At 33.6% G+C, this 126,069-nt stretch overlaps 1 protein-coding gene across 1 annotated transcript; it reads left to right on the plus strand.

Moving 5' to 3' along the window:
• Positions 1 to 16,732: 16,732 nt before the first annotated feature.
• LOC126887056 (rho guanine nucleotide exchange factor 26-like) lies at positions 16,733 to 74,238 on the plus strand. Its single transcript, XM_050654378.1, has 5 exons — positions 16,733 to 16,936; positions 23,009 to 23,271; positions 27,549 to 27,705; positions 55,028 to 55,232; positions 73,999 to 74,238. The coding sequence occupies exons 1-5, from the start codon at positions 16,817 to 16,819 to the stop codon at positions 74,148 to 74,150; spliced, it is 897 nt and encodes a 298-aa protein (XP_050510335.1). The 5' UTR covers positions 16,733 to 16,816; the 3' UTR covers positions 74,151 to 74,238.
• The last annotated feature ends 51,831 nt before the right edge of the window (positions 74,239 to 126,069 follow it).

Consider the following 126,069-nt stretch of genomic DNA (forward strand, 5'->3'; position numbering starts at 1 on the left):
ACTTCGTCGACGGAAAATTGGTCGACAACAGTTGGTCGACAAACAGTTGGTCGAATGCACAATTCATCGAATGGACAATTCATCGACGAACATTTGATCGAATGGAATTTTCGTCGACAAACTGTTATTTATCTTTAGGATAAAGGGATTAATGGTGACAAACGACGGGTAACTGGAATATTGTATTATATATTTTTTTTTGGGTTTTGTTAATTTTGTACCTAAATCTTACCGGAGGTATTGCGCCTTTTATAAATGTGTAGTTGTGAATTAAGTTTTTGATAATAAAATCAAGAGGGTAAGAATCGCTTTACTTTTAAACTCTTCACTTTTGGCGCATCATGGACGGCTCGTTTTTAAAAGAATCGTTTTAATTTTTTTTTGTATAAACATGCTCTTTCATTCGTTTAAATGTTGCTTTTCAAATTTTCTAATATTTATAAACAAAGCCCCGGTGAATTTTTGAAAAAAGTGGCTAACTCGGGTTTTAAGGGTTGTAGGGCATTAAATTTTTGTTTCAGTTTCTATAAGAATACCAACATGTCGAATAAAAAAAATTAACTTCCTACGTGTTGTTGTTCTGAAGCTATTTTCTTGTGGCATTTTTGGAATTAACTAGTTTTGATGGGAAATAAGCCACAATTTTACTAAAAAAACTGATTTTATTAACGTTTCGACGCTCAAATCGGGTGTCGTTGTCAAAATAAAACCATTTTTTTTAGTAAAATTGTGGCTTATTTCCCATCAAAATTAGTTAATTCCCACATGTTAATGCGGTTGTTATTTTAATTGTTTATTCGCGAACTCAATCGACTATAGGTGGCAGTGCAGTTGCATGAAAATGGCCGATGTAATTGGGATAATGCATTTTGATATAATTAATATTTTTAGTGATGTAATTAATTAATATAAATAAATCATTCATTAAATGAACACACCAGACAAGCATTCAATCGACATTGATATATAGGTTAACGGATGTTTTGTTTAAATCTTCATCCCAATTCCTCTAGTTCAAAATAAGCGGCAGCACCCTCGCTTGAGTTCGCGAATAAGCTTAAAATAACACTACTTTTTCAAAATTATTTTATAATTATTTATAATATTTATTATAAACTTTTTATTCAAGACTTGATCTAATTTGATAAATTGAACCTTTCTCTTTGGTTTGATGTCTTTAGAATTTATGTTGACCTAATAGTTTATGCATAATAACGCTGTAGATAGAAGCTTTTTGGGATAAACAATTTCAATTTTGCAATAACTATTAGGTAAAACTTCTTGAAATTTTAACGGCTGAATACTTCTAATATTGTTCCTTTACTTACGCGAAAATAAAGCTTTTAGTGTATTTTTAGAAAAGTTATTAATTATTTTCAAAAAATCGACTTTTGAAGCTATTTTCCCAATAACTAAGCAACAAATTAACAAAAAGAACTTTCCAAACACTCATTTTAAAGAATTTTCTATGCTCTTCAGTAAAATTGTATCACCTTTCCATACAGCATACCGGTCTCCACCTTTAATATTTACAATCAAATAGCGATCTTTAATTGTTTATATATTGTTTATAAGTTAAAAAGTACGTTTGATTTTTTGCATAATTTTTATATTGGATACTGTTGTAACTAAATTTACCCTAATGCCATAAGCAGTTCTTAGATACCTGTATCAACGGATGTCACGAAAGAGGCCATTTATTTGCTAATTTCTCTGGTCTATCACACCCTTTCTTATCTGTGTTTACAATCCAAATCATTAAGCCACATAAAGAGGTAGGGCAATAAACTCACTATAGCTATAGAAATGCTTTTACTACAAAATTTTAAAAGATAAGAGTTATAACGGAACAAGTATGCATACCTGCATTTTAAGACCCAGGTAGATTTTTGGGGATGACACAATGACACTAAAAGATGGCTTTGCCGATGATTGCATTCAATTGAGATGGTAAGTAGGTATGAATCACCTCTAGTTATATTTTAATGGCTTTGTAATTTAACTTCATGGGGTACGAAAGAATTAAGAAACTTTTAAGAATTTGAAAAAACATAGTTTTTGGGGGGTTTAGGTGTTTTACACAATTTTTGAATATCCCTAAAAACTCAGTTATTTCAAATTATATATACGTAACCTATAAAAAACCTTGAGTTAGTCTATTTTGAAGTATATAAAATGGAGAAAATCCCAAAAAACTACCGAAAAAACCAGTTTTCCGGATTTTTGAAGATGGCGCACCTTACGAATAAATCTGAAAAAAGTCAGAAATACAGATTTTGATAAAATTCACAAAACGCAAAAAAATTAGACATGCAGCCATCGCCAAAAAAAGTTATACGTACCTATTAAAAAAACAAAAAACATTGAGGTTATGTACACTCGACCTTCGGGTCCATAAAAATATATGTTTTGTAAAAGCCTCAGCTGTGCGTGTGAATTTTTTGTAATTTATAATTTAATTGCAAACCAACTTAAAAAAAATAAAATCGAAAAATTGACATTTTTTGATGTGGGGAAAGGGGAAGGGGGTGGTGGGCTAAAATTGCGGTGATTCTTAATTTTTTTAATCACATAGAACGTAAAAAAATAAAAAAAAATATTCAGGCTGTATCGACTTCAAAATAATACAGCATCATGCCAAAAGGGCCTTAGTTATGTATGTTCGGCCCTATTGATCCAATCGTGACGTACGTCGGCTGAAATGATAGGAACTAACCAATAGCATACAATGACATAGAGAAATCAAATACAGCCTCATGTCAAAAAGAATAGAATAAACAAAAATTTCTTTTGAATTAAATATTTGAAATAAAAAATCACACTAAATTTTCTTTTTTTTTTCACCCTTTCACTTATCAATATAAACATAAAAGTTTTTAGAGAGTTTCGCCCTCGGTTATAATGTAATCTTTCATTCTGCGTTTAAATTTTTCCAAAATTCTTATTAGTTTTCTCAGGATTCGAATAAACTGAATGCATTTAAATAGCATTGGTCATAATTTTGCGCCTACTCCCTCAAGGCTTAAAAAATGTAACATTTCAAAGGAATGGAGATATTTCAAAGATTCGCTGAGACTATAATTTTTATCTAATATACATATATCTGTAGTCCATCCACTCACGGTAAATATTGCAAAACCTCCGAATTTTAAACAACCGCTTGGATTGACATGAAATTGGGTATGCACATAGCTGACAGGTCAAAGAAAAAGTGATATTGTGCCGACGTGTGCTTTTGCCTTGGGAGTTAGTACAACCACTTTTATAATGTGAAAAGACATACATTCAAAATAAGTCCTAAAGTGGATAAACTGAGTAATTCTAAGCTAGTTTTTGTTCTATAGATTTTTTCTTAACATACTGTTTGAGTTATTTGCAAGTGAATATATTATGTTCGTTTTTCAACAAAAAAGTCACGTTTTTAGACGGTTTTAGAAAAAAACTCAAAAAGTATTTTAACGAAAAATATTCTTAGCAAAAATATAGCGTATAAAAAAGTGAAAACAATGGTGTATGTATGAAGTCTGTAGACCCTGTAAAAGTAGAGTTGTAGTTAAGAGGAAACAGTAGCGATCAACAGGTAGCGAAAACGCGTTCCAAGATTGCGGCTGTAATTTTGAATATTTTTTCGAGATATTTGGCACACGTATTCGTAATATAATAAAGAATGGCGGTACAGAGCCCAATTTGAAAAATATATGAATATGTGGAAATTACTCTGTAATTAAATACAATATTTAAAAAACGAGCCTGTACCGCCATTAAGAAGAACAAAAAAATACACTTTCTTCAAATGAACTTTTTTATCCGATGCCTAGATTTTGTGTCATTTTGGAACTACTAAAATTTTGTATTTCATTAGTAGTTCCAAAATGACACAAAATCTAGGCATCGGATAAAAAGTTTATTTGAAGAAAGTGTATTTTTTTTGTTCTTCTTAATGGCGGTACAGGCTCGTTTTTTTAATATTATATTTAATTACAGAGTAATTTCCACATATTAACATATTTTTCAAATTCGGCTCTGTACCGCCATTCTTTATTATATTACGAATACGTGTGCCAAATATCTCGAAAAAATATTCAAAATTACAGCCGCAATCTTGGAACGCGTTTTGGCTACCTGTTGATCGCTACTGTATCACCTTAATGAAAAGCAGGTTCTACTTCGTCAAAATACAAATCGAATATTTTAACATGAAATAACCATAAAACGAAGCACTTTTCGGGAAAAACTCATGACTTACAACTGTTATAAAATGTCTAAAAAGTTTTATTTGTATTTTTATAAACGTTTCTAGCATCAAAAGTTAGTTAGCATCAAAATGAAGTCTCTTTTTTGTTAAAAAAATGTAAAAATCACCGCCTAATTTACTTATGTATTGTTTATGTGATATGTACATTTTTTACTCTTTGAGATATTTAGTATCACTAATGTTTAAGTTATTTTAAACCAAGGCATTTTTTTTCAAAATTAAAATTTTTTTATTTTAAAACCAATTTTTTTTAATAAGCATTTCTTGCCAATAAATCTTATAGATCATATAAACAGTATAATATAAGTAAATTAACTAGGGCGGTAACTATTAATTTCATATGGAATGCTAATTAGGTGGTGATTTTCACGATTTCTTTTAGCAAAAAAAGGGACATATTTTATTTAAAGCGTAACTTACTTTTGATGCTGATGGTGATAGAATAGATACTTTTTAAATAACAAAAATAAAACTTTTTTAAACACTTTAAAAAATTTGTGGCGAGTTTTCCCCGAAAAGTGCGTTATTTTTTGGATATTTTACGTTGAACTAGTCGATTTGGAATTCGACGAATAAGAACCAACTGTTGTTCAGCTCCAACTCTGTTTTTATTGTGTGTCCAGACTTCATACATACATAATTTTTTTTACTGTTTTATAAGCTTTATATTTGCTAAGAATAGTTTTTTCGATCAAATACTTACTTTTTGATTTATTTACGAAAAACCATCTAAAAACAAAAAATACAAGGAATTTAATTAGTTTATCCACTTACGGACATATTTTTACCTATATTTTTTCACACTCGAGAAGGGGGTGGTACTCATCCCCAGAAAAAAGCACACACTGGCACAATATCACTTTTTTCTTTGACATGTTAGCTATGCTTATGTCAAATTTCATGCCAATCCAAGCGATTTTGTAAAATCCAAAAACAGTGAGTAAATTGTCCAATGATATCTTTAAAAAAGACTAGTGCATTTTACAAAAACTTAGGTCAATAAATAATATGAAAACAGCGGAATATCAACCAATGTTGAATGTTTTTACAAAGTATTGTTTATTTTTCGCTACTCGAAGGGGACAACTATTAAACTGGTTTCTTCCACTTCCAGACAATTTTTTAACCGCATATGACATCAAAACCAGAATTAAAAAAATTCGGTTTCGACCTCTTAATACACGTAAATTGATCAAGTATATTTTTCTGTGACTATGTGTGTCACTTCCGGGTACACCATTTTAACCGGAAGTGGTGTAAAACTAAAAAAAGTATTTCTTTGTTCTCATTTTTCTAATGCGCGTCAAATTTCTAATCGCTAGTACCATCTATGGGTTATAATCTTTCATTCAACCTCTGTGATTATATCTGACAGACGGACGGACAGACAGGCATAAAACCGGACAGGCATAAATATTTGTTCTCGTCTTTCTAAGGCGCGTCGAGTAATACATAGTTTGTACTATTTCTGCGAATTTAGAACAATACTTCGGGTTGCAACTCTTTATCCTGAAGTCGGAGGCCAAATTTCTCACCTTTACCCACATAACAATTTCATGTTCTTAGTAGATTCATAGAACATACTTTTCAGAAAAAGTATATACTGAGAATGTGCGTAATTACCATTGCGAATGTGCAGAGCAGATACTGAGTATATACTACATTACAGTACTTAAACGTTCTATGTATATACTTAGAATGTACTACCGCACTTCTTTTCAGTATATACCAAGAATGTTCTTTTTAGAACATTCCAAGGACGTGCTATAAACCTTCTATGTGTATACTTAGAACATACTACCGCACATCTTTTTAGTTTATACCAAGAAGGTACTTTTTAGAATATTCCAAGGAAGTGCTATAAACCTTCTATTTATATACTAAGAACGTACTACCGCACATCTTTGTATGGGAAGAATATTATATTTTTAAGAATATTCTAAGAAAGTGCTATCAAGTGCTATATTGCTTAGAAGTATGTTTTCAGCATCACCTAATCTCATCTTAGGTTCTACTGGTTCTACCAAATATCTATTTACATATTTTAATTGCAAATGAGAATGTAGTTAGTACCTACATTCTACAATATTACTTAAAAAGTAAGTACATATTTATAAATTTTAGTTATTTATATAAATCATTATATAATATTTAGCTAAACTAAACTATGCATAATAAGTAACTAAAATTTATATAATACTTATATGTACTTACCTATTTAAGTAATATTGAGTTATCAAAATAGATTATATGTATTTTGAAGCACCGCAAACAAAATAAACAGATTATGTATTCTATGTTCTTTAGTCCTAGTACTACATCATTCGCCTTCATCCTTAACACTGCATAGATCCATAGATGATACAAATAATGAAATAATGCCTGTTTTCTTTTTCATCTTTTACGGTTTTTTCCTATCCCTGATCCATTCAGGTAAAGAATAGAAATGGTCAGAATATGATGGGGGGGGGGGGGGGCTATGAATGTATTGTGGAATAACAAAATCATTGGTCAGTGTTGCCAAACGGAGAGAAATTTCCCTTTTTGCGGGAATTTTTAACATAAAAGGTGATAAAGGGAAAAAGTTAACTCAAAAGGGAATTATTGTTCCAGTTTTGCACGTTTTGGTTCTGCGCTTAGAGTATGGGGGAGAGGGTAAAAAATTTTCCATACTCTAAGGTTCTGCGAAATGGCCTATTGAATTGAATGTACCTAAATTCAAATTCCAAGGATGTAAAAATACTAATGATTCATGATAAACTCGAAATGGTAAAGTCATTTTAATTATGAAAACGAATTTTTAATAGTATCTATGTAAACGTTAATACAATTAATGTTTAAACTTTTTTACCCTACAACAATTTTGAAATGAAATTCGTCCAATACTACCTACATACATAAATTTTATTAATTATGTATTCTAAAAAATTACGAAGTTGATAATCTATAAGGCTAATATTATACTTCCTATACATACAAATTATTTTTAAGATATTTTAAAAGTATCTACTTATAAGTATGTGTTAAGAATGTACTTATAAGTATGTGTTAAGAATATTCGATAAAGGTATATTCTAAGAATAAACTTTTACGAATATTCCGAGATCCTACGTACACGAATATACTTAGTATATTCGGTACGACAATATACTTTGAAGTATATGCAAAGAACATGAAATTTAGAATGTTTTTTAAGGTAGATGCTATGCTTGTACTACACATATACTAAAAAGAATATACTCCGACGAATGTTGGTAGTATATGCTTAGAACATGATGCGAACATCATTGTTATGTGGGTAGTACCATCTTTGGGTTATAAGCTTTCATTCCACATCTAATTTGTCATGTTTTAACCCGGCATCCGACAGGTGAACTTTTTTGCCACTAACAGACAGGTGGGATGTGACAAACCCCAGCATTGAAAGAGTTAAAGAATCTCAAAAAATATCTCTACGTTTAGATTAGTTAACAGAAACAGTAAAGATGCAGTAGAAATAAACAAACCAAGACACGTTAAATGATACTAGGAGCACTCCCGAATCATAATTTACAATGTGTAAACTTTGGAAATCATGACTTGGAATTTACAATGTATATACTGATGTGATCTTGATTATTGATATGAGATAATATTCTTATATGTCACTTAATTTAATCAATGTATTAATACTAATCTAATTAATTAACCAGATCACATATCAATATGTTTTCAATCTCAGGGCGAATTATAAATTAATTACTTACTTTCGTGGCTTCTGAATATTTCTTAATGGTTCCTAATCGGGATAGAAAAGAAAAGAGTAAAAAAAATACAAATATGGGTTACAATTATAATCAAAATATTTTTTATTTTATTCAAAAGGCAATCAATGCTTAATATTTGCTATTTCTTATTATTCTTAAACATAACATTTACAACTGGGAATTTTATTTCCTTTTGGTTTTCTATTGAAAGTTTTTATTAACATTTAACTATTAGGAGTTATTAGGGACAACTCTATTTAAGTTTGATGAAGCTTTTCTGATATTATTGATTATGTTATTCAATTTTTTATGTGGAATTTAATACGAAAAACCCATACATTCATGTCCAAACAAATGAGACTGACCTTTTCCTGGTGAACTGAAAATGTCCTCACACAAAACCCTTTCCTGCTATCCTTGGCTGCGATCAAACCTCGTCCTGGCTTCCAGTGATGTTCTCCTTTGAAAAACTAGCTCGAATAGCTCTCGTTCCTGCTTTTGTCGTGATGCTGTGTTCTACCTTTTTCGAAACTGCTATCTGCTACCGGGACACTCTGGGCTCAAGGAGGTTCTTTTACTCTCGACCTGGCCTACTTCTCGTTCCACGATAGATACTCCACACTCACGGAACTACCGGCTTTCTCACTCCTCGAACACTACCGTCTACTACTCGACTTCACTTCTCGACAGCTCAAAACATTCTGATCCCACTTTGTCATTCATTCACCTACTTTCTCAATATCCCTTCCAGATTCACAAATCAACCTTCCACCACCAACTCTCATTCTCAGTATTCCTCAAAAACCAATTTTTAATCTTTCTAAATATGCTTAATGGATTTCAAAAGAAAATATTTAATTCCCATTCTAAAATCACTTTCTACTATTTACAAATTTTAATGACCTATTCTCTCTTTCAAATGAGTCTTATTTAGCATAGGCTAATGATCGAAACCTTCCGCGAAAAACGATAATGAACTATCATCTATTTCACTGAGTTTTATTTAGCATAGGCTAATGATCGACCTTCCGAGAAGAACGATAATGGTACGCGTCATTCACTTTGTTTATTTTAAGCGCACTGTCCCGAGTTCCGTCTAATCACTTCTTAAAATTAAATATAACAATTTGTTGTATACAGGGTGTTCTAAATTTATATGCCCGTGGTTGAGAAAATTGAAAATATTTTATATTAAATTGAATCCTGTTTACAACCATCAAAATTTAATTTTCATATCAAATAGAAATATAACAATACATTGTAAATAATTATGATTCGGGAGTGCTCCTAGTAGCATTTAACGTGTCTTGGTTTGTTTATTTCTACTGAATCTGGATTTTAAATTTAGTATAAATTTCTACGTATTATGACTGTTTCTTGTTGAGAATAAAGAAAAAACTTCACCAATTATGGTTTCATTTCGAAAACAACGCACACATCTTATGGAAAATATAATGTCACTCAAATTCAATAAAATTTATACGAATAGATCCGTTTTAATTTACCGATCAAATCTTATCATTGCGCCAACTCTCTATTTTCAAAAATAAGAGCAGAAATTGATACAAATAAATCTGAAATCAAATGGGTAGGTACATAAGTTAGAGAGAGAAAAAATATTTTAAACTACCCAGATTTTCGGTACTCCATAAATCAGCGGATTAGTTTCACTAATCCGCTTAGGCCCAGCGGGATTTAAGCTCTTATGAATAGCACTCGGAGCAATAATGATTGCAACTTTAACACTTTTAACACTTTATGGACTCCAAAAATGTGATTTCGATAAACTTTAATTGCAATTTGCGCCGTAATTAATCATAATTAAGAGTTGGCGCAATGATAAGATTTGATCGGTAAATTAAAACGGATCTATTCGTATAAATTTTATTGAATTTGAGTGACATTATATTTTCCATAAGATGTGTGCGTTGTCCGTATTATGACTGTTTCTTGTTGAGAATAAAGAAAAAACTTTACCAATTATGGTTTCATTTCGAAAACAACATAAGTCCACAAACTTTAAAACATAATATTAAAAAAATAAGCAACATTTAAACTTTTTTGGTCTTTCAGATATAGGTCTGGATCCCGCGTATGAAAAAAAAGTTGATTAATAGCAAGCTGAAAATTTGTTAATAGCTTAAGGGTGTCTAGTCGGATAAACTTTGATATATGGGAACACTGGAACAGGGGCAGTTTTAATTTTGGAACAGGTTAAAAATTTGAAACGGCCACACCACGAAAACGGCACATGTATTTTGTCCGACAGAACAGACTTAAACTCTTCGAACAGAGATTAAACTCTCATGCAAAAATTAGACTGCTATTTATCACCAAATGGGCCTTTTAATGAGTAGAGCATGTAGAATATGTCAAATGACAGGAATTATGACAGGTGATAAATAGCAGTCTAATTTTTGCATGAGAGTTTAATCTCTATTCGGAGAGTTTAAATCTGTTATGTCGGACAAAATAAATGTGCCGTTTTCGTGGTGTGACCGTTCCAAATTTTCAACCTGTTTCACAATTAAAACTGCCCCTGTTCCAGTGTTCCCATATATAAAAGTTTATCCGACTAAACACCCTTAAGCTATTAACAAATTTTCAGCTTGCTATTAATCAACTTTTTTTTCATACGCGGGATCCAGACCTAATAGATGCATTTATAACCCATAATACTTATATAAAATATAGTATTACTATCAGAATCTCTAACTACTAATGGAAAGATTTTTTCCACCTACCTCTACCGAAAGTATACGTTTCCGGACCTGATTGTAGGGAGCAAAGTTGTACTTTTCCTCCCTAGGGAGGAAAATATTTTTCCTCCCTAGGGAGGAAAAGTAAAAGTGACGTCATGGTATTTCATTCATGAAATATAACTTATTGACGCCCTGTATAATATCTATTTTCTATTACGTAAGTATCTATACATTTTAACGTTTATTTAAAAACACTCCATATTTTGCAGAATGGTAAAAAACAGTAAATTGTTATTCTGATTTAACAATGTTTACATTAATAATTTGACTTATATTTGACAGTTGACAGTTATATTGTACCTACTTGTTAGTTTTAGCTCTAATAAATTTTGTTGGTAGTTACATAAATAAATTAAGTAAAAATGAAAAAATGACTTGTTATTTGAGGAAGGTGGAAAAACCATATGTATAACATGGGAGTAAAGTGCCTTTTCCTCCCTTGAATGATTACTGCCCTCCGCTACGCGTCGGGCAGTAAACTTCATTCTCGGGAGGAAAAGTAGCACTTTCCTCCCTTGTTATACAAATAGCTATTACGTTTCCTGAAAAATTTACACATTGTAACATACAGTGCTTCCATAAAGTAACGCATAATTTCATTATTTCGTAAACCGGCGACTTTAAGGAAAATTTTCGAAAGAGGTCGATTTTTATTTTTAAATTACAATTTTCTGGCATATTACATATCATACTAGTGATGTCATCCATCTGGGCTTGATAACGTAATCGATGAATTTTTTAAATGAGAATAGGGGTCATGTGATAGCTCATTTGAAAGGGTATTTAATTCTCTATTTACTAATACAAACAATAACATAATTATGTATACAGGGTGTCCAAAAAGAATTCTTTAATTAAATTAATTGAGACAAAAAGAAAAATGTATGTAACTTATTTAATTCAAAATTCGTTTTACTTTTGTCAGAAAATTAAATGTTAGAGCTGCCATCCACCTGCCTCTTGGAAGTTTAAGATTACGCTTAAGCGAAAATCAATATTTAGGTTTTAAATAAAACATTTTTATGTTTGCTGGCACCAATAAAATATATTTAGAATTAAACAAATTACATACATTCATCTTTTTATACCAATTAATTTAATTTAAATAACATTTTTTGGACACCCTGTATAAATAATTATATTAACAATTATATTATTGAATAGAGAATTACATACCCTTTCAAATGAGCTATTACATGCCCTTTATTCTTATTTAAAAAAATCAACGATTACGTCATCACGCCCAGATGGATGACGTCACTAGTATGATATGTATGCCAATAAATTGTAATTTAAAAATAAAAATCGACCTGTTTCGGTATTTTTCCTGAAAGTGTCCGGTTTGTGAAATAATGAATTTATGCGTTACTTTATGGACGCACTGTATATTGTTTCGCAATGACCCATTAAATTATTATAAATGCAATTAACCATTGACCATGTCATGAAAATGGCAATATAAAATTAATTTTTCAAATGTCAAACTTTAAAATTTGTTTTTGTTAACAAAAAAATAATTTAAATATCTATTATGAAATTCGTTACAAACAAAATCTGATATTTCAACTAAACGAAACAAAATACACAATAAAAGTGAATTATTAAACTCATTCAGGGACCCGTTCAGACAAAAGAGCCTACAACTGGTTTTTACCTGAGTGCGAGTGGAAGACTTGTAACGTGAAGCGATCGATATTATGTATCTAACTAGGTACTGTCTTTTCCGTAAAAATGTATATCTTGGCAACATCCTGTTGTTGCCAAAGTGATGTTTAAGCAATGTTTTTGACCTACGGGGGTCAAATTGTCGTTATAGTGTAAGGAATAAAATATATAAATAAATCGGATTACTGAAAATCCGACAACGGTGCCAAGCTTAAAGAAGTGTACTAAGCGAACATTCACGGATTATACCTAGAAAATGATAGCATTTCTAGGTGATGCCAAATGACTGCAACGTGAAAAGATGCCAATTTAATAGCGGGATGTATATATATATATATATATATATATATATATATATAGTGGTTTGAAGTTTCAGCAATTCGGTCATGTGAAATAAAAGTCTATTTGTTATTTCTCAATATTTCGTCACACTTTTGTGACTTCTTCAGGAGAAAACTGTAAATTTATTAAGATTAGAAATTAACAAAAGCTAAATATTTAATTACTTACAACTATAAGAGTATTAATTTAGATTTTTTTAACATATCTTAAGGGACATTGACTTAATTTTGATTTTGACATTTATTATTTCGGAGTTATGGTAACTGCAATAAATTTTATATTCATAGAATATTGTCTGATATTTAAAATTCTTTTTTTTTTTTATTTTAATAATAAATAGGTCAAAGTAAACCAAAGAAAATATTAACGGAATTTTAAGATGGAAAGGTATGATTAATAGTAGAAAAATTTTAGAAAGAGACTAGAGTATATTAAATTGATCTATAAAATGTAAGTGATGGTACATAGTGAGTTAGTATAAGGCTGATATTTTTCGAAATTAAATAAAAATTAAGATGGATTAATTATTAGGTGAATAATTGAGTAATTTGTTTGAATTTTTACACTTTTTGAAAATATTTTAAAGGTTATTTATTATTTAGAATGTTACAGTAGATATTACTCAAATGGTTAGTATCAGTCTTATAATTAATAGATTCTGGAGTTTTGATAATATGTACCATCTCAAGTAACATTCTAAATAATAAATAACCTTTAAAATATTTTCAAAAAGTGTAAAAATTCAAACAAATTACTCAATTATTCACCTAATAATTAATCCATCTTAATTTTTATTTAATTTCGAAAAATATCAGCCTTATACTAACTCACTATGTACCATCACTTACATTTTATAGATCAATTTAATATACTCTAGTCTCTTTCTAAAATTTTTCTACTATTAATCATACCTTTCCATCTTAAAATTCCGTTAATATTTTCTTTGGTTTACTTTGACCTATTTATTATTAAAATAAAAAAAAAAAGAATTTTAAATATCAGACAATATTCTATGAATATAAAATTTATTGCAGTTACCATAACTCCGAAATAATAAATGTCAAAATCAAAATTAAGTCAATGTCCCTTACGATATGTTAAAAAAATCTAAATTAATACTCTTATAGTTGTAAGTAATTAAATATTTAGCTTTTGTTAATTTCTAATCTTAATAAATTTACAGTTTTCTCCTGAAGAAGTCACAAAAGTGTGACGAAATATTGAGAAATAACAAATAGACTTTTATTTCACATGACCGAATTGCTGAAACTTCAAACCACTATAACACAGTACGGTCGAAAATATTTGTACAAATATATATATATATATATATATATATATATATATATATATATATATATATATATATATATATATATATATATATATATAACACCGGTTTATAGCGTCCTGCGCCTTCCGGTTCCTATTCTCCAGCCGCGTCGATCTGTCCAATCTCCTGGTCGGAGATCTCTCTCAGACATGGCTTTCTGGATTCCACTTATCCAGGTTGTTTTCGGTCTGCCCCTTTTCCTTCTTTCCGGGGGTTGCCATTCCATTATTAGCTTTGGGAGTCGATGTTCCTCCATTCTTTGTACATGGCCATACCAACAAAGTTGTTTTTGTTGGACTTCTTCAATTATGTTTGTTTTTCTATTCATAACATCTCGTACCCGTTCATTCGTTATATGTGAGACTCTGGAGATGCAGGCCGATCTTCGCCAGAAGTCCATTTCCAGTGCAAGCAACTTCTGTTCTGTTCGCTTATGCAGTTGCCAGGTTTCACATCCATACAGTACCACGCTTTTAAAGATGCTATTATAAAGCTGTGTTTTCTTTTCTTTTGATATGGTTTTTGACCAAAGTAGCGAGTTCAAAGCTCCTATTACCTTCTTTCCTTTCATAATTCTTTCCTCTATTTCGAATTCTGTCCTTCCACTTTGTTGGATTCTCGTTCCAAGGTATACATAATCAGAGCTTGGCTCGATAACCATATCATCCTCTAGATGTAACTCACTTTTCTGTCCTATACACATATATTTGGTTTTCTTCATATTAACGTATAGGCCCCATTTTTTGTATTCTCGAAACAGCCGGTTTGTCATAAATATTAGATCATCTTTATCCTGGGCAATCACCACCTGATCGTCAGCAAAATGCAGTGTGTATAATGTTGAGTCGTCGTTTAGCTGTATCCCCATTCCAGAACACGATTTGCGCCACTTATGCAATACCACATTTATATAGATTTTAAACAGTGTTGGCGATAAGCTGCATCCCTGTCGTAGTCCCTTATTCACCATGAAGCTATCGGATAATCTGCTATGAAATCTGCTATCATCTGAAATGATCCAAAAAACCTAAAAAAACTTTTCGATGTAAAAAAAAATAATTTTAGGAAAAAAACAAAAAAAAGTTTAAAAAAATTTTGACCCACTTTTGGACCTGGCAACATGCAAATTTGTTAAAAAGGGTCCTTTTTGAGTAAGATTGTGCAAAAAATCCGAATCGGAATAATTTTCCTAGCGGATGCGCAGTGGCTTTCTGGACTATAACGATATGCATGATGTTTGTTGATTCATTGTAATTTTAATGTATAGTATTTTTACTACAAAAGCGATATTACGTAGGTCAAAATTTTTGACGTAAGAGAACTGTCAAAACATTAGAATGTGACTTTCATTATTGCCATTTTTAGTATAACTGTTTTGACAGTTCTCTTACGTCAAAAATTTTGACCTACGTAATATCGCTTTTGTAGTAAAAATACTATTCGCGGAGTGCAAGTACTTGGAAGGGGAAACGAGAAACGACCCTGCGCGAGTCGCGGAGAAATATTGCAACTATCTTAAATAATTCATATTGTCAATTGAAATTGTCAAATTGACGTATATTTCATACCTTCTGTCAATGAAGCAGAAAAATTATATATTGCTCCACAATATTGATATGATATGCAATTATTATATAAAGGTAAATTTAATTAATTTTATTTTGCTTGCAGTACTGCATTTTAATAACTAATTTTATTTACTACATACAATTGTTGACGTTTTCATAACATAACCTGAATCTTATTTTTTCTTCTTATTATTTTTTTGGACTAGGGCCTTGACAATTATCCAGTAACCAGGACTAATATAATTGGCCAATATAATTAAAAGTGCGAATTTTAGTATAGAGCGTAGAAATAGGGGTCGCTTTGCCGAAATTGCACGGTCCCAATAGTATAACAATGTGCGCAACGTTGTCAGCTGTATTTGTTTTTCAACCGACAGTAATCAAATGGATTAAAAATAAAAAACAATGTTTGAAAACGGTTGACTTTACAAAAAAATATTTTTCCGCAAATCGCCAGGAAATTTTGACATTCCTGTCAAAATTTCTTGAAGAAAAAGTCAGGACTTCCTTACTGTAAGGAAATGTCATTTCCTTACTGTAAGGAAATGATATTTCCGTACAGTTGTTAGTGTTCTACATAAATGATAGAAAACACAAAATTCAACCTCAATACGTTTCCATAGTAACCCAAGTAATTTTATTAGGAATTTCAAAGCACCATTTATTTGGGAATAAAATTATCGTGTTTTTTTAAATCAATCAATATCTGTCGAATTTTAAACGATTTGCGGAAAAATAGTATGTTTACCTCGTAGGAAAAGCCACATTCCTGGACTCTGTGTTGCTAAGTCTCGGCTTGCGCCTCGACTTAGCAATCTTCACAGTCGTCCAGGAATGTTAAGCTTTTCCTACCCGGTAAACAATGTACTATTAAGACTTTATTGTTTGAAATGATGAGCTCAGCCCATACCTTTTAGGAATGCACTATTTTCCAGGACATCCCGTATTTGTAAGCTTCAATTCTTAAAATGTCTTCTGTTAATTTAATTCAGGATTTTATACGACACTTTTAAAACTAATTTTTTACTTTTATAACAAATTTAATAAAATAATGAATTTTTAGGGAAAGAACAGACTTTGCAGAATTTTTAAATCAACTGGAATCTAGTCCCGCCTGCCAATTCTTGTCGTTATATTCATTTCTAATGCTACCGATGCAAAGGATAACCAGATGGCCTCTGCTAGTAGATGCGATTTTAAAAAGACTGTCGGAGTCAGATCCAGAATATCTCACGTGCCAATATGCTTTAGCAACTATGAATAAGGTAATATAATATATGTTAATACCATTATGTGATGATTAATGTTGTGACATTTTTAGACTGTAGTAACTATGTAATATGATAATTTTCATAGGTTTAAAACCGACGGACCACTGCAGCGCTACTCTGTGGATCCACAAAGTGGCTTAAACAGGCGATTTTGTAGCGCCACTGATTTTGTAATGGACGCCACAGTGGCGAGGATCGGCGACAGGGGCTGGCCACTGTCGTCGATCCTCGCCACTGTGGCGTCCATTACAAAATCAGTGGCGCTACAAAATCGCCTGTTTAAGCCACTTTGTGGATCCACAGATTAGCGCTGCAGAGTGGTTCGTAGGTTTTAAACCTTATGTTCCCGGTGTTACCTATACATGTTTACTTGTACAGTTTTTACGTTGTTTTTGCATTTTTACTTTCATATCCTCTGTCAGTTCGTTATCTTTTTCTTCTTTTTCTTCTTATTCTTTTTCTTCTTTTTCTTCTTATTCTTTTTCTTCTTTTTCTTCTTATTCTTTTTCTTCTTCTTCTTAATCAACTTTCTTTTTATAAGCGATTCTGCTTGTTTATTACTGAATTGATACCTCTATGGAAGGTTGCCACTCCATATTTTGCGCGGTACTTCTTTTGCCGATTGGTGATTTATCTCTGGCTATTTTGACCCCAGTGGGCCTTCATTGTGTGTATGAGATTTTTCCATTCTTTGTTTCTATTTAGTGTCCATTCACGATTTAATAGCAGGAGATATTTTGTAGAACTTTCCACGAAAAGCAATAGTCCTGGGTCCTGCTTAGTATCATATATTCATCATTCTCTTTGCCTTATCCCTATGCGAGGTCGGCTTCCCTCATTGTATTTCTCCACACAATTCTATCTTGGGTCATATCAATGTTAATCCCCTTTACCAACATATCCTGCCTTATCGTCTCCCCAAAATCTTCTTTGGTCATCCTCTCCTACTCCTTCTAGGAATCTTCACTTGAGCTATTCTTCATATTGGGTGATTAACGTCTTGACGTTGAACATGACCAAACCATCTTAACCTATGTATCTCATTTTGGCATCAATTGGTGCCACACCTAGACTTCCCCTAATATAATCACTTCTAATTTTATCCTTCTTTGTCACTCCACTCATACATCTATGCATTCTCATTTTCGCCACATGCATTCGTTGTTCCTCTTTCTTTTTCACTACCCAACATTCCGTTCCGTACATCATAGCCGGTCTTATGGCTGTTTTATAGAATTTTACCTTCAGCTTCATTGGAATTTTTCTATCACACAACACACCACTCGCTTCTTTCCACTTCATCAATCCAGCCCTAATTCTACTGCATGCATCTCCATCTATTTCTCCATTACTCTGTAATACCGATACTAGGTACTTAAAACTATTGGTTTTCACAATCAGTTCAAAATTCAAAGATACCATTTTATTTGTAGTAACTCCATCTTTAAATGAACTTCCAAATACTCTGTTTTTGTCCTACTAAGTTTTAAACCTTTTTTCTCCAGAGCTTGTCTCCACTGTTCCAGTTTTTTTCTAAATCTCTTTCACTATTTCCTATTAACACTACATCATCAGCATACATTAGGCACCATGGAATGCTACCCTGTAGTTTCGCTGTTATCTGGTCCAAAACTAATGAGAATAAATAAGGACTAAGCACCGAGCCTTGGGTGCAATCCTACTTTCACCTGAAATTTATCAGTCTCTCCCACACCTGTCCTAACACTAGTCGTTACTCCCTCATACATATCTCTCACAATCTTTACATATTCGCCAGGGACTACTTTCTTATTGAGTGCCTACCACAAAATCTCTCGAGGAACTCTATCATACTTTCCCAAGATCGATGGATACCATATAAGCGTTGGTCTCTTTATTTCTCTATGTTTCCATTAGTTGCCTTACAATGAAAATTGCATCTGTTGATCTGCCCTGCATAACGCCAAATTGATTATCGGATATTTCGGTTTCTTCACGACGCATCCGTCTATCAATTACTCTCTCCCATATTTTTATGGTGTGGCTAAGTAGTTTTATAGACCTGTAGTTTGTACATTGTTGTATGTCTCCCTTGTTTTTGTAGACAGGTACTCATATACTGCTTCTCCATTCGTCTGACATTTCTCCAACTTCCATAATTCTATTAAATAGACCTGCTAGCCAACTTATTCCTGTCTCTCCCAATGCTCTTCATACTTCCCCAGGAATATCATCTGGTCCGACTGCTTTTCCTTTCTTTATTTTTTGAAGCGCTTGAGCCACTTCCTCGTTTGTTATTCTGTTAACCATTGCTGTTACTGTCTCCGTTAACTCCACAGGCTGTCTGTCAAATTCTTCATTTAATAAACTTTCAAAATACTTTCTCCATCTCTTTTTGACATCCTTTTCGTGAATTAGTATTTTAATATTTTCATCTCGGATACATCTAATCTGATTAAAATCTCTTGCTTTCTTTGCTCTCTGTTTGGCCATTTTATCCTGGTATCAAGTTGATCGTATAGGTTTGAATACGCTTCTGGTTTAGCTTTTGCTACTGCTACTTTCGCTTCCTTTTTGGCGACCATATAGTTTTGAAGATCTATGTCCGATCTGGTTTCTTGCCACTTTTTATATAATTTTCCCTTCTCTTTTATTTTTCCTTGTACTTCATTTGACCACCACCAAGTCTCTTTATCCTCAAACTTCTTTCCTGACGTTTTCCCAAGTATTTCAATAGCCGTCTCTCTAATAATATTGGCTATTTTTCTCCAAATTGTGTTAGGGCTTCCGTTCACGTTCCAACATATTTTTTCTACTATTCTTTTCCTGAATAGACCTTCTTTCTCATCTTTTAGCATCCACCACTTGATTTTTTGTGGTCTTCTCCGAGTATTTCTTATTCCGAGTGGTCTTATTCCGAGTATTTTGCTGAGTATCATATACAATAGTATATTGAGGATTGGATACTACCCCATCCAATGTAAAATGGTAGTCAAACCTGGTAAGCCTCCAACTGAAACCAACTCTTATCGCCCGATCAGTTTGTTACTACTAATGTCAAAAACATTTGAAAGACTCTTACTTAAAAGAATAGAAGAAACGGTACTTCTAAACGAAATTATACCGGATCATCAATTCGGATTTAGAAGGAAACATTAAATGATGCAGCAGTGTCATCGAATCGTTAATAAGATCAAAATTAGTTTAGAAGGAAGAAAATACCGTGTTTCAGTGTTTTTACTTTTATAAACTAAAAACCGTCTAACCTGATCGATTTTATATTATCTTGAAATGGTATTTAAATAATAGATACTTCCTAGTGAAAATAGCTGATGATGTGTCAAGTTATAATCATATAAAATCGGGAGTTTCCAGGGTACTTGGTCATTTCCTTAATTTAATTTTTACTGCAGACCTCCCACACATCGACTATATTATAACAGCTGCATTCGCAGATGATACTGTAATAATAACCTCAGATGTGGACCCGACAAGAACATTTGAGAAGCTGTAATACCACCTGGATATCCTTTCTAGAATGGCTACATAAATGGAAAATAAATGTTAATACTGATAAATTCGCCCAAAGTCCAAACAACATTTACTACAAGAAGAACCACCACCGGTTACCATAAATAGCAACCCTATCTCCGTAAAAACTGTAGTAAAATATCTTGATGGAAAGATGGAAAATGAAAAATTTAGAACTCAGGAAATATCAAAGAAAATGAGTTCAATTTCTATACTTGGGGGTTTTGGAGTAGGGATGGGAAAAACCTACCGGTTTTAACGTAAAACCGGTTTTTTTACTTCGCGATAACCGGTTTTACCGGTTGTTTTTTGTCCCGGCTATAACCGGTTTTTTCTTTTTAAAGTAAAAACCGGTTATTAGGTTTTTACGGTGATTAGGATTAGGTTGGGTATTATTTTGGATTTCAATAATAATTATTATTCTCAAGTAATTATTCCAAACAAAACCATAATTTAAATTTTATTTTATAAATACAGAAGCAAACTGAAAGTGCAAACTCACATCAGCCAGAAACAATTAAGTTTTATTATAATATTTCGTTGAAAATGTATTTGTAATCATAATATTTACATAAGAAGTGATCTGGTTTATTTTTCACACTTGACTATTGAAATTGAAAGTGGGTGAATGATTTTTTCTGATTACCAAAAATAATGTTCTGACTATGAATATCGAATTACCGATTACGAATACGAATCTCCAAGGATTTCCCTACGTTTTCAAAACGATACACCCATACAGGAAGTGTTAAATGAGTTAAAATGTACCTATTATACAAATATAAAATATACAAACTTGTTAAAAGAAATACATGATAAATTTTTTTTGATGGTAGTAAAATAAAAGATAAATTGCATTATCCAATTTATTTTTAAGTAAAATATTTATGTTGATATATTTTTTTTAAATCCCATTTGAAAGAGTCTGGGAAATTTTTTATAAGTTAAAATTGTTGGGTTAAATTGTATATTATTGCAATATGTATATATTAATCTTACTCTATATTATATTTAATAATAATCAATAAATATATAATAATAATAAAATAATAAATACATATAATAATTAATAGAATAAAATGGTTTTATTTAAAATTTTGATCATATTTAGATCGAGTATCGAGTCGAGTGGAGTATCGCAAACTAAAGTGCATTGTAAATGTGACATTGTAACCTATTGGATTAAAGAAACCGAAAACCGGTTTTTGGAAAAACTGTTTTTTTTGCCCTGTTATAACCGCCATGTTAAACCGTAAGCAAAAAAAACCGGTATTACCCCAAAACCGGTGTTCTGTAAAAAACCGCCATCCCTATTTTGGAGGTCACTGAACACGAATTTCATGTCTACGATGTACCTGGTGCCCAGGGTGGAACTCGTCCTCTGGGACGATCGAATAATGCGCGAAATGAAGATTGGATCGAAAAACTCAAAAATACGTGTTCAATATTTTTCAAAAATCTATCGAATGACACTAAACACCACCACCACTCCACCTCCTAGAGGTGGGGGGAGGGAAGGGTAACTTTAAAATCTTAAATGGAAACCGCCATTTGTTATTGCAGATTTGGATTGCTTACATAAAAATAAGCAACTTTTGTTCGAGATATTTTTTCGAATTGTATCGCGCTATAATCGGAAAAAATGATTTTTCTTGATACCATAGGTAAATTATAGAAACGGTCTAATATCTCCAGAAATACACTTCCAAATCAAAAACCAAAAAATACATGTTTAATATTTTTCAAAAACCTATCGAATAACATCATACACGACCCTCCACTCCACCCCCTGGAGGTGGGGTGGGTAAGGAGGTGGAGGTTTACGTAAGCTATCCAAATCTGAATAACAAATATGTAGGTTTTTATTTAAGATTTAAGTTACCCCCACCCCACCTCCAGGGAGTGGAGTGGGGTGTCGTGTTTTATGTCATTCGGTAGATTTTTAAAAAATATTGAACATATATTTTTCAGTTTTTTGATCCAATCTTCATTTCTCAAATTATTCGATCGTCCCGCGAATTATTCGATCGCCCCAGGCGACGAGTTCCACCCTAGGCACGAGTACCTCGAAGACCATCGCCGTCATTAAATTCGTGTTCAGTGACCTACAAAACCTCCAAGTATAAACATTAAACTCATTTTCGCCAATATTTCCTGAGTTCTAAATTTTTCATTTCCCATCTCTTCGAGATGCACTTTGAAAATGCATTTTCTCATGCACAAAAACTTTTGCCGGAGATCAATTTAGTTCACAAAATTGCCTGGCACTCTCTCGAATCGAAAGCAAAAAGTTGCATGACGATTTATCTTACTGCACAAAATTCCTAGGTTTTGCGCTTTTAGTGATTCGTTGCTTCGCCTATAATGTCTTCAGTCCTTTTTCCATCTCTCAGCGTATTTCCTGTAGCTCTTCTCAATAGTCTCATATCTACCGTTTCTAGAAGTGTTTGTGTTGTGGCTGTGTCAGGTCTTTTTTCTGATGCATGTCATTATTAGTTTTGCACTGTCACTAATACTATTTGAAGTGTAATATTTTTAAATAATAATGTTTTTCAGACTGTAACTCAATGCAACGAAGCAGCTAGAACGAAAGAACAAGAATTAGAACTTACGAAAATTTCCGAGAGTTTGGTATTCGACAAAGATGTTCCTCCAATAGAAATTAATACTCAAGGCAGATATATTATTAGGTCAGGATCATTGATGTGTTACCAATCTAGAAACGAAGATACCAAAATGACATTCGGAAGACGCTTTAGCAAAATTAATTTACACATATTTTTATTTAATGATCTGTTTGTGGTTAGCAAAAAGAAAAGGTAAGTAATGTGTAATTATAATAGTAGAGCTGTTTGTTATTGGGAAATAAATATATTTATAGCTCAGTAAATAACCGTTTTGGAGTGTAATTTTACTAAGTCAATATTTTAGAGTTATTTGAGAGCGAAAATGTATATTTTTCAACAAAAAAAAAAAACACCCCGGCAGTTCCAGGCGGTTTTTCACAAATGACACAAATGACTCAAAAGTATTTTATCGAAAAAAATATGCATAATAATATATGTAGCTTATAACAAATAAAAAAAATGGTGTATTTAAGATGTCCCTAGCCAAAGACTTTAAAAGCTAAGTTGTAGCTCATGAAAAATATTTTCTTATCCGTCAAATTCCCAATCAAATATTTCAACGTGAAATAACCAAAAAAGACAGCACTTCTCGGGGAAAACTCATCTTAAAACTCAATCTTAAAACTTCTTTAAAGTGTTTTAAAAAAGTTTATTTTAATTTTTTTGCAAATCTTTCTAGCATCACAATTAAGCGAATTTCGCTCAAAATAAAGTTAGCCTAGTTTTTTTTTGGTAAAAAAAATCGTAAAAATGTCCCCGTATTTAGCAACCCACCTAAAATTAATTGTTATCGCTTTACCGTTTACTTGATGTCAGGGTGGACCAAAGAGAACAGTCCACCTCGATATTTGGCAGTAGTTATTAGATTTTAAGAAAATGCCGAAACAAGTCGATTTTTATTTTTATATTGTAATTGTTTGGCAAATATTTCATTCCAGTGACGTCATCCATCTGAGCGTGATGACGTAATCGATAATTTTTTTTAAATGGGAATAGGTGTCGTGTGGCAGCGCATTTAAAAGGGTGTTCAGTTCTCTATTTAGTAATAAAAACAATAATATCATTATTTATACAGGATGGACAAAAAAATAATTTTTGAATTAAATTAATTGATGCAAAAAGAAGAATGTATGTTATTTTTTTAACTCAAAATGCATTGCACTGCTGTAAGAAAGTATACAAAAAAAAACGATTTCACAAATAAACATTTCTTTTCGCTTAAATTAAATCACAAACACGCTCCCACCTACCTTTTGGCAGTTTGAACATTAAATTTAAGCGAAAAGCAATGTTTATTTACCAAATAAACATGTTTTATATTCTCTGACAGCAATAGAACGTATTTTGAGTTAAATAAATTACAGACATTCTTATTTTTTGTGTCAATTAATTTAATTTAAAAATATTTTTTTGGCCACACTGTATATATTCATAAATTTTTAGCAATGCAAATATTCAAAACCGATATAATTTGACTTGAACTTTCAAATGCGGTAAGCAGAATTGCTATTTTCTTTTTTAATCAAAAGTTATTCGGGTTCAAAAATTGCAATTTTTCGATTTTTTAAAAGTTCAACCGCATTTATCTCGAAAACGAAAAAAATTGTAGGAACATTTTTTGGTTAGAATGGCCCAAAAAATACAAAAAAAATGTTTTGTTTTGCGAGAAATCGCTGTTATGTAATTCCTCATCTTCTTTGTTTATAACAAACTTATCGACATCCGGATCAACTGTTACCCAAAAAATTCGTGTTCTACGGGTCAAAATACATAAAAAACTTGGGTAAGTCCATCTGAATACAGGAGGCCGTTGTACCCCCCCTGGCGACAGGACTACATTGAAATTCCATTTTCTGGAACCATTTTTCGCGCGCAACACCGATTCTTTTTATTATTATAATATCTGTTATGAATATCTTTAAGAAATGAAAATTTTTATCAAGAAAGATCCGAAACAAAAAGGTAACAATTAAAAGATTATCATCCTATTGCCGGTCAACTTTGACCGGTTGTACATCATGAACAATTCCTCGTAAGTCATGTTTTTTTTTCTCATTTTAAAAGACGTGTCTTGCCGAGTTTTTTCCAATGCCGTTTTCAGAATTTAATTTAAAGCAATCATTACTGAGATACTTATTATATTTGTTTATAAGCCAAAAAATTATTTATAATTTAAAACATTCCTGATTTGGCCGCCCAAATAATTCAGTTTCAATTCTAAAAAGTACGTTAGATAGGTGGATTGTTTTTTATTAAAAAAATGGGCTAACTTTTATAATGATCTAGTTTATGTTGTGCAAGATTTGAAAAAATTTCAAGTTAAAAAAATTTTAGATTGCAGAATTATTAGGCGATTTAATAAAATTTGGTGAACAGTATTATAAAGATTTTCTAGGCGAATCACGAAGGTCGTAAGTGGCTGAAAAACATTGAATAACAAAAGACTGCTTTCTCCCTTTTTTGTATTCATTACTATTTTGCAGCAAGGGTAATAATTTAAAACATTTTTAACCAGTGATACCTTATAGACAATTCAATAATCGTTATTTTATTTCGGTAAGACTTTGCTCAAACTTTGCTTTGTTTTAACGTTATAAGCAAGAAAATTGGAAAAATGGTCCATAAAATGACCAAATTCTATCTATTTGAAAGACGTGTAAGACTGAAATAATATGTAGAAGAGTTTCTTAATGAATAACTCAGAAATTGTAGTACTATCTACAAGTACCTATTATTTTTATCTATAGGGTGTCCCGAAAGTAGCGGAACGGTCGAATATTTCGCGAACTAAATATCGGATCAAAAAACTGAAAAATACGTGTTCAATAATTTTCAAAAATCTATCAAATGACACCAAACACCAATCCCCATTACACAGCCTGGAGGTGGGGTGGGGGGTAACTTTAAAATCTCAAATAGAAACTCCCAGTTTTTCTTGCAAATTTGGATTCGTTACGTAAAAGTAGGCAACTTTTATTCAGGACATTTTTTCGAACTGTGGATAGATGGCGTTATAATTGGGAAAAACAATTTATCCTGATACCATAGGTAAATTATAGAAACGGTCTAATATCTCACGAAATACACTTACAAATGAGAAACCAAAAAGCAGATTTTTAATTTTTTTTCGAAAACCTATCGAATAACACCAAACCTGACTCTCCAACCCACCCCCTGGAGGTTGGGTAGGGGGTAACTTTAAAATCTTAAATAGTCTCCACTTTTTATTGCAGATTCGGATTCGCCATAAAAAATTAAGCAATATTTATTCGAATCATTTTTTAACATTTCTGATGGATGGCGCTAATAAATCGTATTTTTCCAATTAAAGCGCCATCTATTAGCAATTCTAAAAAATTTTTCGAATAAATGTTGCTTAATTTTTTATGACGGGTCCGAATCTGTAATAAAAAGTGGGGGTTTCTATTTAAGATTTTAAAGTTACCCCCCACCCCACCCCAACGGGGTGGGTTGAAGGGTCACGTTTGGTGTTATTCGAAAGGTCTTCGAAACAGATTAAAAATTTGATTTTTAGTTTCTCATTTGGAAGCGTATTTCGTGAGATATTAGACCGTTTCTATAATTTACCTATGGTATCAGGATAAATGGTTTTTCCCAATTATAGCGCCATCTATCCACAGTTCGAAAAAATGTCTTGAATAAAAGTTGCTTACTTTTACGTAACGAATTAAAATCTGCAAGAAAAACTGGAGGTTTTCATTTAAGATTTTAAAGTTACCCCCCACCCCACCTCCAGGGGGTGTAGTGGGGGTTGATGTTTGATGTCATTGGATAGATTTTTGAAAATGATTGAACCCGTATTTTTCGGTTTTTCGATCCGATGTTTAGTTCGCGAAATATTCGACCGTTCCACTACTTTTGGGACACCTTGGATATTTGGCTGTCATATGCAGCAGCTTACACTTATTAGTCAAGGTTGATTATGCAATTTGCAATTTATTTAAATTTTGCAATAGATTGTTTTTGTTATACATAATTCATTTTGGTTATTAATATTGACGATTTATGTAATTTGAGTCATTTGTATTTGTTATTATTTTATTCAGACTCCTTATAAGCTTTGTCTATAAAAATGAACAATTTTCAATGAAAAAAAAAGCACGTTTATAAAAAAAACGATGTTTTGAGTAATGTTTACATATTTTAATTTTTTTTATTAATATTCTCGATCTATTTGAGAGATAGGACAAGTCAGTTATTATTAAAGTTATCAGATAACTGTTTCTGCAAAAATCAGAGTACCAACTTTCACATCCAAATGAAGACATTTTTTCACAAATATGTCCTGACTATTGAGTTTTTACACCCAGTAAGTTAACGCTCTCAACTCAACATTTCGTTTCAAAACGTAAAAAACATTTTATGTTCAATCAACTTATTAAAAATAATCTATATTTCATTGTGCATAACTGAATCTGCATAATTGAGTTGAGTAATATTTTTTTCAGCGAATTCCTATATACAGTAATCCATTACTGTCCAAGGAATTTTATAGAATTGAGGAGCGTCGACATGTTTCCAGGTTTAAGGAAAAAAGATGTTATGGACAAAAATTTATTGTACTTATCCGTGTTGGAGAATCACCATAAAAAAGTTGTGGAATTTGTAAGTACTCTATTATGAATAGTTAATAGGCTTTACAGAAATGGCTTCGGAATACGTATCTAAAAATTATGCAAATTGTATCTACATATTAACTGTAATGTTACCAATACAACAAGAAATATTAATGCATAAATGTACATATTAAATAACTGAAAATTTTATCTTCTTATTAACATTTGTTTACGAATATATTTTTGAAACTTCTGGAAGCGTTTTAAAATACATTGAACCTATAAACGGATTCTGTTAATTTTGTTATTATTTTAGAACTTTTCTTTTGTATATACACTGTTGAGCAAAGGTTTACCCAAACTTCTCTTTTAAGCTTATGTCAGATGGAAGAAAGGAAATATTTTTCTTATGTTAAGGTTGAGACACCAGACACCCTGTTGAGAAGAGAGGGTAGTAAGGGTAGGTATACATCGGAAAATCGTATTGTAGTCTCATGTTTTGTGAACATTTTGTTTTTTTTTAATTCTTTACGTGTTTATTCCTTAATATGTGTTTTAACTAAAACAATATTCAATTAACAATAAAAAATGATATCAGTCTAATTAACGCTTATAAATCTTTGATGGATTCGACCGTTACTTGATGGAAGTTCATTTTATCTCACAATAAAACACTGAAAAACGTTTGTTTTCTATACTTCCACAAAATTTATTACAACTATGTTATTACTACAGCTGTTTCGGCAAAGTGCCTTTCTCAAGTGATATATTTTACAATGTGTTTGCCTTTTTAAGTCTTTAACTGAAGAGGTTGAGGAGTGGGGAGCTGTTTGTCTCGAGTTGGTCATTCAGAATTATATCTGTATTTTTCAATTTATTAATTTCCATTGATTCTAAAAGTGATAGCTTAAGGCCTTTATTTTGAATATGTAGAATTTGAAACTCTTCATTGAAAGAATGATTATGATCTAGAAGGTGAAGTGCGTATGTAGAAGTGTCTGTTTTTCTATTGTTGAAAGCCCTTTTGTGTTCTGCTATCCGTTTGTCAAAAGTTCTGCCAGTTTGACCGATGTAAGTTTTCGGACAGTCACCACAAGCATAGGCGTAACCAGGATGATCCTAAGGGGGGTTACAACTACCTGAAAGGGGGGGGGTTACAACTACTGGAAGGTCTCTGGTTACCCCTGGTTACGCCTATGACCACAAGTTAGTTTGTACACACCACTCTGTAGTTGCTTTCTCTTTAGGCTTTTATTGTTTTTAATATGTTTGCTTAAGTTGTTGTTAGTTCTGAAAGCTGGTGTTATTCCTTTCTTTTTTATGTATCTGGCTATTTTTGTTGTTATTTTGCCAGTATATGTGAGAGAGCAGAAGGTACTGGGTTCTTTCTGTGGTGGTGGATACACTAATTTCAAGGCTTTCTTATGGAGGTTTTGGTTTAAAATGTTGTTAACTGTTTGTTAGTTATAGCCATTGTTTACTGCTATTTGTCTAATGATATTTAGTTCTGTCTCGAAGTTATTTTTTGTCAGAGGAATTTCTGTCAGTCTATGTATCATGCTATGGTAGGCTGCTAATTTGTGTTGTGTAGGATGGGATGATGAATCGTGTATAGTTGTGTCAGTATGGGTAGGTTTATGATATACGGAGAACTCATGTTTGTTGTGTAGTCTGGTAATCGTTACATCTAGAAAGTTTATGGAATTATTCTGTTATGTTTCTATTGTGAACTCAATATTACTATGAAGTGAATTAATGTATGATAGAAATTGGTCAAGTTGTCTGTTAGTTCCTGTAAAGCAGACTAGTATGTCATCCACGTATCTCCACCAATATAAGAACTGTTTAAATACGGGGTGTTTAGAAATTGTTGTTTCAAGTTGGTTCATAAATATATCTGATAGTAATGGACTTAGAGGATTACCCATAATAAGTCCTGCACTGTTGTTTGTGTAAATTTGATTATTGAATTCAAAATAGTCTTGATTTATGCAAATTTCAAGAAGGTGTAAAATTTCGGATTTGTACTATTATGTTCTAAAAGGTTTTTAACTAAAACAAAAGTTTCTGTAGGAGGAACACTAGGAAAAAGATTTTTTACGTCAAATGAAATTAGTCTGGAGTTGTTGGGCAATTGAAAATGTTGTATTTTATTAACTAGTTCTAGTGTATTTTTTACGGTGAATTTAGGTGAAAATTTAGTGTATTCTGTAATAATATCTGACAGTTTTTTTGAAAGTTTATATGACGGAGCTGTATAAAAAGGCTTATAAATATATATGATCTATATCAGGGGTCACCAATTAGATTCCCCGAGGGTCCGTTTCGAAAACCTATGACACTTCCGGGGTCCGGATTTAATGCTATCTGTGTCTATTCTAATTCGATTTCTTTGCGAATTCTTGTTAAAAATTATCCCCTATAAACTAATCAGAAGGGTGCCCTGCAAAATTTTTGGGCTGAAACAATTTTTTGTAACAAAACCAAAACATCACCTTTTTTGCCCACGAAAATTTGTTTTTAGCATTTTTGGGTCATCCTAAACAAAAAATATCTTCTCATTTTTCTCAAAAATTTATAGATTTCGAGTTTTAACCGATTTAAAATCTGAAAAATGCGAAAATTAGCATTTTCGAAGCTTGAACACTCATGTGTAAATTATTATTTTTGCAGTTGTCAAGTACCTAAAATGAAGTTTAAACATTCAATTTCAAGATTCTGATGAGTAATCGGGGATTATTTCAATTTAGACTGTTGTTTTTATTGGCTTATTTAATTAGCACATTGAAAATAATCAAATTAATAAATAAATAAATGATTAGAAAAACTAGGTATGTTAATAATAAATTATAAAATTTTAATAAATGTCAAGTATTTGTTGGGAATTTTTCGCATAAGTACGTATAATATGTATAAAAGTGACAGAGACGCACCACAAAGTGCGACGCGCGGCGGCTTTAAAGTCGAATGGAGGGGCATAATTAACAATTAAAAAACAACGGTCTATAGTGAAATAATCCCCGACTACGCATAAGAATCTTGAAATTAAATGTATAAACTTCAATTTCAGGTACGTGACAACCTGAAATCTAATAATTTTTCAGATTTTAAATCACTTTTCGAAAACTTTTGAGAAAAATGACAAGAGACCTTTTTTGTTTAAAAGTACCTAAAAAACTAGAAATACATTTTTCGGTCCAAAAAGATAATTTTGAATTTCTTTTTCTTTCCTTGGGCCCCTTCTGATTTGTTTAAAGGGGACATTTTTAAAAAAGAAACCGAATCAGAAAATTTTTCATTCAGGAGCGGTCTCACAACATATACAGGTGTCTGCGTAACTTTGCACCATATGGGAAACTTTTTTAATATCAATTTTACGAAAAAAAGTCATTCTTTATAAAGTGCTCTGCATAGTCTAAAACCTAAGATGCAATCATCAGATATCAAATTTTGTCAACAGTATACGAGGTATGTCAAAAAATATTAATTTCGCTCAAGAGCAAACTACCTTTACACTTAAAATATCAAAAAATTTTATTATGAAAAGATATTTGTAATTAAAAACCATATTCAAATATGCAATAACAGCCTTCTACGTGGAAAAAAAATTTCTGAGATTTTCCTAAATTACGGATTCCGAACATCATTTTTATTTATTAGACATGTAATAATTCTTTTATTAATAATTTTAGGAAAAAAACTTATTCTTCATAAAAATCTGTGCATGGTCTAAACCTCAAGATAAAACCATCAGTTTTCCAAGTTTGTTAATTTTATACGAGGTGTGTCAAATAATATGAATTTAGAAAGAATATAGAAAGAATTCTTTCTAAATTCATATTATTTGATACACCTCGTATAAAATTAACAAACTTGGATAACTGATGGTTGCATCTTGAGGTTTAGACCATGCACAGATTTTTATGAAGAATACCTTTTTTCCTAAAATTATTAATAAAAGAGTTATTACAGGTCTAATAAATAAAAATGATGTTCGGAATCAGTAATTTAGGAAAATCTCAGAAATTTTTTTTCTCGTAGATGGCTGTTATTGCATATTTGAATATGGTTTTTAATTACAAATAACTTTTCATAATAAATTTTTTTGATATTTTGAAATATAAAGGTAGTTTGCTCTTGAGCGAAATTAATATTTTTTGACATACCTCGTATACTGTTGACAAAATTTGATATCTGATGATTGCACCTTAGGTTTTAGACTATGCAGAGCACTTTATAAAGAATGACTTTTTTTCGTAAAATTGATATTAAAAAAGTTTCCCATATGTGCAAAGTTACGCAGACACCCTGTATGGAAAGGAAAACTAATAATATTTGATTGTTTTTTGGCCACTGTTTGAAGTGAGTTTAGTGCAACTGATTCTCATTAGTAGATATTCATCTGTTAGCTGAGATCTGTACCGATTTTTAATAAAATTCATTCTTGGTAAAGCGGCTTCGCACACATAAGTTGAGCCAAACATAGTACGCAATTTCATGGCCAAACATTTTCAGAATTGCTGCACCTTTTATTTTGAATTTAATGTAGTTCCGCACAAAACTAGCCCACGGTCCGGATGCGGACCGCGGTCCGCTAATTGGTGACCCCTGGTCTATATGATCATTGCATATAAAACAAGCATTTTATGTGGCGGCGTATATGCATACCTACACAATTATTGACGTGCCTTAATGATGCTGCAAAAGAACCCGATCCACTTTTATATGGATATCATATAGATAATGAGACTATCTTCTTCTAAAAGTGCCTATCTTCTGGAGATGTTGGCGACCACATTGACCCATCGTATTCTATTTAAGGCAGCTCGAAATAGATCAGTTGACGTTAGACCAGTCCACTTCCTAAGATTGGCCAGCCAGGATATACGTCTACGTCCAGGGCCTCTCCTGCCCTCAATCTTGCCTTGTAGAATCAACTGCAGCAGTCGGTATTTTTCATTACGCATAATGTGGCCGAAGTAAGCCAATTTTCTGTTCTTTACGGTGTTAATTATTTCTTTGTCTTTTCCTAGCCTCTGGAGAATAGTTATATTAGTTGTGTGGTGTATATATGAGACCCTCAACATACGTCGGTAGCACCACATTTCAAACGCCTCTAACCGTTTTATGGCATCTTCTGTCAGGCTCCAGCTTTCAACTCCGTATAGGAGGACACTAAAGACGTAACATCTAAGAATTCTTATGCGTATATTGATACTTAAAGACAAGTTGCAGAGAATTTTCTTAAGACTGTTAAAAGAGCTTCTGGCTTTTTCAATACGAGTTTTTATTTCGTAGCTATGATCCCAAGTATCCTTAATGTTGCAGCCCAGGTAGCATATTTTCTGTACTCTCTCTAGGGGTGTATTGTTTACTGTAATTTGGGCGTTTATGTTGGTGTTTTTACTAATGATCATTATTTTTGTCTTCTTACAGTTTAATTTTAGGCCGTATTTGTTACATGCTTCTACAACATTATCCATGATCCTTTGGAGCCCCTGCGCACTATCTGCCAGCAATACTGTATCGTCTGCATATCTAATATTATTTATAAGTTGTCCATTTACTGCAATACCATCTTCTGATTCGTCCAAGGCCTCTCTAAAGATGTTTTCAGAGTATATGTTAAATAATGTTGGTGACAGTATGCAACCCTGTCTGACTCCTTTTTCAACCGTGAAGATTTCGGACAGTTCATTTTCGAATCGAACTGTTGCTTTTTGTTGGAGATATAAGTTTGAAACGAGTCTTATATCCTTACCATCGAGTCCTGATGTTTTTAGGATATCGATTAGTTTTCCATGTGGGACTTTATCAAATGCCTTCTCGAAATCTATGAAACATGCATACACATCGCAATTGACATCCCATCGCAATGAGACTATGAAGACCCAAAAAGTTTTATATTTATTGGTTCCAAGAATAGATCTAACCATCATGTAACTATAAAAAATTCTCTAAAAACTTATGTAGGTGTTAGATGTAAAAAAGCTGTGATTTTCTGTATGTATTAATACAGATGCATAAAAGAAATTGTTTGTAAAAGTAGTATTAATAAATAAAATATAAACACAAAATATGAGACTACAACATGACTTCAACGTGTACCCTTGTTCTCCCGACAGGGTGTCTCAAACTTAAAGTAAGAAAAATATTCTCTTTTTTCCACCCGGTATGATAGCAAAAGAGAAGTTTACGTAAACCTTACAGTAAACCCAACAGTGTAAATACTAAAGAAAAAATTTTAAATCTCTTGTTCACGAGAAAATGAACTTCTTTTTCTCATGATCATCTTTCAGTGCGTCACAGTTTTTCGATTTCTTTCTAACGCATTAAATTGTATGTGACAGAAAAAAACGTACGTCTCTGATTACAGACATTTATAAGATTTATTCTAGTTATTCTAGTTATCGATAGATGGCGCCATAATAAAAAAAATAATTTTTTTTAATTAGATAATAATATTACAAATATAATCTGTATAATTTATAAGACTATACAAATCAAAGAAAATACCATTTTATAAATGCAAGAAACACATGTTAGAAATTTTAAAAGCAAAATGCACAGGTAAATACATTTATTTTAAATATTTAGGTAATACACAAATCTTTCTTTTACGGAATACCATCATCGACTAGCTACCCAAACACTTGATTTCATCCCTATTCGGGTCACCCTCCTGTTTTTCAAAACATCGCACCTTGTCCAGCGATTAGTCAGGGCCGGTGTGACAATATTCTTTACAGTCGGCCACGCTTCCCTTATCCACGTCCCCGTGGATTCCATGCCACTGATGTACCTAGATCAGAAATAATCATGTTAACTTCAAAAGTCACGACTGATGAAATAAACAAGGCATATGCCATATTGATAATGGCATATTAAATTAATAATAAACATTACGATGTAATAATTTTACATTAAGCTAATAACAGGAGTCATACAGCCAGTTCATCTTAATTTGGACCTGAAATAGTAACTTCAACTTAAGACCTACACTCTACAGGTAGTAAATTTCATGCAATAGGTAAACATGCTATACCAATAGCAAGACAACAACTCTAAAAGTTGTAAGATAAGAGTATGAGGCTTACAAGTTCGCTTCTAAAATATGAAACACCTGCAATAAGAAAACAACTCTTATAAGTTCGCCTCTTTAGTAAATTACATTAAGCAAAACATGCAATAGGTACCTATAGTAAGAAAACAGCTCTTATAAGTTCGTTTCGTTAGAACTTGCCCTCTCAAAACCCCTTACCTTGGGTTGGAAGAGCCGTGGTCTAAGAGCACGTTTCATATATTTTTGTGGCAAGCCATATTAGAGATCCGTTTCGTTAGAACCCTAATAAGTTCGTTTCTTTAGAACTCGCCTAGGACTCTTTAAGAACTCGTTTCGTAAGAGTTCCGTTGCTAGCTATCTTGGAGATCCGTTTCGTTAGGACTCTTATAAGTTCGTTTCGTTAGAACTCTTGTGGCCAGCTATCTTAGAGATCCGTTTCTTTAGGACTCTTATAAGTTCGTTTCGTTAGAACTTTTGTGAGTTCGTTTCGTTTGAACCCTTGTGAGTTCGTTTCGTTTGAACTCTTGTGAGTTCGTTTCGTTTGAACTCTTGTGAGTTCGTTTCGTTTGAACTCTTGTGAGTTCGTTTCGTTTGAACTCTTGTGAGTTCGTTTCGTTTGAACTCTTGTGAGTTCGTTTCGTTTGAACTCTTGTGAGTTCGTTTCGTTTGAACTCTTGTGAGTTCGTTTCGTTTAAACTCTTGTGAGTTCGTTTCGTTTAAACTCTTGTGAGTTCATTTCGTTTGAACTCTTGTGACCATCTATCTTAGAGATCCGTTTCGTTAGGACCTTTATAAGTCCGTTTCTTTAGAACTTACCTTCTCTAAACCCTTTACTTTAGGTGAGAAGAGCCGTGGTCTAAGAACTCGCTTCGTAGAGTTCTGTTGTCAGCTATCTTTGAGATCTGTTTCGTTAGGATCTAAATCCTCTTCGTATTCAGAGCTGACGCCAATATTGAAAGATTTCATCTTATCGATAGATGTCACATCTTCATATTTCTTTTGAGATCTCACGGAACCTTGAGGATCCTCGATTACGTAACGATCATGATCTAAAACCCTTTTTAATGACATAAGGACCAGAATATTTAGGGAGTCATTCGTTTGACGTCCTCTTGAATTCTTCGTTGAATTCAATCACTTTGTCAAATGTTTGCTTTTATTTGACCTGGTTTGCATCAGTCATTCGTTTGACGTCCGCTTGAATTCTTCGTTGAATTTAATCACTTTGTCAAACGTTTGCTCTTATTTGACCTGGTTTGGATCAGTCATTCGTTTGACTTCCGCTTGAATTCTTCGTTGAATTCAATCGCTTTGTCAAATGTTTGCTTTTATTTGACCTGGTTTGCATCAGTCATTCGTTTGACGTCCGCTTGAATTCTTCGTTGAATTCAATCACTTTGTCAAATGTTTGCTTTTATTTGACCTGGTTTGCATCAGTCATTCGTTTGACGTCCGCACATATTTTCGATAGATCGCCTCGGTCTGCCTCCTGTAATGACACTTCGTTGGCCAGAACAGCATCGGCTATACCTCTTGGTTGGTAACCCAACATTACTTCGTAGGGCGTTTTTTCCTGTGGTTGAATTCTTTATTGAATTCAATCCCCAATTTGGAACGAATTCATCTCAAGTAGTCTCGTCCTCAGTGCAGGATGATAAAGAAGCTACTATTGCACAATTATACCTTTCCACTTGTCCGTTTACTTTAGGAGCAGCAGTGGAATTCAGAACATGTTTTATATTAAGTGATGTACAATAATCCTTGAATCGTTGGGAAGTATAGCAAGAACCTCCATCGCTAATTATTCTTCTTGCTACACCAAAGTTTTCAATTGCACTTTTCAAAAAAGTAATCACCGGGGTAACTTTGGTGGACTGCACAGCCTTCATAAAGACGAACTTAGTGAAAACATCGACAATGACAATGAGATAAAAGTTCCTTCGTTTTGAGTTTACAAATGGGCCTAGATGGTCTATATGCAGTGTATCAAAAGGTACTGCAACCTTCTCAACAGAATGCACAAGTCCAGGTTTTTTGTTTTTCACCAGGTTCCTTATTATATAAGCATTCTAGACAACATCCAATGTATTTCTTAACATATCTTCTCATACCTGAGAACCAGTATAATTGAGATATTGCAGAAATGGTCTTTTCTACTGACATGTGACCAGTTTCATCATGATAATGCAAAACAACCTGCCTGCGGGCTTGCCTTGGAACAACCCACCTTTTGCCTTCTGAAGTTTTTCGATATAGTCGATTGTTTACGATGCAGTAGTTTGATGGATCTTTCTCTTCCGCATCTGATAGAGATTTCGATAGCAGATCTATAATAGTGTTGCATCTTTCATCTTTTAGTTGGGCATGTAAGATTCAATCTTCTTGATCGATGTTTACAAGGTTTATGTCAAACGTGAGTGCCTCCTCTGGAATTTTTGCGACAGTATCTCTGCTTAGATCATCCGCATGGAACATTTTTGTACCTGAACGGTATTCAATATCGAAAGTGAATTCTTGAATGGTTAACCACCATTCTTCATTCTGGGAATTATATCTCTCTTGGTCAATGTTGTCCGCACTGCATTACAATCTGTGACCACCTTAAAGTGGATTCCGATGTAAAATATTCGAAAATGTTTTAATGAGTTTACTACCGCCATGGTTTCTAACTCGTGAGAATGGTATTTTTGTTCTTCCTTTGTGGTCTGCCTTGAAAAGTACATAAAGGGCTTTAAAGTGCCATTTGTTTGTTTCTGAAGTAAAATCCCTCCAATGCCCCACTTTGAATCATCTGTATGTACTTCAGTTTCTAACTCAGGATTGTAAACAGCAAGGACAGGCCTCGGAAGTCAATTTTTTTTTGAGGGTTTCGAAAGCTACACGTTGTTCGTCACCCCATACAAAAATTTGACATTTTTGTCAAAGGTCTTGCAAAGTCCTTTATATATTTTCTGGATAACTTGACAAACCTAAAAATTGGCGTGTATTGTGGACATCAACAGGTTCTGGAAATCGTTCAATTGCTTTTGTTTTTTGATTACCAGGTTGTATTTCATCGGAGCTGATTTCATGTCCCAAATTGTCTATCCTTTCCATAAAGAACTGACACATCGACAGACGCAATGGCAATCCTGCGCCTTTTAGAGCTTCAATTACGTTTCGCAGAACTTGCCAAATTCAAACTCGTGAAATACATACAGTCTTTTAATTTTTCTAAGAACTCGTCTGCACGTGGAAGTGGAAATCTTAACAGTCTTCGAATTCAATGCACGATAATCTACACACATTAGATTTTCTCCATTTTTCTTTTTGACTAATAGAATCGGACTTGAATATGGTGAACTACATTCTTGAATTACTCCCTTAGCCTGTAAATCATCTACAATAGTCTGTAAAACTTTTCGTTCATTGTAAGACAAATCATAAGGACGATACACGACAGGACGATCATCAGTAGGATAGATTCGCATTTTAAGAATATCTGTTTTACCCAATTCACTAGTGTTTAGTGCAAAACAGCACCTAAATTAATTCAGTAAGTCAAGGAGCTTTACTGCTTGCTCTTCAGATAAATTTGAATTATATAACACATGCCAATATCAGAAGAAATACTTTTATCTTCAACACAATCAACACCTCTAGGTGGAATCTGAGTTTCACTTAATTCAACTAAGCTGATATATATTCAAATTATTGTACCCTGTTCTAGCCAATCCACTTAGTCTACTTTGCATGTGGAATATCATGGCAACAGTTCGTTGCAGTCACTAATAGATCCCAACATCCCAAAAAAAATTCAGGAATGCACTCGGGCTCCACAAATGTTCCATTAACCGCATCGTTGGGCTTGAGCTTTTTTTTTTTACTAGTAACTCTAATCGATTGAGTCTATCACTAACATACATTTCGAGTAGTGGAGGAGTGTGTGAGACTCTTTCACTTGATGAAACTACCTGAACGATGTTCGTTTCTCTAGATCTGGGAATCTTGGAACTTGCCTGATGATGTAAATGATATTGTCCGTTTTATCTTGTAATCATAGTCGTTACTACTACTGCTAGATTCGGATGTTGAACTTGAACTTAGTCTGGATCCTTTCCTTTGGCCCATTGCTTTTGCTTTCTTTTTATATACTATATTTATATAATAGTAAATACTTATACTCATGCTTTTCGAATAAAATTGCGAAGATAAATTGAGAGAAAGTTGTTGCTACACGTTGAACAACCTCTCGAACTTAAATAAGGCAATAGCTCAATTCTATACGTTGAATAGCTTATACAGAGCGTTAACCAATCAACCAGATATACCACTTCGAAGGAAGCGCCAAAATCGGCAACACTGTTTATTATTCCACTATAGTATCGATGCGTAATCGTCCATCGACGGATTTAAACAAATTAATAATACTTTAAGTTCTGAAATTACTAATCTACAATGAGTAGGTGACGTAATATGATTGTCAAATTACCGGCAAGTGGTTAAATGAACCGGCTGCTCAAATTTCTCAAACATTTATTACCAAACATTTAAAATTAAATTTTAACTGTTAAAGATGTTCAAAACTCATCTACTTGTTCCGATAGTAACAGTATGTATAAATAAATTATTATAATGACAATAAATAATTAAAAATAATGCTATTAATGTAAATTAATAAATAATTCGAGCAATTAACAAGTAAGGAATTAAAAGAATATTCAGAAACTAAAGCCATAGTCACCTCTATTTTGAAAATGACATTTACACTCTACGACTATGCCGTCTACACTTTAAATATTTATAAATGCATGTCTATAAATTATAATAATAACGCATACCTTATTAAATGTGGAAAAACCGGCAGTGTTTACACGTTAAGTCCGCATATCTAATTGAAACCCAAACGCAGTGTATATTCTTATAAATATTTTAATCTATTTTAAATTTAAATCGCGAAATATAAATCTATTACTATACGTTGAATAGTTTATATCTCCCTATAGATATTTTGATTTATGTATTTCAAATTCAAATCCCGAAGTATAAGGCTATTAACTACACTTTGAATAGCTTACACATCGCTAAATATGTAATTTTTATTTTATATCACGAAATATAACAAATCCCGAAGTATAAGGCTATTAACTACACTTTGAATAGATTACATATCGCTAAATATGTAATTTTTATTTTATATCACGAAATATAATATCACGAAATATAAATACGTTGAATAGCTTATAGTATAATATCCTTTTAAATGTTACTGCCTATTTTTAATTTATATCGCAAAATATAAGTACTTATATTACTATACGTTGAATAACTTGTATTATTCTTATTATAAATATTTTAACCTCTTTTGAAATCAAATCGCGAAATATAAGTCTATTATCTACACTTTGAATAGCTTATAAATATAATAAATTATTAATATAATAAAATTGTGAAGTTAATTAAAGAAAAGTCTGTTGCTACACGTTGAACAGTTTCTCAAACTTAAATAAGGTAATATAAGCTTAATACTATACGTTGATTAGCTTATATTATATACTATCCTTATAAATATCGCGAAATATAAGTCTATTAACTACACTTTGAATCGCTTATAAATATATTCCGATAAAATATTCTAACCTTTTTCAAAATCAAATCGCGAAATATAAGTCTATTAGCTACACTTTGAATAGCTTATACATCACGATAAATATTTTAATGTATATTAAATAAACTATCTGATAAATACATACAGTTCAACTCCTTTAAAATCAGTTCCAAGACATCCTATTGTTCCAAGTATATGGCACATGTACATAATTGGCAAGAAAACAGCACAAATTGTTCCAAAAACACCACATAAAAACACCCAGGCGATTCACTGTATATTAAATGTTATTTACACGTCGCATTTGGTGCAAAATCCGGTAATATTCCACGTGAAATGTAACAACACTTCGCAAGTTCACTTCTTGCAGTAAAATTCCATTGTTATTTTGTCACCCTCGAAACATTCACATACAATTATACTATTATTGTGTTTTTAAACAAATATCACAATTAAATAAGTATAAATATGACTTAACACTTGTTAGCACATGGATAATATCCTACCGCTGCTTTGTTAGAAATTTTAAAAGCAAAATGCACAGGTAAATACATTTATTTTAAATATTTAGGTAATACACAAATCTTTCTTTTACGGAATACCATCATCGACTAGCTACCCAAACACTTGATTTCATCCCTATTCGGGTCACCCTCCTGTTTTTCAAAACATCGCACCTTGTCCAGCGATTAGTCAGGGCCGGTGTGACAATATTCTGTACACACATTTGATTTGTTTTATTCCAAATTGAAAATAAAATGTGACAACTGTCAGATTTAACTAAAATGTCATGTTAGAATAAATGTCATAAATGTGTATTATCACGGACTTGCCCTTTTTCCTATCATTTGTTACGCACTGAAAAATGCTCATGAAAAGGACATACCAAAATGAGCTTAATTTTTGACGGTGCAAAACTTTTGCGATTAAGTTTATTATGATTTTTATTTAGAATGTTATACGGAACTGTTCTTATTATAAAAGTAATTGTTATAAAAGATTTTATTAATTCAACCGTGTAAAAACAACAAAATTACTAAAAAGTGTTACCATATCCTCTTGTCCACAGAAATACAGAAACACAAATAAACTTTCCCGTTAGTATTATTTTTTATTCTGCTTGTAATATTGAGAGCATTACCAACATTAGTTCTAATTCAAATACCCATAAGACATTACTTAGAAAATTAAAACAATCATTAAAGAACAAACTGCATTCAGGCTTTATAGGTAGTAATGTTAGCGTCATATTTTAGCAGTAAGCTTGTAGCTAAACTAGAATGAAAAGTGAGCTTTTAAAAGTTGGCTGCTAACATGCCCCTGTAATTTAATACCTACATTATTTTCCATGTTTTATGACTCCACATTTATGTCTTTGTGTGGAAGTGCCAACGGAATTCCGGAAATATCCTCCAACTACACTATTTATATTAAATAAAGCAATATGCATAAATATCAGCTTGGTTATTTCAAGCTGACATGACCTAATTTACATAACTTTTATATTATCAAATTAGGAAAAACTGGATATTACTCTAATAGTCACCAGTACACCGTCCTTTTTTGAAAATGATTACAAAAGTTAAAGAAAAATCTTCTGCTTAAAAGGAATACTTATTTTAAAAAACCCAAAAAGGGGCTACAAATACAATACAGAACGTTTTCGCTCTAAAGAGAGCATCATCAGTGTTCTTTGAAAGCTCTACATGGTAAGCCACCAAAAAATACATCGGTTAAAACCGTTAAAATATCGACTAAATGTCTTACATTAGAATATTAAATGCCAAATCCTGATGATGGATGAAATTACTAAGGATCTACCCTAAGGCATTATATGACCTTCCAAGAAGCACGTGGGTTGTCGAGTTGAATTCTCTGTCTTCACATAGAGAAAGATAAAAGCCAATGGTGAACGGTTTTAACCGATGTATTTTTGGTGGCGTAGCAGGTAGAGCAGAGTTTCCCAAACTTTTTTCTCTCGTAGACCCCTTGTCATGTTTTTCAATTTTAGATCGACCCCCTGCTATTCACTTTGAAATATTAAAATTTCTAACAGTAGTGAGGTACTTATAGTTTGAAACAGTAAAAAAAAGAACAACACATGTTTACATATTTATTATTTAATTAAATTTAATTCAAAATATCATCATAATCATAATCAATGGCATTACAACTCTTCGTGAGTCTTTGCCCCGTTTATTATTGCCTTCCAAGCTTGTCGGCCCTGTGCCTCTATTTCCCATTGTCTCACTCACATTTTCTCCAGATCTTCTCTGATTTTACCTTTTTCTAGACCGTCCTACAGACCATCTCCCATATGACCTTTCCCAAAAGGCTTTGTTTGGGAAATTAAATTATATGTAGTAACTATTACCTGAAAAAAAAAACTAAGCAAAAAATTTCATTAATTTCATTCAAAAAAACATTTATTTAATGAAACGGTTTAATAATACATTATCAATATTTGGCATTAGTTTAGTTAGTTATAATCTCAAATTTCCCGGTTAATAACGTCCAGTTTGTTTCTTTTTTTTTATGAGATTTATAATTGCGCTGAAACCCCTTTCTAGTAGGTATGAAGATGGAAAAGCAATTAAAAACTTTCTCGCGGTATTCCATAATACCCGATAAGTCATTGGGATGTCTTTTTGAAGCCTGAATTGTTGATATCCGTTTCTAAACTCTACCTTAACTCTACTCTTCGTTGGTGCTTATTCCGATCAATTCCTCTTGTAATGTAACATCCGTTTCTTCAATGTCACCTAATGGAATGATAATACATTGCGGTTCTTGCCATTGACCCCCATTTTTATTTCATAGACCCCCAATTCTTATTCTCGCTCACGTAGGCCCCTTATAGGTTTTTATCGACCCCCGGGGGTCGATATGGACCACTTTGGAAATCACTGATGTAGAGCTTGCAAAGAACAATGATGATGCTCTCTTTAGATGTAATGTCATCTGTGACTATAACATCATCTGTTTTGACTATTTGAAAAGCGTCCAAATTTCACTATTATAAGTATTATATAACCGTTCAAAAGATATGCGTAACACGTTATGCATCCTCCTCCTCAGTCGTTTTCTCATTGCTAAGTGTCGTGATTCCCTATAATACGAGCAACTATCTCTTTCCATCGGCTTCTGTCCTGAGCTTCCCTCATGGATTCAGAGAATGTTTTTCCACTGGCTTTCTGTACTTGATCCGTCCATCGAGTAGGTGCGCGACCTCTACTTCTGCGCCCTTCAACGTTTCCCGAAAGTCTCTCAAGATTATCATCACTTCTTCTTGCAATATGGCCGAAAAATTTTAAGACGGTGGAGAGGCAAATAGAGGAAAGTCGAGTCTGAATATTAAGCTCTTGGAGGATTGAGTGATTTGTTCTGTGTTCCGTCCATGAGATCCGAAGCATTCTTCTCCAGTACCATATTTCAAAGGCGTCAATCCTTTTTCTGTCGTCCGATTTCATTGTCCATGTTTCGGATCCGTAATTAAATATGGGAAAAATTAAGGCACGTACTAATCTTATTTTGGTGTTCTTCGACAAGGAGCGATCTTTCCAGATTTTCGATAATCGACTCATAGCGTTTTTGGCCATGCATATTCTCCTACGTATTTCTGTTTCACAAGATCCTGTATTACTGATGTAGGATCCTAGATAATTGAACTCGTTAACCACTTCAACCTGGTCCAAGGCTCCTGTTGTCCGAAGTCAATTTGAATAATCTACTATCATAATTTTTGTATTTTGTTTATTGATCTTCAGACCACATCTATTGCTTTCGGCTTCCACTAGCTGCAGCAGGCTGGACATTTCTTCTTCGGATGCAGTTATTAATGTTGTTTCATCTGCATATCTGAGATTTGAGATCTTCTTTCCTGCGATAGAAATACCGCCATTCCATTTGCCGAGTGCTTTTCTCATTATATATTCCCCATAGAAATTAAAAAGACTTAGAGGTAGAATACATCCTTGTCGGACTCCTCTACCTATTTTAAAAAGAATCGGACTTTGGTGGTTTTCAATTCTTATTCTCGTTTCACTGTTCTCATATAGGCTTTTCACCAGAGCTGACAGATGATCAGGAACCCCCATCTCATGTAGAACTTTCCACAAAACTGTCCAGTTTACACAGTCAAATGCCTTCTGATAATCCAGAAAGCAGATGATCATCGGAATTTTGAATTCTCGTGCTTTCTCAATGAGTTGTCCCATATAAAGAATTTGCTCCCTTGTGCCTTTACCCTTCACGAAGCCTGCCTGTTCTTGTGGTATTTGTCTATCCAGATATGTCTGCATGCGACACTTGATGATTCTCAACAGAATTTTACTTGGGTGTGAAATTAGTGAAATGGTTCGGTAGTTACTACATTTTGTGGTTACGCCTTTCTTTTCTGAATCTGCATTTGCCGATTCTCCATACATGATTGCACAGTCTCCACATTAATTGGAGACCATATTCACCCATGCTCTGTAAAAGTTCTGCCGTGATGTCATCACAACCAGGTGATTTATTTCTTTTAAGGTGTTTTATGGCTTCATCGACTTCAGACCTTAGTTAGAATATCTGGTTCTAGGGTTGTTGTTGAGACTTGCAGTGCTGTTAAAGGATTAATGTTAGAGGTTTCAGCTTTATAGAGTTCTGTGCAGTATTTCTTCCAAGTCTCCAGAACCGCATCCATATCGCTTACTATATTACCTGTCTCATCCTCTATAGCGTTTTTTCTGGGTTTGAATTCCCGAGCCAGTAACTTTATTTTCTGAAAGAGATCTCTTGTTTCATTTCGATGTAAGTGGATTTCTACTTCCTGGCAAATGTTAGACACATATTTGTCTTTATCTTTCCGGCAATTTCTTTGGATTTCTCTTGATATGTAAGCTTCGATAGTCCTTTAAATCAAAACTGCCAACTTTAAGTTGCCATCTTTGTTCTATAGTTTTCCATGTTTGGTCACTGATCCATGGTTTACGACTGTTGTTTTTATGGGTTGGCGACTTTGCTTAGCTGTATCTAATATATCTCTTTTAAAACCTCCCCAGAAAGTCTCGATATCATCTATGGGGGTAGTACTTGTCTCAGTTAGCACTGGGTTTATTCTTTCTTTGAAAGTTAAAAGTTCAGTCTCTGTAAACCTGTGAGTTATGCATAAATAATTACTAATAAACTGAATAATTATTCAATTAAAAATACGTCACTTTGCGAAGGTTTATTAATAAGAGTTATCTATCCTCTTTCTTTCCTTGTCTAAGCACTTCTTTGGCTCGTTTGTTGCGCGAGCTATGGTACCAAATTCAAAAATAAGGAAAAAAAAAATTTCACTTTATATAAGTTTGAACCATTTATTTTGTGAAATACTTACTTTTTTAATAAACATGTTTTATTTAAAAATAAAAAAAAATTAAAATTATGACTTTTGTAATCGCAAAATATACCCTGCTATAATTAACATATTTACGTTGTCGGACTAAAGAAACGAGGCTGTAAAGTCGAACAAGAGATCAACAATCTTTTGTAATTAATTATAAGTACTTTCAATTGAAAAGTAACATTGATTTGTAATAACCAAAACTGTACCCAGCTAGACTGACATCTACGGGTGTCGGACTCGACGACCGCTCCCACTTTTTTGTCCGACAAAAATAATTTATTTTATTTAACGTATATTTTAATTAATATAAAAAATTATAGTATTGCAATAACAAAACAATCGCGCTAGACTGCTAGAGCCACAAATTTAGGTGTTGTGCGTGTGTAAACGCATCTAACCTGTACATACTCTGAAAATGTTCAGAAAGTGGTAGACTCGCTCAAACAGTTAAAACCATTTTTAAGACTTTTGTAATCATTTTTTAAGGACGGTGTACTGGGGACTATAACTATGACTCTTTACGTCAGATATTTCAAAGTCTGAATGCACAAAAGGTACATACGTATTTCAAATTTAAATTTAGATGCTCAAATTACACACACCAGCAAATGTAAAGGAAATGGGTTAATTTTATAAATTGTAGGGAGTCTGTGCTTAGTGGTACTTTTCCTTACATACTACAATGTGTATCCTTCATCTATTTCCTACGCCCTAGCAGTTTCGCTCCCTTGGGTTGCATTTATATAAATTGATAAAGATATTCGTCTTAATGTTTGCGTTAGACGAGATGATAATAAAAATATACTAGTTCTTCGTAAAATATAAATGAACATGAATAAATCTAAATATAAATGATGACTGAGGACTTTTTTATTGTATTTATAATAAGTTTAGCTAAGCGTAAGCTAACCGCATATGTACAAAACCTTATTCGGAACATCTATGATAAACGTCTACCTTGTGTAATATATTCCAACTTACAACAGAATAAAAGAAAAACAAGTCTTAAAATAAAAAAATTTTAAAATGAAAATTGTTTGTATCTTATTAAATATTCACCAAGAAGAAGTAAGTTCTACAACACCCAGGTTTGCAAAATCTGCCAATCATTATCTACGGAAATACAAAATTGTACAGTTTAGCAAAACAAGAAGATGAGTGACATTTCTGTCACTCTTGATGTGTGAGACCCACTGTGGACATTGGTTTGTTTTTTTACCGAAAAACTATTATATCCACCAACTTTGGTGGTATAGTTTCAATGTACTAAAATACTCTGGGCTAATTAGCAAAATACAAGGAAAAGTTATTTACCAGCAATTTTATTGCTGGCATCGAATCTTATTATTGTATGTATTAATAATATAGGTATGCAAAGTCCGCAGATAGTGTGCTACTTTTTTTATAAACAAAATGGCGCCCGAAAATCGTGTTATTTTCAATCAATTTTTGCCCTATAACTCCAAAGATTTTAACTTTACACCAAAAACGCCTAAATAAAAATTCACCGCAATTAAATTCTGCATAGAGACTTGTTTTCCCCGATTCACTTCGACGAAAACGAAGCGGGGTTTTCCAACAAAATCTTTAATTTTCAACAAAAATTATAGATAAGTAATTGTTAATGAATAATTAAATAACTTGGTAATGCAAAAGCCCTTTTCGTATACATTATAATTCCAGAAGCCGATGGAAATTGAATGAACAGTTTAGCAACAATTGAATTGTTAATTAAAAATTTACGGTCGCTATAATAACGACACTAATTATTATGCATAAGAAAAGCTATAATTTTTTCATAAAAAGACACTACGACTATCTAATGTACTTTACAGATTTTAAATTGGACTATTTAAGCGGCCTCAGGAATATTTTAAAATTATACACAATTTTTTGGCTTATAAACAAATAGAATATCTCGGTAAGTATTAAACTAAATTAAATCGTGAAAACGGTATTCGAAAAACAGCGACAGGATGCTTCTTCTAAAAGAAAAAACGTTTAATTATGATGAGTGGTTCCTGAGATACAACCGGTCAAAGTTGACCGGAATTTACTGCAATGATATAAACAATAGGATCATAATTTTCAAACCATCACCTTTTTGTTTTTGTCCTCTTTCTCCACACCAATTTTCATGTCTTTAAAATACTCATAATATATATTATTATAATAAAAAGTATCAATAATACGTGTGAAAATTGCCAAAAATGGCAAAATTCCAATCAAAAATTAGGTTGGAAAAAATGTAACCCTCAAAGTTCAAAATCGGTATACGTTAAAAAAATGCATTTTCTCGGCTTTCCATTGAGCAATTTCCTTCATTCTTTTTTTGTTCCCTAATAACTCGAGGAGAGTCATTGAATTAACGCATTATTAAATGTCAAACTTGCTTTTGTTTTGTTATAATAGATTAATTTATTTATAAGAACAGAAAACGTTTTTTCCAGTTGTAGGCTTTTTTTAGATAAACTTACTACAAGTGTACCTTTTAAAGTTAAAAACATAAATATTCTCATTTGAAAGCTGTATAATTATTTAAACAATTTTTATTTAAATAAATTAAAATTTTGTGTTATAATAAATAAATTAATTTATTATAACAAAACAAAAGCAAGTTTGACATTTAATGATGCATTAGTTCGATGCCTCTACTCGAGTTACCTGAGAACAAAAAAAGAATGAAGGAAATTGCTCAATGGAAAACCGAGAAAATGCATTTTTTTAACGTATACCGATTTTGAACTTTGAGGGTTACATTTCCTCCAACCTAATTTTTGATTGGAATTTTGCTATTTTTGGCAATTTTCACACGTTTTTTCGATAGTTTTTATTATAATAATATATGTTATGATTATTTTAAGGATATGAAAATTGGTGTGGAGAAAGAGGACAAAAATAAAAAGGTGATGGTTTAAAAATTATGATCCTATTGTTTAAATCTTTGCCGTAAATTCCGGTCAAATTTGACCGGTTGTATCTCAGGAACTACTCATCATAATTAAACGTTTTTTCTTTTAAAAGAAGCGCTTTGCCGCTGTCTTTCAAATACCGTTTTTACAATTTAATTTGGTTTAATATTTCCCGAGATATTCTATTTGTTTATAAGCCAAAAAATTGTTTATAATTGTAAAACATTCCTGAGGCCGCTTAAATTGTCCAATTTTAATTCTGTAAAGTACATTTTTATGAAAAAATCATAGCCATTCTTGTGCATCATAAAAATTTTCGTTTTTATAGCGACCGTAAATTTTTAATTAACAATTCAATTGTTGCTAAACAGTTCATTCAATTTCCATCGGCTTCTGGAATTATAATCTATATGAAAAGGGGTTTTGCATTACCAAGTTATTTAATTATTGATTAACAATTACTTATCTAAAACTTTAGTTGAAAATTAAAGATTTTGTTGGAAAAACCCGCTTTTTCCGGGAAAGTTTTCGTCGAAGTAAATCGGAAAAAACACGTCTCTATGCAGAATTTAATTGCGGTGAATTTTTATTTAAGTGTTTTTGGTGTAAAGTTAAAATCTTTGGGGTTATAGAGCAAAAATTGAAAAAAAAACACGATTTTCGGGCGCCATTTTGTTTATAAAAAAAGTAGCACACTATCTGCGGACTTTGCATACCTATATGATTAATATACATAAGCATAAGCTTCGATTCCAGCAATAAAATTGCTGGTAAATAACTTTTCCTAAAAATGGCCTATTCTCCGATAATCAGCCCAGACTAAAATATTAATTTTCCCACGAGAAACCGAAGGGTTTTTATTAAAAAAGCATAATATAGCTTTGGCACTCCTGAGCAGTTCACAAGATTTTGTCTTGTCACTAGCGAGGGGTACTCATGTCTTCACAATTTGGTGTAGATATGTGGCACTTAACCTGTTAAAATCGATTTTGTGCGAAATTGGTTTACTTAAAAGCCTCACCCTTCTACCGAATATTTTGTTAAACAATATCTTCTTTTTCTTTAAGTGCCATGTCCGCGACGGAGGTCGGCAATCATCATAGCTATTCGGACTTTATAGACGTCTGCTCTAAGAAGTCCATTTGATGTGGTACATGCGTACCGCTCTCTCACGTTGCGCAGCCACGATATTCAACGTCTTTCTATGCTTCTTTTCCATTAAATTTTTGCCAATTATAATTTCCTTGTTTTGATTGTATTTAAGATTTCCATTTCTTTATTCATGTTTCTCAGAACCTCTTTGTTTGTGACGTGTTCTGTCCACGATATCTTAGCTCTTATCAATCTAACTCTTAGCTCCAACTTCAAATCTCTTGTGCACTCTTCTCATTGTGTTAAAATTTATTCTAGCCTTTTCTATTCTGATTTTGATTTCCTAGAAGTAATCATTAGGTATTTGTGGAGTTGATCATTGTTTCAAGATGTGCATGTTGGTCTACTTGTTTGACATTGGTTCCGTTTATAAAAAGATTCTCGTTGTTTGTTTGAGTTTTCGATATTTTCATAAATTTTGTCTTCTTGATGTTCATTGTTAGACCGTATTGTTGTCCATACTCCACTATTTAGGTCACCGGGCTCTGAAGATCCTCACAATATTTTCGGCTAAGGTGACAGTGTTATCCGCATATCTAGTATTTTGTAACAAAAATCGATATTTTTCTTCTTTTTCCTTCTTGTATGTAGGCTTTAAAGCCTGTTTCTTCTTCAATATTAGCCTCCTAAATTATTTAAGTTATCGCACCATCTTTTTCTTGGTCTGCCAATACTTCTTCTTCCATTTGGTGACTTATCTCGTGCTATTCGTACTATCCTATCCTCTGCCATTCTACTAATGTGTTCGTTCCACTCCTGTTTCTGTTTTGTCACCCATCCATTTATGTCTTCTACATTGCATGATCTTTTTATGTTTTCGCTTCCCTCAATATCCAACAGACTCTTCTCTGTTGTTTCTAGTAGTCGTCTCGTTTTAGATGTGTCAGGTCTTGTCTCCGCCGTGTATGTCAATATCGGTCTAATTTCTGCTTTATAGATTCTTGCTTTTGTGTCTTGTCTTAAGTGTTTGTTCTTCCAGATTGTGTCATTAAGGGATCCTGCCGCTTTACTTGCTCTTAAGCTTTGTTGTCGTACTTCCTCTTCAACATCTCCTTAACTGGTTATATCTTTTCCCAAATATCTAAACCTTGCTTCCTGCTTTATTATTTTACCAACAATTTCGATTTTACATCGTAGTGGGTATTTAGATATTGTCATACATTTGGTTTTTTCTGCTGATATTATCATATTGTATTTCTTGGCTGTTGTATTGAAGATGTGTGTTAATCTTTGGAGATCGTCTTCTGTCTCGGCGATTATTGCGGCGTCGTCTGCATAACATAATATTTGGATTTCTTTTTTCCCCATTCTGTAACCCTTTACGTACTGCTTCTATTATTTCGTCCATTATTATATTAAAGAGCAGTGGGCTTAATGAGTAACCTTGTCTGACTCCGCTTTGTACTGGTACAAACTGCGTTAGTGTTCCATTTATCTTTGCCTGTATTTGATTATGAAAATAAATGTTTTCGATGGTTTGTATAATATTGATTGGTACGTTTCTTCTATACAGTAAATGTAAGACGTCTTCGACTTGGATGTGACCGAAAGCCTTTGTCAGGTCTATAAAACATAGATATGCTGGTTTATTGTACTCAATGGCCTTTTCTGTAATTTGTCTCAGTACAAATACGGCGTCTACGCAGGATCTTCCGGATCTGAATCCTTGTTGTTCATCTGATAAAGTTGTTAGTTTATTGATTGTTGGTTAGGACTTTTGTGGTTAGCTTAAGTGCAGTGTTCAGTAGATTTATACCTCTATAATTGTTGGTAGTTCTTTGTCTCCTTTCTTGAACATTGGTGTCATTATGCTGTTTCTCCATGTGTCTGGTATCTTGCAGTGCAATATTAGTTTTTGTATAAGTTTTGTCATCTCTAGGGTTATACTTTCTCCTTCGTATTTTAGAAGCTCGTTGGTTATTCCATCTGGTCCTGGTGACTTTCTGTTTTTGAGTGAATCCATGGCTATCTCTACTTCCTAAAAACTAATTTCTATTTCGTGTCTTAATTCAGGTAGGTTATTGTTTTGATTATTATTTTCCTTTCCTTTAATCAGTTCCGTCAAGTATCTTTCCCATCCTTTTTGTAAACTGTTCCCAGTGTTGATTTTTTGTTCTTCTTGCCAATTGCTTTGTTTCATTTCGTATTCTTCGATAGGATTCTGGATCTGGATTCTGGAGTGTTTGATGTTTTATACTTCACGTAGGCCTCTCGCTTCTCTTTACATTTCTCTTTTATTTCTTTTCTGAACCATGGTGTATTGTTGTTGTTTCTTTTGTTCAGTATAACTTTGCGTTTTTCTAGAGCTTCTGTTGCTGTCTCTTCAATGTTGTTTTTAATTTTCTCCCAGCTCGCGTTTATATCTTCGATGTCTTCTATTTGTTTCAGCTGTATCTTCTGTGCTAGCCTCCTTTGGTACATTTATCTTGTAGAATCTTTCCACACTGATTCTGTATTGAAGTTTTCCTCGGTGATTTCCTGTATAAAATATTTTGGTGTTATTTTCATTATTATTTTTGATAGGACTACTTTGTGTTCACTCCCTGCGTCTGCCGAGTTTAAAGTTCGAGTATCTAGAATCTGCTTTGGGTGGATTTTTCTATTAGTGACTATAAAGTCAATCATAGATTTGTGTCCTCTAGAGTCTTCAAACGTTTATTTATACTGAAGCTCATGGTCAAAAAATGTATTATTGATTCTATATATATATATATATATATATATATATATATATATATCGGTTTTAAAACGTTCTCCTACGTCTTCCGATGCCTAGTCGCCATTCACTTCGGTCCATCCAAAGGTCTTCATCCAATTCTCTTTCTCTCATTTCTCGATTTATGCCTTCTCTCCAACTCAGGCGGGGTCTTCCTCTTTTTCGTCTACCATGAGGGGTCCACGTTAGGATTTGTTTCGGGAGTCGTTCTTCGGACATTCTTTGTACGTGTCCATACCATCTAAGCTGTTTGGTACTAATGTCATCTACTATTGTGTGTTTCACATTCATTATTTCCCTAATTCTGTTGTTGGTTACCCTTTCTAATCTTGATTTTCCTGCTGAGCGCCTCCAGAAATCCATTTCTGTTGCTTCAAGTTTTCTCTTCTTTTATTTGCCATACTTCACTGCTGTAAGTGATTATACTCTTAACAATTGTATTGTATATTCTATGTTTGTTGTTGTTTGATATTGACTGGTCCCAGAGGATGCTATTGAGAAGGGTAATTGCTTTTCTTCCCTGGTTGTTTCTTTCTTCTATTGTCCGGTCTACGCTTCCTTCTTGTGTGATGGTCATACCAAGGTATTTATATGCGTCGCAATGTTTAATAATTTCGCCATTCCCCAGTGTAAGGTCCTGCTGTGTCCCACCGATACACATATATTCGGTCTTCTTTATGTTTATTTCCAAACCACCTTTTTTGTACTCCTCTATTAATTTCCTTGTCATATATTCTATATCATCGTAGTCTTGCGCTAGTACAAGTTGGTCGTCTGCAAATGACAAAGTGTATATTGTATTGTTGCTGATCGGTAATCCCATGTTTTTGCATTTGCGTTTCCAAAGTTTTAGAGTTTGTTCGAGGTAGATCTTAAATAATGTCGGTGAAAGGCAGCACCCTTGTTTTAGGCCTTTGCTAATTTGGAATCCTCTCGATAGCCTGCTTCCAACTTTCACCCTTGATGCAGTTTTGGTATACAATTGTTTCGTCGCTGTTATTAAATTTGCGCTTATATTGGTTTTCTCTAATGCTTCCCATAGTTTGTTTTGTGGGATGCTATCATACGCTTTTCTTAAGTCCACATATAACAGATGCACCTCCTGGTTGACGGCCAGTTTCTTCTCAATAATCTGTGTAATACAAAACAGATGGTCAACCGTTGATCTCCCTGCCCTGAATCCTGCCTGTTCTTCAGCTTCTATATCTTTATATTCGTTTTCGATTTTATTTTTAATCAGTTTTCCGTATATTCGGCTGATCGAGTTCGTTACAGCGATGCCTCTGTAGTTGTCACATTGATCCCGTCTGCCTTTTTTATGTATGGTGGATATCCATGATGTCTTCCATTCTTCTGGGATTTCCGCTCCGTTGATGCATCTTTGAAAGAGTTTAGCCAGGTTTTCATATAATTTTGTTGTGCCATATTTTATTAGTTCAGCTGGTATGTTCCCTGGTCCTGGTGCTTTGTTATTTTTTAAACACTTACATACTTCTTCTACTTCTTTTGTTGTTACCCGTAATGGTGAGGCTGAGATATTTACATTGCTGGTATCACTGTTATTTAAAAATTCCGCTCTGTCCTCATTTAGGAGTTTTTCAAAATATTCGTCCCATTGATCCGGTGTGATTGCTGATATTATATCTCTTTTCTTTTCCTGTCGTAGCGATTTTAATACTTTCCAACTTTCTGTACTTCTCCGTCCTCCTAAATGTGTGTTACACTTTTGCTCCCAAGCCTCATTCTTCTTTTGGCATATCATTTTTCGCACTTTAGCTTGGACCCTCTTGTATTCTACCTTATCGGCGTCGGTCCGTGTGTTCAGAAATTTTTTATACTTATTATTATTGATTCTCAGTTCGTTAAAAGCACAGAGATTAGCCATGAGTTCTCCATTTGCGTTGACATGGTTTTCATTGAATCATTGTTTTACTCCTGGAACTATTTCATTTCCGATACGTGCATTAAAATCACCCATAAGAATTAAGTGTTCTTCATGAGGTATGTCATCCAGGATGGTTAGTTTGCAACTGTTCGTAGAATGCCTCTCGTTCCTCCTTAGGTTTGCAGTCCTCGGGGCTATAGACAGATATAACATTTAATTTTTGGTAGTCCATTGTGATGTTCATATGTATTAATCTTTCGGAGATGTAACGGCAGTTATGTTGTCTTATACTCATACTTATGTTGTCTCATACTTATGTATGTCTCATACTTATGTTGTCTTGAAATTTCTTATCGACAAGTATACTTACGCCTGCTCGTGCTCGTTCTTCTTTAAAAATCTCGATCTTTTTTGAGACTTTGCTAAATATTTTAGAAAAAACGATCTTATTATTCCATAATTTACCATTCGCTGTATATAAATGATTGTAATGCGTAAATCAATAAACATTTCGTATGTTATAATTATTTAAAGGCCGAAAATTGGTTATATTTTATAACAAGAGGATCCTTATGACATTTATTTCTCTGTTAACTTTACGTCATCTGTAACAGTTACGCAACAATAGTTAATTAAACTAGATAAAACCTTCACAAGGGTTAATTTTTAATTATAATTTTTTTAGCTGCTTTCTGCTCTAACGGAAACTGACAAAGAACGATGGATTGAAGCTTTTAGTCCCCCAAAATCAGAAAATCCAGATGAAACGCTCTATGAATGTTGGGATTGTCCCCAAGTGATGGCTATGCACAACTACAATGGCTGTCAGCCTGACGAATTATCCTTATCCAGAGGAGATGTAATTAATGTCTTGAGAAAAATGACTGATGGTAATTATTTTTTATAATTAAAGAAAATTGAATGTTTTATTGTAAAACATCATACTTTTTGGTATTATTGTACCAGAATTTAATTCAAGTGATATTTTTAAAAACCTTAGTAAACTAGAAGTCAAACAATAAGGAGTGCACGTAATTTTCCCCTTGTTGCCATATTCTAAATTAAAAAAAAATGTAGGGAAAAATCAGATTTTTTTTGACATGTCATTCCTATTACAGCGAGCATTTTATTGGCTAGAAGTAGTCAGGATTATATATGACGTCATTATTATATTTGGTCAGATGGTAAATGGTAACTGATGTCTGTCATAATATTGGAGGTTAAATATAATGTCAAATTATTGTTTTCAAATTATATTTTATTTCCCATTGTTCCCATTGTTTTCAATCTGGTAGGATGTAGAGTAACATTTTTTGATGTTGTTTTATGTGCTATTAGATTGAAAACTTAGTCTTCTGCTAGCAGTTGCCGCTAGGGCATCCCTGCCATTTCGTTCGTTGCAATCAGTGACTGCAAGCCGGGGTTTGTCCTAGTTGGGTCAGAGAGAGCAGCATATATGCCTCCTGATGAGAAACTAATAAGTTTCGAAACCGGTAGAGGTACTTGCTGCACTCTCTGATTGAACTGGAATAATGATGCGGCTGTAGTTTCGTGTTGCAACGAAATTGAAAATGGTTATTCATTTTTGATATATTTTATTTATTTAGTTTATATTTTAAGCGGAGTTTAGCAATGGCGATAAATGCGAGCAATTTATTGTGCCGATAAATTGCTACGATTTATTGATTTTTTTTAAAGCTGTTTAGGCGCTGCGATATAATGTTGCGATTGATTATAAACTGAAACAACTCGATCGTTACCAACTCCAATTCCGATAAATCGCTGCGATGTACCGTTGACACACAACGATAAATTGCAGCAACTCGATTGATATCGATATATTCCACGGATTTATCGCGATGTCTAAACGCTGCCTTAACAACAGTTTATTGAAGTTATATTTCTTTAGACGCGATTGAGAGTGAATTTTTATTATCCTGCGCGCATGCGCACACAGACAGTCTGTTGTTATTTGCTAAATCATTCAAGTTATGTATGTATAAGCGCAAATAAGGTTTGAAAAGAATATGTTAGCGTTTTTAGTAAATATATTTATTATAATTTTTGTGTCTTTGGATTTGTCCTTCTCGGGAGTAAGATAATAAGTCTAAGTTTTCAATCTAATGGCATATAAAACAACATAATGTTACTCTACATCCCACCAGACTGAAAACAATGGGAACCTTCTCTGGTTACAACTCCGAGGCTTCTACAATTTGCAAGCCATAACGGATGCTGAGACTAAGGAAGATGAGGGAATTTTACAATTTATAATTCACGTCCCATCTGCTCAGCGCGGTAAAGTTCCAAAGAGAATGGTTCCCTTCGTACTCCAATCAGAGTAAACACGTAAATATGACAATGTGTTTATTTACGCTGTGTCTAGGTACACGCTAACGTGTACGCAAATAAAAAAGTTAGGTACACGCGAATTAAACTTCATCAAGTCAGTGACGTCATTATTTAGCGTAGCAGTGACTGTATATTTTGGTACACGCTATTTTGATATGTTTAGTATTCGTTTGATAGAAAAATATTTGTTATTATGGGAAGGGGAAGGGAAGCAGAACTATTCGGATGTTTCAAGTAAAGCAAATGTGTATAGTATAAAAGTATATATTCAAGTTAGCAAAATAAATATTTAGTTGATATGACATGTACAAAATACTGTTAAAATAATTTTTATACGTAAATTAATTATACCAGTTTATAAACTAATGCTATTGTGTTTATTTCTATTTATACAGGGAGTTAAACTTGTTACGATGTTCATAGAAAATTGGTTATAACTTTGTAAATACCCTGTAAACCATAATAAACCTTCATATTTTTGTGATGAGGACGTTAAGAAGATTTCGAACATAAAATAAAATATAGGGTGTTCGATTTAAAAAAAAAACATAAGTTTGGTCTGCCACTATGTTATCGAACGTCCTGTAACATTCTGACTAATTTTGTAATATGAAGCTCAAGGTTTGCTACAATTTTTGTTACTAACTTTTATTGCTATCTATTACTATAGCCCATTTACTGAGCTTTATAACACTAATCAATCGCCCTGTATATTTTATCTTAATACTTCTGCTACCCACGAATTTTTGTCTCTTATCTTTTTCATACTGTTTTAAAATGTTGTTAAATTCATTAAAAGAACTAAATAATTGTCCACACTCCATAATTAGTTTAAAAACAGTTTAATAAAAAATAAGAAATCTATTTACTAATCAATATTAAAATGTAAACAAAACGCGATTAGACAAATTCTAACCTCACTCTGACACTCGCGGTATTCTCAAGTTAGCGTGTATGCAAAAAACCAGTAACAGTGCACGCTAAATAGTGACGTCACTGACTTGATGACGTTTCGCGTGTACCTAACTTTTTTATTTGCGTACACGTTAGCGTGTACCTAGACACAGCGGTTTATTTAATTTATTTATGTGTTTTAAAAATCATTGAAAACCCCAAAATACCCAAGTAATTTGTTTTTGGGAGCTTGAGACCAGTGTTAGGGTTAACATTTTGGGTTGAAATTTGTAATTGAGGGTTTATAGGCTACCCATCACCAGAAAACAGCCGAAGAGATAAAAAAAGAAAATAGAAAAATAATTAAAAATCTTTGAAAAACCCAAAAAATTTTTTTTGTGGGCTAGGGACAAGGGTTAGGGTTAACTTTTTGGGCTGAAATTTGAAATTAAGGGTCTATATGCTACCCATCAATATAAAACAGCCGGGGAGATCAACATTTTTATACTTTGGTTTTTTCGGAAGAACCTAAATTATCCAGTTACTTTTATGAATTTCTTTGTAGCCAATGTAAGTTATTCATTGTTCGAATATTATGTCAGAAAGCAAATTCTATCACTATTCCGTCATTGAGTTTACTGATTTTTTCTTTTTCAGCCTGTTATTTGATTGTAAACATCTTTTCTACCAATATTCATAATAATGATTCTCATACCTTCATCCATTTTTTCTGTCGGTGCATGTATATATAAGTGTTATTTTTATTTATTTTCACCTTGTTCCTATCTTACATAACCTGTTATGGTTACTTTAAAATATACAGTATGCGGCAAAATAAACAGTACTGAAATAAATATTGAGATGTTTATGATTATACATATTTAATATATGTGATATACACTTGAAAACATTATTCACGACGACGTTCCCCATAAAACATATGTTAACAATGTCCTCTGGTACGAAAAAAATTTTTAATTCTAGTCCGCAATTCCGAAATGTCAACCGGTTGATCGGTCTGCCTCTTTCAGATTTCCCCATATATACGCATCAGGTGGCGTTAGGTGTGATGAGTGGCGATCTCCCAAAATTATCAGTAGTAATTACACGAGAGCTCTAAAATTATCGATTTGTAACCCGAGTGACACTTTGACAGTTGTGTTTTCACCCAATTTTGAAGAAGTGTGAAAACTTTGAATTATCCACGTCCGTCTGTCTGTCTGTGATCACAACTCCTCCGTCAATATACCAGCTAGAATGACAAATGAGGTGACAAATGAAAGCTTATAATCCAAGGATGGTACTAAAGGCGAGATATTTGACTTAGGATGTCTGTCCGTCGGTCCGTCCGACCGCGAATATAACTCCTCCGTCATTATACCAGGCAGAATGACAAATGAGGTGTCAAATGAAAGCTTATAATCGAAGGATGGTGCTAAAGGTGAGATATTTGACCTAGGCTGTCTGTCCGTCGGTCCGTCCGACCGCGAATATAACTCCTCCGTCATTATACCAGGTAGAATGACAAATTAGGTGTCAAATGGGAGTTTATAATCCAAGGATGGTACTAAATGTGAGAAATTTGACCTAGGCTGTCTGTCGGTCTCTCCGTCCGACTGCGAATATAACTCCTTCGTCATTATATCAGGTAGAATAACAATTGAAGCGTTTATTGTATAAAGGGTATAAGTTCACAATACTTAGTTTCGAGAAAAACGAAAAAACTATTTAGTTTAGAGACTTGATGATCTATCAAATTTTGTTCTACAGATGAAATGTAGAAGGAGACTAGTAGAGTGACATGTGATACAGCAAACTTGGCTTTGAAAACGTTTAAGGTCAAGAAGTCGTTTTTAAAAGCTGGGGCTTGATTGCTTTATACAATCAATGAATAAAAGACGAAATAGTGCTGCTTCTCTACAGCTAAATTATTAATTTATTTATAAAAAAAAGTTTATTATTACATTATTACAAACAAGACCTAAAATTCATCGTAAGACTAACTAGCGTAAGCTAACCGAAGTAATAAAATAAACGACAGAGTGCCACAAACGATGGTGGCGCCACAAGAATTATTGTATAAAGGTAATCAGTCCCGGACTAGTTCCCTTTATACGCTCAACCAAAATTTTAAAAGCTTATAATCCAGGGATGGTACTAAAGGTGAGATATGTGACCTAGGCTGTCTGTCCGTTGGTCCGTCCGACCGCGAATATAACTCCTCCGTCATTATACCAGATAGAATGACAAATGAGGTATCAAATGAAAGCTTATAATCCAAGGATGGTACTACAGATGAGATATTTGACCTAGGCTATCGGTCTGTCCGACCGCGAATATAACTCCTCCGTCAATATACCAGCTAGAATGACAAATGAGGTGCCAAATGAAAGCTTATAATCCAAGGATGGTACTAAAGGTAATATATTTGACCTAGGCTGTCTATCCGTCGGTCCGTCCGACCGCTAATATAACTCCTCCGTCATTATACATCCGATTCACATGCGTATTTGTCCGGCGGATCCGTTGTTAGCTATATACAGGCAGATGTGTCTTCAGACAAATTCGTTGGTGCTACACATTCACGGACAAATCTTTCAGTTGTTCTGGTTCCCGCGTTGAAACTCACGTCGAAATCCATCACGCAAGGACTCTATTTTCTTTCTTACGTACTTTATGTCTGCATCTGGCATATTTCTTGGCATTTTTCCACTAATTCTTCATATGAGTTTTTTCTCAGTTGCCTGTTAGAATATTCTTTACTTTTTACATTCCGCAAGCATGGCTTCAACTTATATAACAAAATAAAACTTTCCCCAAATACTTTATTATCCGCAAATGCCATTTTAACGTAATATAAATACACGCTTACTACCGTGGTTAGAATGAAAATTGATACAAATTTAACATTATATACTCTTCGTCCGGCGAACAAATCCTTGAAACTATTCACACACATGCGGATATTTCTGGCTCGCTGTCTGTGCTTGTCGTCTTGAACCACAGACGGCGAGCAAGACACATACGGCGTTCGCGTGGATACACATTTGCGGATCTGTCCGGAGTATCTGTCCGTCGGACATATCCTCCGGACAGATACTCATGTGAATAGACCGCTTACTTCTCCGTCATTATACCAGGTAGAATGAAAAATGAGGTGTCAAATGAGAGTTTATAGTCCACGGATGGTATTAAATGTGAGAAATTTGATCTAGGCTGTCTGTCCGTCTGTCCGTCCGTCCGACCGAGAATATAACTCCTCCGTCATTTTACCAGGTAGAATGACATATGAGGTGTCAAATGAAAGCGCTTATAATCCAAGGATGGTACTAAATGTGCGAAATTTCCGGACTTCCGGTTTTAGAAATTTGACCAGAAGTACTGTTTTAAAGTCACCGGAATAATACACGTGATTCGACGCTACTTCGCAAGAAGAGAACAAATATATACTTCCGATTTCATGACTGTCTGTTCATCTGTCTTTCCGTCCGCAAATACAACTCCTCCATTATTATTACAGATAGAATGACAAATGAGATGTCGAATGAAAGCTTATAACCCAAGGATGGTATTAAAGATCAGAAACTTGACATCGGACTTCCGGTTTTAGAGTTGCAACCATATGAACTGTTTAAAGTCACCGAAATAGTATAAGCGATATATCATTTTGGTTTTGGTTTTTTATATCATTTGCGCTTAAAAAGTTCTAACTAGAAGTGCCGTTATAGTCGCAGAAATAGTACATGTAACACATCAATCGAAGCGTATTGAAAATTTGAGTTTTAATCTTTAGTTCCTGTTTTAAAGTCATTTCTGTTTAAACAATGATGACACAAAGTTTAGTCAAAATGACTCAAAATTAACAAAATCGTATATCGATCGAGGCAAAGTTGCACGAAGCGTTCAAATATCGATTTCCAGTTCTACTTTCGATTACTTTGGGTGGAAACCTAGGACCTACGAAGTCCAATTACTTGTTAATTTCACGACCCGAAGGGGAGTGATGACGTAATGTTTGTCCGATACATATAATATAGCAATTGACGGCCACTAAAAAAATTAAATTAACGTGTTTTAAGATTTCTTTTAAAAGTCGTCTGTTTCTGTAATAATTTATTTATTCCACACTTTTCATTATATTGTATAGTAGTTAAAATGTCTACACCATTTACTATTTTTACTGATATTTAAAAAAATGAGAAACTGTGTGTGTACTTTTGAATGGTATCAACGATTATTTGGCGTATACCATACCTATTTTATATTGCAAACCAGTTCTAAATGAATAAATAAAGCCTAGAATATTGGAACATATTACTGCATTCTGTTAAAACTACAATGAATTATTTTACAATTATTATTTGCATACTTTGATACCTTCTATTGTATCAAACACGGCCGAATTTTATTTCAACATTTGAAGTACAGTTTTGTTTATATTTCAAATATTTCACAATGACCGTGAACAAAACGCAATGAAACTAAATAAAATTGTATTGTTTGGTTGAAAATAAATTTTTTTAATGTATTCGCTTTGGTCACGCTGAGAAATTTTAATATATTTTTGACATTATATCCAGTTCACAAAATCTAAAATAATAAAATATATCAGCATTTTATAACCATCAGGATTTTGCATGTATAACATTAGATAGATATAAAAAGTTGAAAGGTTATTGTTTTTATTTAAAATTTTTTTATTTTTTATCTACAGTGAATGAACGTAAAAATCAATTAATACCTCCGATTTCGATGAACTTCCATCGATTTTCATGAAAATTGGTGACTGGCTAGACATAAAAGTGACATGGTGACAACTTCCGCTGTTACCCTGAGGGTGGGGGCCACCCCTTTTTAGGGGTGTAAATTATTTTATTAAAAATGATCCCCCATCAATCGATAGAGGCACAGATTCTAAGCAAAATTTGTTATATAAAGTTTTAAAATAAATCAATACTTTTTGAGTTATTAAAGATCAAACATTTTAGTTTTTCGTGAGAAAAATGCACATTTTAAAGCAGTTTTGCATAGATAACTGAAAAATAAAAAAATTTTTACAAAAAAGTTATCATTACTAATAGATCTGGATCCCGCGTATGAAAAAAAAGTTTATTAATAGAAAGCTGAAAATTTGTTAATAGCTTAAGGGTGTCTAGTCGAACAAACTTTGATATATGGGAACACTGATACAGGGGAAGTTTTAATTGTGGAACAGGTTAAAAATTTGGAACGGTCAGACCACGAAAACGGTACATGTATTTTGTCCGACAGAACAGACTTAAACTCTTTGATAGAGATTAAACTCTCATGCAAAAATCAGACTGCTATTTATCACCAAATGGGCGTTTTAATGAGTGAAACATGTAGAATATGTCAAATGCCAGGAATTATGACAGGTGATAAATAGCAGTCTGATTTTTGCATGAGAGTTTAATCTCTGTTCGGAGAGTTTAAGTCTGTTCGGTCGGACAAAATAAATGTGCCGTTTTCGTAGTGTGACCGGTCCAAATTTTTAAATTGTTCCACAATTAAAACTGCCCCTGTTCCAGTGTTCATATATAACAAAGTTTATCCGACTAGACACCATTAAGCTATTAACAAATTTTCAGCTTGCTATTAATCAACTTTTTTTTCATACGCGGGATCCAGACCTATAAAGTTAAAGCTAACAAAAAATCTAACATATTTCTTACTTGAAAAACCTTTTAATATTAATTTAAACTGAGTTATAGGTAATTGAATGTATATTTTTATTCAGCGACTACTAAATCTAAGTATTCAAGCTTAAACAACGGGAAAATGGCATTTTATAAAATATACTTACTAAACACGTGTCAAAGTACTACTTAGAAATACCTATCATTCCAGAAGGAGTTAATAGCATCAAAATATTTCCAAAAAAAATGTTATTGGTTCTTGTGGACTCCAAATAAGAATCTCCTACTGGTATTCCCATTGTTTGGCATTTCCTAGTCCAATATTTTAACACATGTGTAAGGTAAATTTTAAATAAAGTGGGCGACAGACAGCATCCCTGCAAAAGACCTTTCGAAGTTTCAAAAGTATTTTAAAGTTTCGTTCCAATTTTAATTGCTGTTGTTGCATTAGCATAGAGATCTTTTATTGTTTGGATGTATTTTCTATTTAAAGTGGTTTGTTGTAATACCTCCAAACATTTTTTCTCTGGGAACGGTATCGTATGCTTTTTTAGATCTACAAATACCATGTGAGTTTCTAGATTTCTAGGAGAACGTTTTTCTAGTAATTGCCTTATACAGAAAATGTTATCTGTGCATGATCTACCTGCCCTAAATCCACTTTGTTCTTCGGAATCTTGCCACTCCTTTTTTATCCGTTTCTTTATTATTCGTCCGTACAGTCTTCTAACTGAGCTGGTCACACTAATGCCTCTGTAATTATTACAATTTTTTCTACCACCCTTTTTGTATATAGGGGTAGTTATGGAGTTTTTCCACTCAGAGGGCACGCCACTATTGCCTGAAAGGCATCCGTTGAATATTTCAACTAAAATTTCTTTTTCCTGTGTCGTGCTGTGCTTAATAAGTTCAATTGGAATACCTCCAGGACCAGGAGCTTTATTGTTTTTCATTTCTCTTAACGTTAGTTCTAGTTCTTGAATAGTTATATCTTCTAGTTGTTCCAGGTTGTTTGGGGCGATGATGGTTTGCCTTACATATTCCTGTCTATTCTCTTGCAATAGGTTTCTAAAGTATGTTTCCCACTCGTTTATACTTATAAGGGATATCTGGCATCTTTCTTGTACGTTTTGTCTTGTTTTTGATATTGTTCTCCAAGCTTCTCTGCTTTTTGTTCCTCCCATAAGAGTGTCTATTTCTTCACATTTCTTCAGCCACATATTTTCTTTGGTTTTAATCACTTCTTTTTTTGTTTCCATTCTTATTCTTGCGTAGGTTTTTCGGTCTTCTGAGCAATTGGTACTGAGCCATTTTTGATATGCTTCTTTTTTTCCCTCGTCTTTTCTTTTAAAGAATCTGTAAACCAAGGGTGATGAGTGTTATTTGAGGATTTTTCCCCTAACGCTTCGAATGCAGCTTCATGTAATCACTTTTTTAGCCGATCATATTTTTCATCTGCTGTTCTTGTATTAAACTGTGTATTGGTTATCTTTTGGCTCAGCCTTAACTTAAAAAGAAAGGAGATTGAATTATCTTTCAGTGCATCGATGTTGTATTTGTACTGAGGCGGGTGTTCTTCTGTAATCTCTTCCTGGGTTTCTTCAATTTTGTTGTTCAAGATATTATGGAAAGTATAGATCTGCTCTGAGTAAAAAGTGGTCAGTTCCACATTCTGCACCTCTATAGACATTTATTTAATTCACTTATTAAGACATGGTTATGGTACAGAGATGCAGAGATGTCGGACATCCGGTTTATATGTGTTTCATTGACTTTGAGAAGGCCTTTGATCGGGTAAAACATACGGAAATGATTGCTATTCTTCAGAAAGTGGGTATTGATGATAAAGACCTACGCATTATCAAAAATCTTTACTGGCATCAACGTGCAAACATCAGGATTGGCTGGGACACGTCTGAAGAACTTCAAATACGAAGAGGAGTAAGGCAGGGCTGCATTTTGTCCCCACTAATATTTAACATCTATTCTGAGTTTGTTTTCAATAAAGCAGTGGATAATGCTCAATGTGGTATCAAAATGAATGGCGTCAATATTAATAATTTGAGATATGCGGATGACACGGTGTTAATTGCGAGCAATTATGAAGAACTTCAACATCTGATTAATAGGATTACCACAACGTGTGACGAATATGGACTCAAGCTAAACACCGCAAAGACCAAGGTGATGGTTGTCAGTAAGACGCCAATACAACCGGAAGTAGTAACAGCTTATGGTGAACAATTAGAAAGAACTAACAGTATCACCTACCTTGGTTGTAATCTAAATGAGAACTGGGACATGAGCAAAGAAATTAGAATACGTATAGAGAAGGCCAGAGCTGCATTCTTTAAGATAAAGAAACTTTTATGTGGAAACAACATTACTTTGAATCTTAAAATTAGATTAGTGAGATGTTATGTGTTCTCTACTCTTTTGTACGGTGTCGAAGGTTGGACTTTAACAGATACTCTTCTCAAGAAATTGGAAGCCTTTGAAATTTGGGTATACCGAAGAATCCTACGAATAAGTTGGGTGGATAGAGTTCGTAACGAAGTTGTTTTGCACCGGATGGGAAAAGTCACAGAAGTCGTCAGAACAGTTAAAAATCGAAAACTTGAATATTTTGGCCATGTTATGCGACACCCAGAGAGATATAATATACTCCATTTAATAATACAAGGCAAGGTAGATGGAAGAAGAGGGCCAGGTCGAAGAAGAACGTCATGGCTTAAAAACCTGAGAGAATGGTATAACAGATCCTCTGCATCCCTTTTCCGAGCTGCCGTTAACAAAATTACTATAGCCAATTTGATAGCCAACTTTCGATAATCGAGCACGGCACATGAAGAAGAAGAAGATTAAGACGTCACTTTTTTGCAGTTTTTACAAAAAATAGTTTTTGAAATATTTATGAAAAACCGCTTGAAAACATGCTTTTTTTTACGAAAAATTAAAATTTTTGATCTTCAATTACCACAAAAAGTATTGAACTTTATATAAAAAATTTTGCTTAGAATTTGTCTCTCTATCGACTTGGTTATTTTCAATAAAATAATTTTCACCCCCGAGAAGGGGTGGCATCCACCCCAAGGTAAAATGGCAAGTTGGCACCATAACACTTTTGTACTATTCACCAATTTTCATGAAAATCGATGGAGGTTCAACGAAATCGGAGGTGAAAACCTTCAGTGACTGTACTACATGCACAAAAGTCAATGGAACAAAATAAAATTTTATTGTTTGGTTTAAAATAAATTTTTTAATGGTTTCGCTGTGGTCACGATGCGAAATTTTAATATAATTTTTACATTATATCCAGCTCACAGAATCTAGAATAATATATCAGCATTTTATAACCATCAGGATTTGGTATGTATCAGATATGGATATAATATAAAGTTGGAATGTTATTGTTTTTAGTTAAAATTTTATTATTTTTATGATTATATTTAAGGGAAACAATAATATTTAAAAAGTAAAAAAGATCTCTTTTAGTACGAACTACAGGATTGCAATACAGTATGTGACCAATAAAATAATATAAAAAAAACGATAACCAAGAAACAGTATGAATTGTTAAATATTATGTTTATATGGGATTAAGCCACAATAATTGATTGTATTGAAAATTACATTTTTAACTAATGTTTGACGTTTCGATATCTATAGTCTAGACGCAACATAGGGGGTCCCGTGGGCACTTTTAGTTCGCCGCGATTTGATGGTGGTATTATAGGTTTTTTGGGTCGCTGACTCCAATGGAAGTGGTCTGGAAGCCCAAATATGGTGCGTTTAATTGTTATTTACAAATTATGGTAAAACTAGGCGTTTTTCAGAAATTATTAGAAGCCCTGTAAATAAATTGATAGTGTTAAGGTCTTCTCTGGTGTATTTTTGGTCGCTTAAACCAATGCGACTAGTCACGATTGCTCAAAATATGTTCTTATTTTGTTAATAACAAAATAATTGTTTATTCGCCGAAAAACTCGAAATGCGCTATCTACAGTAAGTTTGTAGTCTTTTTCATAGTATTTTTAAATGACGTTCCGACTTTGTTATTAATAAATTATTGCAAAAATAACGGTTTATACTACGTTCACTCAAGGTTTTTCCTCTAAATTTTAAGAAATGACTTGGATTGACATAAAATTTGGCATACACGTAGCTAACATGTCAAACAAAAGAAGTTATATTTTGCCGATGTCTGCTTTTACCCATGGGGGTGAGTTTCACCCCTTTTCGGGGGCGAAAAAAGAAACCTTTAAAATATGTCCGGAGATGGATAAACTGATTAATTCTAAGCAACTTTTGTTCTATACAGTTTTTCACTAAGTCAACACTTTTCGAATTATTTGGTTTTTTGTTGAAAAATGAACATATTCACTCGCAAATAACTCGAAAAGTATTCACTTAGCGAATAAACTGTATAGAGGAAAAGTTGCTTAAAATTAATCAGTTTATCCAATTCCGGACTTATTTTAAAGGTTTCTTTTTTCACCCCCGAAACGGGGTGAAGCTCACTCCCAGGGTAAAAGCACACATCGGCACAATATCACTTGTTTTGTTTGACATATTAGCTATGCGCATGCCAAACTCCATGTCATTCCAAGGGTTTTTTTTTTAAATTTAGAGCAAAAACCGTGAGTAAACGTACTATAAACCGTTATTTTTGCACTAATTTATTAATAACAAAGTCGGAACGTGGTTTAAGCTATCACGACTAGTGACAATCGATTTAGCGTATAAAAATACTATGAAAAAGACTACAAACTTGCTGTAGATAACGCATTTCGAGCTTTTCGGCGAATAAACAATTATTTTGTTATTAACAAAATAAGAACACATTTTGAGTAATCGTGACTTATCGCATTCGATTCAGCGACCAAAAATACACCAGAGAAGACTTTAAAACTATCAATTTATTTACAGGGCTTCTAATAATTCCTGAAAAACACCTAATTTTACCATAATTTGTTAATAACAATTAAACGCACCACATTTGGGCTTCCAGACTACTTCCATTGGACTCAGCGTCCCAAAAACCTATAATATCACCATCAAATCGCGGCAAGCTAAAAGCGCCCGCGGGACCCCCTATGTTGTGACTAGACTACTACTCCGAAATTCCGAAATTATGACTCTTTTGTGTGTGTGTTTTTTTTGTATGGTTTGTTTTTGTAATGTGTGTTTACGAAGATTATATGTTTGTGTATTGTGTGTTGCATATGTATTGTGTATAAAGATATGATATATCTGCGACTTACTCAAATCCGCTATTTTTGGTGTATTCTTGTTGTTGACTTCTTCTTTTACAATTTGCAACCAAAGCATGCTACATTCTGCTGATGGGGTTGTTACACATTTTTCTTCATTAACCCGGCATTGGTCGCTACGTAGATTAGTACGCGAGTGGTCGCGCGTGAGATTTTCTCTCACATATCCAAATTTTGCCTTTTTTACAAAATAATATTTTTTAAACAGATTTTAAACTTTTTTTTGTTAACTAATAATCAGAACATAATAATATAACACAATATAGATAATAATATGATAAGATACAAAAAAATAATCGGAATTAAACCAATATTAATCAATCTCCGCATCTTCATAATTTACGGCACAGCACACAAGTATAACAAGAATGCTCTCGACAAATTGCTTGACGACAATAATTATAATTTTTTTTACATTATGTCAGGTTTTAAATGCCAAAATAAAATTAATTTTTATACACAGTTGGTGGCGCCGGTGGTCGCTCGATAAGAGAATCTCTCACATGAAGCGCATTGACTCAGAAATCTAGTGATACTACGTCAACTGAGTCACTATCTGAGCGGACGATTCTATTAGATTGTCGAGAAAGGATAGTTAGGAGACTATAGTCCGTCCCACCTTGACTTTACAGTATAGGGAACATAGGCAATGCAGTCCTTATGAGAGTTTTTAGCGCGATGAGCGATGATGCCGATTTTATCAAAAAGAATTTGTAATCGAACATTAGAGAGAGATTAAATTAAAATTGTTTTAGAAAGACAATCTACAATTTTAGGATTCATATGCATAATAACTATAGTATATCAAATAAATTTAAACACATACGAATGCTAAAATTTTAAGTTGTCTTTCTTAGATAGTTTTAATATAATCTCTCTAATGTTCGATTACAAATTATTTTTGACAAAATCGGCATCACCGCGCTAAGAACTCTCATAAGGACTGCATTACTTATGTTCCCTTAACTGTAAAGTCAAGGTGGGACGGACTATTCGCGGTGTGCAAGTACTTGGAAGGGAAACGAGAAACGTCCGTGCGCGAGTCGCCGAGAAATATTGCAACTATCTTAAATAATTCATATTGTTAATTGAAATTGTCAAATTGACGTATATTTCATACTTTCTGTTATTGAAGCAGAAAAATTATATATTGCTCCACAATATCGATATGATATGCAATTATTATACAGGGTGTCCAGAAACTCTACCGACAAACGAAGACAGGAGATTCCTCAGATAATTTTAAGACAATTTAACTTAATTCACCTAGTCCGAAAATGCTTCTTAAGGGAGCTAGAGCTCTTTGAAGATAACGTCATGAAATTAGTTTTTCTTAAATACCTCCAGAACGCTTCTATTTAGAAAAACGAAAATTGGTATGCATATTTACTTTTCAGAGATGAATCGACTCAATCCATTGCAAATTTCTAGTACCGGTCATAGGCGTGCGTTTTGGGTAGAGCAACGGGTATTTTATCGCATAACTTTTTTGTCCTTAACTTTTATGCATTTTTGATACCGGATTATTAAATTATGAGGTATTCTAGTACTAAAAGGTACTCTTGATTTAAGTCGATAGGACACACGTTTTCTAGAAAAATCGATTTGAAAGTTTTTAGTTTTTGGAATTAAAAAAAAAATTGAAAAAACTCTTCAACAAAAAATGAAGTATTTAACAACATAAAGTAAGAGTAACTTTTAGTATTCGAATACCTCGAATTTAATAATCTAGTGTCAAAAAAGCTCCAAAACTCAAGACAAAATTTATTCTATAAAATAACTGTTGACCTACCCAAAACGGACGCCTATGACCAGTACTAGAAATTCGCAATTAATGAAATCGATTTATCTCTGGAATATAACTAAATGTACCAGTTTTCGTCTTTCTAAACAGTTTTTTTTTTGAAATTTTTTTTTTATTTAAAAAGCGAAAAGTTTTCAAATCGATTTTTCTAGAAAACGGTGTGTCCTACCGATTTAAAACAAGAATACCTTTTAGTGCTAAAATACTTCCCAATTTAATAATCCAGTATCAGAAATGCATAAAAGTTAAAGATAAAAAAGTTATGCGATAAAATAACCGTTGCCCTACCCAAAACGGACGCCTATGATCGGTACTAGAACTTTGCAATGGATGGATTAGATTTATATCTTGAAGATAAATACGCGTACCAATTTTTGTTTTTCTAAATAGAAGTGTTCTAGAGGTATTTAATAAAAACTAATTACAAGACGCCATCTTCAAAGAGCTCTAGCTCCCTTAGGAAGCATTTTTGGACTAAGTGAATTGGGTTAAATTATTTTAAAATTATCTGAAGAATCTCCTGTCTTCGTTTGTCGGCAGAGTTTCTGGACACCCTGTATAAAGGCAAATTTAAATAATTGTATTTTGCTTGCAGTACTGCATTTTAATAACTAATTTTATTTACTACATACAATTGTTTACGTTTGCATAACATTACCTGCATCTTATTTTTTCTTCTTATTATTTTTTTGGACTATGACCTTGACAATTATCCAGTAACCAGGACTAATGTTATTGGCCAATATAATTAAAAGTGCGAATAAAAGTACAGAGCGTAGAAATAGGGGTCGCTTTGCTGAACTTGCACGGTCCCAATAGAAGGAACCTCAGCGCGTAGAATTTCCCAGAAAAAAAGTTGTGCGCAATTTTCTGAAACCGTGAGAGAAAATCTCATAGCGACCACTGCTGGGTTAAGCAGGATATGAACTCTTTTGATATTTTTCTTTCATATTTGTTTCTTTTATGATTATTGATATATCTTTTCATTGTACTAAGTGCTCGTTGTTCCAGTCATGTTTACAATCTTCGATTTGTCGAAGCCTTTGTTCTTGATGTTGTGTCACGCTCCTTTATCCTTACACTTAGGCCGTTCGCACACAGAGCTACTAAAAATAAACCAGTTGGTAACTTTAGTTACCATTCAGTTACTTATTAGTCACTGCCCATGTATTTTAATGAGTAGCCGCACACAGCGCTACTAGTTAGTAGCCGGTCTGTAATGCTTCAGTGATCAGTCGACAGCGGACTGGACGTTCAGGTCGCTTGGGGACTAGCTTTTAGTTTGTTGTGATATTTTATTAAAGTTTAACACGCGAAATGGCAAAATTAGTAGAAAACAGGCAATTGTACTAAATATCAATAAGATTCTTTAGACATCATATAAAATGCAAGAAATTTAGCATCACTTTCTTGTAATTCTTTTGCGGCAACAAAGGCTCTACAATTTATATTGTTTGCAATGTAGGGATGAACCCAAGACCTTCTTTTTTCTGCTTTTTCGTCTTCTGTTATAATAATCATCAGTTGAATCACTAGACATTTTTAACGCGATAATAACACTCAATTTTATTAAAGATTTAAAATTTAAACACCGTATAACAAAGCTACTCGTACAGTAAAGAAGTGACTCGTTTTTATTAATTTTCAGTAGCGTAGTGTGCGAGTCATATTAACCAGTTGGTGATTCTAGTTACCAAATAGTTTAGTTTCTTTATAGTATCTCTGTGTTTGGACTGCATTAATGGTCTTCCTAATCGCAATTTTAACGCACCACCCCCTTCCCCACCATCAAAAACCTCATTTTTGGTTTTTATTTTTTTAGGTGGGATGAAATCAATTTTTAAATTTCATAAAATTCACAGGCATACAAAACATGAGTTAAGTGTACATAACTTAAAAAAATTATTTTATTTTTGGAAAAAAGCGTATAATTTTTTTGTGTATGGCTGCAGGTCTAATTTTTTTTTTAATCTTATGTTCTTTATTAAACAGTATATTTCTAATTTTTTTCAGATTTTTCCGTAAGGTTCGACACCTTCAAAAATTCGGAAAACTGTTTTTATGAGGTTTTTGGGGATTTTCACTATTTTATAGACTTCAAAATAGATAAAATAGCTGTTTTTTTATAGGTTATATGTAAATTGATGTAACTAAGTCATTTAGAACAGTTAAAAATGGAAGAAACACGTTTAAATCCCCAAAAACCTCATAAAATAAAACAGATTTATTGAATTTTTCAACATGGCGAACTTTACGGAAAAGCTGAAAAAATTTAGAAATATGGTGTTTTACAAAATACAAAAGATTAAAAAAATTAGTCCTGTAGCCATTACCACAAAAAAGTTATACGCTTTTAAAAAAAAATTAAAATTTTTTTTTGAGGTTATGAACACTCAACCTACGAGTGTATAAAAATAGACATGTTTTATGTTTTATAAGAGACCCAGCTATGCGTGTGAATTTTTTGAAATTTTAAAATTGATTTTATTTCATCTAAAAAAAATAAAAATGAAAAATGAATTTTAATGGAGGGGGAAGGGAGAAGGGGTGGTGGGTTAAAATTTCGCTGAGTCTTATTTTTAAATCAAATAAAACTTAAAAAAATGAAAAAAATTTAATTCTGGTAGTGACGGAGATTAAATTGTTTTAATTTATTTATCCCGTCCATAAGTGGAAAGTTTGATACCCCACTGTCGACGTATGTGCCACTAAAAAGTGACGGCAGTGTTCAAACGTTTTCTTTTAGGTTATACTATTTAAGTTACATGCTCTTATCGCGCATAAAATGATTAGCAAATTTCACCTACAGTTGAGTCCACGAGTCTTTACCTATGCGTCATCATTTAAAGCATACGAAATAAGTCGGAAATTTACTAAACAATAACAGCAAGTGACAGAAAGTGGGTATTACTCCGATCACGGGTTATAGTATAAAATTTGACGTTATCAAATTAATAGAATTTCAAATTTAAGTTTCGCTTTAAAATTTTGGTGCATAATTACAGCTACATTTGAAGTAGCTTAATAAATTCTTTTATTATCATTGATTAATAAATAAATAAATAATTTATAAAAAAAAATCAATAACATATTTTCTTTTTGATATCTTATTCACTTTGGCGGAACATTAAACTCGAGCATTCCTTAACTGTGTCAATGAGGTTAGCTTTTTGCACGTTTTCAAAATTAATCATAAAATAACATAAACTTACCATAAAATTTCAAACTGCAATATACAATTAGTTGTGAAAACAACTGTTTGTATATCTACTATAAAAAAATTCAAAATGCAAAAATTCGACAAAATAACAGCAAAAAATTCAACAAACTGACAGCCAACAAGTAAACAAACCAAAACGTCAGAATTTGTACTTAAAATATGTGAAAACATCTCCAATCGTCTTTTTTTTGTACCTATCTCTTTTCTTTTCAATGTACCGAGTCTAGATCGATCATAAAAATAACATGTGTTTTTACTTAATAACATGCGGTAGCTGGTTTGTCTTTAGTTTCATGCGTAGAAGACAATGATGCTAGATAAAAAGTATGTGTTTTATCTCGCCAGGTATTAATGACGCACGGGTAAAGACTCGTGGACTCAAGTGTATACCGGCTCTTAGTGTATTACATTGTACTTATTCGTTGCTATTATAACCAACTTTTTCCTTTTTAGGTTGGTATCATGGTGAAAGGTTGCGCGACGGACACACTGGTTGGTTTCCTGCAAACTACACAGTAGAAATAATAAATCCTCACGTCAGAGCCAGAAACCTGAAGCAACGATACAGATTGCTCACATTTTCGGAAAATTATTTAAAAACGTAGCTAAATATTGATCAATTATTTATAGTTTTCTATTTACCATACAAATGTACCTTTTATTACATATTTTATTAAATTTATTTAAAGTAAACGTTTTTAACTTATTTTATAGGGGTATAACTAAATAGGGTATGTAATCCTAATGGGCGATTTCAACGCAAAAATAGTAAAAAGAAAAAACCAAAATTAAATTTTGATAGAAATCTATGGATTAGGAAAGAGAGGAAATAGAGTATTAATACTAGTAAATTATGTAAAAGAACTATAGGTACTTACATAATCAATACGTTCTTAAAAAAACCAGAGAAAGAAGATGACCTGGCAAAGCTCATAACAAAGAATAAAAGAACCTACAATATTATAGACAATATGCAACGACAGAAACGTAAAATTAGATACATTCGTGTTGGGGGGTAGGGGTAGGGTGCTTTAAATGTAGCTGATGTTCGGCTGTTCTAATTCTTCCTTCGATATTTCTAGGCACGCCCTTTCCCCATCGGAGCAGACGAAGTTTGGCTTGGCAATACAGAGAGGACGACCACGCTTCTACTATACTTAAAAACACTGGTTTTGGTACTAGGGTGAACTTTATTGATTATAAACTACACAAAAATATAGCACTAACATAAACTAAACTAACTACAGCGGAGAGTGACAAAATCTAAGAGCGCTCGTTGGCGTTGTCGATGTGAGTGTTGTGAGTTGAATGTGCGTACTTTACTTATTGTGCGTGATGCGTGATTGAATCTCTCGCTTGCTAGCGGCTATAAAAATTGACCTATTTTTTAAGTACTACATCTGGAATTCTTAACAAATTTGTATTAAAACTACAGCGAAATTATAGCCGCGGAAATTAAAACAAAAATCTTATTACTAATTATAGTCCTGTCGCCAGGGGGGGTACAACGGCCTCCTTAATTCAGATGGACTTACCCAAGTTTTTTTTATATATTTTGACCCGTAGAATACGAATTTTTTGGGTAACAGTTGATCCGGATGTCGATAAGATTGTTATAGACAAAGAACTTGAGGAATTACATAACAGCGATTTCTCGCAAAACAAAACATCTTTTTGTATTTTTTGGGTCATTTTAAGCAAAAAATATTCCTACAAGTTTTTTCGTAGAATGCATAGTTTTTGAGATAACCGCGGTTGAACTTTCAAAAAATCGAAAAATTGCAATTTTTGAACCCGAATAACTTTTGATTAAAAAATAAAGTAGCAATTCTGCTAACCGCATTTGAAAGTTTAAGTCAAGTTATATCGGTTTTGATTATTTTCATTGCTAAAAATTAATTTTTTTATTGTTAAACTAATCTATAAACACATAGTGTTTCCCGTGCCTAATACATGCGTTTTAACGCATGCTACGTAGAAAATACCTCGCTTGCACTTGTAGCTACTCTACCTACTCGTTCGATTTTAAATGAGAAATCATAGAAAACATAACTCACATACTAGGTGTTTATAGCTTTGTTTAACAATAAAGTAATAAATTTTTAGCAATGCAAATAATCAAAACCGATATAATTTGACTTAAACTTTCAAATGCGGTAAGCAGAATTGCTACTTTATTTTTTAATCAAAAGTTATTCGGGTTCAAAAATTACAATTTTTCGATTTTTTGAAAGTTCAACCGCGGTTATCTCGAAAACTATGCATTCTACGAAAAAACTTGTAGGAATATTTTTTGCTTAAAATGACCCAAAAAATTCAAAAAGATGTTTTGTTTTGCGAGAAATCGCTGTTGTGTAATTCCTCAAGTTCTTTGTCTATAACAATCTTATCGACATCCGGATCAACTGTTACCCAAAAAATTCGTATTCTGCGGGTCAAAATATATAAAAAAAACTTGGGTAATAGGGTGGGTCGAAAAAAAATATTTTTTTTTTTTTAGAAACGTTCTAGTGCGGAAAAGTTGTTTTTGGTAACAATAAAACATACTAAGCAAGAAAATATTTTTTTTATTTATTTTTCCGTTCGCGCATTACACGTAAAACTACGGGAAAAAACAAAAAAGCTCGATTTTTTCCATATATTTTTGAACCATTTAACATGATATAAAAAACTCGTTCTAGCTTCCTTTTACTCACAATTGGTCCAAAACATCTTAAAAAATTTAGTTTGCACCAAAATATATAGAATTCCGTTCGCGCATCCTACTTAAAGTTTACAATAAATAGCGAAAATTCAGGTTTTTGCGATAGTTTGTTTGGCTAGCTGAACATGGTATAATTATCGTATTCCAGTACCTTTGCCTCAAATATGTTCAAAATAACCTAAACAAAAATGTTGATGTTAATATATATAGTTTTAGTAATTTATAATCTAAAAAAAATCAAGTCTTTTTATAGCATGTTAAAACTCGACGGCTGTACGACACAGGTTAAACTGTCTGCTTGTTTCACCAGAACACAACGCACAGTAGTTGAGTTCGCTTCTGCAAGTGGATTTAACTGGTTAGAACTAGATCTGTTGCCTCACGTAACCCTCCCCTCTCTCACTAGTCGGCCATATTCCTTTCTCCCACCAGAACTCGGCCGCCAGTCTACCGCTGTCTGTCATAGTGCCACTAGTGTCACGATTTGTCTCAGTGTCTGATAGTTGTGTCTTGACTTTAATGTGTTATAATTTGTGTTGTACTATTACTTCGTTATGATATTAATAGTTTTTTGATCGTTATAAGCTTATTACGTGATTTAACATCAAGCAATGGAGACTGAGTCAGAAACTATTCTCACTAGAGCTGTAATTGCCAAGTCTAGACAGGAGTTTTGTTGTCCTATAGTTGGTGAGCCTCGAAGCTTCCTACAGAATAAACTGCCAACTGGTGAGTGTGTTCTTCGGTGCTGTTTAGAAGAGAGGTACAAATTTGTACTAGAGACCAACAACAAGAGGAATGTAAGTTTTTCTAAAGTAGCTTGCACAGTCGCGAAACTAATAATTGATTTGTATGAGAAAGCATCCATTCCCCCTTTGTCTTATAGCAGAATCATAACGCTTATTAATGCGTACTACAGTTCTTACACTACCCTAAGAAAGTCATACAACCGAGATAAGGCTTTTTTTAAAACAAGGTTGGAGGAATTTAAACTTAAGGCTAAAAATCTGTTTGACGTTGCTGCTTGTAAATGCCCGATGAAGTGTATCTGTACTTGCAAAAAATCACCAGAAGCATGTCAGTGTGCGATTTCAATTGAATGTTTATGTGAAAAAAATAACAAAATCCCTGTTCTTGAAATGAGATTTTTTTATCTTCAAAGACACTTCAATCTAGGGAAAATTGGAGCTGATGATAAAATAGTAACAAAAAAACTTACTGCAAAGGCCGAGCGGAAAGCTCGCGATCTTCAGAGACTTGCCAGTAGTAAAAAAGTAGATAAACAAGGAGAGTGTTCAAAACCCCGTTCTGAATGTAGTTCTGATGAAGAACTAGAGACAATGGAAGATGAAGACTACGAAGATGAATCCGCTAAAAAGCCTCCCTGGCAGATGAGGATAAAACTTAATGCGACCTCTCTAAACAGTTACAGGTTCGGTGTTTCAGATCGGGCTACAGCTCTTATAGCTTCCAGCGTTCTGCAAGATGTTGGCATGATAAAAGAGTCAGAATCTGCCTTTGTTGTAGATAAAAGTAAAGTCAGAAGGGAGAAGAGCCGTGTCAGTAGTGAGTTAAAAAATGAGTTCACTCCTCCCACAGAAAGCTGGGGTCTGTACTTCGACGGAAGAAAAATGACACGTTGTTTATTGAGAAGTTAAATGCCAAGCAATTCAGAAGAACCTTAAAAGAAGAACATTATTCTCTCATAATGGAGCCTGGTTCAGATTTTATTGGGCACGTATCACCATCATCCAGTTCTTCCGCTGATATAACTCACAGTATAAGTTCTCAGTTGACAGAACTCTCAATGCCACTAGAAAACTTAGAAGTTGTTGGGTGCGATGGTACAGTAACCAACACTGGCTGGAAGAATGGTGTCATCCATCAGCTAGAAAAACATGTAGGGCGCCCTCTTCAATGGAGTGTTTGTTTACTTCATTTCAACGAACTTCCGTTTCGTCATATTTTCCAGCACATTGATGGCCAAACTACAGGGCCTAAGAGTTTTAATGGCCCAATCGGACAGCAGCTGATTTCATGTGAACGACTCCCTGTGGTTGATTATGAACCAATAGACTGTTTTATTCCAGAAATAGACAAAAGCACATTTAGCAAAGATCAACAATATTTGTTGGAAATATCAAGTGCAATAACTCTAGGGTATTGTCCGGAAGACTTAGCCGTTCGGGACCCTGGCCCTTTATCCCATCCAAGATGGTTAACTGCTGCAAATAGAGTACTTAGACTGTACATAGGATCATCAGATCCCTCTGAAAACCTTAAAGAGATCGTTCATTTCATACTAAAGTCCTACATGCCTGTGTGGTTCTCAGTAAAGAAAAGTAAGTACTTTACAGATGGGCCTAAACATGTATATCAAGCCATACAAACATCGCGATATTTGTCCGAAGAGTTGCGTGAAGTAGTAGACCCAGTCATAGAAAGAAACGCATTCTTTGCACACACTGAAAACTTACTTTTAGCAATGCTTGTTGACGGGCGAGACCACATTCGGGAACTTGCCTACAGAAGAATTTTAAAATCCAGGCAGACCATCCCTAAGAAGAAGACCATACGAAACTTCGTCCCTCCGAAGATTAACTTTCTGGCAGGTGACTACACAGAAATAATACATTGGAGTGAATGTGTGCTGTACCCTCCTCCAATTCTGAGAAATCTTAAAGAAGAAGACATTAGGTCAGTTATTAGTTTAGATTCAAAACCAATGAGAGAAGTAGTAAAGTTTCCTTGTCACACACAGGCAGTTGAAAGGTGTGTGAAACTAGTAACTGAGGCTTCGTCTAAAGTTTGCGGAAAAGAAGCCAGAGACGGATACATCAGGGCCACTAAAGTCTCGCTCAGTTATTCCACAGTTTTCAAAAAAATCTGATTTTAAAATGTTATAAACAAGTAAAAAAACACTGAGAATGAGATACAAACTACTTTGTAAATAATTGTATAGTAATGTAGATATGACACACCTTACATTTGGAAGGTTGGTTGGGTAGGGTGTGGGTGGGGCTCAAAGTGCAACCACCTCCACGTGGTGAGTCCTGGGTAGTTTTGTATTACAAAACTAGCGAAGTGTTGCACATAAGAATGTTGAAAAAAAAATTAAAATAATATATTTAATTAGTTGTATACTTTATTTTCCATTGTTTTGAACCATAAAGAGGCAAACAAACTGGAAAACATTGATTATAAGATGTTCAAATACAACAAAAAAATGATCGCAAAAACCCATATTTTCGCTATTTATCACAAACTTTAAGAGGATCGGTACGTATTTTCGGCTGCAATGCTATTCAAATCGGGATTCATTTTTTTCGAATCCTGAGAAAACTAATAAGTATTTTTGAAAAATTTAAACGCAGAATGAAAGATTACGTTATTAGCGAGGGCCGAAAGTCCCTGAGAACTTTTATAATGTTTATTTAAATAAGTTACAGGGGTGAAAAACTAAGAGAAAATTTAGTGTGATTTTTAATTTCAAATATCTCATTCAAAATAAACTTTTTATTTATTCTAAGGGACTTTCGGCCCTCGGTAATAATTTAATCTTTCATTCTGCCTTTAAAATTTTCAAAAATATTTATTGCTTTTTTCAGGATTCGAAAAAAATAAACACAATGCCGTGGTAATATTTTCCAAATCTATCTTTGTCTTACAACGCACTCAGCCGAATATAATATTGTCAGCATATATTGTCAGTCAGACACTGACAATCAGTGTTGCAATATTTGACATTGCATCGGGAATATTTTGAGGTATTGATTAAATATTATTGATATATAGTGTATTTGATAAATAATTGATTTAAGACGTGAACTTAATAAAAAGTTATTTATTGTGTATTATTTGTGGAAGATCCAAGCAGAGAATACATCAGGATAATATATTCTGTGATCCAAGTACTTTTTTGTTAAAGATGTTCAAAATTGTAAGCGTTCCATAACAATATATTATTAAAAAATCACTTTAACACTTTTTCTCTTTTCTCGATTGAGTATTAGTTTTTGTTGTACAAATAAATTATTACAATCACTGAATACATAGTTAGTAAAAAAATTATCACATTTATTAACTGAATTAATAATTTGCAATTATAAAAATAACAGTTATCCAAGAACATTCAAAAGCCATCTCTTTAAATTATTGATGACATTTTCAAGTAGAATGACATTCTAGTAATATTTACATATCCATACCAGTTGGAATTTTACTACACGTAATTTGCCGTGTAAAGACAGAAAAAGTAGGGATACACGTAAAATATTTGCGAATTATGTACCCATAGCCTTAAGTACGATGCCCGAACAGAAAACTATATATTTTGGTGCAAACTAAATTTTTTAAGACTTTTTGGACCAATTGTGAGTAAAAGAAAGCTAGAACGAGTTTTTTATATTATGTTAAACGGTTCAAAAAAAATATGGAAAAAATCGAGTTTTTTTGTTTTTTCCCGTAATTTTACGTGCAATGCGCGAACGGAAAAATAAACAAAAAAAATTTGTTTTTGCTTAATATGTTTTATTGTTACCAAAGGCAACTTTTCCGCACTAGAACGTTTCTAAAAAAAAAGTTTTTTGTCGACCCACCCTATTGGGTAAGTCCATCTGAATTAAGGAGGCCGTTGTACCCCCCTTGGCGACAGGACTATTACAACAAGTGTTCAACACGATAAACACAGGTAGCGATCAGAGAATGCTAAGTCTAAGAACACAAATAAGAATTCGAACACAAATAAGAGAGCTTAAAAATGCCAGGCAAAAAGCAATAAATATAGACGAACTAAAACAGAAAATCGGGTACGAACAAGAAACTGACAGAATATACTGAACTAAAGAACAAATATATTAAAAATAAATATCTTTGGGTGCGTTCGGACGACCTCAGCGGCTGATTGTAAGCACAAAGCAGTTGTATCCAGCGGCAATAGGGAATGCTTAACCCGGCATTCGACAAGTGAAATTTTTTGCCACTAACAGACAGGTGGGGTGTGACAAACCCCAGTAATTGAAAGAGTTAAAGAATCTAAAAAAAAATTTTTACGTTTTGTTTTCTGTGATATCTGGAACATGAACATCTTGAAGCTGCTCAGGATAGTCACCATTTACACTAACATTGTCTATTTATTCACTTACTTCCGAATCACTCTTGTCAATACATTCGTCACTGTCTGCTTCATCCCATAAGGCCTGAAGGCGTGCTTACTCTCGTTCGTAGTTCATTTTAGCTTGGACTATTAAAATCTGTAATAAGTATTATTCACTTACCTACATGATGTGAGTTTTTACTGAATCTCACCCCACCGTGGCAAAAGGGTTTAATTATTACCTTTTGCCTAATTGCACATACGTAAATATTTTTGGACCATACGCATGTCCCAAAAGTAATGTAATTGTCCTTCGATTATACAAAACAGTGAACTATTAGGAGAACTGGTTCTAAGAATTTAATTTGGTCTGGTTTTAAAGTTACTGATTAACACGATAGGAAGGGTTGTGCACACGAAAATAAAAGTGATAAGCGACAAAAACCTTTATTAAAAACAACGAGTTTGACAAATAAGCGTCTTAACGATAAATTGTCTTAGTAGCGAAAGAGAGAGAAAAGAGTCCTTATTATACACATTAAGTACCGTCTTAAAATTTAGCGTGCGAGGGAGTTATTGCGAGCGAGAGAACAACAGAGAAAAGAACTAATCGCTTTGGACGCTGAGAAGGGACTGCCGAAATTCTATTCAAATCACTGCATTATTATCTTTGATAGTTTACACTATTCGGCCTGAAAAGGGCCACACACATGTTACATATCTTTGGCAAACGGACCTGCTCACCCCGAAGACGATAAAATGCAACCATATGCCTATTTTATAAAACACACAACGCTAACACTTAAGTTTTCAGAGAATTAAATCTTTTAAACACAATACAGATTGTCCCAACAGGTTTACAAGAGAAATTTACAAAAATGCGAATTACTTTAACTGTTGTTTTTACAACATACTCCCCCGCGTTGAAGCACTGGTTTTAACATAAACCTAACCTAACATAAATCAACTTACAACGTTCCTAAGCGAAAACAATAAACTTAACTTAATTTAAGTCATTTGGTAGATGACACAATTTATTAATAGAGCGCTTGAAGACTTAATCTTTAGTTTTGATCGATGCAACTCTTACTTGGCCATCCTTTCCGGGAAAGACATCAATCACTCTTGCTAGAGCTCAGTAAAGAGGAGGAGTGTTGTCTTCAATCAACAAGACGAGATCGTTGGGCTCTAGGTTCTTATGAGGAAGAAACCATTTAGGGCGATTTTGGAGTCTGTTCAAGTAGTTGATTGACCATTTTTTCCAAAACATTTGCTGGAGTTTGAAGAGATGTTGCCATAAACTTAATCTATTTTCGGGAATGTGGATCACATCCCTTTCAGGAAATGACGTAAGAGATTGTCCAAGATAGATTAGATCAGAGGGATCATTTGAGAGGGAGCAAAGCGGTCGAGAGTTGAGTACAGCTTCAATTTGAGTGAGAACAGTGGTAAATTCTTCAAAAGTGAGTCTACGGATATGATGCTTTGCGCTCTTTATAGCGCTTTCCCAGATGCCACCATGATGAGGGGCCCGAGGAACTTTGGTCTTCCAGCGAATATGCGATGATGCCAAAAAATCATTAATAGAGCGAGAGTGTTCTTTATCTTTTAAAAACTTATAAAGTTCAAACAACTGATTACGAGCTCCCAAAAAGTTCGTAGCGTTGTCACTGAATATAGTCTGAGGGAGGTCTCTACGGCTAATAAAACGTTTTAGAGCGAGAAGAAACGTCTCTGTAGAGAGGCCGGACACGACTTCAATGTGAACAGCTCGAGTCGTCGATAGACAAACGAAAAGAGCAATATAAGATTTTATTAAAGGAGCTTTGCGGAGTTTGGAAGACTCAATCTGAAAGGAACCGCCAAAATCTAATCCGACATGAGCGAATACTTGAGAGGATTGCAAACGTTCCTTTGGTAAATCTGTCATAATCTGAATAGCGGGTTTGGCCTTAAATCTAAAACAAACCATACATTGGTGTATGACCTTTTTAACTTCACGTAGTCCATTTAAAGGCCAATATTTAAGTCGAATTTGAGATAAAGTATTTTGAGGACCAGAGTGACAAAGTCTGATATGTTCTGTCTGAAGAATGAGACGTACTACACGATTTTTTGAGGGAAGGGGAAGAGGATATTTTTGATTAAATGTACAATTGTCTGAGTTACCAAGGCGACCTCCTACACGCAGCATTTCATTTTTATCCAAAAAGGGGTTTAAGCGTAAAAGAGACTTATTAGATAGAGTTTTACCTTTCTTAATCTCAGAGATCTCAAGCGAGAAAGAAGAGTACTGAAGCATCTTAACAATCTTCAGTTCAGCGTTTTGAAGTTCGATTTGAAGGCGATTTGGCATTATTGGCAAACCTGAATATAAAGGCTAAAGTTCTCACAAACCTTGAAAAATTAGAGAACCTATCAAAATGATCTATTTGATCATTTCAAACGTGAAGAGTTACTTTCCTTTCTTCAGGTAACTTGGAGGTATAGACTTTTGGATTGTATTTCAATAAATCCAACCGAGATTGATTTAAAAATTGAGGACCATGAAACCACAGAGAAGATTTAAGAATTTCAGCGGGTAGAATTCCTCGGGAGAGTATGTCGGCAGGATTCTCTTTGGATCGTACGTGCCTCCAATGAGCGTTAGGAGAATTATCTAAAATTTGTGCAACCCTATTTGCTACAAATTGAGTCCAACGGGAGGGATGCGAACGAAGCAACGCGAGAACAATTTCTGAATCCGACCACATATTTATAGAGTCTAAGCGAGAGAGTTTTTCTTCAATAATATTAGCAATCCTTGCTGTGAGCTTACTACACAATAGCGCACCCATGAGTTCCAATCTTGGGAGAGTCAAGGGTTTTAGCGGAGCGACACGACTCTTAGATGCTAAAAGTGAACAAGATACTTGTTCAGATCTATAAATCACATGTAGGTAGATGCAAGCTCCATAAGCCTTTAAATTTGCATCCGAGATTTGCATTAAATCCAAATTTTTTGCATAATTAATTTAGCGACAACTGTAATGGGTTAATAAGGCCTTGAGGATCAAATATTTGGGCAATCATTTCCATTAAGTACTTCTCTCTTGGTGTATGAGTCCTTTAGGGTAAAATTTGGGAGAGAGATTGAGAAGGTGTCAAGAATAGGATTCCAACATAAACCTAAAACCTTATTGGAGCCATTATCTGGAGCTATTACATAAGAAGTGTTCGAAGAGCGAGAAGAGATCTTTTTTACAAACAAGTCTGAATTAGAACACCATTTATGGAGAGAGATACAAGCGGTTCCAAGCAAACTAGTTATTTCCTTATGAACTTTAAGGAGAATCTGTACATCATTAGCGCCATAGAGAATGTCATCAATGTAACAACTATTTTGAAGAGCATCACTGGCCAAAGAATACTCAGTCTGATGAGTTTGTGCCAGTTCTATTAAACAGCGAGTACTCTGAAAGCTAGCGCTTTTAGTTCCATACGTGACGGTTTGCAATTCAAGACACTCAATGTCTGTTTCAGGGGAGTCACGCCAGAGAATGTATAAAAGAGAGGTTTGAGCAGGATTTATTTTAACCTGTATATACATTTTTTGTATATCCGTTGTAAAAACGAAGGAATACAATCTAAACCGTAGCAAAATGTCAAAAAGTTCCGGTTGAAGGGTAGGACCTTTGAGTAGAATGTCATTGAGCGAATAATCACTAGAGCTTTTCATCGAACCATCAAAAACAACCCTAAGCTTTGTTGTTAAGGATTCCTCCTTAAACACACAATGATGCGGTAGAAAATATTTATTTTCTAACTTTTCGTTGGTTAGAGAGAGAGGCACTATTTTCGCATGTTCAAGAAGAAGATATTCATTAATGAAAGACTTATACTGAGCATATGTACTTTCGCTTTTTAGGAGCCTATTTTCTAAATTCATAAATCTTTTAAAAGCCATTTTAAAGGATTCACCTAACATTTTATTAGCGTTTTCAGAGATAAGTGAAAGATTTACTTGAAAGCGCCCTGAAGGTAATACACGAGTGGTTTTACTATATATTTGTTCCGCCAATTCTTCATCGGGAGTTAGTTTACTAGCGAGGGGGACTTCTTCAATTTCGAAAAATTGTTAAAGCAACTTATCCAACTTATTTTCTTCGGGTTCGGACTGAACAAAGAGAGAAACATTTGACTGAGAGATAGCCAAATGTGAATTACGGTGAAAAACCTGAGGATTAATTGTACCAAAAATAACATAGCCTAAGTGAGTATTCTGAAGAATGGGAAGATTTTTTCCTAACCGCATAAATCCATCCGTCAATAATTCACTATACATATCACCAGCCAGAAGCAAATAAATTTTACCCGGAACATAATACGAGGGATCTGCGAGAGTGAGATCGTGTGGGACTTTTATTTTACTTCTATCTGTAGTAGCTCTAGGAAGCCTACAAGTTATACTATCGAGTACAGCGAAGGAAGTTTTAAAACTTCTGTCCTTTACATTATATGGGAAAAATTCTAAATTTAACATTTCGTTTGAGAGTGAGGTGTTTTCGGATATGGTTGATATCTGTAACTGTTTAAAATAAGGGATGAGTTTTAACTTGTCAACCAAAGCATGAGAGATAAACGAATGTTGGCTCCCATTATCTAGAAGCGCTCTGGCATGCATGGGTCTGCCGTCTTCGAATAAACGGTTACTAAAGCGGTAGCCAACAATACATCAGTTTTAACTGATAAAGCGGAGAGGGACGTGGCTGCCTGAGAATCTGGAGAATTTTGCACATCTAAAGGAGGTCTGAATGAGCTAGTAGAAGCTTCATTTTGGCTGCGATTATTAAAAGAATGCTGAGTAGATATGGGAGCGACAATACAAGAAGCACCTCGAGAATTTTGAGTAGTTTGAGCATTGCGTTCACGAGAGAGAGATTGCCTATTGATGTTCCTGGAGGAAGAGACATTTTCAGAGGTATCATGGAGGGATGAGTGATGATGACTCCTACACAAAGTACATGATCGAGTAGAGCCACAATCTTGAGAGAAATGTTTACTACCCAAACAATTAAAACACAGTTTCTTACCTTTTACAAAATTAAATTTTTCCTGTAAAGAGAGGCATTTAAAATCATTACACTGATAAACCTTATGAGCAATTTTTATTATTGTCAGAGAAAGAGTGTGATGGTTGGTCAACTGACGAGAAGAAAGATGCTTTTGATTGAGACCTGTTACTAACCTTTTTATCATGATCTGAAACATTTAATTTTTCCTGAATATCACACTTTTTCTCGAGAAATTTAAAAAACTGTGAAAGAGTAGGTAAGGTCTTTGTCCCAATATCATATTCAAAGGCCCTATGTGTAGCAAAATCTAATTTTTGTAAAAATATTTCGATTAATAATAAATCCCAATGCTCAATTGGTACAGACATATTTTTCAAAGCGAGCAGCGTCTGCTGAACTAGAGTTAAAAATTCGCGTAATGCCTTTGAATTACTTTTAACTAGAGATGGAGCCTTTAACAATTTTTGAATGTGTAAGCTAATCACTCGCGATTTGTTTTCGTAGCGATCTTTGAGAGTTTTTATAGGTATATCGAAATTTTCTTCGACAACTTCGATATTGTCGATCAAATGGAGGGGTTCATTTCGCAGGAACGATTTGAGGTAAATAAGTCGTTGCACATTATTGAGTTCTTCATTGTTCACTATTTGCGTCTCAAAGAGCTGGTAGAACGAGTTGACTCAGAGAAGGACCCGGAGTACGTTTGCATGGTGATCTCCGGAAGCCTAACCTTAGCAGTGGCCACAGTTGACTTAGTGCTATTTGATCTGAGAGGAGGGGGACCAACAATAACTCGTCCATCTTATGCTGTAGGCCCGCGAGAATAGAGAAATATTTTTGTTCAGTTGTCACCCTGTCTTCTGCTTCAGTACCGGCTTCATCAATCTCATCTATCTGATCCATTATTTCTTCATATTTTAAAAAACAGGTTTTTAATTCTGTTTGCCGAAATTGAAACTGTAGCACATCCTTTTCCGTACTAGCCTTTTGTGAGGGCCAGTTTTCGATCCTTGTAATTTTAGCCTTCAAAGGTGTCCTTTTTTTCTTGAGGTCTTCCATTTCTATCCCGAATTCGATTGAGCACCCACGGCAAGAGAGTCTATAGATACGAGGCAAAGCCTAAATTACACTAGAGAGTGTTGTTTGGCAATTAACAAGCGCGGCGAGAGAATAAGAGTCTAAGTTTTTCACAGAGAGGTACAGCGTCTACGTTAAATGTCTACAAAAGTATTTGTTGACCTTAAAATGTCTTTGAGCAGAGCTTACCTTGGATCAGCAATAAAAGTTTTAAAAAATGGAAAAATCTCACCAAATTAGTCCAATTGATACAGCGGCAGGCGGCAGGTACTAACCACACACAATAACTTCACTTTCTTTTACTTAGAGTTTATCGCTACGCGAACTAACAAGTCTTGTAAAGGTATTACACAAAAAATGTCCGAAAAAGCGGCACAAACGCGAAAACCAAACCAAAATCCGGGTCGATGTAGACCATCAAATGGTGTCAGTTTTTACTGAATCTCACCCCACCGTGGCAAAAGGGTTTAATTATTACCTTTTGCCTAATTGGACATGTGTAAATATTTTTGAACCATACGTATGTCCCCAAAGTAATGTAATTGTCCTTCGATTATACAAAACAGTGAACTATTAGGAGAACTGGTTCTAAGAATTTAATTTGGTCTGGTTTTAAAGTTACTGATTAACACGATAGGAAGGGTTGTGCACACGAGAATAAAAGTGATAAGCGACAAAAACCTTTATTAAAAACAACGAGTTTGACAAATAAGCGTCTTAACGATAAATTGTCTTAGTAGCGAAAGAGAGAGAAAAGAGTCGTTATTATACACATTAAGTACCGTCTTAAAATTTAGCGTGCGAGGGAGTTATTGCGAGCGAGAGAAAAGAACTAATCGCTTTGGACGCTGAGAAGGGACTGCCGAAATTCTATTCAAATCACTGCATTATTATCTTTGATAGTTTACACTATTCGGCCTGAAAAGGGCCACACACATGTAATGCTGGCCACTCACTTGCGGATATCGAAGAGGCTATGGCATGCAGGCCAGAACTGAAGGCCGTTATTTGAATAGTTAAGTTAATGAACTGCAGTTGAGACGCCACACACATGCAGTTTTGTGATCGAGCGTGCCAACGCCTTTACGAAAACTGCATGTATGTGATGATTTTGGCTTCAATTAACCGCCGGTCAGTCGCTCGGACTCTTCGATATCCGTAAGTGCATTACACTTCTTTGGCAAACTGACCTGCTTACCCCTAAGACGATAAAATGCAACCATATGCCTATTTTATAAAACACACAACGCTAACACTTAAGTTTTCAGAGAATTAAATCTTTTAAACAAAATACAGATTGTCCCAACAGATTTACAAGAGAGATTACAAAAATGCGAATTACTTTAACTGTTGTTTTTACAACACTACACTTACTTATTTTTTGGGATAAAATAAAATAAAGTAGGGATGGGAAAAACCTACCGGTTTAAACCTAAAACCGGTTTTTTTACTTCGCAATAACCGGTTTTACCGGTTATTTTTTTGTCACGGTTATAACCGGTTTTTTCTTTTTAAAGAAAAAACCGGTTATTAGGTTTTTACGGTGATTAGGATTAGGTTAGGTATTATTTGGGATCCCAATCATAATAATTATTAGTCTCAAGTAACTATTCCAAACAAAACCATAATTCAAATTTTATTTTATTTTATAAATACAGAAGCAAACTGAAGTGCAATCTCACATCAGCCAGCAGAATCAGTTATTAAGTTTTATGTAATATTTCCTTGAAAAGGTATTTGTAATCATAATATTTACATAAGAAGTGTCTGTATGAATTAGACGCAAGCCAAACATCATCTATTTTTCACACTAAACTCTTAAACTTTTGACATTGAAAGTCGGTGAATGATTTTATCTGATTACCAAAAATAATGCTCTGCCTATGCATATCGTATTACTGATTACGAATACGAATCTCCAAGAATTTCCCTACGTTTTCAAAACGATACACCCATACAGGAAGTATTAAATTAGTTAAAATGTACCTATTCTAGAAATATATACAAACGTGTTAAAAGTAATACATGATACATTTTTTTGATTGTAGTAAAAATAAAAGATATATTGCATTATCCAATTTATTTTTAAGTAAAATATTTATGTTGATATTATTTTTTTTAAATCCCATTTCAAAGAGTCTGGGAAATTTTTTATAAGTTGAAATGGTTGGGGAATTTTTTGATTTTGGGAGGAGAGGAAAATTGTAATTGTAAATGTAACTTTGTAACCTATTGGATTAAAAAACCGAAAACCGGTTTTTCCAAAAACCGGTTTTTTTTGACCGGTTATAACCGCCAGGTTAAACCGTAAGCAAAAAAACCGGTATAACCGAAAACCGGTTTTTTGTTAAAAACCGCCATCCCTAAAATAAAGACAATTCTGCAGAAAGTAAAAAGTCCGACTCGTGGGATGTGACCACTTTCAATCCAAATGTACTTGCTGCAACTAAACAGACGACTAAAAACTATGTGTCATTGCATATATGAATATACATTATAAAGCTATCTAGCCGCTGTGGCTACTACATGCAAAATTTCCTTATATTTTAGGCGCTTCAGCATTGTTGGGGTGTACTACACCCCACCTGTCGGATGCCGGGTTAAGTAAATCTCACAGCGCAGCAGGTCGCCTGAACGCTACAGCACTCAGCTGTACAGCCACTAAGGTGCTCCCCACTAAGGATACTACTCTACTCCTAGATAATAACAATATAGAAAACACGTATTATGTCGTATATATACTTAGTTAAAAAAATCGAACTACTTATCAAATTTTAAACTAGAGGCTGATCTAAATAAATGTTCCTAAACATGGGCAGCATATGGAAGATTACAAACAGTATTCAAATCGAACTTACCAAACACTTTAAATTTATTATCTATCGTGTGTGAATGGATCAAGAAATCCCAAGCCATTAAAAAAATAATTTAATTTCGATCAGTACGTATTGCCGGTTCTAATAAATATGGATTTGAAACATGAGCTTTTAAAAAAAATATAGTCCACAAACATGAACGGGGGAATGCTCAACATTAAGCTTAGCGATCGCAAATCTAATCAAGAAATACGAACCCGATCAAAAGTAGCAGATGCAATCCAAAATATTGTCATGTTAAAGTGGAACTGGACTGGACACACAGAAAGAATGAAATATAAACGTTGGAGGTAGCGAATTGTTGAACGAACCTCAAACCAGATGGACTGATAACATCAAGCGAATGACTGGCCACGAATGGATGGAAAAAACAGCAAACAGATATGAATGGACACACCTAAGGAAGGCTTACATCCGACGATGGATAGAATAGCTGTTGATGATTATAACTAACTATTCGTTATATCTAGTTTGTAGAAAATAATTATATACTAGAGAGGTTCTAAAATAATGGAATAAATTAATTTTTTCGAGAATAGGCTACTTTGGAGAAAAATCCTGAGACAGTTCGATGGTTATTTTTCAATTATGATTTTTTGGTATATACAGGGTGTTTGGTAAATAATGGGCCACAGCTTAACCTTAGATTCCTAAGGTTAAAATAGTTCGATTTAAGCTAACTTACCTTAGTGTGAAAGTTGATAATAACCGAAATACAGGGTGTAAAACTTAAACTTTTATTTTTTTTATTCTTGGATATTTGCTAAAAGACATGGGATCTTCTTCTTCTTCTTAGCCTTCTATCGTCCACGTTTGGACATAGGCCTCTCCCAACTCCTTCCATCGGTCTCTATCCTGAGCAACATATTTCCAATTCGTTCCGGCTACTCTTTTAATATCATCAACCCATCTCATCTGTGGTCTTCCTCTCGATCGTTTACTTTGGTAAGGTCTCCAATGTTGTATCGTTGCATTCCAACGTTGGTCTTTTTGTCTAACAGTGTGGCCTGCGAAGCTCCATTTAAGTTTGGCAACTTTTCTTGTTATGTCCTCGACTTTTGTTTTTGATCTTACCCAGTCGTTCCTCTTTTTATCTGACAGTCGTATACCTAACATTGCTCTTTCCATAGCTCTTTCTGTTGTGGCTAATTTATTCATCTTTGCCTTGGTTAGGGTCCAGGTTTGACACCCATATGTCATGATAGGAAGGATGCACTGGTTGAACACTTTGGTCCTCAAATATTGAGGTATTTTGCGGTTCTTAAGTATCCAACCAAGTTTTCCAAATCCTGCCCATGCTAGTCTTGCTCTCCTATTAATTTCCGCACTTTGGATTTCTTTGTCAAGTTTCAGGATTTGGCCTAGGTAGATATATTCCGGGACTTTTTCTATCTCACTGCCATTTATAGTTATGCGTCTGGGGTCATCTGTGTTTGTCATTATTTTTGTTTTCTTCATGTTCATTTTTAGGCCGACGTATTGGGAGCTGTCTGCGAGTTCCTCTATCATAATTTGCAGTTCTTCGAATGAGCTCGCTATAATCACAATGTCGTCAGCGAATCTGAGGTGATTTAGCTTCTTGCCATTAACGTTAATGCCATAGGTTGACCAATTTGTCGTTTTGAAGACGTCTTCTAGTGCTAGGTTGAAAAGCTTTGGCGATATTACGTCTCCTTGTCTCACGCCTCTCTTAATAGGGATGGGATTTGTATTTTCGTCTAGTTGTACTATCATAGTTGCATTTTCATATATATTATGTATTAGTTGTCTATATCTCGAATCTATTCTACAATTATTAATAGCTTGTTCTATGGCCCATATCTCGATAGTATCAAACGCTTTTTCATAGTCTACGAAGGCAAGAAATACGGGTAGTTGGTATTCATTTGCCTTCTCTATCAATGATCTCATCCCCAGCAGATGGTCTGATGTACTATATCCTTTGCGGAAGCCAGCCTGTTCCACTGGTTGGTAATTGTCCATTTTGTAGGTCAACCGGTTGTTAATAATTCCCATGAATAGTTTGTATACTTGACTGAGCAACGATATCGGTCTATAATTCTGTAGGTCACATTTGTCCCCTTTTTTGTGTAAAAGTATTACTAGACTTTCGTTCCAGTCTTTAGGGATCTTGCTATTATGGAGACATTTATTAAATAGCTCTGTTAGTATAGGGATTGTTACTGTTTTGCTTGTTTTCAAGAGCTCGGCAATTATACCGTCCTGTCCTGGAGCTTTATTATTTTTTAGTTCTTTTAAAGCTCTTTATATTTCGAATCCCTTTATATTTGGTAGTACTTCTGATCCCACGTTTTTTATTTTTCTTTTGACGTTCTCCTTTGTTGATTCATTAGGCTGGCTTTGCGAGCTGTATAAGCTTTTGTAGAAGTCTTCGACTATTTTTGTTATTTTTTATTTGTCCTTCTCTTTCTTACTATTGGCGTCTTTAATTTTAATGATTTTTTGAACACCCAGTGCGGATCTTAGATATTTTAAGCCTCTGTTGTTTTCAATGACTCGCTCTATTAGTTCTCGTTCCATTTTTGTAAGTCGCGTTTTAGTTCTTTTCTAATTGTTTTATTAAGTTCTATGTATTCTTGAGTATGGCGTTTGTTTTGCGTTAGTAGTTGTCGTCTTTCCGTCATTAGTTGTTTAGTTTCGTTGCTTATTTTGTCTTCTTTAGTACTTGTTTCCTTTGCGACCTGTAGTCCGGCTTCGAGAAGGTTCTTATTGATATTTTTGTTAATTTCGTCAATTTCATCTTGATTATGTGAAGCATCATATTTGAACTTATCCGCTAAGACCTCTCGGAATTGCTCTTCCTTTGTTTTTACTTTGAAGGCATCTATTTGCGTTGTTTTTTTAAATATTCTTTTCCTCTCTTCTTTCATGTTAATATTTAGTTTTGCTCTAACTATACGATGGTCACTACCCGTTGTTACGTTGTTTATTGTTGTTACGTCTTCGAATATTCTTTTGTTGTTTGAGAGAAAATAGTCTATTTCATTTTTGGTGGTTCCGTTAGGTGCAACCCATGTCCACTTTCTGTTAGGTTTCTTTTTGTAGAAGGTATTCATAACATACATGTTTTCTTGTTCCAGAAATTCCATAAGTTTTTCTCCCCTTGTGTTTCTTGTGCCGAATCCAAAATTTCCAATCTTGCTTTCAGAGTCTTCAATCTTACTTCCAATTTTGGCGTTAAAATCTCCCATTATTATTATTTTGGATTCTTTGTTGGTGTCTATAGCTTTTTAAGATCTTCGTAAAAAGTATTTATTTCTTCATCAGTTGCCTTTTCAGTTGGAGCATAAACTTGCACAATCTTTAATTTGGTTTTTGGATTTAGTTTTAAAATCATGTATGTAACCCTGTCTGAGATGCTGTCAATTATTTGAATTTGTGATTTTCTCTTCTTGTTGATTAAGAAACCTACTCCACCGTATGTATAGTCTTCATTGCCTTTATAATAGAGCCTGTTGCCTGAATGTAAGTCCACATACCCTTCACCCCTTCTTTTAACTTCTGATAGTCCCATTATATCCCAATTCATATTCCCTAATTCCTCTTCTAGTTCGTAGAGTTTTTCGTCTTTTGCCATGGAACGGATGTTGTAAGTTGCTATATGGAGTTGTTTGTTGTTCTTCTTTGTCAATGTCAACTTGCCTCCCCCAGAATCCTCGAGGCAGACCGTTATTTCGGTGTGGGACTGTGGAATAAACTTCCTACCCACCTGGGGTATCTTCCGTATATCTGTTGAAACCGACATTTTTGATTTGTGGAGGTTTTGGCCATAACCCACCACGCTGGCCAGACGGGTTGGTGGGTGGGAGGGGATATTAGGGAAGGAATTTGGGGTTTGCATAGCATAATACGGAGGTTGGGGCCTGGTTACCTCTAAATAGGAAATGGAGGAAAAAACCAGGAGCTCGCGTGGGCAGGGGCGCTAAATCCCTGAAGTAAGTCTGCTCTCTATCGGGATCATAGAGGGGTACCTACCCGCTACCACTATATCACACACTTATACTTATACCACATGGGATAATAACACGAAATTTGGTAAACGGGGTTTTTTTGGGACGAGAAATCTAAATTCTCCACCAAAAATGATGTATTTCCCAAAGACATATGCCTTTCAGCGCTCATTTATTATGTTCAATTTTTTTACTACCCACTCTACATACTTTTTGAATCCAAACTTTTATTCTCTTAATATTTTTACTTGAAAAAGGTATGTTACATTCATCTCGCTAAACTTAACTGTTTTCGAGATAAACGCATTTTAAATCTGCGAGGCAACATATTTTTTTGCATAATATCATTGTAGTTACACCCGCAAAATAACTTAAAATCATAAAAATTTCCAAAAATGTATCGTAAATTTCTTTAAATGGAATTTGCGATGCAATGACATAAATATGAGAACTGGCACAATTATTATGATTTCAAATTGATTTTTCGGGTTAACTACTACAATGATATTATTCAAAAAATTATGACGTATCGCAGACTTAAAATGCGTTTATCTCGAAAACTGTTAAGTTGAACGGGATGAATGTGATATATCTTTTTTAAGTAAAAATATTAAGAGAATAACAGTTTTGATTCAAAAAGTATGTAGAGTGGGGGATAAAAAAAATTTAACGTATTAAATGAGCGCTGAAATACGTATGTGGCACCCTCTGGGTAATATATCATTTTTGGTGGCGAATTTAGGTTTCTCGTCTCAAAAAACCCCGCTTACCAAATTGCGTGTTGTTATCTCATGCCTGTCAGGAAATATTAAAGAATAAATAAAATAAAATAAAAGTTAACTTTGACACCCTGTATTTCGGTTATTAACAACTTTGGTACTAAGGTAATTTAGCTTAAATCAACCTATTTTAAGCTCGGGAATCTAATGTTAAGCTATGGCTCATTCTTTACCAAACACCCTGTATATATCTTACCAGTGACGTGATATATCTGGGCGTGATGACGTAATCGATGGGGGTCGTGAGAGAATGGGGTCGTGTGCTAGCTCATTTAAAAGGTTATTCAATTCTATATTCAGTGATAGAAACATTATCCTAATTACCTATTTATACAGGGTGTCCAGTTATGAATTTAATTAATTGACACAAAAACAAGAATGTATGTAATTTATTTAATTCAAAATATATTTTGCTGCTCTCAGAAAACAGAAAAAGATGTTTATTTGAGAAATAAACATTGCTTTTCGCTTAAATTCAATGCTCAAGCTGCCACCCACCACCCACCTACCTCTTGGCAGTTTAAACATTTAATTTAAGCGAAAGGCAATATTTATTAGTCAAATAAACATTTTTTTAAGTTTTCACTAACAACAGTAAAGTGTATTTTGATTAAATAAATTAAATCCATTTTTCTTTTTGAGTCAATTATTTTAATTTAAAAAATATTTTTTGGACACCCGCTATAAATAATTATGTTAATGTTTATATTACTGAATAGAGAATTGCATAACCTTTCAAATGAGCTACCGCACGATCCCTATTCTCCTTAAAACCACTTTCACTAGTATGATATATAACTATACCAAAAATCATAATTTAAAAATAACAATCGACCTGTCTTGGGATTTTTCTCCAAAGTGACCTATTTTCGAAAAAATGAATTTATTCCATAATTTTTAACTTCTCTCTATATTGTTGACTAAAGAATATGACGCCGATGCTCACGAGACTTTGTAGAATATGAATCAACAAATGACAAAATAATAATGGATATAAACATAATGACTATAATAATTAATTATAAAAAGAATAGGAATGAGTAACTTAGTGGAAACCGCTGTCGTAGTAATTTTTGTTAAGATAAAATCCAAATTAGATGAAAAAATAAATATATACATAGAATTGTTTTTATAACAAAATTATTCTAATTTCATACCTGTCTTTTATCTCAGAAAGAAATGAAAAATAAGAAGGCAACGGATGAGGATGGTCTTGTAGTAGAAACAATAAAAGAAAGAGGACAAGAATTTATCGAAGCCTTAAAAACTCTATTATTGACAATGCTTCTTTGAAGAATATCGTCGTATTGATGGAATGCCAATATTGTTATATAAAAGGGGTGCTACTATAGTATGCGGTTTACCGTCGCGTTTCTACTATATCTTGCGGTCTACCGAGGGATGCGATGTAGAAGCTGTTTTATATTACAATGCCGACAAAAAAATATTTCTTTTTCTTGATGTGCATATCCGTGACGAATGTTGTCGAGCATCATGGCAATCTTCACTTTATCTGCAGCAACGCGGAAAAGCTGCACATATGTTGTGTTGAACCAGGTTCTGAGGTTCTTTAACCAGGATGTTCTTCTTCTTCCTGGACCTCGCTTTCCAAATATTTTTCCTTGCAGGATGGCTTGTAGGAGGGCATATCTGGATTCATTTCGCATACCGCAAGATTTTGATCAAAATTAATCTTTCATCGCACCTAGCAATCATAAAGTTATGATTTGGTTTTTGAAAAAAATATATTTAAATCGGTTTTTACTTAGCTATTACACTACATATATAACAAATATTCTCAAAAAATAAAATATTTTAATAGAGAAAAAAAGATAAATGCCTGATCAAAGTTACACTTTAAGTGGGGTTACTTTGATCACACATACAATTTACCTGATACTTGTATTGTAACCCCTAAAATTAAAAAACAAAATATTAGAAAAAGTGTTGTTATGTTTGCTGATAATTATAAACAAAAATAGGTGAAAATTCAAGGCTAGGTATTAAATATACATACATATATATAAATTTAACATCTCTAGGCTTTAATTAAACACGAAAGCTTTTACACAGAAAACTAATCAAAGACATAATTTGCAAAAGTATGTCGACCTCTGTGTATTATAGGCTAACACAATTTTAAAATGATAGTATGTAAGGGTACTTCACAAATATCAGTAACATGTAGAAAAATAAAAGTAGTATTTTTTTCACCATATGGCCTCATACAATTTATAAGATATGACTGTTTTGCTTTATCTGCTTCTAATATTTGAGCTACAAATTTTTTAATTTTCTCAGTTTTTAACTGTTCGTCATAAATAAACTGCACCACAACGAAACAATCTTTTTCGAGATTATCAACACTATGTTTTATAAAAGGAGAGTTTTTTATTGGTCCCATACCAGAACATTCACCAATATCATTTGATATATTTGAACTTTCGTTCTTTCCATGATGTTTTGTACTACCAGTCTCTTTCTTATCAGAAATTAGTTCATCAGTTTCAGATTCTAGTTTGTCATGATCGGACTCTTGTGCGTCGTGAATGCTAGAATTTTCACTATCACTGCTCTCAATTGTGTCTATGCTCTTACCCGGATCAACATTTAATCGTTTCTTTCTTAGCGGTTTGGACGTATTGTTGTCGTTATTGCCAAACCTTTTTTCTTTTAGAAAATTCGTTAGGGCACTTTCTACATTTTGCACAATTTCACCGTCGTTTTCATTTGAAGGTAATTTATTGAATACTTCACATTTATTAAGGGGATATATACCTGTAGCAGCAAAACTGTTTATTAAATTTCGCCGTACGGCAGATTCTTCTTTATCGCCTGGACGTGGCTCACTTGACCTGTGTTTGGATGGTTGAAACTTTGATTTATCCATCTGATCTAAACACTGTCTTAAAAGGATAGGAAAACGATCTTTAGGCATAGTAGTTAGACGTAAATTTTGTAGTTTACAAGTTGTTATTGTAGCACGCCATGCGCTCTTCATGGGTCTAAAAAATCCGATATCTAGGGGTTGGCACAGATGAGTAGAATTTAGCACTAAGCAAACGAAGCTGATGTTGTTCTCATTGCATGTTTTTATTACATCTCCATCTAGGTGTGAAGAAAGGTTATCTCCTAAGAGTACTTTTCTGCCTTGTAATCTTTTGGCATGCGGTAGAAAGGAGGTCATAAACCAGTCGCGAAAAGTGACTGTATCTATCTAACCGCTAAGTGTTCTATTGTATCTACTGCCTCTCGAACAACATGGTTGATCGCAACAAGGTGCTCCGACAGGACCATTTTCTTTTCACGTGTCGTAAAGATGGGTACTTTTATAGATAATGTAAGGAGGTAACCGTATTCCACTAGCAGAACCACAAATCATTATACTAGTTGCCGTCTTGGAATGATTAAATATTTTTTCGAGGTATTTTACCCCCCGTTTTTATACTCCCCTTTTTTTTCCTGGGTCGTCAGATACATTGGACTCATCATAATTAAATATATTTTTAGGTGGTACATCTTTTAAAGTATCTGATAAGTTTGCAAAATAAGCCTCAATCGTTTCTCTGGAAATTTTACTTCGTACTTGTTTAATGTTTGTGGATAAACGTTGGCCAAATGAATTTTTGTGTCGTATTAATAGACTAAGGGCCCAATCTTTTCCCGGCATGTTATTGACAAACTTATTGACCACCCTTCCTTGACGTTCCAAATAACATTTGGCCATCATTCTTATATCGAGTAAAGTTGCGGAAAATCCCAATCTGCACACTTAGCCGCTGCTGCTAAAATAGCTTTTTCTTCAATATGACTGAAAACCGGCTGAGCTCCTGGATTTTTAATATGTGCCCCTTTGAATTTGTTTCGAAGTGTTCCAAACGGAATTTTATACGTTGCTGAAGCTCCTCTTAAGGTAAGACTTCCAGTAACGATGTCATTAAGTGCTCGTTCTACCGTTTCTTCATCGTAATTTTTGTAAGGCATACTGCCAAGACGTTTTGTGTACGTACGCACCATATTTCTGAAAAAGAAAATGTACACTAGTAGACTATTTTATACGCTGGGGTTACTTTGATCACTGATTAAAAAAGCCCCACCTCCCCGATCAAAGTTACCCCGCGACACAATATTAAAAATAAAAACATGGCAAAATACAGTAAGTACGGTAAAATTTGAGGTTAAACCTACATCATGAAAGTACCTATATTAACAAAACGAAATGATTTTGTTACCTAAATAACATGCCTATAGCTTACCATAGAAGTAATTTTGGTGCTAAAATATGCACAAATTATTGTTTCTTACAATAATACTTACATGACATGTATGTATATTTGCCAGAGAACACGTGAAACACGACTCACACGGTTAACAATAACATTCCACTGTTGCCACGTATAAAAATTACAGCGAAATATTCGATCAGTTTCGATTGAAATGAAATATATTTTAGGCGGGAAGTTATGATTAAAGTAGCCCCATCTTACGGTAATGTGTCCAAAGTATTCCAACTTTCGAGATTTTATGGTGGTTATTACTTCTCAGTCCTTCCCCATTCTTCTAAGGACCTCCTCATTTGTGACCCGGACAGTCCATGGGATTTTAAGAATTCTCCGATATAGCCACATCTCAAATGCTTCCAATTTTCGGCACATATCTTCGTTCAAGGTCCATGATTCAACACCATAAAAAAGGACAGAGAGGACGTAGCATCTCAGCATTCTTACTTTTATACCAAGAGAAAGGTTGTGGCTCTTGAAAAAGGCCCCCATACGGTTGAAGATTGGTCTAGCTTTTCCAATGCGCGCTCTTATTTCTTGGTTGTTGATCCATTCTTCATTTATTATGGTGCCGAAGTGGTTGTAGTGCTTCACTCTTTCTACAGGGGTTTGGTTGATATAGAGTGGACCTTCTGTTATCTTTTTCTTGCTGACAATCATAAGCTTTGTATTCTTTACGTTTATATTGAGTCCATATTGTTGACTGTAATACGTGATTTTATTCATGAGGACTTGTAGGTCTTCTAGGCTGTCCGCAAAACTATGTTGTCACCTGCATGCCTGATGTTATTTAGCCGGTACCCGTTTAGTAGAATACCTTTTTCAGTCTCGTGCAAAGCTTCGATAAATATTCTTTCAGAGTAAATATTGAACATTAGGGGGGACAAAATGCAGCCTTGCCTCACACCACGCATGATTTTTATATATTCGGGGTTTGCAGTCTGATTCCAGTAAAGGTTTCTAATTATTTTCAGATCTTGGTTGTTAATTCCTGCTTCTTTTAGTATTTGCATCATCTTGGCGTGTTGTACTCGACCAAACACCTTCTCGTAATCAACCAGACATACGAATACGTCGCAATTGACGGCTCTGCATCTCTGGAATAAGAATTGTATTGAAAACAAAGCCTCTCTAGTACCAACAGCATTTATGAACCCGAACTGGTTGGGCGAAATTTGACTTTCACATAGCTTGTAAAGTCTCGTATGGATTACCTTTAGGAATAATTTTAGGAGATGACTAATCAGGCTTATCGTACGGTATTATTCGCAGGAGATGTCTCATCAGGCTTATCGTACGGTATTCTTTGCATTTTTTGGCTCCTGTTTTTTTTGTAAGTGCAATAAACTCAGACTTTAGCCATTCTGTTGGTATTTCTCCAGATGTGTATATGTTGTTGAATATCTTTGTGATTATTACTATTGATTCGTTGTCCATCAGTTTGACCAGTTCTGCTTGTATATTATCGGGACCTGCTGCTTTGCCATCCTTTAGCTGTGTTAAGGCAAAATATTTAAAAAGTGCAAATTACCTAATCTCTCTATCTATCTAATCAGCCCTAAACATCCATCCTTGGATATAGGCCTCCTCTTTCTTCTTCCATGCCTCTCTATCTTAGGCAATTTGCATCCAATTTGACCCAGTGTGTTTCTTCAGTTCATCCGACCATCGCATCTGTGGCCTTCCCCTTTTTCGTTTGTGGTTCCACGGTCTCCAATGTATTGTAATCATCTTAGTCCATCTTTCATCCTTCTGCCGTAGGGTGTGTCCGGCAAACTTCCATTTAAGCTTTGCTACTTACCTAATATAATGATAATTTAATTTGTCACATCAATTTGCTATTTTAATTGAGAATAAGCCAATTTTGTGTCAATTGATATGACAAAGTCTTAATTTGTAAAATTTAAAAAATAATTTTTACTTAAGAAGTAAAAATCTTTCTCTGTAGATAATATATCATTTTATAGAGTCTGTTCTTGCTGTCTCACAAAACAAGCACTCAAGCACATTCACCATGAAGTTTAAAGCCAAGATGAAGACACCATTGTAATGCTTTTTTAATCTTTAAACATCGACTTAGTGTCGCCTTTAATTAAGCCCATGTGGCTCAAATTTTGTAATTAAATGGTCATGTGACCAAATTTCTGTGGTTTGTTTCAACTACTAAGATCTGGATTTTAACATGATGATGGTCTGATAAAACGTTTGTGATGCACTTTGATTTCAACTTGGATCTTTTTTAGCAAACTTTTTTAATACAATTATATACATATTATCTATAGAGGAAGATTTTTACTTTTTAAGTAATTTTGACTATGGTATACAGCCAATTAGAGTGATTCCTCCCTACTTGTGTTAAAATAATAACATTCTTCTGACTTATTCGTTTTGTTCACTTTTTAAAGATTGATTTTGTCTGTTCTTTATACATTAGCGGCTAATCGCCATAATATTTTCTCAGAAGGGCTTTCACACAATAATGAAAGACACCTTTTTAGGCAAAATGTTTATTGCTAAATACTAACAAACATTTATACTACTACTATTTAGGAAATTAAACTTTATGTAAATTTAGTTTCTTTACTATTATGCAAATAACACCGTAATTTTTTTCCAGTGTATACGCAAACATCAACCCCTCTTTTCAAATAAAATGGCATGGTAAATATACAAACATTTTATTATTGTGTGCAAATCCTTCAGGTAGATCGGAACCTTGAGGTAGACCGCATAGTATAGTATTACCCAAAAAAGAGACATTACCGACCCTACAAATTCAAGAGCCGCAACCTCTCTCTTGGCATAAAATTAAGAATGCTGCGATGCTACGTCTTCTCTGTACTTTTTTATGGTGATAAATTGTGGACCTTGAACGAAGATACGTGCAGAAAATCGGAAGCGTTTGAGATGTGGCTCGAATATCGAAGAATAATTAAAATCCCGTGGAGTGACCGAGTCACAAATGAGGACGTCCTCAGAAGAATGAAGAAGAACCGAGAGGTAGTGACTACTATCAAATTTCGAAAGTTGTGACACATTATGCAAAATTAATCCAGAAATATGCACTCCTACCAGCCATCCTGCAAGGAAAAATGTTTGGAAAGCGTGATCGAGGAAGAAGCAGGGCCGCATTTAGGTCAATTGACGCCCTAGGCAATTTTCTAGTAGCCGCTGTTCAAACATGTACCATCAGTGCCGTTTTATGCACTGGGCGCTTGGGGTGGGCGCCCAGGGGCCCGGGCCCCGGAGGGACCCGTAATGACCCGTTCCTTTTACTAATAAAAAAGTAAAGTCCTAAATAATCTACGTATTTTCCAAAAGAGAAAAAAAAGACGACGAAATACCTGCCTTTTCGAAATGGTCTTATTTTAAGACTGATGATTTTATAAAAACGAACTTTTAAACAAAAAAGTGATTCTTTAGAACATTGTAAACAATGTTTGAAGATGGAGAAAAAGCTTATTATAGAAGATTAAATAAAAGCAACTTTTATAGAGGAAACCCCAATGGAGGAAAAGAAAAGAGAGATTCGCTAATATACGACGCAAGAGTTAAAGCTGTTTATTGTTACCCGTGCAAATTATTTTCATTTGAAAAAAATAGAGTTTGGATGGACCCACTGGAAACATTTGAATATTTTGCTCAAATCTCATGAAGAAAGTAAATTTCATCTGAACTCTATGGTTACATTAATAACAAGATCATCATTGATTGGAGTTATAGACGCTGCCTTGAAAGAGCAAGTAAAATGCGAAGCTGACTATTGGATAAACGTCCTAAGAAGAGTTGTCACTACTAAATGACTTGCTTCTCAAGGACTAGCTTTCCGTTGATGCAATGAGGATTTAACGAGTCATCATAAAGGAAATTACTTAAGTTGTCTTGTATACTAGGCTAAATTTGACTACTTATTAGCTGAGCAATTACAACGGAATGCGAATAAATGAAAAGGTTCAGTTAGCTATCTGTCTTACCAAATTTACAATGAATTCTTGGAAGTAATGAAATCAAAGCTTGTAGAAACTTTTGACGCTGTAAATGTTTTAGTTAAAAACTAGGGATCCATCAAACCTATTTTTTCCAGTTAAGCAATAACAAAGAAGAAAAATTAGCAATTAAAAATGAAGCAAAGACACTGCAGAATAAAATCTTTGAGACAGCTCTATTGATACTGATTTGGACAAAAACTTTGGAACGAGTTAATGCAAAAGCAATACTTGAACGTGAAGAAACTGTGGACTTAAAAGTGTCAATTGGAGTAGAAATAATGACATCTATTTTGAGATTTGTTGGAGACGTAAGAAATATGTCAAGCGAAATTGAACTAGAAGCCAAAAATATATTTTTGCGAAGACGAGGATATATGCTACAACGATGTTACATCAGATGTTAGATGATTTTCTAAGCTAGATAAAGAAGCAGTCAAGACGTCAATTAATACTTTATATGTCAAATATAAAAAATATGTTGATGAAACCAAAGAGAACTTGCATAATGAAATTACACATTCGATAACATTATGCCAAAAGTTGAATAAACATTTTTATAAAATTTGGTGTCATCCAGGATGTAAAGATTGTAAATGCAACATTTCCCAATATTTTACCTTTACTGCAAGTTTATTTCACGACACCAACTTCTAATGCATCAGGCGAGCGGTCTTTTTCGGCTTTAAAAAGAATAAAAATATATTTAACGCCAAATTTGGGTCAAGAAAATCTAGACGCATATCACTATTGTATTATAGAAAATGAAGACCTGGAGCAACTGAATTGTGATAGTATGATCTGACAGATTGCTAATGCCCAGTCAAGCAAAAAAGTGATCTAATTTTTGTCATATGTATTTTTTAGAATATATTTTTTTGTTTGTCATGTGTTGTTTTGTGTAATTTTCTGTTTTTTTTATACATTTTTAAATGCATTTTTTTGGAATATTTTTTACGTTTGCTATTCTTCTTGTTTGCTAAAAATTGTGTATGGATTTTACGGGTATAAATACATGAATGTGTTTTCTTGTAAAAAAAATCTGACAACGAATAGCAATTAAGGGGGCCCCTAAATATTCAGCGCCCAGGGCCCTAAGTTAGGTTAAACCGGCACTGTGTACCATTTTTGCGTATTTATACTTTTGCCGCCCTCTCATAATTTGCCGCCCTAGGCAACTGCCTATATTGCCTAATGGATAAATCTGCCCTGGGAAGAAGAAGAATATCCCGGTTAAATAACATCAAAACCTGGTTCAACACGACATATTTGCAGTTTTTCTTCTGCAGACAAGATAAATATTGCCAAGATAATCGCCAACATTCGGCACGGATAGGCAAATCAAGAAGAAAAAGAATGGTTTTAAAGTCTATCCTCTTTTATCCGGGCTTGGGACCGACAACAGTTCTCTTGAGCTACTCGATCCACCCAACAAACCTTTTAGGGTGCTAAAAAGAAATACAGTAGACTCCCGTAAGTTCGGCCACCTCGGGACCGGACCCTAGGCCGAACTTAAAAGTGGCCGAACTAACCGAGGCCTATCTAAAACATGCCCATTTATTATTTGTAAGGATCTAGCAAGCACGAAACACTTGCACATTCTGTAGAATACAACACAGTGGGATACTCTGCCATATATTTAATACATATGAAAAAACAAAAAGATACAAAAACACTACAAAACAATAGTCACAGAACTGTAGGCCTAATAAAATTTAAAAATATTACAGTACGTTACTGGTTTGGCTTCTTAAACATTTTCTCAGCAGCATTTGCGTCTCTATCCTTCTCATTTTACTGGCGAATGACACACTCGGCGATTTCATCGTCGGTCAAACCTCGTTGTGTATTTAACTCCTTTTCAAAATTGATCCCCACCAAAACATCTTCTTCAACAATAGGACCACAGTTCGGTAGTTGCCGAACGTCGTGCAATAAGCTGCCTTGTCATCAGGTGCGTTAACAAGAATGTAGCATGGTTCATGTGCTGTTGTGTTTGCTTTGTCAATCTTATCTTCTATATTTGGCCAAAGTTTTTTCCAAGACTATACAAAAGTCGACAGTGGTATTTCGTCGTATGCTTTGACATATACACAACATCCTTCAGATTAACTGACTTTAGTATTTCTAGGTCTAAGTTGTCATCAGCCTTCAATTTGGAAAGAATTTCAGAAAGCAGTTTTCAGCGATACTTCCTCTTGAAGCACTCAATAGCCTGTTGAAAAGTGGTTACATTGGGTCGCAGGAACAGCCGTTTAATTTATTTTTCATCGTCACACTGAATATCTTCCTGGTGAGAAGGCGCGTTGTCAGGAAGTAGAAGTGCTTTGCTGGGCAGTTTTAATTTTGTCAAATGTTTTTCACTTTGAGAACACATTCGTAGACGAACCATTCCCTTAACAAATATGTGTCCATCCATGCTGATTTCTGCGACCGATAATACACTGGAAAAATTTCCATGTTCATGTTCTTAAACGCTCTCAGTTTTGCTGCTGTGCCAATGACAAATAGGGGTCAATGTGGATCCCCGAAGCATTTGAACACAAGGCGGCCGTTATCATCTTTTTGCGGACTTTAAACCCTACAACAGATGTTTCTTGTGGGGTGACAAAGGTCTTTCTGGGCAGAAGTTTAAAATTTAACCCAGTTTCGTTGACGTTGTCTATTTGCTCTTGGCTCAAGTTTTGGTTACCGATGATATTTTAAAAATCTTGCAGAAAAATTGGTGGCCACTGCTGCCAGAGGGCCGGCCAGATTAAGCGGAGACCGAACTAACCGAGGCCGAACTTACGGGAGTCTACTTTGATGTAATGATGTTTAAAAGCTTTCTTTTGCTACCTAGACAGTTTCTTTTTCTTTAAAATAATTTTGCTATGCCTTTAAAACCCTCGAAAATATATGGAGATCAACACAGATTAGCCAAAACACTAAAATAAGCCTATTTAATAGTAACGCGAAAACTGTGCTCGTTTATGGGAGTGAAACATGGGTAGTAACTGACGGAAATGTAAATAAAATCCAAGTTTTTTTAAATAGATGTCTACGTAAAATTCTAAAGGTATATTGGCCCAATACCATAACAAATGTAGCACTATGGAGGAAAACCAAACAAGAACCCATTAGAACAACAATAAAGGGGAAACGATGGAACGGGCTTGGGCACACCCTGAGCAAAGAAAATGGAGACATAACAAAACAAGCACTCAAATGGAGTGCAGTAGGACGAAGAAGCAGAGGACGCCCGACCAAAGCATGGGGAATTACCATTGAAGAAGATTACAAAAGTATGAAGAAAACCTGGGGAGAAATAGCAACCATGGCCAGAAATAGAGGGGAATAGAGAAGCTTCGTGGATGCCCTATGCTCCTTCACGGAGTAACAGGATTGGATATATTATATAAAAGCTTTCTTGGTATTGATTACAATTAAGGGTAAATAGGTAAGTGTAATATTTTGAGTATTTCGCATGACCTTGAGAACAATTTGTGCCCTGATTTATGATTTATCTCCTAACATTATAATAATAGATTCTTCTTCTAGTAGCGTCTATCCGTTTTAGATATTGGCGACCATCGTGGCAATCTGTACTTTGCACACTGCTGCTCTGAAAATATTTGTGGTTGTTATGTTAAACTACGTATGTAGAGATTTTAGCCAGGAAATCCTTCGCCTTCCTGGTCCCCGTTTTTTTTTAGCAGTCCATATCTCTCGCTATTACTCAGGATGTGACCGTGGTATTCGATTTTGGCTGTTTTTATTGTGGTTAACAACTCTTTCCTATTTGTATTCTTAATAAAACACATTAATTAGTAACATGGTCGTATAAAGGCGGATCCACATCAATAGAAATTTGTGTATGTGTTGTATTTTAAAATATAGAAAAAATATTTGCGGGGCAACTTAAATCTGGTCAAGTATTTTTACGGCGCGACGTAAATATTTAGTTCGTGTGTTATACCGCCGAATCCACAGCGACAAGTGGATAATCAAGTCCACACTAACATTGCTGTGCGGCCCATAATTCTTTGAAGTCGACTGAGAATCCGACGCCACGACGAACAGCGTGCGTTGTTCATCACGAAATATTATTTTTGCTTTATTCTATGCGGCGCACATTCCACATTAATAAAAAGTTCAGTTTACACGAGAAAATTTGCGTCAAATACAACGTACAACATAAATTTTTATTGATGTGGATCCGCCTTAAGATATCTTCAGGATTCGACGATAAAGTCACATTTCGAAAGCCTCAATTTTCTTGCAGGTGGCGATTGTGAGTGTCCACGACTCAACTCCGTAAAACAGTATAGGAAAGATGTATCATTTTAGTAACCCGATTTTTATGGGTATTGATAAATACTGATATTTGAATAGCTTAGCCACTTTTTAAAATGCAGATCTTGCTTTCTCTATCCTATAATTGATTTCTAGGGAATGGTACAAAGTTTTATTGACGTTCGTACCAAGGTAGGTGTATGTTTTTATTCTTTATATTTCTTGACCATTCACACAGATTCGTCCAAATTGCTGTTCGTTCTTAGAGATCATCATACATTTTGTTTTCTTAATGTTTAGTGAAACTTCATATCTCTGACTTACTTTTGTGATTCTATTCATAACTCTTGGATGGCTTCAGAACTGTCAGCGAATACCACCGTGTTGCTTGCGTATCTTATGTTATTGATACATTCTCCGTTAATAATTCCGAATTCCGGCTTCAACATCATCTACTGCTTCTTGAAAGATTTCCCCAGAGTATAATATAGAACAGCAGTGGTGATAGTGATAGTAGACATCCTTGTCGGATCCCACGTTTGATTTTGATATCGACGGATTCTGTTGCATCTGCCAGGATAGACGATGTTTGATTCAAGTAAAGATTGCTAATGATTCTTAGATCACAGGCGTTTATTCCAACATAGTATGTAATAGATAAATCATTAGATACTAAAACATATTTAAATGAGTAAAATATTTTAGAGACTTTTTCACAAATATTAGTTGCACTTTCTCCGTTATCACTTTAATTTGCTAGTTTTTGTTCTTTGTTTTCACTCCGACTTTATAATCACCTAAATATAATTTATTGTAATTGTAATGAAGATTTTATATCTAGAAAATGTCTCTAGTCTGTACGAACAAATAAAATACAAGACCCCTATTGCTATTTTCTAGTACTAGACACTCAATGTAGACTTATATTCTTAAGCCAATTGAAATGAAAATTAAAGGACAATAAAATGTATCCACGACAATAACTCTCATATCTTAGATTACAATTAAATAACAAAAGCTAATTTACGAGAATAACAAAATAGCTTGGACACTTAAAATAATTTTTACGTCTCTTAGATTTACATTTTATGAGTTAGAGTTATCTTCGTTAACTTAATTTGAAGTAGCCCAGTAAATGACCGCTTTGGAGTGTAATGTTCAGCGTCACGACGGATTTGTTTAAAAATCTGGATTTAGTTTTTACTTCCCTCCACTTCAAAGTTGTACTTATGCCGTTGGTTGCTTTTAATTGGGGGCTGAAAGTCACCCCTTCTCGGGGGTGGAAAAACAGACGTTTAAAATAAGTCCGGAAATAGGTAATTGACTCATTTTAAGCAACTTTTTTTCTATAAAGCTTTTTATCTAAGGCAATACTTTTCGAGTTATTTTCGAGTGGACATGTTTATTTTTCAACAAAAAAAAAACACGTTTTCAATGAGTTTTTCGGAATAACTGAAAAAGTAAGTATTTTATCGAAAAAAATATTGTTAGCAAAAATAAAGCTTATAAAAAATTTAAAAATGGTGTATTCATGAAGTCAATCAACTTGGTAAAAGGAAAGTAGTTGTAGCTCATGAAAAATTTTTCTTATTCGTCAAATTCCAAATCGAATATTTCAACATGAAATAACAAAAAAATGAAACACTTTTCGGAGAAAACTTAATAATACTTTATTAAAATATTTTAAAAAAGGTTTTTTTAATTTTTTATAAAAGTTTTGAGCAGTAAAACTTAGCGAGTTAGGCTCAAAATAAAGTTGGGCAATTTTTTTTGAAAAAAAAAAATCGTGAAAATCTTCCCTATTTAGCAACACAAATGAAATTAATTAGTTATATTTTTAATATTTACTTTATGTATTGTATATGATCTGTAAGTTTGACCAGTTCAAATAGTCGGGGACTCTTGGATGCTAAATTTCCAATTACTGAAGCGTCATGGGGACCTATTGGGTTGTGAAGATTAGGTCCTAAAACCAAAATAAGTTAGGTTTTTCATTTTAGTGGGGATTTTAAAGTTTTAAATTTAATTTTCCATTTCAAAAAATCGTTTTTTCCGATTATAGCGCCATCTATCCATAATTCGAAAAAATGTCTCGAATAAAATCTATTTATTTTTACGTAAGGAAACCAAATCTGCAATACAAAATGGGGGTTCCTATTTGGGATTTTGGGAAAGAAATCCCCCCCACCTTACCTTCGTGAGGGTCGTGTTTGGTATCATTCCATAGATTTTAGAAAAATATCCAACACGTATTTTTAAGTTTTTCGATCTGATGTTCATTTCACGAAATATTCGCTTTTTTTGTGAAAGTTTGTGACTTACCCATTTCCATACGCCCGGTTCAAATCGTCAGATTTTTTAAATATACACTGTTCTTCATCTACTTATCTCACCTTGTCTCTGACGTTTTCGAGTTTTTCTAAGGTTACATTTTTTTACGCACTGCCCCCAACGCACACCCATGTATTAAGAGTCCATATAAGGTATATTTACAGGGTAAGGCGTTTCTCCCCATGTGATTTTCTGACGCGTTCAAGTAACGCGCAAAGCACCTGCTTGGGCTCCCCTACCAAAAGGGCTTATTTTTGAAAAAAGTTGGTTTTATAGTAAATAGTGTTTTTTTATTTTTGGAAAATGCCTTTTGTTCAAAATAACTTAAAAAGTATTATGCTACAAAAAATCTCAACGGTTAAAAAAATGTACGTTTTGCTTTTATAAAAATATTTTGGTTTTATTTTGTTTTTCTGTATGACAAAATTTGGTTGAGATATGGCTGTACAAAGTTTGTATACACTCGTGATGCTACTAGACACTTGCAACTAGAACCCTTTCAGAAATAAGTACTTTGAACCGGTGATACATACAGCTCAAATCAAAAAATAAAAAAGTTAAGGAAGAAAAGATAAGGAAGTAAAAAGGAAAAATTTTTAAAAAAGATTTTAATAAAAAAACTTTAAACAATTTTAAATGTGTTTTCCGCGAAAAGTACTTCATTTTTTTGGGTATTTCACGTTGAAATATTCGATTTGGAATTTGAGGAATAAGAACAATTTTTCATGAGCTACAACTTTGCTTTTACTGGGTCGATAGACTTAATGAATACAGCATTTTTTCATTTTTTTTTTTTCGATACGAATCTCTTTTTCCATAAAATATTTACTTTTTGAGTATTTTTGTTGAAAAATATGGGTACAATTTAAATCGCAAATAACTCAAAAAGTATTGATTTATTTAAAAAACTATGAAATAAAAGTTGCTTAGTGTCGAAATGGTCTTAACTTGTTAAAGTATCTAGCTCACAGGACTTGGGGTGCTGAAGGTAAAACACTGCTCATGCTATATAGATCCTTAATTCGCTCTAAGATTGACTACGGATGTGTCGCATATGCATCTGCCAGCAAAACAACGTTGACACCTTTAGATACGCTACATAACACCTCCCTAAGGATAATACTTGGAGCATACAGAACAACTCCGATAAATAGTATACAAGCTGAAATAGGCGAACCCACTCTAATACTTCGTAGACAGCTGTTAACCTTTAATTACGCTTCTAACATAAATGTACATAAAAGAATTCCAATAAATAACATTTTAGATCTATCCATGAGTAATGACTCTTCAAAGTTCAATCTCCCCTATTCTCGCAGAATCCACCATTCAATGGAGCTACTTAACTGGCAGGAATTTCCACCCTTATATCAATACAAAGAAATATCTTCATCTCCACCTTGGACTGTAAAAATTCCAACAGTCAATTGCAGTCTATTACAATTCCAAAAAAATAGCACTAACCCTAATTTCATCTTACAACACTTCAGAGTTCTAATTAACTCTCATTCCGATTACACAGTATACTATACAGACGCGTCTAAAACTGAAAATGGAGTCGGAGTGGCAATTGTTAACAACACAGAGATTCACAAACATAAAATTCCAGATACTGCAACTGTATTAACTGGGGAACTTTATGCGATCTACCAAGCAATACTGCATGCAAATGCGAACAAGATAAATAAGATATTAATCGTCACAGATTATATGTCATCACTACACGTAATAAGAAAAATTTACACGCAGCATCCAATAGCTTTACTAATAAAGGAAGAACTACATAAATTTCATACTGAAGATCTAAGAATCAAGTTTCTTTGGGTCCCATCACATGTTGGAGTAGCAGGTAATGAAGCAGCAGACCGAAATGCAAAAGAAGCCATAAATGATAACAGTATTCCCATGTCGCTCCAATCTGTAAGTATGGATCTCAAAAGCTAATTCATAAAACGTCTTTTCGAAAATTGGAACAATAAATGGAAATCCACATCATCAAAGCTTCAGGAGATAAAAAACAACGTCGGACCATGGCAACCACCCGAGGTATCTAGACGAAAGCAAACAATTATTTCCCGTTTACGACTTGGACATACCCAATTTTCTCATGAATATTTGCTGAAAAAAAGAAGAACCTCCAACTTGTTATGAGTGCGGTTCACGCCTTACAGTGAAACATGTGCTAGTGGAAAAGTGTAAAAAGTTCAATAGCCATAGCATTAAATACCATTTAGCTAACAATCTTAAAGACATTTTAGACTATACCAACGCTAATAAACTATTTTTGTTTCTAAAAGACTGCAACTTACTAAACAAAGTGTAATTAACTGTCACTATCCCGCTAATAACCTTCTTAAGTTGAAGCGGATTGTTGTAAATAAAAAAAAAGTTGCTTAGAATTAGTCAATTTATATCGATTTCCGGAGTTATTTTATCACTCATTAGAAGGGGTGGCTTTCACCCCCCGAGTAAAAGCAACCAACGGCACAAGTCCAACTTTGAACAGGAGGGTAAGTAGAACCTAAATCCAAATTTTCATGCAAATCCGCAGTGACGCTGAAAATTACACTCCACAACGGTCAGTTACTGGGCTATATCTTCGTTAACTTAATTTGAAATTGTTACGACCGAAAACTCATTTATTTGCACTCACTTAAACGCATAAAATGGGGTTTTTATAATGTTTCTCTGTAGCTCATTTAATGGAATATCCAAACAAATACGGGTGCCTAATCCTATATTTTTCTTAAAGGGAAATTAATTTAGATGTAAAATTGCTTAAAAATATATACTTTGTTCCAAAGCCGCACTGATTTTGTGTTAACGAAGAGAGATGTATAAAATATGTTGTTACATTTTTTTCTATTACAGCAGTTGATATATTTTAGCAACTTTAACTGAATGTCAGAAATATTCAAATACTTAACCAGTACTGCTTCTTGAACTATCAACATTCTGTTTTTATAGATACTCTGACGTTTTAGACTTTATGAGACATTTTCGGAATATTTCGATGACCTATTCGCTCCGTGCATGGCTGACGCGACACCTAGCGTCTTCACCTGACATTTTTGGATCTCACAATTTGAGGTTAAGCATATGATAAATAAAAATATTGTGAAGTTGCAAATTTTTAATAATTAATTAGTATTAGTATTACTCATTTGAGTAACAGGTCCACTTTTCGTTGGAATTTACCACGCTGCACAGACGGGGTCGTGAATTGCAAGTTTTAGAATTCACTCTTTTCTTCTTCGCTTCAACATCCATCTGGCTTGCAATTTTTAGAAGCCATGGAGGTGTTACCAGGAAAACCATCCAATAAGTTTTCAATTAAATATCTTTTAAAAATATTTTTAAATATTTTTATTAGGACGAAAACTTTGACTTTTATTTAGAAGATGCCGCTAAGCACCTAATATCATCACGTTAGCTGCAATGCGGGGACTAGCTGGCTGAAAATTTTCACTTGGGTCAGAGATAGCAAACCTATGCCTCTCTGATGATGCCTATAATAAGAGGCGACATCGTCGATAGAGTGCTGGTTTTCGCTCTTTGAACTAAGTGAAAATTAAGACAGTTTTGGCTTCGCATTGCAACTGAATAAAAATGGTATATATTGCTATTTTTATTAATAAGTTTTTAACGATATTTTTTCAATTTATGTATACAATGAATGTAGTATTAAGAATTGGGTTTCTTAACATTCAACATAATTTATTTTTTTAACCCCAAACGGAAAAGAAAGGGAAAAATCGATCCTCGTTTTTAAACTAGGAGGAGTAATTGAAATTTACCGCTCTGTAATGCTTGTAATTGGTCCAACCACAGGCAAGTTTACTCCATTAAATTATGAAATTTTTACACTATTGTCATTTAACATTCTTAGGTTAATTACTTAACGAAAAATAATTAAAAACTGACTCAGGTTCCTTTCTGAAACAAGCTGAAGAGCTATATCGGCGATTTTTTGTATTTTCTGAGTTACTCCTTTAATTTTTATTATGTTTAGTCTTTACGTATTATTGTTTTATTATTTTGTTATTTGTTAATATTTTTATTGCGTATTATTGTTATTAGTCTTAGAAGTTGTCCGATACTGATTACTGGATTACCGCCGATATTGTCAACCAAAAAAGAAGATGAATCTGGTGATTTTTATAGTTACATTATTTGGTGTGAATTTGCTTTTTGAGTTTACTCCTCCTAGTTTAAATCGTTTCTCTAATTTATATGTAATTATAGGTCTGGATCCAGCGTATGAAAAAAAAGTTGATTAATAGCAAGCTGAAAATTTGTAATAGCTTAACCTTCGGAGTACGGAGCTTATTTGACTTACTTAGATTACGATGATGGGTCAAGCGTGACCCATTCTCATTTTATTTATAAGGATGTTTTAAATAGTCAGTATTATTAAACAGTATCTTTAATTCAACAAAAAACAAAGAAAATCCTAAATTATTGTATTTAAATTTTTTAAGCTCGTTAGTTATGGGCATATACTAGTTCGCTCCGGCGGCCAGATTTTAATACCTTACAGAAAACGGGCATAGGTAAGTTTGCTCCGGCCATATATTTGAATACAGTGGAACCTCGATAAGTCGGATTAATCGAGACTGCGGCCGATCCGAGTTATCGAAAATCCGAGTTAACCGGAGAATATAGTAAAAATTAATAAAACACGGTATACTTACAGATAAACTCCATTATAATTGCAAAAATATGAAATACATAAAATATGCACAATACATCTAAATTACGTACAGTTGTATACAGTCAGTATTGTTTATTTCTTGGTAAAAAACTTGGTCAAAGTGAAAAAATGTTTGTTTTGTCTGATGAAAATCGGTTCGGGTTAGCCGGACTTCCGGTTATCGGAGGCCGACTTATCGGGGTTCAACTGTACGTATACCCGTAAACAGAGATGGCTGCGATTTACGTGTACCTACAAACATATTGAAAATATTCTTCCAAATCCGAAGACCGGGTCAGGACTGACCCGGCATCATAGATGTTACGTAGAGGAAAAACTGTAATTTACATGTTCACGAATTATATACGAAAAAATAGATTGAAACAAATAAAGAGAACTTACGATCAATCGGATTTGTTAAAAAATTATTTCATAAAATATTAAGAAATAACTGAATTTCGGGTCACGCTTGACCCAGTCTCCGTACTCCGAAGGTTAAGGGTGTCTAGTCGGACAAACTTTGATATATGGGAATTCTGGAACAGGGGAAGTTTAAATTGTGGAACAGGTTAAAAATTTGGAACGGTCAAACCCCGAAAACGTCACATGTATTTTGTCCGACAGAACTTCCAATTGATTTGTTACCCTTTTATTAAACTCTCATGCAAAAATCAGACTGCTATTTATCACCGGTCATAATTCCTGTCATTTGACATATTCTACGTGTTCCACTCATTATAATTCCCATTTGGTGATAAATAGCAGCCTGATTTTTGCATGAGAGTTTAATGAAAGGGTAACAAATCAATTGGAAGTTCTGTCGGACAAAATACATGTGACGTTTTCTTGGTCTGAGAGATCCAAATTTTTAACCTGCTCCACAATTAAAACTTCCCCTGTTCCAGTGTTCCCATATATCAAAGTTTGTCCGACTAGACACCCTTAAGCTATTAACAAAATTTCAGCTTGCTATTTATCAACTTTTTTTCATACGCGGGATCCAGACCTATTATTGGAGATCTATAAAAACTACACTTACTGTGTTGGCTATTAGTAGCACAAAGCACAATTAAATACGCAACATTTATTTATCATTTTTGAATAAATTTGTTATACAAACAATGAAACTTACATTATAAAGATACCTCCAATATTTCGCCACTAGTTACGCTGGCATCGTTTCAGGGCACTCCCCCCATGGTCAAGCACGGAGCGAATAATATTATAGATTTTTATCTATAATAGTATCTCTTCATCTCTTCTGACCTCATTCTTTGTTTCGTCTTTCCTTACCTAGGAAATCCAATCATTTGGCAAATGTATTCTTCAGTAATTAAAACATCTGTTTTAAATAAGTGATGGATTTAACCGTTTTCTGTTTTCATCTTCAGATTTTAGCTGAGTTTTGAAGATTTTTCAGTACATTTGGGATATAATATGTTGTTGGTTATCTGCGGTTGTGCCTTCCCCGTTTTCTCAAAATCTCATTTCTTTTAATTTTTGGGCGAGATCTGGAAGCAAGTTTCGCTGCTTCTACTTTTCGCCGAATACTACGCCGAATACGAGGCTGACATTAGTGCTGTACTAAGCATTGTGTGATATTATTGTAATCAAAGAGCTTGTTGCATTTCAACGTCCTGTAGTTCATCTATGAATGCGTGTATACGAATTTGTTCCACAAAATCTTTATATAGCGTTTATACACAATATAAAATTCGACTATAGATTCTTTCTTTTATTTTAGGCTATTGATTATATTCAAAATAAGATAGCTAAAAGGAACTACAACGTTAACGGGGTTTTATTATTTAATATGGTCAATGGACACCTACATATGAAAAAACCGCGGAGTGCTACCATTTAAAGGGGTGCGTTTTTGAGAAATGGGTGAATGAGTCCCTGGGCACAGCTTACATTAGGGTGAGTTCTATACACTTTTGGTACAAACATATCTACATAAAAATTGTTCCTGGTTAAATTTGCTATCTAAATATCACTTCTTAAAGTCAGTGATACTTTTTTTTACAAAAATATATTTAAAAGAAAAAGCACAAAGAAACCCAAAAGAAAGAAATTTTGTTTGTTGTCCCATAACTTTTGTCCACGAGGATATAGGTATAGACATTGCTTTACAGAGAAAAAAAACCTACATATTTCTTCTTTAAAATGTTGTTTAGTAGAGGTAATTAGGATTTATAGTTTTCGAAATATGATTTTTCAAAGTTCGCCACTCACAGCAATTTTGGGCAATTTTCCTTGTTATTTTGCAAATATTGTTCTGTAACTTTTTTCTACGAAACTTTAGGTATATGCAATGGTACACGTAACAGGAATAGAAATCAATAACTTTTAAAATGGTGTAGTGTATAACGTTGTACGACTTTTTTTTAAAGAGATTATGGTTTTTCAATGTTTCATACTTTTAACGATTTTTTATAATATAATATAAAAATAAAATAATATTACTATATAATATATTATATAATATTATATTATATATAGTATATATAATATAATATTATACTACATATTATATATTATATATTATATAATACTTAATATAAAAAATATTATTTTTTATATTTTTTACGATTATTTTTGAAATTTCTCATTATAACTTTTTTTTTCTTGTACATAATATACTATATATTGTTCAATAAAGAGGGCTTACTTTCTGTTCTTTAAAATGGTGTATCATCTATATTTAAATACATATTGGAAACCGAGTGATTCTTTGATATTTTTTTACCTAATGTTGTTCTGAAGCTATTTCCTTGTGGCATTTTTATAATTACGTATTTTTTATGGGAAATAAGCCACAATTTTACTAAAAAATGAATTTATTAACGTTTTGAAGCCCAAATCGGGTTTCGTTGTCAAAATACAAAATACAAAATAGTATTTTGTATTTTGACAACAAAACCCGATTTGGGCTTCGAAACGTTAATAAATTCATTTTTTAGTAAAATTGTGGCTTATTTCCCATAAAAAATACGTAATTTTTTTACCTGTAGGTATTATTTAAAATTATTTCTTTTACAAAAATTACATAAAAATTAGTCTTAGAAAACATCACTTTAGTTAAAATTATTTAAACGTTGAAATTTAAAAAAAATTAAAAATCAAAGTCAGTCTCTTCGTTAGCATTAGCTTCAGTATCTTCCTCTGACACCTCAGTTATCTTAGAGTTCCCACAATTAGTACCCATGCACATGCACCCTTTGAAGAATATTGAACAACTAATTCTTATCTTTCTACAACCGCAGTTTTTTGTACATCCTTTGGTACATTTACAGGCTATTTTTTCAAGCAAAGCTTGTGGTGCAGGAGCTTTGACAGTAAATATTGGAATTATCCATATTTTGAAGTTTGCCCGACCGAGTCAAGTGGATCCAAAGTATTACCTATAAAAAATAAGATTCAATCATAACACACAATCACATAAAAAGTTATAATGAGGAATTTAAAAAATAATCCTAAAATCAAAAATCGTTGCAAGTACTTATTACATTTTGAAAAAGCATATCTTATTAAAAAATAATCCTAGAATTTTTTATAATACACTATTTTAAAGTAAACAGGATAAACTTTCTTTTTAGTTATATGATATATATCTAAATGTAGAAAAAAAAGTTATAATGGGAAATTTAAAAATAATCGTAAAAAATATAAAAACTCGTTAAAAGTATAAAGTCTTAAAAAAGACAACCTCTTTAAAAGAAGTCGTACAACATTATACAGTAGAACATTTTAAAGGTAATTGATTTCTATTCCTCTTACATGTACCATTGCATATGCCTAAAGTTACGTAGAAAAAAGTTACAGAACAAAATTTGCGAAATAACAAGGAAAATTTCCCAAAATTGCTGTGAGTGGCGAATTTCAAAAAATCATATTTCGAAAAAGGTAAATCTTAATGACCTCTACTAAACACAATTTTAAAGAGAAAATATGTAAATTTTTTTCTGTGAAGCAATGTCTATACCTATATCCCCGTGGACAAAAGTTATGGGACAAAAAACAAAATTTCTTTCTTTTGGGTTTCTTTGTGCTTTTTCTTTTGAACATATTTTTGTAAAAGAAAAGTATCTTTGACTTTAAAAAGTTATATTTAGATAGGAAATTTAACCAGAAACAATTTTTATGTAGACTTGTTTCTACCAAAAGTGCATAGAACTCACCCTAATGTAACTTGTGCCCAGGGACTAATTCACCCATTTCTCAAAAACGCACCCCTTTAAATGGTACTACCCGGCGGTTTTTTTATATATACAGATTCATTGACCACATGAAATAATAAAACCCCGTTAACGTTGTAGTTCCTTTCTATAGTACATAATCAATAGACTATTTCTGCATATTTTGAGATTATATTATATTATAATATAATATATTATTATTACATCTTCTTCTAAAGGTGCCTATTTTCTAAAGATGCTGGCGACCACATTGACACATCTTATTCTATTCACAACAGCTCGAAATAGATCAGTTGACATTAGACCAGTCCACTTCCTAAGATTAGCCAGCCAGGATATACGTCTACGCCCAGGGCTTCTCTTGCCCTCAATCTTGCCTTATAGATATAGAATCAACTGTAGACGTCGGTATTTATTATTACGCATAATGTTGCCGAAGTAAGCCAATTTTTTTCTTTTCTTAGCCTCTGGAGCATACTTATGTGGTGTAAATATGAGACCCTCAACATACGTCGGTAGCACCATATTTCAAATGCGTCTGATCGTTCTATGGCATCTTCTGTGAGACTCCAGCAGTCTACTCCGTAGAGGAGGACACGAAAGACGTAACATCTAAGACTATTATACGTATATTGTTACTTAAAGATAAGTTGCAGAGACTCTTCTTAAGACTGTTAAAATAAAAATTATTATATAATCATCATCATTCTCTCTGCCTTATCCCTATGCGGGGTCGGCTTCCCTAATTGCATTTCTCCACACAATTCTATCTTGGGTCATATCAATGTTAATTCCCTTTACTAACAAATCCTGCCTTATCGTCTCCCCCCAGGTCTTCTTTGGTCTTCCTCTCCTACTCCTTCCAGGAATCTGCACTTCAGCTATTCTTCATATTGGGTGATTAACGTCTCGACGTTGAACATGACCAAACCATCTTAACCTATGCTCTCTCATTTTGGCATCAATTGGTGCCACACCTAGACTTCCCCTAATATACTCATTTCTAATTTTATCCTTCTTTGACACTCCACTCATCCACCTAAGCATTCTCATTTCCGCCACATGCATTCGTTGTTCCTCTTTCTTTTTCACTGCCCAACATTCAGTTCCGTACATCATAGCAGGTCTTATGGCTATTTTATAGAATTTTCCCTTCAGCTTCATTGGAATTTTTCTGTCACACAACACACCACTCGCTTCTTTCCATTTCATATATCCAGCACTAATTCTACTGCATGCATCTCCATCTATTTCTCCATTACTCTGTTATACCGATCCTAGGTACTTAAAACTATTGCTTTTCACAATCATTTCACCATCCAAAAATACCATTTTATTTGTAGTAACTCCATCTTTAAATGAACATTCCAAATACTCTGTTTTTGTCCCACTAAGTTTTAAACCTTTTTCCTCCAGAGCTTGTTTACACTGTTCCAGTTTTTGTTTTAAGTCTCTTTCACTATTTCCTACTAACACTACATCATCAGCATACATTAGGCACCATGGAATGCTACCCTGTAGTTTCGCTGTTATCTGGTCCAAAACTAATGAGAGTAAATAAGGACTAAGCACCGAGCCTTGGTGCAATCCTACTTTCACCTGAAATTTATCAGTCTCTCCCACACCTGTCCTAACACTAGTCGTTACTCCCTCACACATATCTCTCACAATCTTTACATATTCGACAGGGACTCCTTTCTTATTGAGTGCCCACCAGAGAATCTCTCGAGGTACTCTATCATATGCTTTCTCAAGTTCAATGAATACCATATGGGCGTTGGTTTCTTTATTCCTGTAATTTTCCATCAGTTGCCTTACAATGAAAATTGCATCTGTTGTTGATCTGCCCTGGATAAATCTAAATTGATTATCGGATATTTCGGTTTCTTTACGAATCCGTCTATCAATTACTCTCTCCCATATTTTCATGGTGTGGCTAAGTAGCTTTATAGCCCTGTAGTTTGTACATTGTTGTATGTCTCCCTTGTTTTTGTAGACAGGTACTAATATACTGCTTCTCCATTCGTCTGGCATGTGTCCAACTTCCATAATTCTATTAATTAGACGTGCTAGCTAACTTATTACTGTCTCTCCCAATGCTCTCCATACTTCCCCAGGAATATCATCTGGTCCGACTGCTTTTCCTTTCTTTATTTTTTGAAGCGCTTGAGCCACTTCCTCGTTTGTTATTTTGGTAACAATTGCTGTTACTGTCTCCGTTAACTCCACCGGCTCTCTGTCAAATTCTTCATTTAATAAACTGTCAAAATACTTTCTTCATCTCTTTTTGACATCATTTTCGCGAATTAGTTTTTTGTTATTTTCATCTCGGATACATTTAATCTGATTAAAATCTCTTGCTTTCTTTGCTCTCTGTTTGGCTATTTTATATATCTTTGCTTCGCCTTCCCTGGTAATAAGTTTGATCGTATAGGTTTGAATACGCTTCTGCTTTAGCTTTTGCTACTGCTACTTTCACTTCCTTTTTGGCAACCATATAGTTTTGAAGATCTATGTCCGATCTGGTTTCTTGCCACATTTAATATAATTTTCCCTTCTCTTTTATTTTTCCTTGTACTTCATTTGACCACCACCAAGTCTCTGTATCCTCGAACTTCTTTCCTGACGTTTTCCCAATTATTTCAATAGCCGTATCTCTAATAATATTGGCCACTTTTCTCCAAATTTTCTTAGGGCTTCCTTTTATGTTACAACATATTTTTCTACTATTCCTTCCCTGAATAGACTTTCTTTCTCATCTTCTAGCATCAACCACTTGATTTTTTGCGGTCCTCTCCGATATTTTTGTTTTGTTTCGCTTTTTACTTCGATGTCCAGAACAAGCAGCTTATGTTGTTGGCTTACTGTCTCACTAACTATTACCTTGCAGTCCTTACATTCTCGTATGTTTTCTTTCCTGATCATGAAGTAGTCTATTTGGGATTGATGTTGTCCACTTTTGTAGGTAATAAGTTGAGTTTCTCTCTTTTTAAAAAATGTATTAACAATCGCCATATCCAATGCTGTTGCTAATTCAATCATGTCATCTCCAGCTTCATTTCTAGTTCCAAAGCCTAATCCTCCATGTATTGTTTCATATCCTGTCTTGGCTTGGCCCACAGGTGCATTGAAATCACCTCCTATTATAACTTTCTCCTCTGCTGGAATATCACTCAGTACGTCTCCTAATTGGTCATAGAAAACTCTTCTTTCATTCTCACCCAGACCTGTTTGAGGAGCATACACACACAACATTCAATACCTCTTTATCAATTACTAATTTCACTGACATCATTCTATCACTCGTTCTTACAACTTCTACTACGTTATCTTTTATTTCACTATCAGCAATTATACCAACTCCATTTCTAGTGTTACTACTCCCTACATACCACAATTTGTATCCTTCACCTAGTTCTTTCGCCCTTTGGCCTTTCCACCTAGTTTCTTGAATAAAAGCAATTTGAACTCTTCTTCGTTTGAGCGCATCCACTATAACTTCAGACTCTTACCTGTAAGACTACCGAGATTCCAAGACCCTATCCTGATTTTTCTAACCTGTAATGGTGTTCCTCCTGAGATAGTCCTCACCCGGAGATCCGAACGGAGGTTCATTTTACCTCAGGAGATGCCATCATTTCAGTATAAGTTTTTATTGCGTTGGAGAATTTCTTTCCATTATTATGGCCTGAAAAGATTTTTTTGGATATTTGATGCCTGAATGTCTTTTCTATCAGCACCATACCCTGCCCTGCCCTGCAAGTTTAGCCAATACACCACCAATGAAACCAAAGTGTAGTATTACCCCACACCCGCCTGCATTTTTCTGTATAGGCCAGGATCCCTACTGTAAGGACTGCCCTATAAGCCAATGTATTGTTGCCCGTATCCCGCCACTCAGAGGCACGTACTTTATTCGGGATATAAAAAAAATATTATATAATATATCACAATTATTATATGTAGCGAAATTAGGAAGTTTAGCTTAATGTGAGGTTTCATTAGTAAATGGAGTTGATTTTACCAGAGTATTCACATCAAATTGTCGTTTTATAAGATTTTAAAAATATTATAATATTTGCGAATGTTTTCACAGAAAATAATGAAAGAGATAAGCGAATAAGCGAATATGTACCATAACTAAACCAAAATCCGACATCTGAAAGGGTATAAAGAAGGGGAGGAAGAAAGAAAAAATTTGTCTTCAGCCTTATTTTGTGTTCTTTTGCTAATTACATATGAATTCAAATAATTTTTTATTAATAAGTGTTTTTTTGGTACAATTTTTCTTGGTATAAAATGGTTTATACATATTTGATTTATTGTTTTTAATATTGTTCTGAAGATCCCTTTTTGAAGCATCTTAATACAATTTGCTATTTTTATTGGGAATAACCACAATTTTACTTTAAACTAAGTTTGTTGTGACCGATTGACGTTTTTAATGACAAATTTATATTCATGTTTTGTATTTTGATAACGATTTCCGAAGTGAAAATCGAAACATCAACATTAACATATTCTAAAGTAAAATTGTGGCTTATTCCCAATAAAAATAGTAAATCATTCATTTTTAGTAATTTCTAAGTTGGAAGCCCCTGATCTAAGAGATCTATGTCAAATATTTGGTTTTTTTGAAATAATATAAATTATTATTTTGTTCAATTTTTATATCATATGTCTTCTGTGTCCAAATTTTTGTGTATTAAAATTCCTTTTCTGTATTAAATTTTGTATTCTTAAGATTCTTTATTATTTTTTATATTTTTAGCTTTTCTTGTAAACAAAATAAATATTTTTCTTTAAATAAAAATGACACTGTTTGATTATTCAATCATTTTTGATTAATCGGTATATCGCGACTATTAATTTTCATTTGTCCTGATTTGGTACTTAATTAAAAGTGACAGTAGAAATAATGATAAAAATGGCAACCGCAGTGCTTTTCCGCATAACGTACCAAAATACGCAATTAAACATTAATATTCAACCGCATCGAATTTTTACACGGTCATATCTGTGTAAAAATATGAAAACAATTAATATGTATGTACCTTTTAAACTATTTTAATTGATTTCTTTTAAAATTAGCATTTAAAAGGGAAATATTTGTAATTGACTGTACTTATACCATTTTTAAAAACTTACTGAAGAAGTAAAAGACTTTCAGTGTAGGTGAATGGTATACAGGGTGTTTCATTAATAATTATCCATATAGTAAATGGAGAGACCTTAGCACAAATTACGAAGATTGAACCTAAAACACTTAAATAAAATGTGGTTGCTTACTGAGTTACAGGGTGTTTTATCTAAAAATTTAAAATCTAGTTTTGCTCAGCATTTTAAAACTATTCGACGTGTCATTTTCATACTTGGCAGGAAGTATAGCTACTGTACAAACTACTAAATTATGTTAAACAAACGTTTCTGTTTATTACCAGAGGCGTACGACGGGGGAATGTGAATGGTTGACCCTTTCCAAATTCTACGCCCCTGGCGGAATTGCTATTCTAGTTCAATTTTTGGATTCTCCAATACTTTTTATGAAAATAATATACTCTTCATTCGTAACGATAAAATCATTAGTTTTCGAGATCTTTGAAGTTAAAAATGAAACAACACGGTTATTTTGATTAATGTATTGTGTCGCGTTATTTTTAATTTAAAATATCTCGAAAAATAATTATTTCATCGTTATGAATGAAGAGTATATTATCTACATAAAAAGTATTAAAAAATTAAAAAATTACACTAAAATAGCAATTTCGTCAGTGGCGTAGAATTTGGGAAGGGTCAACCAGCCACTATCCCCTGTCGTACGCCTCTGGTAGTAGCTAGAAACGTCTATTTATCTTAATTTAGTAGGGTGTACAGTACCTACACTTTCTGTCAAGTATGATAAGGATACGCTAAATAGTTTTAAAGTACTGGGTACAAATAATTTTTAAATTATAATCATATGAATCATATCATAAATTAATCAAAATAAATGTACCGTTTCATATTTAACTTAAAATATCTCGAAAACTAATGACTTTATCGTTACTAATGAGGATTATATTATTTACGTAGAAAGTATTGGAGAATCTAAAAAATGGCACTAAAATAGTATTTCCTCCAGTGGCGTAGAATTTGAAAAGGGTCAACGTTTATTAATCATAGTTTAGTAGGGTGTACAGTATTCGCACTTTCTGCCAAGTATGAAAAGCATACGTCGAATAGATTTAAAATTCTGAACAAAAGTATTTTTTAAATTTTTAGATAAAACACCCTGTAACTCAGTAAGGAACCAACATTTTATTTAAGTGTTTTAGGTCAAATCTTCGTATTTTGTGCTAAGGTTTCTCCAGTTACTATATGGACAATTATTAGTGAAACACCCTGTATAAATTCGATTATTTTTCTTAATTATTCAAATTGCATTAGTATCTAAGAACACCTTAGTACAGAAATGGACTTTTTGAGGAGAGGTTGTCAGGTTTCGAGATTAGAACATGTAAGAAATGAAACAATTAGAGAACATTTTAGGTGGAAAAAACTATAATAGATGATATTGAAAAGAGATAGCTGACATGGTTCGGTCACGTTAAAAGAATAAATGAGACTCGCTGGCCGAGAAAAATATTAGAGTGGGTCCCAGAGAAGAAAAAGAGGACGACCACGGAGAAGCTGGAGGGACAATATCCAGAAGGCAATGGATTCGAGGCAATTAGATGAAGATATGTGTTACGATAGAAAAAATTGGAAGCTGGGTATGGAGAGGCGGCGACAGCCGTAGAAATCCATTATATATATCTAAGAACATCACAGAAAGTTTTCGGTCGTATCAGACCATGATCTATGTAAACCTAGAAATAAGTAAAAGCATTTTAAGTAAAGCAAAGGGATGAAATTTTAACTGTTGAAAAATTAAACATGTGGTTACTTACGTCTAAGTCATCGTAGTTGAAAGTAGCCACAGGAATTGGTCAAATGACCGTTAAATTACATAATTAAATTCTTTAAATTTAAGAAAATTAAGACAATAAGTCGATTTTTATTGAACACTTTTGTCGAGAGGCGAAGACCAACTATGGTTCATTTTTTAGGAGTAGTAAACTCAAAAGACAGATTCACAACCAATAATAGTATAGTATATGGCTTAACACCCCATGTGGGGTTTCGCCGCTTTCGCTTTCTAGATCCATTTTACGGGGTGGATCAG

Source organism: Diabrotica virgifera, chromosome 6 (assembly GCF_917563875.1).
Source record: "Diabrotica virgifera virgifera chromosome 6, PGI_DIABVI_V3a".
Lineage (NCBI taxonomy): Eukaryota > Metazoa > Arthropoda > Insecta > Coleoptera > Chrysomelidae > Diabrotica > Diabrotica virgifera.

Excerpts from the sequence above, each read along its gene's own strand:
- LOC126887056 (XM_050654378.1), top strand. The coding sequence starts at position 16,817 with ATGCTACCGATGCAAAGGATAACCAGATGGCCTCTGCTAGTAGATGCG. Across the intron at positions 16,937-23,008 it reads CTTTAGCAACTATGAATAAG|ACTGTAACTCAATGCAACGA; the intron begins GTAATATAATAT and ends AATGTTTTTCAG. Across the intron at positions 23,272-27,548 it reads GTGGTTAGCAAAAAGAAAAG|CGAATTCCTATATACAGTAA; the intron begins GTAAGTAATGTG and ends TATTTTTTTCAG.